We start from the raw sequence: 144,179 nt of genomic DNA, 5'->3' as shown, positions 1-144,179 counted from the left end.
CCAAGAACAAGCAGTGTGCAGTGTTTTTGCCTGGGGCCCTCGCGCTGCCCCCTTCGCTCCCCGCTCCCCAACAAAGCCACCCAACGAAACTGCTGGATGGAGGACAGCTCTCCTAAGCCAGGCCATCGGATTCCCCCAGCTCCGAGCAGCCCGAGGGAGGGGGCCACCCAAGCCCTGGGACTCGGTACAAGTCACCAAAATACTGTCCTTTCCACTTAGTGCTTGCCCCAGTTCTGGTAAATGCAAGTTTTATTAAGCAGCAATGACAAGAGGCAAGAGCACAAAGGCAGAGTCGGAGCAGATCCAACTGGAAATTTTCCTGGTCTCTGAGGCACAATCTCTGCTCAGCGAAGCCTGGCCCGGGGATCCTCGGTGACAGCAGTCTCCTGGGTAACCGTGGGCTGGAACAGAATGGGTAGCTCAGGCCCTCCTGGAGGAGGCCCTCTCTGGAGCTGGCTGGGCAGGCTGTGGGGGGCAGTTCAGCCCTGAGGGGTTCGTGTGGGGCAGGAGCAACCTGGGTGGGCACTGGGGCTCCACCCACACAGGGGGCCTGGAGGGCAGGTGCGCCTGGGTGGTCAGGGGCTAGGGCGTCCTGTGACCCCTGGGATAACGGAGCACTGCTCATATCAGTTGCATCTCACCCCTTCCCCCACAGACGACAATTCCCCTGGTCTCCACAGCCCAGGCAGGCCCTGTCCCCCTGAACTGGGCATTTCTGAACAAGGGGCTTCACGTCCGGTGGCAGAAGTGGAGGCAATGTCCCCCAGGATGGGGGGGGGGCACGTGTGAGCCTCAGACTATAGAAATGGATGGCCTAAATGCCCTATCTGGTGGTGGCTGAGTGAGACACTCAGGAGACACTCAGGAGCAAAGCCGAGACCTGCAGGGACTTTGTTGCTGTGGATGGCGGGGGGGCGGGGGGGAGCGGGGGTGATCTCAGATGAGGACACTAGACGCAGGTGGGAGACAGGGAGAGGAGATGTTGGAGGCAGAGGCCCAAAGGACCAATGGGAATGCCACCATCTCCTGGACGTGGGGTGTGTTCAGGATTGTCTGATACTTAACGCTGAATTCTTTTGAGCTCTCAGCTGTTCTTGGACATTCTTCCAACTGCTGTGAGCTCAACCGAGAGCTTAATTAGTCCTATGGACAGCCAAGTGGGGGGGAACGATATTGTTAGCCCCAGTTTACAGAAGGGGAAACTGAGATGAGGAAAGCTTAAGTAACTTGCTTAAGTGCCCTGTCGCCATAGCCGCTGCTATCTGAGGATGGCCCCGACAGTTGTGCCCCTCCCTTGTGCATGTGTACCTTCCCTCCCCTCAGGAGGTGGCTCTCATGTCCCCTCTTTCTGAATCTAGATTAGGCCCAGAGCTGCTTTGCCCAGTAGAATGAAAAGATGGTGGGCTGGGGCCTCCAAGCCTGGGGTGTTAAGAAGGCCTGGAAGCTTCTGCTTCCTCCCGGTTGGAACGCAGCCCCCGGGGTGTGGGGAAGCCCAGGCAGTCTGGCGCAGAGGCCCATTGGGAGGAAGTCGATGGCCCAGCCAAGCTCGGAATGTGATTCTCTTAGCAGCAGATCTTCTTGCCTCCATCAAGACCACTCTGCTGATGACGCAGAAGGCAAAAACCAGCTGTCCCCCTGAGCCCTGCTCAGACTGTTAAACCTCGAGCAAATGCTTCCTCTCTTCAGTCATGGGTCTTGCAGCGTTTATTTTATGCAGGAACAGAGAAGCAAAGCGATCACACGGCCAGTTTAAGTGGCACAGTAGGATTCAAACACAGGTCTGGTAGCCCAGGGTCCAATCTCCTACGGCAACTGTCCAGGGCTCTATGGCCAACATTGCCATGTGTGCAGGGTGTCCTCTGGAGCTCCGAGCGTCCTCCCAGAAGTGAGGCTGCACAGACTTCCTTTTGGGTCTGGGATGCAGCTTGGTTCTCCGTTCCCAGAAGCCCGAGGCTTCACAGCATTCCTCCTCAGGGGTTCCCTGAACTCCCAGCCCAGCCAGGGGTGCAAAGAGCTGGTCTCAGGTCAGATTCATGGTTCCAGCCCTCCTCAGCTTCAGAACCTACTGCCTGGGATGCCCACAGGGGACCCTGCAAGGTCTTAGCCCCGAGTAAACCTAATGGGGTTTTTTCACTCTCCGCCTCCCCACACCTGCCGTCCAAATGTCCATGAAAGCCCCATAAGCTGAGACAAAAAGAAGTCAGAGAGGTTAAGTGAAGTCCTGGGCGGGAGCTGTGGTGGGGGAGGGAGGTCTAGGTCCTCCTGGTCTGTGCCCTCCTGGTCTGTGCCCACCCTTACTTGGGCTTGTTAACTGAGCAGAACATTTCTAGGGAGAGAAGGATCAGAGTCCCACAACCCACACCCCTGTCTTTTGCTTGGGGAGAAGGGTTTCCATAAGGCTGCTGGAGAGCTTGATAGGTGTGTCCTGATGTGGGGGGGGGGGGTGCGCTGAGTGTGCAACAGGCTCCCGAGGAAGCTTTCTTTGGTGGCAGGTTGTGGCCAAGCTTTGGTGGCAGGTTGTGGCAGGGGCTGGTCTGCTTGGAGCACAGAGCCAGGAAAGGCCCACGTTCTGGTAGCCGGTGGCAATGAACTAAGGATGTGGGAATGTTCTGGTAGCTGGTCTTGGTTGCCTAGCTCCCGCCCGAGGAGACCTGAGCTGGCAGAGCTGTTCACCTGCACTGAATTGCAGTGAGGGTGGGGGTGGGGTGAAAAGCTCCCCCAGGAGCCTCCCCCCGAAACTGGGGCTCCAGCACCAAGCCCTCCCCCTGAGCAGCCTGTGAGGAAGGGGGAGCGGGGGAGCAGCAGGCAGGGAAGGCAGAGGAGAAGCTGGCCAAGCTCTCCTTCGCCAGCTGCAGGCTGCCCACGGGGCACAGTTTTCAGCTGGTGGAGGGAAGCAGCTTCAGCTTCAAATGAACTTTGGAATCTGGGTTATTTTTCCTAACTAGACACTATAATTACTGAAATCGGATTTTTATTGTAAAAGTGACCCAAGGAATTTTTCTTCTCTTGGGTTGAGCCAAAAAAAAAAAAAAAAAAAAAAAAACCGGGAAAAAAAAAAAACCCACCCCCAAAACCACCACGAAATCTTACTTAGATTTGATTTCACCCACGGTGGGGGGAGAACCAACCCCGCAGAGCAGGTTTGAAAAGGAAGTGGGGAAGAAAGCACGAAGCTGTGTTCTGGTAATCTCCCCTCAAGGCTCTTTTGCTCAGCGACACTGGGCCCCAAGCAACAGAAGAATTTTAGCTAATTGAGCAGAAAGAGATTTATGGACAGGGCGCTGCGTGGCTCAGAGAATCCCTGGAAGGCGGGGGAAACTGCTGCTGTCATCAGTAATTGGGAGGTGACACAAGGAATCCACAGTTGAAAGCAGGCGACAGGACCACAGAGAGGACGTCACCGCCTCCCTGCCCATGGATGCTGGGTGATGGCATCTTGGCTGTCCCCTCCCTCACATTTCTAGCAATTAGATAAGGAGAGAGCCGCTGTCTCCCTCAGACTGTGTTGGTGGGAAGACCCCAAGTTCAAGAACATGGTTCTAATGGTGGGCCCTGGGGGCAGGGGTGCAAATTAATATTTACTTAAAGGGTGAACCCTTACTTGAAAGCGAAGTAATGGTCGAGTTTATCCCCAGATGACCAAGATTCCATCCTCTGCCACTGGGATGAATGGGGACTTGAAAGCTTGATTGTTGTACAGAATAGACGAGTATAGGGGCACGTGGGTGACTCAGTTGGTTAAGCGAATGCCTTGGGCTCAGGTCATGATCCCAGGGTCCCTGGATGGAGTCCCTATTGGGCTCCCTCCTTTGTGGGGAGTTGTCTTCTCCCTCTGCCTCTCCCCCTGCTTGTGCTCTTGCTGTTTCAAATAAATACATAAAATCTTTTTTAAAAAACCACACAAACAAAAAACCAAAAATAGATTATTATAGGAAAATAAAAATACATTTTTGGAGGCCTGAGTTTTTGGTTGTGGAATTCATACTCACCCAGAGATCATGCAAGAAATGAGCAAAATAAATCCGTGAAAGGCCTGGGCACTTGAGGGCCTTGCTCAGTAAGTGCTGGACGAAGGGGCTGGTCAAAGTCACACACACACACACACACACACACACACCGTTTCCTCACTGCCATCCCTCTTCTCAGCAGTCCTCCTGCAGGGCTGGCCAGATAGGACTCGATGGCTTCCAGCCACAAGACTCTATCTCTGGGGTGGGAGACTGGCACGGGGACCTTCATCGGCTCCCGTGTTCCCAGTTCTGTGGCTCTGGCTGCAGGAGCATGGGTGGCATGTGGTGAGGATAAGACACCAGTGGTGGGCAGCAGCATGAGGGTGTCCCCCACGGTCCTGGAAGAGCACTGCCCATCCCTGGCACCCCACGCCCTGGGCTTTGAGCCTCCTTCCAGGCCCTAGGACTCCTTAAGGGACTCAGTGCCAGGAGAGCCAATGGCTGTATCGCACTACTGTATGAGGCCTCTGGCCCTTGGGGTGTACTTCCCTTCCCCCGCTGCCCTTTTCTCTTGCCCTGCCATGCCTCCTCATGGTTCTGCAAAGCTCGGATGAATCCCCGGGAAGGCTGACCAGTCATTGTTAGGTCTCCCTCCTCTGAGCCCCATGCTGCTCGGTCGCACGCAGACCATGTTCGAAGTGACTCAGTTCCAACTCTGCAATTCTGTAGAGGGGCAGGTTGGAGCCCCGAGGTGGCATCAGTTCACCCCGCCAGTGGCCAGTAGAGGAGTCTGGATGCCCTGGACCCTCCAGGGACATCGGCGCACACAGCCTAGGGTGTCACATGTGCTAGGCTCCCCTCGGACACGGACCCATTCTCCTTCCTGAGCAGGCAGCGAGTGGTGCCCAGAGCTCCCCAGATGTCCCTAGGGTGGGCAGGGACCTGGTTGCCATTTTCTTCCTGAGCATTTATTGAAACTCCTGCGAAGACTTCAACACCAGTGGGTGGTAACTCCTTCAGGCAGAAGGCTGAGAAGGGTTTCCATGGAGACCGCCCAGGCTCTGGTTTCCATAGCAACACTTGTGTGAGGTTACAGAGCTCCCTATATGTGTCGACTTAACATTTCCAACCACTTTATTCTTCAGGCCAGACCGGGGCCTAATATGGGTATTGCTTTCTAGGAAGGTGACAGACCTCGAGAGCCAGAGGGGGAACGGGTGAGACTGTGGGTTAATTGGCGGACCGAGAGGGCATCCCCTCAACCAGCAGGCCCTCCCCCATCCCCAGCTGCAGGGTGTGTGGGTATAAATATATGCTCACACATGCTTAAATTATGAAAAGGATATATCTGCATGACATGGAAGGATAGAGAGTCCTACAGCTCCCCGCCATCCCTGTTCTCCAGAGGTGACTGGTGTGACTTGGCTTTGAGTATCCTTCTAGAAATAGTAGATGCACATCCATAGAGTTATCTTTTAGAAAATTCACTAATGGGATATATATTCTCGCTCTGCCATCTGCCTTACCCTAATTATAGATCTTGGAGAACTTTACACATTGGCACAAATAGTTCTACCTCATTCTTTATAATGGCCCAAAAAATAAATAAATAACTGCACTTTTCAAAAAAGTCAGTCCCAGTGGAGGGACTTTTGTTTTCAGTTTCTGGCTATTACAACAATAAATATCCAGTATGTATATTTTTCTGTATACTTGTTTAAGTATATCCATATGGTAAATTCCTAGCAGTGAAATTTCTGAAATTTTAAAATCTGATTCTTGTCAAGCCAAAAATTATCACCATTACCGATACAAGAGGGCTTGTCCACACTTGAGAAGACTGCGTGTTATTAAACTGAAACCAAACCAAACCAAACCATAAAAACAATCTCTCCAGCTCATTCTATGAGACCAGTGAACCATTAATACTGGAGCCTTACAAGAAGAGCATGAGAAAGGAAAATTACAGGTCAGCCTTCCTAATAAACATATATCAGTAACTCCTAAATGAAATATTAGCAAACAGAATCCAATAGTGTAGAAACTAGATAATCCATTATGACTAAATCAGTTATTAATGTTATACGCCACATTAACATATTAAAAGAGGAAAAATCATCATTATTGGTAAGTGTGGGGAAAAAATGTGATAAAAGAATTCAACGTATATCCTGATTAAAAAAATGCAAACTAGGAATTGAGGACAACTTCTTCAATTAACTTCAAAAAGAATGTTCTCCCAGTATCTATAGCTAAAATGATGCTCAAGATGAACTGTCTTTAAGAATTAAGACCAATGGGGTGCCTGGGTGGCTCAGTGGGTTAAAGCCTCTGCCTTCGGCTCAGGTCATGATCCCAGGGTCCTGGGATCGAGCCCCAAATTGGGCTCTCTGCTCCTCGGGGAGCCTGCTTCCCCCTCTCTCTCTGCCTGCCTCTCTGCCTACTTGTGATCTCTGTAAAAAAAATAAGTAAAATCTTGAAAAAAAAAAAAAAGAATCAAGAACAAATAAGGTTTGGACTATTACCATGATACCAGAGCTTCTACTCAGTGAGGTAGGAGAAGAAAAAGACATGTTTCAATTATATGAATGGAAGAGGGGCGCCTGGGTTGCTCAGTGAGTTATGCCTCTGCCTTCAGCTCAGGTCATGATCTCAGGGTTCTGGGATCAAGTCCCACATTGGGCTCTCTGCTTGGCGGGGAGCCTGCTTCCCTTCTCTCTCTGCCCATTTGTGATCTCTCTATCTCTCTCTGTCAAATAAATAAAAATCTTTAATTATTTGAATGGAAGAAAAAAAACCTATTCATAATCAATACAGGGCCTATGAAGAAAATAGAAAAGAATCCTCAGATAATGTCTTAGAATAAGGAAGACAGCTCGGCAAAATTCACTGGGTCAATACTCAAAAATAAATTACATTTCTGTACATCAGTGACAAAGAGGTATAATTACTATAACAACAAATATAGGAGACTCAGGAATCAATCTAATGAATGATCTGCATGACTACTGAGAAAAGTATCCAGTTGTAACAGAAGAGATCGAAGATCCAAATAAATTTTTCAAGTACCATTTTCATAGATCAGGGCACTCAGTATCATAACAATCTCAGTTCTCAGCAAGTGGATATATAGGTTCAACACAAGTCCATTAAAACCTCAACAGAACATTTCATGGAACTTGATAAACTGTTTCTAAAATACATATGAAAACAAAGGGCTGAGAATAGGCATGGCGCTGCTGGAGAAAATCAAGGTAGGAGACTTGAACTACCAGATATATGGACTGATTATGATCCAAAGGATAGACCTAATAGGACAGAACAGAAAGCCCAGAGATAGACTTTCCTTCCACATAGGGAAGCTCGAGCATTGTAGAGACACACTGTAGCTCAGCGGGGAAAGGAAAACAATAAAAACAGAACAAATGGTTACCCTACCTCACATCATACCAGGGAATAATTTACTGGGGAAGGTTTAAATGTAATATACAACACATTAGAAGGATTATAACATAATCCTTGAGGATTAGAAGAAAATATAAGATCAAATCTCCTCAATGTTGGGATAGGAAGGATTTCTGGAATGATGCAATGAGACACAATTGTAAAGAAAAAGAGGGATGAATTTGACTACATTAAAACCAATAGTTTCTGTTAAAAGAAACAACAGAGAAAATGAAAAAGACAAGTCATAAATTTGGGCAAGGTATTTGCCACACACTAGTGACAAAATACATAAAGATTATGTAAGACACATAAACATATAAAGAACTTCAACAAGCCAATAAGAAGAAAACAAAGCATCTAATAGAAAAATGGGCCAAAGAACACAAAAAAGGCAATTTTGTTTATTTTTAAAGATTTATTTATTTGTGTGTGTGATAGAGACTGCATGCGTGAGTCGGGGGAGGGGCAGAGGGCGAGAATCCTCTAACAGACTCTCAGATCCCAGGACCCTGAGATCATGACCTGAACTGAAATCAAGAGTTGGATGCTTAACCAACTGAGCCACTCCACTCAGGTGTCCCAAGAACACAAACAGGCGTTTTATAGAAAAGGAAATTTGAGGATCCAATACATATGAAACTTGTCCCACTTTCCTAGTAATTGGGAAAGTGAAAATGAAAACCATCATGAAATACCATTTACCCTCAGTCCGTCAGCAAAACAAAACAAAAAAACCCACCCAAAACTCCAAAGGTTGTTAACATTAGGTATTGGCAAAGGTGTGGAACAAGAACACCTATGCAGCACAGGTAGGAATGTAAATTGGTTCAATTCCTTATAAAAAAATAATATGGCAGAATTTTGTGGCTTGAACATTTGCTTACTTGGGACCCAATATTCCACTTCTCTTACACAGGTGTACCAGATGCCTTACAAAAGAGATGTTCTTTAAAGCATTGTTGTGATGATAAAAAAATTGGAAAGAGCCTATGCACATTGTTAGGAAGATGGGTAGGTCATTAAATTGCATATTCACATATAGACTGATGGACAGTCATATAAATGAATTAAATAATGTAGGCATTACCATGGATGAATCTCAGAAATAAAAGGTTGTGGAAAGAGAAGAGTCAGAGAATAAGACATGTATTTTAGGACTTTTTGTAACGTTCAAATTGAAGTAAAACTGCACTAGGAGTTCATAGGTATGTGGTAGAATTATAAAGCAAAGCAGAGGAACTCAGAATAGGCATTACTAATTACCCTGGATTGGCCAATCAATATAAAGAGATTGGCTAATATATGAAAAATTGACACATTTTCATGGTTGTCTTTAGACCAAAGAATAGATGTGTCCTTAGTGTCCCGCACAGGATATGGAGGGGAGGGGCTGGAGTGTGTGTGTGTAGGGTGGGGTGGGGGGTGTCTCCAAACATGGGAGCCAACGTTCCCTGCATCCCTGAGCATGAATGCTTCTCTCCCCATCTAGAGTTGGCCTACTTCCCTTCCGCTTAAGTCAGGGCTGGTTTTGTGACTTGCTTTGACCAACAATGCAATGAAAGAACGTTCTGGAACTTTGGATTCCAGGCCTTAAGAGGACTAACGCCTTTGGCTTCCTCCTGCTTGGGGCTTGGTTGCCAAACTCTAAGGAAGGCCACGGTACTGACTGGAGGCTGTGGGCTGAGTGAGGCGTGGGAGGGGAGGGGCACCTTGGGTGCAGAGCATAGCCAAGCCCCTGCTGAAATGCAAAGCACGAGTGAGCAGCTCCTGAGAGTTGGCCAAACTCAGCCATGCCTGGCAACCAGGAAAAACAGTCAACTGCTATGTTGGGCCATTAAGTCTGGGTGATGGTTTGTTAGCAGCAAAGGGAGCGGTGCACCAAGGAAATCAGCGCTACTGGCAGTCTTTCGTCTCATTAGTTGGCTGGTGGGTCTCCAGATGCATGCTGGTCATGATGCCTCATCATTTATATCTCTGTGACTTATATGTGGCTTTTTATATGGAGTAAATGCTTCACAGTGTAAAATATTTAATAAAAACCACTGCAATTAAACATCTTTTCATGTTTAAGCAATGACCCACTTGTAGTTCCTTACTCTGCAAAGATTGTTCATAGTCTTTGCCTATTTAGCTCTTGGGTTGTTCATGTTTGTAAGAACATTGCATATAGAGGAAAACAGCCCTTTCTGTCTCCTAGGTTTCAAAAGCATCTCCCTCCGGCTTGCCGCCCTTGTATATCTTTGGACTTCCTGGTGTTTGGCTGTACGTAAATTTGCTCTCCCTCGTCTAAGATGGCTTTAAATCAGTTAGGTACTTTCATGGCTTCATTTCATACTTAAAAACTTTGGTCTCTCCAGAATTAACATTACAGGTGAATTTTTGTCAAAATGGTTAGCCAGCTGTCCCATTAAAAAGAACCCACACAATGCCCCCCATTAAATTTCCTTACATTTAACACAATCTCCAGGCCCTCCATTGTTCCACTGACCTTCTCCTTTGCTACATGTAACTCCTTAATTACGGTAGGTTATAATGCTTAATACCCAGAGGCTGTTCTTTCCCCTTCTGAGGTTTTACCAGACCATTCCCCATGTTGACTTTCCCAAAAGAACTGTGTCAAGTTATACAATAAATCCTATCAGCATTATGTGATTGCACTGCATGTAGACTGACGTCTGGGCTAGACTGTCTTTGAGAACAAGGGTGTGTCTGCACTAACCTGAGTCATTCATGTCCCTCACAGGATTATTGAGCCAGACCAGCCCCAAGGGCGTCGGCACCCACACTTGCCCCAGGTCCTGCCTCTGGGGTCCCCCCATCCCTCCACCCCGGCCAGGGCTCTAGGCTGCCTCTCCCACCGCTTCCTTCCCTGCAGAATACGACCCCGTGACTCAGGCCAACCTAGCTCAGATCCTGAAACCGTGCAGAACACTACATCGTCCTTGTGCTTAAGGACAAGCAATAATGATGTCATCTTGCGTGTGGAACTAAATGGGGTGGTTTATGGGCACTTGAAAGCAGCATGACCTTGGGTGAGTTACTTCCGGTATCCAAACCCCTTCCTCCTCCTCCCTGTGCAACGTGAATCCACCTGGCTTGGTGAGCTGTGAGGACTGCGGGGACACGGACCCTCTTCAGCTGAACCCGGGAACGGCCCCACCTCGGCCCACTGGGCGCCCACCCCTCCCTGCTGCTCCCAAGTCAAGGTCAGAAGGCAAAGATTTTTATTGTTCTACAGACACTTCTGAAAAGGGATCTAGTTGAGAAAATATACAAAGCATTTCAGAGTTTCATCTCCAGAGAGCACCTGAGTCTGACTGGAGGTGTGGAAACCTCCTCTTCCAGGCTCAGGGCTGAGAACGGTTAGCATATTGAATGATCAGTAAAAACATGCAAAAGTGAGAAGGAAAAGGAAAAAAAGGCTGCATTCCCCCAAAGCCGAGGGGGATGGAATTTCAGAACGAGGAGGTGGCAGGGTGTACAAGTACCAGGTGGCTCTCCCTTTCCCCCACATTGTCTTCTAAAACAGCTCCAAGCTTGGAGAAAGCAACGAGCCCACCCCCTCGGCTCTGCTCAGTGCTCAGCCCCGCAGGGCTGCCTGCATACAGGGGGAGCATGGTCCCCCTCTGTCCCATCCCCGTGGCCATGGCCGCAGGACCCCGTGCTTGTGCTCCTGGGGGCCCTGGCTCCTCTCTTCTTTGGTTCCACTCGGAGAACGATTGTGCTTTAACAGACTCATCCCCACCCCTCACTCCCAGGCTCCTGCTGGTGGGCTGAAGGCACTGACAGGAGTCCTGCGGGGAGCCCCAGGACCCCACCTTCCCTTGTGCTCTGGGTGGGTCCGTCCCTGGGCACCCGCCCCCCTCCTCATCCCAGATCTGGGAATCTGGACACGGGACTGTCCAAGGCACAAGCCTCTGCGGACTTCCCCAACTGTGCAGACATTTCTGAACCCCGCACCACATCCCTGCCCTGTCCCCTTGCCCAGGTCCCCCATGAGCCCAGCCTCTCCATCCAGCCCATCTCCTGGGCTGCCAGTGCAGCTCTGGGCCGGCCCTGGCGGACCTGCCTGCAGAACGGTGGTCACGGAAACCACCCCGTGCCACCCTCCTGTCCCCCAAACCTGGGAGCTCAGAAGAGGTGGGGCCTCGAGAGGTCACGGCTCTGGTACAGGGAGGCGGGTGGGGCTGGAAAGGAACCAGGAGACACGTCACGTCTATGGAAAGGTGTCCAAAGTACAAGCTAAGCGAGGGGAAGGAGGAGGGCCAGGGTGGCCAGAAGAGAAACAAGGACGAGGGCAGGGGTGGGGCCAGGGAGGGGAGGCCCTCACACCACCCCGCAGATGAGGGTCTCCACCACGAAGGTGTTCTCGAAGTGGCGGATGGCGTTGCAGTTCTTGGCCCCTCGCTTGTTGATCCCTGGGAGAGAAGAGAGAAGCTCAGTGAGGACTGTACCCCTGCCCAGAGCTGGCTGGGCCACAGATGTCACCAGCCTTGGAACCCGAGGGGGACCTCTGGAGCCTGGGAGCAGGGAGGAATAGGTGGCCCATGTGAGGACACCCAGACTCACCCAGGGACAGTGCACTGAAGGGACAAGAGAGCTCGAGAGCTGGAGTCAGGCAGCTCAGCTCTGCCCCCTTCCCTGTTGTGTGACCTCAGGGGTGTTCCTTAACCTCTCTGCCCCTCCGCTGCCTCATCTTTCAAGGGGCACCAAAAATAACGATGAGATGACAGCCACAGACACGCTCCTAGCAGGACGTAAGGAGCGTGAACCGGGGCCCGGCCCAGGGGAAGTGCTGAGTTACCATCAGCCGCTAGTATTGCTCTGCTCTGAGCTCCCCGACAGCTGGGCTACAGCCCCCTGGCCAGGCACCCGGGCCCACAGCTGTGGCCCAAAGCTCAGGGCAGGAGCCCGGACGGGAGGAGCTGCCACTCACGCCTCCGGGTAGCTCGGCGCCGCAGCCGGTAGGTGTCCTTCCCGTTGCACAGGTGGTAGATGAAGGAGCCCAGGGCCTCCTTGTCACTGACGTGCTCTGTCACCACCATCTCCTCCTGGATGATGTACGTCTGCGGGAGGTAGGTCCCCCTCTGCGGAGGGCGTGGGCTCAGTGCCGGGCCAGCACACAGGGCTCTCCAGCTCCCCTGCCCACCGTCCTGCTCCGTCAGAGTCCCCCGCCACCTGAAATGCCCGTCCACACCGCCCACGTCCCCATCCACGGCGCTCATGGCTCGCCCTCTGGACACTTCCAGGTGGCTTCCGGTTGTGCCCCAGTGCTGCACGTGGGGGTTCTCTGTACTGCCAAAGTGGGGCATGACTTAGGGGGCTGAGGAAGCTGGTCTTGGGGCCCTTCACGAGAGAGGGAGGGAGGCAGAGAGTGGTAGGGAGAAGGAAAGGAGAGTCATTGACTTGGGGTGTGGGAGAAGATGGAGGGGCATGGGCTGATCTGGGGTGCCTGGCCCAGCTGGCAGCAAGCCCCCCCAGCAGGAACCTCCCTTGCCCCAGGCCTGGCGTCCACAGGGGAGCGCGGCAAGGTGCCATGAGGGCTCCCGCTCACCTTCACATTCATGAGGAGCTCCCAGAAGTTTCGGGGGGGCAACACAATGGTGGTGTTGAGCTCAATAACATAGCACTTGTCCAGGGAGATGTCATGGTAGGCGGTGAGGCCCTGGGTGGAAAGAGTGGCCAGGTCAGGCTCTGCAGGCAAGGGCCTGGCCCTGGTGGGCTGGGAGGCCCTTGGCCAGCTGAGATACCAGCCTACTGTGCCAGTAGGAGATGCCCCCGATGCTTGCTCCCCACCTCGCCCGTGTCTGCGGGAGCTCCCCCGCGCTACATGAGAAACACCAAGTGCCCGGTGCCTCAGCTGTCAGAAGGGCTCATCTCCTGCGGTCCCAGAGCTGGGGTTTGTGGAAGACAGTAATGGTCCATGTGTGTCTTTCATCACTCCTATCGCCCCTGCGGATAGCCTGGACCCTCAGCCAGAGGCACTCCGTCCCTGGCTCCCCATGGGCTCTAGCAACAAGAATGTCCAGAACACAGAGCAAAGGGATTGTTCTGGAGAATTCCTAGGAAGCTCTGGGAGGCAAGTACGGGGGTGGCGGGGACAAACAGCTGGAGAGCCCGTGTCTCACTGGCCTCAAGACTTTCTCACTGGTGACAGGCGTGAGAAGGGTGGGTGAAGCATCTGCAGGCTCCCTGCTCTGTGGGGGTATGCTTCTCCCTCTCCCACTGTCCCTCCCCCGACCCCTGCTGGTGCTCTCACCCAAATAAATAAATAAAATTAAAAAAAAAAAAAAAAAGAAGCACAAAAGATGGTTATGTCTGGGGAGGGGATACGGGCTGGGGCAAGGGGCACAAGGGAACCTTCTGGGGTGCTGGCACAAATCCAAATCTTGCTCTGGGGGGGATTCCACGTAGCCAATAAGCTGTATGCTTAATGCCCTTGACAGGAGGCACACTATGCCTCTGGAAAACATCAACACCCTGTTAAAGAGAACACTGGCTTAGCCCATGACGGCCGTGTCTGCAGCGGTCAGGTGGCCGAGGACAAAACCCACCACAGCTAGTTCATGTCCAGCGGTAAACACACCTCTCGAACAAAAGTAGGGTCTTTAAAATCCTGCACAACCTAACCCGCAGCGCCTGCCACCACACAGGACCTACTCAAAGGAGGTACTGGGGACACGGGCCTTCTCCTCTTGCTCCAGTTCTCCTTTCTCATGACCCTTGGCGGAAGGGGGGCTCTGGGTCATCAGGACACCCTTCCACCATGGCTGCCCCAGCCCCGGCTGGCCTCACCCGCTGAAAGTCATGAATGATGTCTGCGGGGTCCCCGCCGCCGAACTGGGGCACGGGCACGTTGATGCGCTCATAGTTCTCTTCGAGGTAGATCTTCACGTCCTCCTCCAGCTCCATCCGTGTGCGGGCCTGGGAGGACAGGGAGTCCTCGTAGAGAACCCCGCAGTGGAAGAAGTTGTCTCGGGCCAGCTGAGGAGGGGAGAGACAGACAGACCGGTCACACGGCACCCTCGCTGCAGCCACCCTTCCTACCCTGCCAACCCCACCACGCCAACGAGCCCAGGGCCTCAGCGAGTGGCAAGAGTGGGACAGTGAGATCCATTTCACAGATGGAGACACTGAGAAACATGGGGAGTCAGGGAGAGGGAGGGTGAGCCGGCTTTGCCTTGTCCTAGGTAGACCGGCTCCTTGGCTCTCGGGGCAAACAAAGGAGCCCTGGATTGAACTGTGGGGCGCTCAGGAGCCAGGAGAGTCACCAAAAGGCAGCCAGCCTCACACCAGTCCCACCACCTTCCCTGGACCCTGTTCCCCCTGAGCAATCCTGGCAAACACTGTGCCCCTATGTGAACAGCCAGCCGAATTGCCCCCCCCCCACGCCCCATCAAGGGTGGGGAGGCGTGTGCCATGACTGCGGCCAAGCAGCTGAGCCCGTGGACCTTTGTGCCCACCTGTCCCTCTCCAGCCATCCTCCCCCCACCCACCCCGCCCATCTGTGCAGGGACTACAGGCCTGCTATCAGCAGAACTGCCCTTTCTCCTTTTTCGTGTGAGCTCTCCCTGGGTGTGTATGTGTGTGTCTGTGTGTGTGTGAATCATCACACATGAATCATATTGTCCAGGGCACAGACTTGGAGGCTGCTCCGAGGTGCCCCCATTCCCCAGCCAATGGGGTGGGGTGAGGAGCCCCAGGAGAGCACAGGTTGGAGCTGGGAACAGAGGGGACCAGGAGCCCTCAGGAAGGGCCCATGGGTGGGAGAGCGAGAACCAGGAACATATGGGGAGCTGGCTGTGGAGGGGGACGATGGGGAAGGGGGCGACGAGAAGGAAGGGAAGGCAGCAGGTGTGCAGGAGCTGAGGTTTCCAGGGCAAAATCACATGGAATACAAAAACTCTTCAGTAATTTCTATCATGGAAAAAATGAAGTAACTAAGTTAAAAACCACTGCTTGAGGTGGGGAGGGGTCACTTGGGTCATAAATGACCGGCAATTCTCAGCCCCGTTGTCACTCTGGAATTCCCTGTGTGTTGCCCTTACCATTATTCTTTTGAGCTGTAATTGATCTACCTTGGTGGCCCCGTCTCCCTCCTAGGTCTGACTGATCGCAAGGTCACTGTGACCACGACTGTGACCACTTCTTCCACCCATCTGCAGGCCCTCACTGGCTGTGGGAGCATGTAACTGGGGACCCGGGATGCTCTCATGGGCAGTTCAGGACGAGGTGGTGGGCAATCTGTCCATTAACCCACGGTCTGCCTTCCTTGTTTTATAACCCAAATAAACGTCCAAGGAACAGAAGTCCTTAAAACATGATCCTTGGGCACAGGGTTTGGCTCTGAAGGGATCCCAGAGTTCTAGTTTCTGCTGGATCTGAGTGTCTGGTGAAAACATTCCAGGGAGCCAGTGCGGGAAGGGGCCAAAGATTCCCCTCCCAGCGCCCCCACTGCTAACTGTGCTCCCGGGAGAGCTCCCTGTTAGGCCTCAGCTGTGTCTGAAGACAGTAAGGACAGTCCATCAGGGGCCGTGGGAGTCAAGAGGACAGGGCTCCATTCCTGTCTCCCAGACCAGGCAAGGGTCCAGGTGGGCTGGTGTCTGCCCAGGGCGGCCCCATACAGGAAGGATACGGGGCTTCTGGCTTGGCTAGGCACCCACTTCCACCCATGGGGCAGGTCACTTGCTGCCCCTCCCCTATAAGCCCCAAGCCCCTGGTACTCAACTGCCCATGCTGCCCTCCTGACACCTCCCTGCAGTTCCCTGCAAACACCGCCTTTCCCAGAGCCCAGTGCCTCCCTCTTCCCTGGCCTCACCTGTGCGAGGAAGAAGTATCTGTAGATGTAGACGGAGGCGAACACGAGGCCCATGAGCAGCACGACCATGCCCATGGACAGGTAGCAGACGCCGCCCACAGAGCCCCCCTTCTTGTAGCGCTGCGGGGGGGGCCGCTCCTCCTGTGGGTGGCAGGGCCGGCTCAGACAGATGGTGGTCCTGTAGCTCCCGGAATCCTCCCGCCCCCTTCCCAAAGTGAGATTCCACTGTGCTGGCCAGGACTGAGCCTTGGGAAAGTTGGGGGGAGGTGGCGGGGATGATGGTGGGGGAGGGGGAAGGGCAGTGCTGGGGACTCACACAGCATCATCTGGAAGGAATGCCTTGCCAGGTCCTCCCCAGTCTCCTCCCAGGTAAAGACAAACTGAGACCCATATGGCAGCCTCAGAGAATGACCCCCGAGGACCAAGTAGGCCCCGCTGGATTGCCCGGGCCATTATCTTCATTATCTCCCAGCTGTGGTCACAGTATACTCTCTTAAACACAGAATGGGGGAAGCACAGACATGGCCTTATCATTGCACCAGACCCAGGAACCTGCAGGAATCGGGGTGCACTTGGCAGGCTGGGGCGGCTGCTCTGGGCCATGGGGAGCCAGGGAAAGCTTCGGAGCCACCCAAAGGTGGCAGTGCACAGGGCAGACGGGGACTGGGGCCATGGGAGGTGGCTTCTGGGCTCCACCGAGAGGCCGTGGCAGGGAGCGCTCGCTGGCATTGCAGGAGGCCCATGGGGTCTGGGCACTGTGCTGGACTCCCTCGAGCTGGGCAGCCCCTGAGCACACCATCCCCATGGGCACAGCTCAGCCTGCAAGGGGCCAGCCACGGCCCCACACTGGCAACTGGCCAGCAGCTTCAAGCAGGCTGGCAGGAGCGGAGCCTGAAGAGTGGAGTATGGAGGCTTCCGGAAGCTGGGACACTTTTGCCAGGAGGGAAACGTGGCCAGGAAGGCCAGGGCAGGAGGCTCCTGGAAAAAACCTGCTGCGGGGAGCCAGACGGGCTCAGGACAGTAGCCTCGGGGTTGCCAAGAAGCAGCAAGTTAAAAGGACCTTACTCTGGGCCACACACATCTGGGCTGGTGGAGCACGGTGTGCGTGTAGACTTAGGAACACTGCTTGACCAGCAGGACTGGCCTGAGTGTGTCATGATTCAGGCCCTTCAGGAGCTGCGTGACCTCGGCCACCTCTCATGTCTGTGACTGTCGTCCCCCCAGCCCTGCCCTCCCCCATCTTGAGAGCTGTTGTAGAAGACCCTGCCCCGCCTCGGCCTCCACTGGCCCCATTCAATCCCTCCTCCATGGGGTCCAGATAGTCAGGGTGAGAGAGGAGTCCAGTCCCAAGAACACACAGCCTCCAGGAGCTCCAGGAGGCAGTGTGGGGTAAGGGAAGGAGTTCCAGCCTGGAACAAGAAGCTTCTCCACGTATGTATGCCAACTGCCTGCTTAGCCCCCTTTGTGCCATTAGTTCTCTCTCTCTTTACCCTGGGGGCTGGGGACACAGCTCAGGTCCAAGTGACTTGGGACAGATAGGCCCCTATCTCTCAGCACAGCACAGGGGGCCTAGCCTGGGGGGTGGGTGGGGCACGGGGCTTGTTGTGCTGCTCAGGTCCCAATCCCTTAAGGCCCCCTGGCTTAGAGAATACAGGGTATGGGGCCCAAGCCTCCGGGGGCAATGGGGCGTACCATCAGAGGGGCAGATGTCTCCCTGACTGGGGTTCTCCCACTCACCCACACCCAGGTAAAGGACAAAAACCCCTGGAGCCCCTCCACCCCCCCGGCACATCCATCACCAGACCAGCTAGCTAGCCCCCAGCCTCTGCACCACGGGACGGAGACATGGGGCAGGAAGGTGCCCCAGCCCATTGTGGTCCCCAACACCTCCGTCTGCCCTCCAGGGAACTTGCCTGGCAGGGGCCAAACCCATTGCCCTGAACTCACTACCTGAGTGCTGGGGCTCCCACGACCCCAGCCCTGCCCGAGTTCAAGACCAGAGAGACACCTACCTGGCTGGCATCTGCTCAGCACCCTGGGTTTCCCTGGGGTTCCCTAACCAAGGTCCCATGGGGACAGCTGCTACCACAGGGGGGCCCAATGAGGAGCAAGCCCACCAGAGGCTCCTGCAGATGCGATGGTGGCCTTTCCACTCCTCCAGAGTCCCGAGTGGGTCCCAAAGAACCATGGCCGACCTGGGAGACAGGCCAGGCTGCCTGCATCAGCGGGGGGGATCCTGCCCTGGGGGCGGGACATTCACCAGCAGTGGGGTGAGGAGGGACCAGAAGTTGAGAGAGGGCCCAGCAGGGACTCCCTTCCCCTGTGAGGGGAGCATCAACAGCCCCCCACCCCCAGCCTCTCTCTGGAAATGTGAAGACGAAAAAAGAGACAACATGAAAGCCCTTTGTCAAGGATGAAGTGCTGGATAACACAGCAGATCTTTCTCCACTGAGCCTCTCCTTGGCAGGGCCGTGGCCTCGGACAGCTGTTGAGGCTGCACACTGGCCATGCATTCAGGAAAACTGGAGACGCAAGCTTGTAAGAGCTGCTTTTAAAAACAAAACAAAACAGAGTCAAGGGCCACCAGCAAGTGAGCCTCAGAGTCCGCCCCAACGAAGCTCACAAACAAGGCCTCTGGTTTGAAGGCAGCCTTTCTGCTTCTGGTGGGGGGTGGGGAGGGGGTGTTTCTGAGGGCCTGGAAGGGGTGGACATGGTGGTGGCTAGGCAGCCGGCCCAGGAGAAAATGGCCTCCAAGAGGCCCCTGGATACTACCCTGCGTCCTTACTCTGGGAGGTGTCACTGGGAAGGCTGAGGACTGCCCACTTTTCCTAGATATGCGGTGGACAAACGCCTCACGTGTCTGGGGCTAACAACTCCTGATCCCACCACTGCTGACCACCCCCCACTGTGTAGTGAGACACAGCTGCCCTGCTCCCCTCCCCAGCCCACACCCCACCCACAGACAGGGCCCAGATCCCAGAGGCCTCATGGCTGAGCAGCCGGCTGGAAGGGAAAGCAGGACTAAACCTTGCCAGAAGGCAGACGGGGAGCCATGGATGTCCCTGCTTTGAGACAAAAGGGACTTCAGACACCAACATCCACACAGGAGGGAGGGCCCCTGAATCATGCCCGGGAAGGCCCATTGCTTATGGGGTCCCCCCACCACACAACAGAGAACCTGGGGATTGGGGCCTGGCTCACCCAGTCCCTGGAGAGGCCTGCTTCCTGAGACCATCCCCCCACCCCAGCTGCTTCACCTGTCATGCTGGACACTCAGGGAAATGCCACCCCCCACAGGGAGCAGCCAGGCCTCTGTTGGTGGAAGGGGCTTCCATTTAGAAAGTAGAAAAACACTGCCTCCTGTTTCCAAGGCAACAGGGCTTTCTGAGCAAAGTGCCTGGCTGTGCACTCGTGTGGGGCATGTGAGCCGGCCGTCCAGGACCCAGAGGGGCCCGGCCTCTCCGGCCCCTGCACTGAGGCCTGCAATGGCGCTCATTAAATGGTTTCGCAAAGCCAGGGCCACCGCCGTTAAGGGGAGCCCAGCCAACTGGAGCATTAACTCAGCGGACTCCCAGGGCTCCCGAGGAGCCCCCCAGCTACAGTTCCTCGGTAACAATGTCCAAATTAACTGCAAGCAGATTAAACTACAATTGCAGGCGGCCGAGAGGAGGCTGGCGGGGAGCCAGGAACGCACTTGCCCAGGCCCACAGCTGGAGGGGGAGGGGCTCTTGCCTGGCCCTTCTCAGCTTTAGTTCCCCTCAGAAGCTCGCTTCTGGGGCTGCAGACCAGATTCAAGGTCACTAATGTGTTGTGTATGAGAGAGAGAGAGACAGACAGACAGACACACTGAGTGGAGGTGGCGGGGGTGGGGGAGGCATCGGAGCCCACAGAGCTGGGTACATGCCAACAGGGCATCATGGAACCCCGTTCCTGTCGTGTGCGGGACCCCCGAAAACTCCCACACCACCCACTGCTCTGAGTCCACTTGCTTCCTGGCACTGAAGATGAGACTTCAGGAAACAGAGGCTCCAAAGGAGGAGCGGCAAAGCTGGAGGCTGGAAGAGCTCTCCTGGGGGACAGAGAACTTGGAAAGTGTGTGTGTTGGGGGGGTGGGAGCTGGGCTGCGCCTCCATGATTTTACCATAAACATTTTTTTTTTCTAGGAGGAACTCAGCCTCCCCGGCAGTCTGCTGACAGCCTTGAAACATGCAGGGACCGGCCCAGAAAAGTGAAAAGAGAAGGAAATAGAGGAGGGAAGAGAAGAGCCACTGCGGTGTGTTCGAAAGCCCAGGGGCCCCTGGGAAGGCCCAGGGCAGGCTAGGGAGGGGATGACGGAAGCCCCCACCCCACCCCAGCGCAGGACGGGGTGTGTGTGGGGGGGGAAGGGGCAGGACCACCTTCCCACAATAGTCCCTCATCTCACCCACAGAGCCAGCGGGTACTAGGGACCTGGGGCAGGAGCTCCAAGCCCGGTCAGCTCCGCCCTCCCGGCTGGCAGGGGACCCTCCCCCGACCACTCCGGGAGACCCGGTTCCCTCCGCCAAGGGCCTGAGGCCGGGGCCGTGGAGAGTGAAATCTGATCCCCAGGTATGCAGGCGGGGGGGGGGGGGGCGATGCAGAAGCCAGGAATCAAAGGCAAAGCCAAGGAGAAAACTAGCCATTGCTGGAGAGATGACGGTGTTGAACGTGTCTCTCTGCTCTTGCAGACCCCCAGCCCAGTCCGGTCTGCACAAGCCTACACCTGGCTGCCTGAGTGTGCACGCACTCGTGCGCGTGCGCGCACCCGCAGGTAGATCGAGGGGAGAGCGGAGGAGTTGGGCAAAGAGGTCCAGCGCCAGCCGCAGGCCTCCAAAGGGGAAGAAGGATCAAGTCAGCGTGTGCTGAGAGGATGCTTCTCGGCCAGCCCACTTTCCAGGCTGGCTCCCCGCCAGTCGCCCATCAGCCCATCAGCGCAGGCTTCTCATTACCTCTGAGGCAAGCGCCAAGGGGAGGGAGGGCAGCTGGAGGCCCAGCTGGGTCCCCATCCCCACCCCCTCCCAGCCCACTGAGGCACTTCCTTCCAGCAGCAGGTCTGGGGACAGAATCCTCCTTGTATTGGAGTTTTTTGCTCAGAAGCAGGGGGGAGCCCTGCTGTGAGCTGGCAGCCACCGCCTCACCCCAGCCCCCCAGGGCTGTGCCCAGGTGGACATTTTCCTAGAACATCCACAGGGCATTCACAAACTCATCGGTTCACCAAGTAGTCCTTCTGGTGCTTTAGATCTGATTTTTGAGTCCAGTTCAGTAACCAAGGAGGGCCCTTGGTTCCCCTTGGCCAGAAGAAACTTAATAAGCTTTCCTCGGCATCCCCATCAGCATGGGGGCAAACCTCAAATGCTCTTGACAAAGGAGAAGTCTGGTGGCAGGCCCACCTGTCCCACCTGCCTTCTGTTTCAGTGCCCTAAGGTCGGAAACCTGGGCACCTGCTATGCTCACCACCACAGACTCCCAAGTCAAGGTGGGGTGGAGTAGGGTGGGGAGGATGGATGTGCCCCTTAACCACATGAGGGCACACCAGGCCCAGAGCAGTGAAATCTCTTCCCCCTTCCCCAGCTCCAATTCCAGTGGGCGACTGGCAGAACCAACATGTCACACCCAAAGCCCCCACTGTATCACCTTGGGGCCTTAGGGGGCTATGATCACTTACTGATAAGTAGTTCTGTCCTAGAGGGGCCAGAATTTTAATCCTTCTGGGCCCCCAGTGCTCCTCCATGCCAAATTAAGACAGCCAGGAGACCCTGCACAACTAAGAAGGTTTGGGAGGCAGGCTCCTGGCCATTACAAACAGCACCGGGAAGATGTTGATATTTCCATTTCACGCTGGGTGAGGGGAAGAGAGGACGCTGGCTATCCGCGCCAGGAGCTGGCTGTCAGTTAGCACCCAGGGGATGCGGGCATCATCCAGGCCCACCCACTGTGTGCCACTCCTGTGAGATCGTTCTGCTCCCTCCCTGAGCTGAGACAGGGCAGGAAGCTGTCACCCCTCAGTGAAGGGTGGAAGGAGGCTTCCAAACCTTTAAAGCAGCAGACCATGGTTTTCAAATACAGAATGCCCCCAGCCCACCTGAACATGGGATGCAGATGGAGTTGCATGATGGACCAGCCTAGGTGGTCCCCCATGATGCAGTGACCACACCACGGCAGGGGAGCCGGCCTGTGGCTCCTCTGTGCATTCCTCACTGCATCTTTGCTGGGGATGTGACACCCACCTCCGAGGCCCCTCTTAAGTGTCCCCTCTTTCACTGGCCAGGGCCCAGGTCTTCCCCTGCAGCACCACCCCCCCAACCCGGGTTGAATCTGAGGCAAAGGCTGAATCTGAGCCACAAAACTTGGGGAGGGACCTTGGCGCTGAGGAAGCCTCATCAGAAGCTAGCAGCGGGCAGAGAGGAGGAGTGGACAAAGACTTTGGAAGTCCAGTCTAGATGCGACAGCTTGGTGCACCCCAAGAGCGCCGAAACGATGGCTACGTGGACACCTTTGCCGGAGTACAATACAGCCTGGCTGGACCAGCTCTCCCACCTTTCCCCTCGCCTCGCCTTCCTGCCTGCCACGCGTCCTGCCCTCTCCGGGTCAGACACCACGCAGCTCAGACAGTTTTCCACTGGCGGAAATGCCTTCTCTTCCCCCGACTGGCGGGAAGGGGGAGGAGGGGGAGGACGCCCGAGGAGGCGGGGTGCACGGAGGCCCGCCCCCACAAAGAGCCTCCGGGATGCGGGAGGGCACCAGGGCAGTGAAGGAGCCTCCCCGCGGAATGAAGGGAGCAGGCCAGAGCGAGAGCATGGACAGGAAGAGGGGAGCAAGGAGGTCCAGACGGCAGGGGTGGAGTGAGATCCGGGGGCCTGGCCTCATAACCTCGAACCTCGAACCTCAAACCTCGAATCCCAGGCATGCAGCCGGGCCGATTCTGGTTTATTTCCATTTCATCACTTTCTGGTCCACCAATTCAGGTGCAGACCAGCAGCATACTCCCAGCCCTCGTCTGGGACGAAGTCAACGGCCCCTCCCCCGCTTCGTTGGCACCAGACTCTCCACCCCGCCCCCGCCGCCCCCAACCATTCCCCACCAATCCTGACCCACCTCCCTACTTTGGGGAAACAACGTCCAACCCTCCTCCCATCCCCCACCCGGGGCTCGACTCTCGGCCCCTCCCTCTTGATTAGAAACAGACGCATACCCCCCACCAGCATTCCCCCAACTTCTTCCTACCGGCCCCTTCCCCAGTCTTGGGGCCAGCCGCTTAGGGCCCCTCCACATCTGGAAGAGACCTCGAGCGCTTTCCCACCTGGGGACCAGCAACTCAGACCCCTCCTTCTTCTCGGACTTTTGCTTTCGGCTGCCGCTTTAGGAGAGGACCGAAGCCCCCTCCCCACTTTGGGATGGAGGCCCCATTCCGGACCCTCACTCCCTCCGGTCTCGGCTCCGGGACCCCGATACGCCTTGAACAGTTCCCGGGGCCGGCTGGGCGTGCCTTGCCTCCGACTCCAGCCTGAGTCCCCCGGCCCCTCTTACCCGAGCGGGCGTCAGCAGGATCTCGGCAGCTGGGGCCGGCGCCGCGGCCGACGCCGACGCCTTATCGGCCTTGTCGCCCTTGATGCCGGCCACGGCAGGCTGAAAGCTGATCTTCACCATGGCTGCGCCCGGCCGCGCGTCCGCCCTGCAGCCTCGGCCCGTGCAGCCTCTGCCCGTGCAGTCTCTATCTGTGCGACCGCCGCTCCGCGATCTGCAGGCACCGGAAGTTTGGCTGGTGTGCGCGTCCCTTTCCCTAACCCCGCCTCTAGTCTGCCCCGCCCCGTCCCGCCCCCAACCCGAGCGTCTGCGCCCCCTTCCCCCAGCCCCGCCCGGGGCGCGCAGTGACCCCTGCGGGGCGCGTCGCTCCGACGGTGGGACGGCTGAGGTTTGCTCACACATTCACTCACTCACTCGCTTGCTCACTCACTCACTCACTCACTCCCTCGCTCCATTCATCCACCCACCCACCATCCATCCATCCATCCATCCATCCATCTATCCGTCCGTCCGTCCGTCCGTCCAATCAGGCATGGACTCAATCCCTTTCACAGCCTTATACCTTCCAGCTGCCTCGCCAAGACCAGCGACCCCACGACACTCTGTTAAAAGAGTGTTTGTCTGGCAAATACAGCTTCTAGACAAATTCCCCGTCTTCATACTCTCCTCTTTGGAAACGCTGGTGCGTCCGCTGCTCCCTCCTCCCCACCTGTCTCAGACCCAGGAGGAGGTTTCAAGTCCAGGTGCCTACCTGCCTGCATCCTGCATCCATCCAGGTCTCTTTCATAATCCATCATCCTCTTTCCTTCATTTTTCACTCCTGTAGAACCTTCCTGAGGGTCTGAGGGGATGTGTGCTAAGGCTGCTGGGAGTAGAGAAATTAGGGCAGCCTGCAGGTTCAGTAAGGGACCAGCACTGTTGCTCATTTCTTCCCTATCCAGGAGGGCCTGGTGTGGCAGGAAGATCTGCGTGGTGGGTGACTGGAGGCTTGGGTTCTAGTCAAGACTCTGCCCCTGCAAAGCATCCGTGGTATTATGTAGGACCAGGAGCTGGGTTACTGGAGTTTCTCTTGGCACCCAAACTCTAGATCTTTCCTTACTGTTCCTGGCCCAGACTGGACTGTGGACAACATCCAGCAGCCCACACATAGCCTTGGGCTGAACACCAGCTTTCGGTTCTGCAGTTGACCAGGGAAGGCAGGAAAGTCTGAGCTTGTTAAAGACAGTCCGAAGGCTTCCACTGACACCTACTACCTGTCAGGTCTTGGGTGGCTGCCTTGAGCCCCAGGTGTCCACTTCCCAGACTCCAACATCCGGGGTCAGATCTGGGATGAACCTATCAGCCTTGAGGACAGACAGCTTGAGAAGGAAGATTTAACTGATGCTAAGGCTACCATCCTGGGAAACTGGGACAGGGAAAGGGAACGTGGAAGAAAATGGTTTGGAGGCATATGAATTTGGTTAAGACCAGAGAGGAAGGAGTTATGGATTCTTGAGTCAACCAGTTCCAAGAACTCCTACTTGAATCTTGGTGTTTGGAGAAGTTAAGTCCCAGCCATTGGTTAGATTCCCACCCAGCATCGCCAACATACATTCTTCCACTCAGAAAGTGTTTCCCCAGAGCCCCTGCATGTCAATCATTGTGTTAATAATCCCTGTGGCAAAAGATAGAAAGCCCTACGATGCAACACGCAACCAAGGACCTAATCACATTCAACCTTCCACCTGCCAAAGTCTCATGTTTATGACATTTACCCACAATGCTTTGTTCTTTTTTATGGCTGAGTAACACTCTATTTTGTAAATATACCACAATTGTCTGTCTCTTCTCTTGGCTATGGACATCTGGGTTGCTTTCAGTCTTCAGATATAATGAATAAAGACTATAAAGAAATAAAGTATATTTCGTTGACATTTGTTCTCATTTTTCTTGAGTAATAACATGACAAAGGTGAGGCAGGAACAGTCCACTCCAGGAGACAGGTGTATTTTATCACATGGCACCAATAAAGTGAACCAATGTTTAGATGGCTTGGTTTTATTATTGTGTTTAAATTCTCTGCAGATATCACACCCCCTTGTTGCCTGACCTGGGGCATATCACTCACACCACCCTGCCCCCACCTTGGTATACTACTGCTTAGGAGTGGAATTTTATTGTTTTATACTCTCACCAGCAATGGATGAGAGTTCCAGTTGCTCTACAATTTCACCAACATTTGGTACTGTCAGTCAGCTGATTTTAGTAATCTTAACTGATCTAACAAGTTGTGTCTTACTGTGGGCTTTTTTATTTTGTTTTGTTTTTTTTTTTTGCTTTTGATTTTAGTGAGGGAGGCGGGAGGGGTAGAGGGAGGGGGAGAGAGAAAATCTTAAGCAGGCTTCACGCCCAGCACGAAGCCCACTTGGGCCCAATCTCATAACCCTGTGATTGTGACCTGAGCCAAAATCAAGAGTTGGTCCCTTAACTGACTGAGCCACCCAGGTGCCCCCATCTTGTGGTTTTAATTTACATTTCCCCTGATGACTAAGGATGTTGAGCTCCTTTTCTTATGTTTTTGACCTTTTGTATACCTTCTTTTATGAAATGTCTGTTCGAGTCTTTTGGTCATTTTAGAGGTTAGATTGTCTTTTTAATTATTAATTTGTAGGAGTTCATTGTATATTCTGGATATAAGCCTTTTGTCATATCTATTTATTATGAATATTTCCTCTCAGATTGTGGCTGGTCTTTTCATTTTCTTGATTTTGTCTTATGATCAGCAGAAGTTTATAGGTTTGATACAATTTAACATATCAATTTTTGATTTTATGGTTAGCACTTTCAGTGTTTTCTCTAAAAAAATCTTTGCTCACCCTGAAATTTTGAAGTTGTTTCATTTAGTGTGTTTTCTAATAAAAGCTTTGAAATTTTAGGCTGCACATATAGATCTATGATCTATTTTTAGTTGTCTTTCTTATTCTAGTGTAGGCTAGGAGTTAAGGTTTTGTTTTGTTTTCTATATGGTTATCCAGATGTTCCAGGATCATTTGTTTAATGAAATGGAAACTCCATTTTCCATTGAATTGCCTTGGTACTTTTGTAAAAATTGGTCAATAATTTCTATGTTGGCTTATTTCTGCACTCTGTTCTGTTACATTCTTTTATTTTTTTTCTACCCTTATGCCAATTCACATTATCTGGACTGCTGTAAACTTCTAGTAAGTCTTGAAATAAGGTAGTGTAAATCTTTTTCTTCTTTTCCAAGATTATTTTGGCCCTTCTAGGTCCATATAACCTTTAGAATTGGCTTGTCAATTTCCACAAAATAAAACCCGTTAAATAGAAATTGGGTTTGAGTTGAATCTAGAGGTCAATTTGGGGGAAAACTGATGTCTTGACAATATCATATTTAAATCCATGAACATGGGATATCTGTCTGTTTTGTTTAGCTCCTCCTTAATTCTTTTCACCAATGTTTTGCAGGTTTCAATGCAGAGGTCTTAAGTGTCTCTTATTAGATTTATGCCTAAGTGTTTTATGTTTCTGATTCTATTACATTTATTATTTATGTCATCTTCCAATTTTTTACTGGTAGTATATAGACATACAATTGATTTTGGAAAATTGATCTTTCTTTGCTAAATTTAATATATTTATTTGTCACAGTGTTTTTCTATAGATTCCTTGGGATTTCTAATATATATTCATGCCATCTGAGAACAAAGACAATTTTACTCCTTTTTCTCAATCTTTATGACTTTTATTACTTTTTTTCTAGCCTTATTGTTTCAGACTCTAAAATAGTGTCGAATACAAGTGTTAAGGGTAGACATCTTCATTTTTATTTCTCATCTTAGGAGGAAAACGTTCTGTCTTTCAGTATGAATGTAATTTAGTTGTAGGTTTTTCATAGATGCCCTTTGTATTATTACCAGGGCTAATATACAGGCTGACACCATAACTTGGGTGGCTGAAAATAAAAAATGTATTGTTTCAAAGTTCTGGAAGCTCTAAGTCTCAAATCAAGGCTTCAGGGGCCCCTGGGTGGTTCAGTTGGTTAAGCATCTGACTCTTGCTTTTGGCTCAGGTCATGATCACATGGATTGTGGGGTGTGGGATTGAGCCCCATGTTAGGCTCTGAGCTCAGTCTGCTTTAAGAATCTCTCCCTCTGCCCCTCCCCCCATACATGTTTGTGTGCATGCGTGCACACACACACACTCTCTCTCAAATAAATAAATGGATCTAAATAAATAAAATAAAATCAAGGTTTCAGTAGGATTATGCTTCCTCTTATCCCTATAGAGGAGAATCCTTCCTTCCCTCTTCTAGCTTCTGGTATTTGTTGACAACCCTGGCATTACTTGACTTAGAGATACATCACTCTGATCTTTGCCTCCATTATCACATGGCTTTCTTCTGCCTCTGCCTCTGTTTTCACATGACACTTTCCTCTTCTTATAAGAACACCCATCATGTTGGATTAGGACCCACCATAACAACCTCACCATAATTTGGTTATATCTGAAAAGATCCTATTTTCATATATAGTCACATGTACAGGTTGTTAGAATTTCAACACCTCTTTTTGGAAGACACAATTCAACCTGTAATATCCTTAATCATATTGAGGAAGTTCTCTTTTCCTAGTTTGCTGAGAGTTTTAATTATGAATGGGTATTACATTAGGTCAGATATATTTTCTTCACCTATAGAAGTGACCATATGAGTTTCATCTTTTATTAAAAATTGTATTAATTGGGGAGCCTGGGTGGCTCAGTGGGTTAAAGCTTCTGCCTTTGGCTCCGGTCATGATCCCAGGGTCCTGGGATCTAGCCCCGCATCAGGCTCTCTGCTTAGTGAGGAGCCTGCTTCCCTTCCTCTCTCTCTGCCTACTTGTGATCTCTGTCTGTCAAATAAATAAAATAAAATAAAATAAATTGTATTAATTGATCCTTGAATATTAAAAGAGCCTTGGATTCCTTGGATAAATCTTACTTGATCATAATTATTTTTCATGTATTACAGGAGTCAATATTTTGTCAATGGAATCAACTGGAGTTGATATTTTGTTAAATTTTTTTGGTCACTGTTTGTTTTATTTTTTATCTATGTTCATGAGGACCATCAGTCTCTCTTTTCTTGTAATGCAAATGTAGTTTTTGGTATCAGGGTTATGCTGACTTCGTACAATGAATTAGGGAGTCTTCCATCCTTTTTTTTTTCCTGAGAAAGTTTAAGTGAGATTGGTGTTGTTGTTTCCTTCAAATATTTGATGCAATTCACCAATAAAGGTACAGGGATCTGGAATTTTTATTATGGGTGAGATGTTAATTATGAATTCAATTTGTTTAACGGATATAATGCTATTCAGATCTTCTAGTTCTTCTTATGTCAGTTTTGGTAAATTACACCTTTGAAGGAATTTATCCATGCCCTCTAATTTGTCAAGGTGGTGACATTTTAGTGTGCAAGGTCAGGATGCTCAGCAGGCCAGAAGAGAGAGCACTAGACCAAGGCCTTTGCCTGGGTTCTTTCAGCACAGAGTACAGAACTGAAGGTGGCCTGGTGATCACTGTGCCCTGTGAAGGAAGAACAGGTGAAGCAAATATTCTTGGGAGTTTATTCACCACCAGAAAATTCTCATAAGGGGCTGATGATTTGAACATAAGTTCGGCTTAAAGTTGTAAGAGCTTGGACGCTTCCTCCTTCAAAAAAATTTAATCTGTTTAGATCAGTAGTTCTTAAAGTGTGTTTTGGGGACCCCTGGCCATCCCCACAACTCTTTCTGAGAATTTGGAGGTCAAAGCTATTTTTCTAATAATATTAAGATGTTATTTGCCTTTTTCAATCTCATGCTCTCAGTAGAGTAATTGGTAAGTTACGTGACATGTATCAAAACAATTGGAAGCAGAATAGGGGAATCCAGCTCTCTTCTGTTAAGCTAGATATTAAATATATTTGCAAAAATGTAAAGTGGCTCCACTATTCTTATGATTTTTTTTGCTTTGAAAAATACAGTTTAAAAAATAAAAATATTATTACATTAATATGTAATAGGTTTATACTTTTTAAAAAAAATTTTATTTATTTGTTTGACACAGAGAGAGAGAGATCACAAGTAGGCAGAGTCAGGCAGAGAGAAAGGGGGAAGCAGGCTCCCCGCTGAGCAGAGAGCCCAATGCAGGGCTCGATCCCAGGACCCTTAGATAATGACCTGAGCTGAAGCCAGCAGCTTGATCCACTGCGTCACCAGCCACCCCTATACTGTTATTTTTATATGACTTAATAAATATCCCATCTATGTCTCAGTTTTAATTGTCAATATGTTAACTATCATTAAATGTATTTCCCACATAAACAAAAGATCTTTAGGATTCTTGATGTTTTTATGAGTTTAAAGGGGCCCCAAGTCTACAAACTTTGAGTATTGCTGATTGAGATAATTTTGGGGAGTGGTGGACACATTTTATTGAAATGTAATATATACACGGAAATATTCTTAAGTTACAAGGGTGCAGCTCAGTGAATATTCACAAAACAAAACAAAATATTCACACACATGTAACTAGCCCCCAGATCAAGAAACAGAACATTCATACCCCCGTTGTCACTACTCCTGACCCAAGAGTAAGTAGTATCCTCATTTCCTTCCCAGTAAGGTGCTTTGCCGATTTTAAAAAATTCAATCTATAGGAATCTCACAGCATGTACTCTTTTCTGTCCAGGATCCTTAACATCATGATTGTGAGGCTCGTCCCTGCCTAGGGTCCTGAGGGCTGGTTCATTCTCCAGGGCATGGTGTTCTGCTGTGCATCCTGATGCACATATCCCATCTGCAGTTAGGGTACACTTGGGTTGTTTCCATTTTGGGGCTCTTAGGAGCTGCCTTTCGTTCTTCCACGCATCCTCAGTGAATGTGTGCCTCCATTACTGCTGGGCACCTCCCGGGGACTGGGTTTCCTTTTTAGTGTGTTATTTCCATGTCACAGACCAGAAGGCAAGGCTTTCTCAGCAGCGAGCTTGTGTTCCACAAGAGCCACCCTGACGAAGATGTGGAAAACAGAGCTCTTTGTATTCCACTCAGAATCTTCCACCAGTTCTTTCTTTTATTATTTTGCCCCACATGTGGTCTTAGGGATGACCCTCAGGGCTGGATTTGTGTTGTGAAAATCTTTTGACTGAAAGCGTTTCTTTGGAGAAAGGTAGTATAGTGTCTGGGCTGTGGCGATACACCCCTTGGGACTGAATCTCCATCCCCACCCCCTTCTAACTCCAGGACCCCCTCAGATGAGCTTCTCAGGCTCTCCCAGTGATGGGACTGCTGGGAGCCGACACTGGCCTGCAATGACCCTACTGAAAGACTTCCCACACAGTGTCACACCAACCTAGCCACTGGGACACATGCCATCAGCGATATCATGGGTAAGACATTCCCTTCAAGAGAGCCACTCCATATGTAACATCCCTAGGAATAAACTTTATGACCTACGCAAAAAAAAGGCACAATATTTTATGGAAGGCATATAGCTTAAGTAAAATGGAGAGACAAACCATTTTCTTGGAAGGGAAGATGATGAAAACGTTGATCCGCCTCCAAATCAAAGCAAATCCAATTAAAATCCTAATAGGTTTTTGCAGACAAGCAGAAATACTATTCTAAAATTTGTCACTGCAGTTGCCAAGAACTTTAAAAGAAAAAAGAATGATGAGTACAGTTTTTAGCATAACACAATACTATACTGAAATTTAGCTGACAAAGATACTAGTGACTGTAAAGTGGAGATTTTCTACCTGTACCAGGCAAGAAGTCGTGATGGAAAAGTTAATATGTTTACATATCCGAAAATACCATGTACGAAATACAGAGGCAGCTGTCAACTAGGAAAAATTCTAATTACTCCCAATAGAGGTGAGGCTGAGAAATGAAGTCTTTTTAACTTGGCAATGAGCTCAGTAAATTTCTATTACTAAAGAAGAAAGAGCAAAGGAAGCAGGGAATCAGCAGTTGCTGCAGAAAGAATTCATAACAAAACAGTAAGAGTCCTTAGTATTAAAAAAGGAATTCAGGGACGCCTGGCAGTCAGAGGAGCACGTGACTCTTGATCTCAGGGTTGTGAGTTTGAGCCCCACACTGGGTGTAGAGATGACTAAAAAAATAAATTCAGCTTAAAAAAAAATCAGATTATAAAAAATAGAAATAAGGTAAATGACTTCAGGATTGACACCAAGAATCTAGGGAGGGAACAACAAAACAAACCTGAAGAAAAGAGAAGGATATACATTAATGGAAAAATGGAAAAATGGGAGAACTGGTAAGTATGTGTATATGTATATATATATATATATTTTTTTTTTTTTGCAACATCTTTTTTCTCCTCCCCAGCTTTCTTGAGTGTCATGGACTAAGGAAAATCGTTTGCGCTCCAGGTGTACAGTGTGATGATTTAATATATATATGCATTCTGAAATGGTCACCACAATCAAATTAATTAATACATCCATTCATATTGTTCCATTGTGTCTGCGTAATGAGAACATTTAAGATCTACTCTATTAGCAGATTTACTGTATACAGCACAGTATTATTAACTAGTCATCAGGCTACACATTAGATCCCTAGGACTTACTCAACTTAGAACTGAAAGTTTGTACCTCTGACCAGCATCTCCGCAGTCCCCTTTGCCTGTGGTCACCACCATTCTGCTCTTTGGTTCTGAGTTTTTACTATTTTAGATTCCACATGTAAATGAGATCATACAGGACTTGTCCTTCTCTGTCTGCTTTATTTCACTAAGCATAATGTCCTCCAGGTACATCGATGTCACAAATGTCAGGGTTTTCTTCATTTTTATGGCTAAACAGTATTCCATTGTATATAGAGTTGTTTTTTTTTTTTTTTTTAATCTATTCAACCATCGATGGACACCGGGATTGTTTCCATGTCTTGGCTATTTTAAATAAGGCTGTGCTGAACATGTGCAGATTATCTTTTGAGACACTGATTTCATTTCCTTTGGATACTTACCCAGTAGTGGGATTGTGTGGTCATATGACAGTTCTATTTTCTATCTTCTGAGGAAACTCCATACGGTTTTCCATAATTGCTATACCTGCTAAGAATATGAGAAGTCAGTTCTTCTGAAAAAATCAGTGGAAAGAGACAAACCTATGGAAAATATAATAAATAAATAAGAGAGAAAAATATTAATTCCTTGAGAAAGATATAATTATAGAAAAGGTGAATATTATAAATTATAAATTATTTTACATGCAATCATATCTAATAAATATAAATATTTTGAAGGGGATGAGTTTATAGAAAAGTATAAATGGCCAACATGAACCAAAGAAGAAGCAGAATCTCATAACACCCTATAACCAGGGAAACTACCGAAGAAAGTTCTCAAAGCAATTATCTCAAAAAATGGTCTGAATAGCCAGACCACACTTAACTAGATTGTTCCCTCATAATGAAGGAACAGCTAATTCTATGAATGCTTCCATTAATTTTAGGTATTAATAATATATTCTTTTTTTAAAAAAAGATTTTATTTATTCTTTTAACAGAGATCACAAGTAGGTAGAGAGGCAGGTAGAGAGACAGAGAGAGAGAGGAGGAAACAGGCTCCCTGCTGAGCAGAGAGCCCTATGTGGGGCTCCATCCCAGGACCCTGAGATCATGACCTGAGCCAAAGTCAGAGGCTTAACCCACTGAGCCACCCAGGTGCCCCTTGATGATACATTCTGACACAAAAGTCTGACAAATGAATGAGAAAAATAAAATTTCAGTTATGAATAGAGATGCACATATTCAACAGTACACAAGAACTGTGAAGTGCTGTCAAGGAGAACTTCTCCCAAGAATAAAGACACAGATTTCATGTTTGAAAATCCATTTGAGGAGAAATTGCTTTGTCAAATAGTGCTTAGAAGCAATAGCTATTCAAACTTGAAAAGCATAGAAAAGAATAAGAAAATAAAATGACAATTATGACAAAACCCACATAACCACTATTAATACTTTGTTATTTTCCACCCAGTGTTTTTTACTCTCTCTCAATATGAGTGTGTGCTGTGTTTTCTACAGAATCAGGACCTTGTTTTGTGTGTATCTGTGTCCGTGAAGTCTGTGTGTGTTCTATTTTATTTTATTATTTTAAAGATTATATGTATTTATTTGACAGACAGAGAGACAGTGAGGGAGGGAACACGAGCAGAGGGAGTGGAAGAGGGAGAAGCAGGCTCCCCGCTGAGCAGAGAGGCCCATGCAGGGCTCGATCTCAGGACCCTTGGATCATGACCTGAGCTGAAGGCAGACGAGCCACCAAGTTGTCCTATTTTAGTTTTTAAAAAGATTTTATTATTTATTTAAAAGATTTATTTATTTATTTTACAGAGAGAGAGTGAGGGAGAGAGAAAATTCCTCAAACAGGCTCCACACTCAGTGTGGAGCTTGATACGGGGCTCGATCTCATGACTCTGAGATCGTGACCTGAGCCAAAGGCAGATAGATGCTTTACCATCTGAGTCACCCAGGTGCCCAAGATTTTACTTTTTGAAGCAATGTCTGCACCTAGCGTGGGGCTCAAACTTGCAACCCCAGGATCAAACTTGCTTACTCCACTGACAAAGCCAGCCAGGTACCCCAGTATGTGAGTATTCTTAACCAGGGACCATTTTGACCTTAGGGAAACATTTGGCCATGTTTGTAGACATTTGCAGCTTGGGTGGGGGAGGTGCTGTTGGCCTCTAGTGGGTAGAGGCTGGGATTGCTGCTAAATCTGTAATGCCCAGGATTGTCCTACAACCAAGAATCATCCAGTCTAAAACGTCAATAGTGCCAAGTTTGAGTAACCCTGATTAATATCTCGCTTTTTTTTTCTTTAAAATTATTGCAGTATTTTCTCCAGCGGTAAGTAGAATGCACCCCCACCACCTTGGCACCTTCCCCACGTGATACAGGGAACTTCACAGAAATAACGAAGTTACTAAACCCATCCTGGATTATCTGCACGGTCCCAATCTCACTGCATCTCGTGGAAGCAGAGAACGTTCTCTGTCTGGAGTCAGACTGGTGTGGCAGAAGAACTCAGGTCCGAAGCATGGAAGGAGCGGAATGCTGTTGCTGGGTGACGATGGGGCAGGCGTTGCGTGACAAGGAATGCAGGCCAGACTCCCAGCTGAGGACAGGAAGACAGAGCCCTCGGTCCAACCAGCACACAGAACTGAACTCTGCCAACAACCTGAATGAGCCCGAAGTGCCTTCCCCTGCCCCCAGCCCTGGACCCACCAGGTTTGGAGCTCGAGCTGGTCCACACCTTGCTTTTGATTGGGTGCAGAGGAAAGAGCAGAGTCCACCTGCACTGTTGACCCACCGACACAGCTCTGGGATGATGAATTGTATTTCTACTAAATTTATGATAATGTTCCCACAGGAATATAAAACAAATGTGTATGGCACGATTAATAATTCTTCCAGATTCACCAGCTTCTGTGTCCCCCTCTCATGGGCTTTTTACACACGTCGCCTGGTTCCTCTCTGGAAACCTTTTTATTTTTTTTTCAATTCTTCATCAGACATATTTGAGAGAAGTGGCTACACCTTTCTCTTAATAACATTTAGTGAAATCATGTAAAAGGTAACCTCTAATTTGATAAGTAAAAACATATACCTTGATACTATATCTTGTCCATTTTTCATTAAAATAATTTAAAGTGAGATATTTGCTAGTTATGTATTTTTGAAAAGAACTACCTCTTGGGTTTATCAATTCTGCTTTTTCTTGTTTTCTAATTACTTTATTTTGCATTTATTTATTTTTTAAGGTTTTTTTCTTTTTTTGTTTGTTTGTTTTTTAAGAGAGAGAGAGCAAGAGGGGTAGAGGGAGAGAGAGTTTTAAGCAGACTCCCAGCTGAGCACAGAGCCTGATATGGGGCTCGATCTTACAACCCACAAATCATGACCTGAGCCAAAACCAAGAGTTAGACACTTAACAGACAGAGCCACCCAGGAGCCCCTATTTCTGCCTTTAAAAAAATTAATTTCCTTCTGTTTTCTTCATGTGTTTTCCATTCTTCTTTTCCCAACTACTTTGTTGTTGTTGTTGTCGTTGCTACCGAAGATGAACTTTCCTTTTCTCATGTTCAAATTAGGGAAGACGGGTCAAACTCTCTCATAGGTGATGATGATTAAATCCTAATATTAAGGCTTCAACGAGAGAACAAATAGCACAGAACCTGGAGGTACTTATAGGAACCCAAGTACTTTGGGTTGCATTTACTTTGGGTTGCATTGTTTGGGCTGCATTTACTTTTTCCCTAATATAAACAATGCTGTCGGGGACATCCTCATTACTTTTCTCAAAGTCATCCTGCTTCCAGCCCACCCACGCTGCTACTCCTGCTGCTTCCTTCCTACCTTCCTACAGCCTCAACAGCAAGATGAACTTCTATTTTTTTTTCCAATTTAAATCATAAACAGCAACAACAACAACCACAACGAGTGACCTTGTTGCATCTGCACTTTCCAGAATACAGCTCCGAAAATACAAATATCAACGGGAAGACAAATTTGAAATAGATTGAGGAGAAAGTTGTTTTTACCCATTAGATCACATTGTATCGGAGACTTTTTTTTAACAAAAGATTTTCTTTATTTCATTTGAGAGAGGGCCGTGAGAGAGAGCATGAGAGGCGAGAAGGTCAGAGGGAGAAGCAGACTCCCTGTGGAGCTGGGAGCCCGATGCGGGACTCGATCCCGAGAATCCAGGATCGTGACCCGAGCCGAAGGCAGCTGCTCAACCAACTGAGTCACCCAGGCACCCGAGACTTACTTTTTAATACAAATTTATTTACAGTAGAAATACTTTATTTTTCAGAGGATAAATTAAGTGCATATTGCAGAAATTTCAGACAGTATGAAAAGTCAGCTGTATTAGGGCACCTGGGTGCCTCTCAGTGGGTTAAGGGATCAACTCTTGACTTTGGCTCAAGTCATGATCTCAGGATAGGGGGGACTGAGCCCCTGTTGGGGCTCCGCAGCAGGCGCGGGGCCTACTTGATGCTTTCTGTCTCCCTCCACCCTCCCCCACCACTCAGGCACGCAGAACACACTCTCTCCTTTAAAAAAATGGAAAGAAACGAAAGTCAGCTGTCTTCATTGACTAAGGCTGCCCCGACAGAGTCCCACAAACTGAGTAGCTCAAACAACAGGAATGGATAGTCTTACAGCTCTGGGGTTGGAAATCCAGATCACCCTGCTGCCATAAAGAATAGTTACTTCTGACACTGTGAGGGGCAGTCTGCCCCGGGCCTGCCCCCGGGCTTCTGCTGGGTTTACTAGTCATCTTTGGTGCTCCTTGGTGTGTAGAAGCATCACCCTGATCTCAGTCTTCAGCTTCACATGGTGTTCTCTGTGTGTGTTCAAATTTCCTCTTTCCCCCTTCTTATCAGGACACCTATAACCCCATCCCGATGACCTCATCTTAACTAATTACATCAGCAATGATTGTATTTTCAAATACGGTCAAATTCTAAGGTACTGTAAGGCTTAGGACTTCAACATATGAATTTTAGGGGACACGATTTGACCCGCAACAGCAGCCTTGTTCCTAATGGCACCTAATGTATGCAATCGTGTCTACTCTCCCAGGTTCGGTCTAATGGCATAGGTACACACTCACAAAGTTTATTTTGTCAAAATGGAATTGTATAGTTTTTCTCTTAACTGAGTGTTCTGAACACCCTCCCACGACAGCAAATACAGATTATATTTTAACGGGTGTATAGAATTCTATTCTCTGACGTGCCATGTTTTATTGATTGAAGAATACTTGTTTTGCCAAATGTTTGCTCTGAGGAGCAGAGCAGCGGGGAGGGGACTTGTATGCAATGTGCTCTCTTGATTCGCAGATTGCCATTTTCCCGAGATAAATTGCTACAAGTGGGCCTGCTGGTTTAAAATGGCCTGCGTCTGGCAAAATATTTTGACACACATTGACAACTTTCCCTCCAGAAACGCTGTGCCGCTCACAGTCCTGCCACCCAAAGCACTTTCTTCCAAACCTGCTTCTCCCCAGCCCACCACACCTCAGCTTGGACAGCTCCCCGCTGGCGGCTGAGGTCAAAGCTTGAAGTCCTCCTCGCCTTTTTGCCTCGCACCTCGCGCAGCATCTATCAGCACGTTCCCTGGGCTCCGTCTCCAAAGTCCATGCAGTCGGACCCCTTCTCCCGCCTTGATCCCCGCTGTCTTCTCACCGGGAGCATCTTCCTGGCTTCTCACCTGAGACCTTGGCAGGGTGTCCTGAGGACCCTGCCAAGTCTGTTCTCGCCACAGTCGCCAGAGGGCGCACTTTCAACCGTAAATCGGCCCCTGCCCGGCCTCCGCGCGGACTTCCCGGTTCCTTCGGAATTAACCTCACAACCCTACGCACGGGGCTCCGGACCCCACTCCGTGAGGCCCTGCCTGTGTTCTTTCCCCGTTTTTCCATTTGTGTTTATCTCAAAAACAAAAACAAAACAAACAAACAAAAACAAAACAGAGAAGATCCCTTTGTATATTCAGAATACTAGCTCTGTCCACCAGAAGTCTCTGGTATTTTTCCATTTTGACATCTACCTCTTTATTGAATTCTTGACTGTTTTGATATGTAAATCCATCACATTTCCGATTATGATTTCTTCCTTACCTGTACCCTTAGAAAGACTCCTCTTAAGCTTATATAGTCACCAATATTTCCTTCTAGCATTGTTATGTAGAGAGAACATCAAAATCACTAGTCAGTACTTTTTTTTTTTTTTTAAGTTCTTGATAATTGTATTGGCTTCTGAAGACGAATTTTACAATGGATTTTCTAGTTGCCCGCAAAAACCTAGAAGGGTTTTTGTTGGCGTTGCTTTAATTTGGGGGAGACTCCATATTCCCACACAGGAATACGGTTTCTCCCTCCATTTACTGGAAGCTTTACGGCCCCCAGTAGAGTTTTGTGCCTTTCTTTACGCAGGTCGTGGAGGGAATTCCCAGGAATTGGGTTTTCGCAGGTGCTCTCGTCAAGAAAGTACCTTCGCGGCCAGCCAGCCCTTTTTCCTGGGGACACTGTCGGAGGTCGAGCCCCTCCTCCAGCCGCGGGGACACCTGGAGAGCGCGAGAGGCGCGTATGCGGCCGAGAGCTTGGATTCGGCGTCCCCCATCTCAGCCCCCCTCCCCGCACCCCAGTCCGGAGCGGGCGCCTCCGCCGCCTGCAGGGACGACACGCTCGCGCCCCCTGGTGGTCGCTCCGCAACCTTTCAATTCCCCCCCCAAGCATCGCCTGGCTGGATTTCCTCTCCTTACCAGACTTTGGAGTCACCTCCCATACGATTTCCAATATTTTGGATTCAGCAAAAATACACTTTGGAAGATGAGCGTGAAAAAGTCACCCGAAAGCCAAATCGACTCTTGAAAATGTGGCAGCTGTTTATTTATTGCTCACTACAAATCCGCTGATGCAAGCAAGCTGTCTGCCGGGCCAGGCTGCGGGGTTCAAACGGAAACCGGGACAGACAAGCGCCCTACTGTTCCCTCGCGTCGTCTGTTCTAGTGAAAGGAGACTAAAATAATCAAGTAAATAAATGTGACTATCTCCAAGGGAAAGAAATAATTTGAAAAAGATAAAGCAGGAACAGAGCCGGGGCGGGGGGAGCGGTTAGGGGTGACCAGCAGGGGCTGGAGGTCAGGGCGGGCTTCTCGGAGGAGGTGTCGCGGAGGGGCAGGTGGAGGATGAGTCAGAGCGGGAAGATGGGTGGGCTAGGTATTATCCCGTCTTGTCAAATCCCGTATTAAAGAGGGCAACATTCAATTAGGAGAAGAGTGGGATATGTCTTTGTTGCTTTTGCGTTCCTTCAAATGTGTCTCACATCGCGGTTATGTTTTAGCTGCAAGAACGAGTGAAGTTCTGTTTGTCATGTGAGGAAGTGGGGTCTGCAGGTCCAGAAATGGGCCCTTGTTTGGGGAATGTGGATGTTGGAGCTTTGGCCTGCGTGTGGGAGGCATTCCTCTTGTGGCCTGGAGCTTTCAGGCTGGCTTCATGACAAAAGTTTTGGCTCTAATTGCTGTTGTCGATATCAAAGAGCAAGTCTAAGAATCAATAACACATAGTGTTCTGGGCAACATTGTGCCCCCACTTCACAAGTTGAATCCTGAGCCCCCAGTCCTTCAGAATGTGGTGGTGTTTGCAAATTGGACCTTTGAAGAGATGGGGTCCTTGGGGTAGGTCCTAGTCCCATAGGGCTGGAGTTCTCATAAGAAGAGAACCTTGGGACCTAGGGACACAGAGGGAAGATCATGTGAAGACACAAGGAGAAGACAGCCCTCTCTACAAGCCAAGGTGAGAGGCCACCATTGGAACCAACCCTGACAACTTGATCTTGGACTTCTGGCCTCTGGCACTTTGCGGAAATAACTCTCTGCTGCTTGAGCAAGACCATCTTCCCTACCTGCTATGGTAGCCCCAGCAAACTCATGCATGTAGATTAATGTCATCTTTAGAATAAAATTTGAAAGAAAGTGTGATGGTTGACACAAATGACTTCCTATAAGAAATGTTTGCAAATACGGGCTTTCTGTTCTGGGAGAGGGACAGGTGGGTGGATTCCAGACGGGCTGGAGGTAGAGGCAGAAGAACATGGAGAGAGACTGGACACGTGGGGAGGTGGGGAGAAGAGAGAATTCCCGAGGATGATTCCTGGGTTTGCGCCCTAAGGAAAGAGATGTGTGGTGGGGAAACGGGAGGGGGTGTGTTTCTTAGCTCTCTGGGGTTTGAGATGCTCTTGAAGTATCCAGAGACATCTAATAGCAGCTAGATATGTGAACTCTGCAAGCAGGTTGGGCTGGAGATAAAAATGTGGGATCCAGATGGAATTTCAGTTGTGGGACTACATCAGGTCACCTGGATGAAGAAGCCAGAGGTTGGAATGATGCCTGATATGTTAGGTTTTAATTTTCATTTTTATTACAATATTTTCTTATTTCCCGTGTGATTTCTTTTCTTCTTCTTCTTTTTGACAGAAGATTATTGTGAAAAGTGTTCTTTAATTCCCCCATGTTTGGGGTGTGAGAGCTATCTTTCTGCAATTGATTTCTAATTTATTTCCGTTGTGTTCAGAGAACATACTCTAAATTTTAAATTCTTTTTCATTCAGATTTGTTGAGCCTCACTCAGTGGTCCAGTGTATCGTTGATCTTGTCAGACATTTTGTGTGCGCTTGAAAAAAACACGTATTGTTTTGTTTTGTTTTGTATTTTTAAAGATTTTATTTATCTGACAGAGAGAGACATAGGGAAAGAGGAAACACAAGCAGGGGGAGTGGGAGAGGGAGAAGCAGGCTTTCTGCTGAGCAGGGAGCTCAATTTGGGGCTCAATCTCAGGACCCTGGGATCATGGCCTTAGCCCAAGGCAGATGCTTAATGACTGAGTCACCCAGGTGCCCCCCAAAATGTGTATTTTGTGCAGTTTGGGGTCTTAAGTTCTATGAATTTCAATTATAGCAGGTTGGTTGGTAACATTATTCATATCTCCTGTACCCTCAGTAACTTTAAAAAAAAATTAGCTTCATTTTTTTAGAACAGTTTTAGATTTACAGAAAAACTGCCAATATAGGACAGAGGAGTTCCCTCCCATATGCCCCACACCCAATTTCCCTCGAAATTAACATCTCACATGGAGATGGTACTTTTTTTTTTTTAAGATTTTATTTATTTATTTGACAGACAGAGATTACAAGTAGGCAGAGAAGCAGGCAGAGAGAGAGAGAGGAAGAAGCAGGCTTCCTGCTAAGCGGAGAGAATGATGAGGGGCTCGATCCCAGGACCCTCAGATCATTACCTGAGCCGAAGGCAGAGGCTTTAACCCACTGAGCCACCCAGGCGCCCCGAAATGGTACTTTTATTACCATCATGAATCCCTATGGATATATTATTATTAGCTATGGCTCATGCTTTATTCGGATTTCCTTAATTTTTACCTAATGTGCCTTTTCTGTTCCAGGATCGCACCCACGATCCCACATGACATTTAGTCATTCTATTTCCTTAGGCTCCTCTTGATTGTGGCAGCTTCTCAGACTTCCCTTGTTTTTGATGACCTTGATGGTTTTGAGAGAGTCTGTAGAATGTCCTGTTAAGGGATTTGTCTGATGTGCTTGTTATGATCAGATGGGGGTTAGGGGTCTGGAGGAGGAAGATCAGAGGTCAAGTGTCATTCTTTACCGCATCATGTCAGAGACATGTGATCAACATGGCTCACTCCTGTTGGAGCTGGTGATCAGTCACCAGGGTGAGGAGCCGAAGGCAGAGGCTTTAACCCACTGAGCCACCCAAGCGCCTCTCCCCAATAATTTTTGTCTGATGTAGGAATGTTCTTTTTTGAGTGCTCAAGGTTTTTTTGGTTTTGTCTTGTTTGGTTTTGTTTTGTTTTCCAGCCACCTGAGCTCTCCACCCATCACCGTGAGTCTTCTCGCTCATGGGAATTAAGCTGGCTTCAGTAACGGCCCAGAATCCTTTGGAATTTGCCCGACAGAATCTTGGCTCATGCTCTGTGGTTGTCCAGCGCGGCCGGTCCTGCCATCTGCTTTGGAGAGATTCTCTTCCAACGTTAAAGGGCAAATTCCCTGTAGCTTGGAGATTTGGTGAGCCTTCATCTGTTTGTCTTGCTGTATATCAAGAAGAACTTGAAATACCTGCTGGTGCTATTGTCTCTCCCTTTCTGTGTTTTCTGAACATCAGTGAAGCTTTCAAAGTTTGAAGACTATGTATGAGGACACCGATGATTTCCTTCTTAGCCAGTGTAGTGTACATCTGATTTCCTTTAAAGTGTTTTGAAATAACACTTTGACGAGGGGCACCGATCAGTTTCTTTGGGAGTCCTTTGGATTCGTCCAGAAGTGTCCGTTTTCTGCTGTGTTCCTTACGGTCCCCAACCCCACCATCCAAGCTGTCATCCCCTGAGATCACCACCCGGTTACTCCTCCTTAGCAAGTAGTTACCTGGAGGTGTGATCTGATTTTCTTCCTTTTTCTAACATTTCCCTTTGTTTAATCTGCCCACTTACTCCCCCCTTCCCTTCTTTGGCTACTTGTGAAAGCAGCTTCGTGCATCCCTGCCCATCGTGGTCCTCATCCAAAGCATCTGTAGTATTGCCCAATGATCTCTTTTTCCTTTCTCATGTGTTTTGGAGGTTGCCCTCGTTGCAGGGACGTGGCTGTGTTTTCTTGCATCCTCTGAAGGCTGAGTGGTTCCCCTAATGCTAGCCATCAGCCCCACTTGTTCTAAATGCTTAGACTTCCCTTTGATATGTCTTTTTCTGTTTTTTTTTTTAAATAAAGATTTTATTTATTTATTGGAAAGAGAGATAGAGATCACAAGGAGGCAGAGAGGCAGGCAGAGGGAGAGGGGGAAGCAGGCTCCCTGCTGAGCAAGGAGCCTGATGCGTGGCTCGATCCCAGGACCCTGGGATCATGACCTGAGCCGAAGCAAAGGCTTAACTCACTGAGCCACCCAGGCGCCCCTCTTTTTCTGTTTTTAAGCCCTATTTTAAGTCTAAGAGTTGGTGGTTTCCAGCTCTTTATTAACAGTCCCCAGGTTTCTAAAAATTCTATTCTTTTTTTTTTATTAAGACTCCTTTACTCATTTGAGAGAGAGAGAGAGAGCGAGAGAGCGAGCGCGAGCGCACATGAGTAGGAGAAGGGGCAGAGGGAGCAGGAGAGAGAGAAAATCTCAAGCAGACTCCCCTCTGAGCAAGGATCCCAACATGGGACTTGATCCCAGGACCTTGGGATCATGACCTGAACCAAAGGCAGGTGCTTAACTGATGAGCCACCCAGGCATCCCAGCTTTTTTTCTTTTTTTTTTTTTTTAGAGCCATCTTGGAGTCACAGTAAAATGGAGAGGAAATCACAGAGACTTCCCATGTGACATCTGCCCCCGCTCATGCACAGCATCCCCCACCACCAATGTCCCCCACCAGAGTGAGACATTTGTTAGAGGTGATAAACCGATGGCGATGTGCCATTAGCACCCACAGCTTGTGCCAGGCCTACCTCCTGGTGTTGTGAACCCTGTGCGTTTGGGCAAGTGTATCACAGGTGACCATCAGTTCTTTTCACCGCCCTAAAAATCTTGGCCATTTGGATAGGTGTGCTATGGTATTGCATTGTTGTTTTCATTTGTATTTTTTCTGTTGATATACGATGTGGGGCATCTTTTCCTATGGGACTTTGCCACTGGAATACCTTCTTTGGTGAGGTGTCTTAATAAAGCTGAGGCCCATTTTTAAATTGGGCTCTTTGTTTTCTTATTGTTGAGTTTTAAGAGTTCTGTGTAAAGTTTGGACAATAGTACTTTGTCAGATGTGTCTTCTGCAAATACTTTCTCCGAGTCTGTGGCTTGCTTCTTGTTTTCTTGATAATGTCTTTTGCAGAGCAGTTTTTAATTTTAACGAAGTCCTGCTTATCGGTCATGTCTTTCGTGAGTGCTGCCTCTGGTTATATTGAAAAGATCATCACCATATCCAAGGTCATTTCTCCAAGGTTATCCTCTGGGAGTTTCATAATCTTGCTTTTTATAGTTGGGTCTATAGCCAATTTGAGTAAATCTTTATGTCTGTCTTTAGACTCTGGAAGAGTCCCAGAATCCAAGCACCCCACAAGTGATTGGGATTATCTACTTTCCTTCTATTTACCATCCTCTACCCTATTCTCTTGGCTAAACTCAGAGGAGGGAATTTCTGGGCCAAGAGAACTGTTCTTGTGTTTGGGGCTCTTTGGGACTCCAGTCTGTCCCACGAACCTTCTCCACTTTCCGGAATCTGCCTGATTTCCCCTTGTCCTTGCAAAATCTCTCCATCCAGGCCAGGACTGCTCTTAGTCAGACCAGGCAGTCCTTCTGGGGTCTGAAGACTGCCTTAGCTCTCCACAAAAGCTCCCCTCAGCTCAGCCACCAGAGCCCCAGTCCTCTGACAACTAATTCATCCAGGCTCCTGAGGGTCCCCCAGCCTGCACCTAGCATTGCCTTGAGTTGGAGATGTCCCCAGCCCTCTGGAGAGCCCCCCAACCCCTTAGCCAGCAGCTTGTTCTTCCTGAGGCACCTCCGGGGCTTTCCCAGGCTCCCCGAGGGCCTCAGTTGTGCGTGGACCTCAAATAGGCCGCTGTGGAATGAGGATGCATGGACCTCCAGGATCACCACCATGCCTGGAGGAACCCAGGCTCCTGACTCCCGCCTGCATTTAGGACAGGACCCAGAGATCACTGTCCCCATGTGGGCCCGGGAGACTTCCATCGGCAAGACTCTGAGAGCCTCAGCGGCAGCTCAGGAATGACCCTTCCGCCCCCAAGCCTCTGCTGGTGACGGGCCGTGGGGCAGAGGCCCTCTGGGAAAGTCCAATGGGAGGCTGGGTGCCCACTTATCCTCGGAACTAACTGGCCATGTCTCAGGGCATCCCGGCCAGCACGGGCGCAGCGGTTCTGGTGGTCCAGCTCCCAGCGAGGGGTGGGCAGCCAGTTGCCTCGGTCTTCAGCACATGTGAGCACCTGGTCTACCTGTGGGAAGGACCGAAGCTACCGGCCCATGTGGGTTCTGGTCTTTCATTTGATCTCGGAGCAGTGGCCCTGATGGTGTTATGTGGGTACTCGTCCCCGGGACGCTTCCTTGCCACCTGCGGGAACATGGTCAGATTAAATATACAAACCTAGATATAGTAAGAATGATGGGACCCCTAGAGGTCCATAGCGGGCTCCCCTGTAGGGGTGTTGTTCTCAGCTGAGCTTGCGTGATGCCCGACCGCTGATCTTCCTGATCGGCAGAAGCTCCTGGTCGGGGGCACAAGGACAGATCCAGAAACACAAGTTGTGATACACAGGAGAGGGATGGATAGCAAACTGGGAGCCCAGCTCAGACCCACACCCTCTCTGAGGGGCCACACGGCTCAGGATCCCAGCTCTGGGTGCTGGGTCCAGACCTGACCCAGGCCTCTGGTCCCCAGATGGGCCCACACCATGCCCTGCCTCCCTGCTCTCTCTGGTGGCCCTGGGCATCATGGGCTCTGAGGCCTGGCATCACAGCTGCCCTCACCCGGGCCCACTGCTGGCCCGCATCCTGGAGGATGGGCTTGCCTGGGGCTGCTCCTTGTTCATTTGCACGGAAGCGGGAGGATCTGCAGCCAAGTTCGAGCACCAGCCTGTCTGGCTTCTCCACCTGTGGTCCCAGGACCACAGCACCCTGGGATCCGGTTAGAAAAGCAGAGTCTCGGGCCCCATCCCACATCCTCTGGATCAGAACGAGCTTTTCATCAAAGCCCCTGGGCGAGTGGCAAGGAACAACACCCTTTTGAGACCAGAGACCACCTGGGAGCTGGGAGCACCTCAGAGAGCCACAGGGCTCCCAACTCTGAGGACGGTGAGTGCCGGACCAGTAGCCACTCCTCTCGTGCATTTCGTATAAACAGCTGATCAGAAGGGGTGGGATCCCCAGACCTCCTTCGACATGGGACATTCCTTGCGTAACTGAACCATCTGGAGTTTGCTCCTTGGTGAGTCGCAGGTCGAAACGGACACAGGACGGAAACTTTATTTGCAACAAATGAAGAGATCAAGGAAGAGTCGTGTCCGAGGCTGGGACTCCATAGTGAGAGTGAATGGGTTTCCCTTATTTAGGGTGAGGATGAGTATTTAGAAAGGGGAACCTTATCTTCGTGTGTGGAGAAGGCTTGAGGGGGCTTGTGTTTTAAGCAAACATTGTCATGTGAGTGAGGCTTGTGCTCCCCCTTGGGCTGGGGGGGGGTAGTATTATAATAAGGTAAAGGTAAATGAGTCACTCCAGGGGTCACTCTCAGTCCCTCTGCGCAGGCTTCAGTCGTCAGTGGGGGGTGTGGTGGGGCGGTATGCAGCTCGGACTGGCTGCCCCGGCTCTTCTGGGCAGTCATTCTTCAAGGGTAGTTTTGGTTCCATCATGCGATGCTATGCCTGTCGGGTGTTTTGCTGGAAAGAAGAGCTTACGGAACAATGTGGGAGAAAGGCCGATGGGTACAAACAAGCAGGTGAGCAGTGAAGCTTAGGTCTGGCGGTCCGGCTGGTGACAACTGGGCCACAACTATCGGCTTATTGATTTTTGGAGGAAAACAGGCCATGGGAAGACATTGTAGAGGGTCGGACTAAAGAAAAGAGATCCTGCCCACTGAGTTGGTTTCTGGCTCTCCTACCTACTGCTATGTGGCCTTGGCCAAGGGGCTGACCCTCCCTGTGCCTCTGTTTCCCCATCTGTAAAGTCGGGATCCCAGAGAACCTACCCAGCTGAGTGTCATAAGGATTGAGTTAACCCTTGCAGAGCACTGGGTAATCACTCACTGTTATGAGGATTGTTGGTGATTAACCAGGAACCCTGGAAGCATGGGGATCTGTTGACGTGGGTGCTTCAGGAGGACTTAGATGCGGAAGGTCAGCAAATATTTACCTGCCAGTCACCACAAAATACACATTAAATCAACACTGATTCTCTATGGCATCATCACACAATTGAATCTCCAAGTCTGTTTCCTAAGAAAGGAAAAGAGCTTTCTTGGGATTTTAGAAGGTTTGTTGTAATCGTTGAGAGGATGTCGCATTTGCAACCTTGAGACCAACGCACTTCAAGGCAGAACAAGCAGGATTTGCCCTGCACAGGAAGGGAGGAACGGTTGGGAGATGAGGCAGGAATTTAGGAATGAGAGCAGAGCTGGGGGTCCTGGCAGGTGGGCCTCCCTGAGTTCTGGTTTGGGCCGGCACATCTGGGATTGCGGCTGGGCACCCATGAGGCAGTGGGAGAGTGAACTCAGAGAAGGTGCGATTCATGCTGCTCAGTCCCCTTAAAAACATGGGGCCCCTCCCCTGGGGCTCAGAAGTATCTGTGGGGCTTGTATCCCCCTCCTCCCAACATTTCAAGCAAACAGAAAATTCTACAAGGGAAGTTTACAGGGGAAATGATGTAATGGGGAGAAGAGACAGATCTCTCATGCAGAAAAATTCCAAATAATCCGTGCAGATACTTGCTACTTGCTTCCAAGGAAGTGGAGCCTGATCCCCACTCCTGGAGCATGGGCTGACGTCGTGACTTCTACCACAGGACAGAATCCAAAGAGGGAAAATGCAAAAACAATGAATTCTGTTACGCTGAAAAGAAAAACAAACAAACAACATATAAGAGAAACAAACAAAAAAAAAAAAAAAAAGAAAGAAAAAAAAAAAAAAAGAAAAAAAAAAAGAAAGAAAGAGGGAAAATGAAAGAGCAGCTTTACTGCAGAGAAACCCAACAACAGGGTCTCTGCCAGATGTTCAAGGTCAACATCAAGTGATAAGTTGTGGGGCTGTGTGCACCCTTGATACGATGTAATGAAGACAGGACTCTATCTGGGTGGTCTCCCTCCTCAAACCCAGAGTCTCATTCTAATCAGGAGAAAAAGTTCAGATCCCACCTTTGAGAGATTCTACAAAATACCCCTCATGGCAAACAAAGGGAATCCGAGGAGCCGAAGGAGACAGGATGGACCAAATAAACGTCATATTGGGTCCTGGGAGAGATCCGACACAGGGGCAGGACATTAAGGAAAAAGTAAGGAAATCTGAGTCAAGGATAGATTTGAAATGTTAATAATAACACACCAATATTGGTCCATGAATTACGACAAACATTAGTTTAGGATGTTAATAATAGGAGAAATCGTGTGTGGGGAATATGGAAACTCTGCTATCTTTGCATTTTTTCTGTAAATCTAAAATTTTTTAAAATATAAAGCTGCTTCAAAACAAAACAACCATATACCTACCACCTAATTTGGACCCTTCCTACTTTTCTGTCTCTATCACAGTTTGATTGTGTATGACAGACACATCTAGCTCTCCCTCTGGCTCTTTATGTACCTCTCTTGACTGCCCGCTTTTTTTTCCCCTCAAAAGGGCACTCTGGAATCTGGGCAGGTGGGGACTCAGCACCAGGGGGGTCTCAGGTACAGAATGCCCCTCTGGCAATGCCCGGTCCCCAGACTCAGCGACTGCTGGCAACAAGGAGCTCTACTGCCACCCAGTGGACTTTTTAAAAATTAAAGTTGTGTGCTGGGGAGGAGGAAGCTGGAGGCCAGGTAGGCAGGGGTTGCCTCTGGCTGGGAGCAAGTCTGGGCCCAGCGGCACAGGACCCTCTAGCCCTATGGTGAATTTTTAGCTAAACCCAGACAATTGCTAATCCTGGCCCCAGTTCCCAACTGTGCAGTCACTTCGTAGGGTTATATATGCCACACTTTTCCAAAAAAGTCTTTTTGGGAAGGAGATAGAGCATGAAGGAATCGGGAACTTTCCAGTTTTGCTAGTATTTTTGATGACCAGGAAGAATAATTTCGGTGTGGCAGCCTGGCGTGTGTAGCTGTTTTTAAAAAGATAAGTATCTGGAGGCTTCGGCTGACTGGGGTCTGGGTCTGCAGTCTGCGCTGGGTCACAGGTACCCAGTATCAGGCTTTTACACACACATGCTGTGGCCACAGCCTCTCCTCAATGCTGAGGCCAGGGCAACAGGAAGCCCTGAAGGGCAGGCAGCAAGCATGGCCGCTCCTCTAGGAGAGGCCCTGTGTGTGACACGGCTGACCACATGCCTCTCGGTTAGGGTAAAGAACGAAATGGCATGTCTTAGTTTGTGTCTCCCCAGAAGCAGAGCCTAGGACAAAGGTTCAAATGCTGGTCATTTATTTGGGACTTGATCCCAGGAAGTTCTGGTACAGAGTGGGACAGGAGCCAGGGGAGGGAAAGAATCTGACAGAGAAACGTCCTGAAACCCTTAACATCGTGGTTTGGGAGCTCGGTTCTGCTGGGCAGCACCTATCCCAGCTGAGGTCAGGTGAGGATGCTGCAGTGAGGGCTGCTTCTGGGGACATTATCGGCCATCCTTTCGGTGCCCTGGGCCACAATAAACAGTTCTGAGGGTATAAGTGTGCTAAGGAGGTGGGCTTAGGCCCTGCTGGGTCCTTAGTGTATTCGTGTTGGGGTGGGTGGGCACTCAATCCTACCCACCCCCCCCCCCACCTCCTCATCTGGGGAGAGGTCCCGGGGTGGGGGCTGCCTGAAGGCTGGGGAGAGAGAACTCAGGACCACGCGGAGATTCAACTGAGCAAGAGGAGGTCCTATTTGGCTTAGGAGTAGGGCTGGCACAAGGGGGCCCTCCCTGCCTTCTCCATGTAGGTGAGACTTCGTAAGGTGGGGAGATGCAAATGTCTCTCTAGTGTGGAAGGGAGTATGCTGGCCACCCACCAGGGTGGAAGGAGAGGGAGCCAGCTGGGGGCCCAGCCTGTCTGGAAGCTTCCCCTGGGCTGACCCGAGGCTCCTCCCACAGCCTTGTCCACTGCCCTGTAGAATCTGCACCAAATGGAAGACCAGGTACTGAAAAACAGAACAGGACCATGTTATTTCCACAGAACACCAAGTACTTAGGTGATAAACATTTACTACCAAGGAGCTAAAGCTCATCTTGTAGAGAATGTTGAGAAATATAGACCTTCTCCCCAATCTCCAGTGTTCCCTCTCCCTGAAGTGCGACCTAGAAAAATGTTATTTCACAAATTACAGGGGACACGACCTCCTGCCTAGAAACCCGGTGGTCAATGTACTCGGGGACTTAGATCCCCAGGGACACACTAGGCCCGAGGCCTTGGGCACATGCTCCACCTTCTGGACGTCCGTTCCCATCTGGTCACACTGAGCACCCAAACATCAGCGGGGCTGTAGAGGTCATTGCGAATAAACACAACACAAAGGCCTCGTGTCAGCTGGGAAGCCACAGGGCTTTGTGCAAAGATCACCACAGCCTCCATCAGCGTGCACTTGGGCAGGGACAAGGCTCCATGAGGGCGGGCTTGAGAACTTCTGTCCCTGTTATCTGTGTCTTGGGTTCTTGGGGCCTGCTGGAGGAATGCGGATCGACCAGAAGTGAGGCAAACACTGGCAGCCGGAAGCTGATGGTCCTGTCACGGCAGAGCTGAAGTGGAATGTGTCCAGACTGCTCCCGAGGGAGGTTTTTCCGTGTGGCTGGCTTCCAGCTCGCTTCCAGCCAGCTGAGAGGGCTCTGAGCTTGCAGTGTGGAGTGTCCCACCTTGTCCTTCACACCTTCTAGAAACAGGATGGTCAGAGAGAGGGTACCAGGCTCTGAGAACTGCTTTACGGACACAAATGGCCAAGGGGAGAACACTCCTTATAGAAGCAGTAGCTGAATGGAAGTGTGTCTGGGGCATTTCTAGTGAATTCTCAGGAGGGATGACTCGTTATCTTAGAGTGGCTCTAGTCTCCTGAATGAACAATGCATCGAGCATTGAGCCCTTAAAAACTTTTAGAGTCATGATCTTCTTTGGTCCTTACAAATAATATATATAAATAAAGGAATCGGGGGAAAGCTACGCATTACGTCTGAGCAGGCTGAGACTCAGTTTTTCTTGCTGTGGGGAGCTGACACCTGACTGGTGACTGGTAAGAAGTGGAATATGTGCTAATGCATGAGGCCAGCCCTCAGCATGGCCACTTCTTCATGTCTCATCAGAGAAAGAGCAAAGTCACAAGTTCTGACCTTATGGGACCCTGTCACCTTTGGAGATGACAGACTTAACTACCTGGAAGAAATAAGCAAGAAGTAAGATGTTGTTCATATGAAGTGCTTTGATGAGAACATGTCCCATGCCATCTCCACAGAGAACGGAGGTCCCATTTACAGACCAAGGTTAAAATGAGAAGTGAGGACACGGCTGTGCACTCCCAGCCCAGGCGGCCCGGGGACAGACGGTCGCTCTGGTACTTCTGCGTTCTCTTGCCTTCACTGCAATCTCACCCTGATATCTGTAAGCCTCCTGCCCTGTGGTCCAGTTTTACCCTGGAACATTCACAGTAAAAGGTCACAGAGCCATGGAGAAAGGACCCACTCCCCAAATGCTAGGGTCTAAAAGAGCCATCTGACAAGGGGTGACAACACTGAACTGTGCCAGGGACCTGGGAGCCCCAACACATAAGGGAAAGTCACATTTGACACCAAAAATAAAACCGGGAATAGGAAAAAAGACTCGAGAAGTATGTGTATTAACTATTTCCGGTTAGTCTGTGACAAGATTTGTGCCTATGTGTCTCCTGCTGGGGGTGTTCACAGACACAAATAGAGCTATCTGTAAGACACCATAAGAATGGACAATGCTGTTTCTCCAAAATTTTATTTTAATTTAAATTACAGGGCCAGCCAGATATTCTGATAAGAAATTTACGTTTCCTCAGGAGAAAAGAAATGCTTTCATGGCATTGTTAACAACTGTATACATCTCCACTTTTTTTTTTAAAGGGTTAAAAATCACAATGAGTAACTGTAACTGACTTATGTAAAATTAAACCTTTATAACACAAAAAGAAACCACTTCCAGTATAATAGTTTTGGTAATATGAATATATTAAATGTTCATAACTTCAAATGCAACTTTTCAACTTTGAATGTTTTCACATTTTTCTTAAAAAACAGAAACAAAACAAGTCTTAACTCTGCCCAGATCCAGTGCTTCAGAGGCGTATGGGTTTTGACAGGCTGCACCCCCACTGCCTTCCACACAGAGGCGCTAGTGCCCGGGAGCCGCCCCCAAGTGGAAGCTGTTTCAAATTTGAAGAACCAGCTTGGCAAGGAAGGAAACCTTTCTTCCACTTGGTGTGACTAACGTTTTCATGCTAAACCCAGATACCAAGCACGAGACCACAAGAACCAGAACACTTTGTCACGGTCAAATCTGCCGTTCCCTTCCTAAACATCTTGGATATTTTCATTTCGAGGAGCTTGGGTTGCTTTCCATACTTCCGACAGAAAAACAAATTATTTTACACAGATTTTTAGAAAAGACAGCCTCAGAAAAACCAGTTATAACGTAGGCTGCCTTTTTAATGAGATGGAATAAAACAAATCTGTTTCCTGGAGCTATTTTCCCCACTGGTATTCCTATGAGGGCTGAAAACCTCATGCTTAAAACATCCACTGGGCGTCTCATTTTGCTGGCTGATAAATAATTCAATTAGTGAGAGAGGCTAGCAAAGAGTAATTATATAAATTTCTTAATCAGCTACAGCCATGCTGAATTCGAACTGGCAAACTCTGATTTGTTAAGTTATTAGTTGTGATCTTGTATTACTAAGATGAACAGATACCATTCTAGTAACTTTACACAGATATGGTCTAGGAGACACTGTTCTGCCGTGGTCACAGTAACAAAAAGTGGTGCAAAATCAGTTACTTCATAAATACTGATCATTTGCAGCATTAAGGAACAGGACATTAAAAAAAATAAATTTCCCCATGGGACACCTAGGACTAGGGACTCTTCTTTTCCTAAGAGAAGCCAAAGTTTTAATTACTCAATTTCACAACTATTGTACTGGATTACTTATTCTACAAAGGAAAAGGTGCTCTACAGAGGCTCCCCCCACACATGGAGAATCAGCAGTCATTTAACATAATCGGGGTCATTCGTATCTGGCAAATTCATGACTCATTTAAATGAATAAGGCCAACATCGCGCAGGAAAGCGTAGCCAACTGACTGACAGCTCCCCAGTAGGTAACTGAATACGAAGGATTGGTTTCCATTTTTTTTTTTTTTTTTTAATGCTGTGATACTTAAATGTTAAATCAGCATTTTCATGTGATCGGAAGTATTTCAATTACATATGAGCATTCATTTTTTTTTTTTGCAAAAACTCAATATTAGGTAATAGTTACATACTAATACAGTAACATTCCTCTGCTGTACAAATTAAATCATTTAAAAGAAATGAGCATTCTAAGAATTATATACAAAAGAAACCTGTAAGCATTGCTGAAATGAAATGCAAGGTGTCACTGTTAGCTCTACTGGTTTAAAATACCTTCCAAAGAGTAAAATTAACAAATACCCTTCAACATACCCAAGTTTACAAGTCTCAAGAAAATCAAATGTCAAAAAATTCTAGAAAGCTGTGAAAAGCATATATACATTTTCCTTATGACCTTATGAAGCTTCACACCTTCAAGAAGTTGCTATCAGTTTATTTGCACATCAACTTTATCCACCCAAAAAGCTCACATCTCGGATACAGCTACTCTCTCGTTTCAAATACAGCTCTGCTCCATCGTCCTTTAGTGAAGGCGTACAACCTTACCAAGAAGCCATGCTCAGAGATCAACGCAAACACGCAGGTTTCATCTGCTAACAGCAATCCCCTTCTTCCCCAACCCACACCACCGTCTATACACCTGCCTCCAGAAACCTAGCCACGTTCAGAACTCCTACAGCAAACAGAGTCCTTGAACCCTGAAACGACACAAAGATCAAGAGAAAGTCCACGTGTGCTCTAGTGTGCAAGAAAGCAGCAGCTACGTTCTCCAACTTGGACTAAAAAAAAAAAAAAAAAAACAAAGGTAAAATGAAAAACCGTTCACTTAACAGCAGGTTAGCAGTAAAGTTCCTCATGAACCGATAAAGAGCGCCTGATGCTGAATAGCTAACAGCAAATGCTGAATTTGGACTTAATATTTTAGATGTTGATTGGAAATTAGGCTTCTTGCTGAGCTGGTCTCTTCAAATCCCTGATCTGTTTAACTAAATAGGTCTTCTCATCGTTAAATTGTTCGTCCTCGGTCCTGTCATTCTGAAACTTGCTGAGGAACTCTATAAGTTTGGTCTGATTCTTGAGGAGGATGTCTAGGATGGGCTGCGTCTTGTTGGGATTGGCTACAAACACCTGCAAAGAGAGAAACCAGTGTCAGGCACAGGAGAGAATGGGAGCCTGGCAGTCCGTGGTCAAGGCAGCCGCAGAGGCTGCTGCTTGGGAAGACGTCATCTGACAAGAGGGGTGTGCATGTGTGTGCGTGCGTGTGTCTGTGAGGGGGAAGATTCCATGTGTCAGTCCAAAGGACTGATGCATTCATTCATGCTCTGAAATTCAGTAGCTGGTATTAAATACAGACTGTTTTTAGAATAAAATGGGCAGAAATTATATCTAGGCACAGAAAGCCAGAATGGATTTTAAGTACTGAAACCTCCAAGAAAAGGATTAAGGAATGGATTACCCTTTACTTTGTGATTAATAATATTCTATGCCAAAGATAACTGACACGCCTCCATAATATACATTTTTCTGATCCCCAGTCCAGATGATAAACCCTGTTTCTGGGTCTATTTAAATGTCATACTATACAAATGTGAACACTGACTGTTGGGTCACTTAGATTACCAAAATTAGGTGAGTAATAGTTCAATAACCGGTCAAGGAAATGAGATTAACAACTCTGGAGGAAAATACTGCTTACAGTTCTAGCACTCTACCTTAAAAACGTGGAAGGCCTCAAACTGGATGTTACGACTCTTGTCTCGTAGGAGATTCATCATTAATTTGAGGTTCTCTGGTTTACTGATGTACTTCGTCATAATTGTAAAGTTGTGTCTGTCTAAAAGTAGTTCACCGAGAAGCTGAGAAGACATTTAAACAATTAACTCTTACATTATCATCAAGATTTCAAGATTTAAAAGCAAAGTTTAAAAAGAAACTCCATCTTATAATCACTATTGTTAAGCACAGAGTGTTGTTAGCAGGTACTCAAATGGTCAGAAGGTAAGTTGTTGATAATTCTTATTTAACTACAAATCTTAGCCTAATTGAAAAATTATTTATCTGGACCTCCCAGGACAGAGGGTTCCAGGTTCAAAGGTGGAACACAGGGTACCCTTAAGCCTGTGAAAGTTATGCTTTCAGCGTATCAGCTTCAGGAAGGTCTATAAAAATGAGTATTTCTCTTTTCTGTCTTCAGCAAAGTATCCTGAAGATACTCCAATTTTTTCTTAATGACTCCTCATCATCACTAATGACATCAATTAAGCTTAAAAGAGCCTGTCTCCAGGGCTTGCTGAGTTTGAAAGAGTCTATTATACCCTATCAGTTCTTGGTTTTCACACTGTCATTGCTTGCTCTAGTTCGCAGTCACCCCTTCGTGTTGGCAGTGGGCCAGCTTCTACTGCAGCTTCTACTGTGGGTCTAGCGTGCCTGACCCATGGGGCTAGGGGTCGAGTTGCAGTCCTCGTGGACAGCGGCAGAAGCAGAGTGGTAGAGGGGCAGGCCCCGGAATCAGCCTGCCAGGGTTCCAATGCTGGCTCTGCTCCCTGCGAAGCTCTGGAACCTTGAGCACATTATTTAACTTTCCCTAAGCCCTAGTTCCTACATCTCATGAGACTGCAGCAAGGAAGAAAAGCATGGATATGTGCAAAGCACGTTAGACTTGAGTCTGAACAGAGACACGGGGTGAGGTCCAAGGGAAGCAAAATGTATGAATGCAGTTATGGATTTATTGCTTTAGTTAATTCCTTTTGGGATTCCTGGCTATGTTCTAGATACTTGGAAGTTGCCAGAAGACTGGTCTCTAGATAAGCAACATGTCGTCATATGAAATAAAAAATACCCTGACGTATAGGAGAACAAACCTATTCTGCTTAGGGTTTTTAAAGAAATTATAAGAAGAATTCAGAAGCTCAAGTTCAGGCTTCACATCAATCTGAATCACAAATAATACAACTTTCAAGGTAAGACCCAACAAGTATTGACTCTTATGAAGACTCTAGTTACTATTAAGTATGTGAAGGTTTGTAGCTTTACTAGTGTTCATTTTCTATCAAAGAAATACAGAACATGACCCATTTGGTTATCTGGAGATTATCAGTTTAGTTATCTGGAGGACGGTAACTGGTAATTCATTATATTTCTTTAGACATAAAAATAAAAGTCTGAGGTATTGCACAGGGAATATACATTTGCTGATAAAATAAATACAGGAATAATAAATGCCAATGTAGCTGCAAAAAAAGGAATAAAAATTAAAATTCATTTTTAAAGTAACACTGGTCCTCAAAATAGCTCCATGCGTTCATGAGGTGTTACGAAACTATAGGAGCCAAAGACTGGCTTTGTGTCCATGACTAAGGTCTTGCAACTGGTGGTCTTAACCTTCCTTTTCATGTTGGTAATTCCCAAGTGGCAGAAAGGTCTTGAAAGCTCTCCTCCTTATCTAAGCAGCACTAAAATTTAGAACTTGGTCAAAGTCTATTGATTTGCCAATAAACTACCTTGCTCCCCATCCTGTGAAGAGGTATTGGCCCTGGAAGCTACTACCCTAGGTAATCCTGCCTGATGTCCTTGGCCTTGGAAGACGCTGGCTCTATCCAGCTGCTCACATCTGTGTGATGCTGGGGAGACAGGGCATCTTGGCCGTGCGATAGAAAGGGGCTGCTGACAGAAGGCCATTTTACTGTGTGGACAATCACAGGGGAGCCTACACTGTATCATGAACCTTACAAGTATGTATTACATCATACTGGTGTAGCAAGAAGAAAATATCCTTAAACAGCCACCAGAAGTACCACAGCCCATTCACCACCCCCTGCCTCGCCCAAGATGAAAAGATTGGACTTATCCTTGGCCATCGCCAGCCAGCACTCCTAGGGAAGGGAGGAGGTTAAGGCTCCTGGATGCTGAACTACAGGCCAGGCTGGGAGCAAGGCCTGAACAGCAGCAATGAGTGGGAAGTGCCCCAGCCTGACCAGATCATTTCCTCAGCGACTCATTTCCAAAATGTGGTTATGACTGGTCCCCCACTGTAGGAGTCACAGCCTTAAGGGAAAAGGAGCCAGTAGCTGGCCTGATAGCAAGGATTCTTTTGGAATTTGGATGGTAGAGTGTTCTTATCAAAGGACACAAAGTACAAAAGACACTCCTAATGTCTTTTAGTCGGTTCCCACAGAAAGATAAGGTCTTCACGAGTGATGTCCCCATGGCAGGAAAGGAAGCAGGAATGCAGGCCTGATCAGATGAATGCAGACAGCTCTGATAGTAAGAACTCCGAGCAGAGTAGAATTTAAAGTGGACATGGCAAAAAGTATAAATGGAATTAGAATTTTCCCCAATCCTTTGTGATTTCCATCTATAGTTCCTGTCAGGACCACTTACTGACAGAGTGAGAGGTATGCTTTTATGAACTGCACTGAGAATTTTCTAGAGCAGAGGTCATTCAGCAAACGTTTCTGTAAAGGACCAGGTAGGAAACGTTTTTAGATTTTGCCGGCCATATGGTCTCTGTAGCAACTGTTCAAATCTGTTATCCTCTGAAACATAATATGTAAATATGTAAATAAATGAATGCATCTGGGTTCCAACAAATATTTACAAAAACAGGGAGCTGGATGTGGCCCATGAGCTACAGTCTGCCAAACCCTGTTCCAGAGTTTTAAGTCTGAAATTTAAATTTCAGACAGAACTGTCCATATCCCAGGTTGATACAAAGCAGCCAAAACTGCCTGTTGATCAAGATTTCATTGCTCATGTCCCCTCTGCGACCCCCCTGCTCCCGAAACAGGCCTGTGCTGTCCCAGGGAGCACAACAGCTACTGGGCCTTCCTCTGGTTGAGATGATTGTAAGTGTCAAAAATAGGCTTCCAAATGTAAAATACAGCACTGCTAAGAGGTAGAGACCACTTCAAAACTCCGTATATTCCACTTTGGTATCCCTATTCACAGGCAGGTGGGCAGGTGCCCTGTGTGGACCCCTGAACTCCTTCCTTTCCACAAAAATCTTGACCATGGAGAAATGTATTTTCCTCTCATAGGTCTAAGACCCATACAAGCATATCTCCCTTTCCCCCAAAGACAAGTTTCAAACACAGGGTGAAGAGAAGTAAACCACATAAAATAATCAGTCATACCTTGAGTGACTGTCTTTTTGTCACATAATTTTCTGAATGAAGTAACTTCTCATATTCACTGAAGAACTAAAAGACAAGAAAACATGTATCAGGGGTTATATTTTTAAAGATTGAAAGAGAACATTATAAAGCTTGAGCACAAACCTTTTTTTTTTTTTTTTTTAAGATTTTACTTATTTGCGAGAGAGTGAGAGTGTGAGCAGGGAGAGGGGCAGCAGGAGCAGGAGAAGGAGAAGTAGATTCCCTGCTGAGCAGGAAGCCTGATGTGGGGCTCGATCCCAGGACCCTAAGACTGTGATCTGAGCTGAAGGCAGATGCTTAACTAAGTAGCCACGCAGGTGCCCTTGAGCATGAACTTTTTTTTTTTTTTTTTTAATTTTACTTATTTATCTGACAGAGATCCCAAGTAGGCAGAGAGTCAGGCAGAGAGAGAGGAGGAAGCAGGCTCCCTGCTGAGCAGAGAGCCCGACGTAGGGCTCAATCCCAGGACCCCAGGATCATGACCTGAGCCAAAGGCAGAGGCTTTAACCCACTGAGCCACCCAGGCACCCCGAGCACGAACTTCTAACACCACAAAGGCCACCAGCTGCCCTTCTGTTTCACACAGCCCTCCCCAGTGGTGCTCAGAGTTCCTTAAGGGCTCTGGAGGATGAACTCCAGGAGTAGGGCTCCTGGGACTGACCTCACCCAGTGCTAGACTAGCCAGGTCCATATGGCTTAAATCTCGTCGTCTTCTGTCATCCAAACTCCGTATGCACAAAACATAACTCCTACCCTCCAACTGTTTCTTAAGGTAGAGTCAGCTTTCATTTCTTGGCGTTAGAAAATTTCTGTATAGAAAATTTCTCTATTTTACAGTTCAGTGAGCCTGAAGCACAACTACAGAGAAAAGCTACCCGTTCTTCCAGTGCATCAAGCAAAAGGAGAAAATAATCGAAAAACAGAGTAGGAGAAATTCAGCACTGTCAAATAGGTAGGTGTCCTTAGAGTAGTTGGGACTTGGGCTCAATCTTGACTAAGGGCAGCAATTTCATTTAGGAAAGGGGAGGAGGGAAGTGTTCTTCAGAGATAAAAAGGGAAGGACACCGCATGAGTGAAGATTGGAGAATGCACAATGTGACATACTTAGGAAGTGACACGTGTCCACTGCATTTACAAAACGGGAAGTGACACGTGTCCTCTGCATTTATAAAACAAACAAGCACAGCATCACCGGCTGGGTAAGGAGCAGAAACCCATCAAAGCAGGAGGTAAGACATGGAGACGAGGGACACAGAGGCCAAGGCCCCACCTGCTGCCAACTGTTTGTGCCTATGCTTTCCCATGGGTCTGTATACAGCAGGCACTAGCAAACTGCCACTCTTGGGCCAGATCGAGCCTGCCACCTGCTTTTATACAGTTTTGCTGGAACACAGCCATGCTCATCGACATCCTGCAAATGAGTCTGTTTGTGTATTGTTTATGGCTGCTTTCTCAGCACCACAGACAGGAGAGGAGAGGACAGGGAGAGGGGAGAGAGAGACACTGCATGGCCAGGAAGCCTCGAATATTTACTCCCTGACCCATTACAGAAACAGTTTTCTGACCCTTGCTTTTAGAGCTAACCCAGAACCTGTGCTTCTGTCTAGGCAGAGGTGGGACGGAGACCTCTGCAGAGAAGGATGTTAACCCACACTTCTGCTCAAAGGATCATCAAACCAACGATACAAACAACTGGATCTGTGTTCAGTCAGTGACACAGAATATGTTCCCCTCAAGTACTTGACAGAAAATGCAGGTTAAGATGGTCTGCGGCCCAGTTCTTCTGAGAAGCGTAAGCACAAAAGACTGTCCAGCCGGAGGACTGACTGAAGAGTGCCTGTGCAGTCCACGTGCCACACCCCCACCGCCCCCCCAGGGTAGTCGACTCTCTTCCCTGCGTTAGGAACCAGGGCGAGGACAGGCACCGCTGTGGCTCCTCCAAGATCTGCTCTTAGGGAACTAACCGCACTTTAGTTCGGCATCTCAGTCATCCTGAGGGCTGCGTCCACTGCATCCCACTCTGATCCAATTTCTCTGAGAACCCCAACGGGAGAAATGTGTTTTGTTTTACAGGTGCTGTGATTTTTTAATGGATTCTGTTTCCCTCTATCCTTCTGGTTATTAGGAAGCTCAGGGCCCAGGTGTGCAGGACTTCCGGTGACACAGTCTTATGTAATTGCACCCCTGGCCCCTCGCTCGCCTTTTTGATCCCTCAGATCTGACCTCACGGTCTACACACTTCTGTCAGCTGCCTCCCAGAAATTCTCCTAAAATCCTGTTAACCAACGTCATCCATTAATAACACGTAGGAAACTATTTGACTACAAAACTAAACCAATGTCACTGTTAGTTTGTACCTTCGGTGGGCTTTAAGCTAAGACACCAGTGTGCTCAGTCAGAGAATCCCTGAGACCTGGCAGCAACACAAACAAGCCGCCGACGTTTACAAGCTGCTCACCGTGTTCCAGCTGCCGCCATCATGCCCACGACACACACGTTCTAGGTCCTCACAACAACCCATGACAACAGAGATGCTGCTATTACAAGCCTTCATTTTGGGCTGAGGATTCTGAGGGCAGAGGGTGAAAGAAGGCAGCCACCCAAGGTGGGGCTGGGACTTAGAGCCAGACTCCTGACAGCCTCATGCCGAGCCCATGCTTCTAACTGCTGTAGAAAGGCCCCCATTTTGAACCAACACACATGCAAAGAAACATACTATACCCAAATGGAAAATTTAAAAAAACCAGATGACCAGCAATGTCTAAGCCACTCGTGAGGCCTTCTATGAGGGACTCCCTATGTACTGAACTTTGCATGATGGATGTTACTGAGTGGGAGGGAGAGAGGAGCACGCATGAGTTCAAAAGCGCAGATTCTGCCTCCGAGAATCTTACAATTTAGTTGAACAGCAAAGTGAACAATGAACAGTACGAACATAATGTGCCTAGGATTTCAAAAATTCACACGACCAGTGGAAGAATGGAAAGTTAGGCCAGATCTCATGGGTTAGATGGGAATTTTAAGGGGACTGTTACTATCCCAGCCTCTCTAAGCAGACACATCCAGTTGTAGACAGTACGGCATTAAGCTCGTCTAGCATTAGGAGGCGCTCATGGGTGTGGTGGGGAGCAGAGCCCGGGCACTGTGGCCTGAGGGCTGCTGTGCAGATCTAGAGCACTTGGGATTGTTGATGAACTTCCAGTTCAGTACCAGGCAGTGTGACATGGGCTTAAACCAGAAGGAACCCAACTGCTGGGCTAGTCCACTGTCCTCACTTTAAAAGGAGGACGGACGCCTGAGTCCCCCAGGGGTAACGGCCTTGGTCATGGCCACAAGAGGCAGCAGCAGAGCCCTCTAGCCTAGTGCTCGTCTCACCCTTGTGGTCACGCCCCTTCCTTCTCTCTCCCGGAAGCAAGCGATGGAAAGGAAGGGAGAGTTAAGTCTTATAATAATTTTCTTTTTATCTTAATTGTATATTGTCGTTCGGCAACAAAGCACTTTTACTTCCTTCCCTAAAGCAAGAAAAGATGCAAAGGGTACTGTGTCCATCAAAAAGATAAAATTCTACTCCTGACCAAGGTAAGACTCTATTACCTCAATTCAGTAGAGAAATGATGATAGTACCATGTAAAACCATTATAAACATATGCAAAATAAGTATCTGGCATAAAAATCTAACTTAAGTCTTTCATTTCTGGTACAAAACTTACAGTTCATTAGTGTGTGTGTGAGAGAGAGAGAGAGAGAGAGCACGTGTGCGCATGTGTGCGAGGAGGGCAAAGGGAGAGAGACAGAGAATCTTAAGCAGGCTCTACAGGCAGCACGGCCAGAACCTGACGTGGGGCTTGATCTTATGAACCTGAGATCATAACCTGAGCTGAAATCAAGAGTCATATGCCTTTTTTTTTTTCTTTAAGATTTTATTTATTTGACAGAAAAAGACAGCGAGAGAGGAACACAAGCAGGGAGAAGGAGAGGGAAAAGGAGGCTTCCCACTGAGTAGGGAACCTGATATGGGGCTCAATCTCAGGATTCTGGGATCACAACCTGAGCTGAAGGCAGACGCTTAATGACTGATACACCCAGGCGCCCCAAGAGTCATAAGTTTAACTGACTGGATGCCCCAGATGCTCCCAAACTTATAATTTTAAGGTACTAGTTCATATACTTACTTTATCATAATGTTGTTCCAAAAATTCTGCACTGAGCAATTTATGTCTTGTAAGTAAATCCTAGAGAAAGAAAAGACACAATTTTACAGTTGTTCTGCATTCAAATTCTTCAAAAAAGAGAATCCTAAAACATGCCACGCCACTTTACCTGATAAAAACTTGTTAAAAATCACTATACTTAAAAACATTTGAACATGAATTATATTCAAAATGCTGATTCTAGGTAAAAGTGAATCAAATCATTAATAATTTGAAACCGTGATTATAATGACTGTGATTGGTCACAGGTCTATAAATCTTAGACAGAAAAATTTAAAAACAAACATAAATTCAAAGAAATACAAATTCAAACAAAGGGAATAAAGCAATAAAGCGAAATAAAAGTAAATGATTGTGGTAAAATGTCAAATAGGGTACTGTTCCTGGTGGAGAAAGAGGAAATTTCTTTCATTAGAAAAAGCTGGAGGTTCCATTTTCTTCCTCCTAAATTCCATTACATTCAGTTTCATATCTAACGCAATCTTTTTCTTAGGGATAGAATTTTTAAAAACCCCACCACCTTATAAACATCAGCTCCTAAGTAAGCAGACTAAGGCTGCAAAAATGTAGAATCAAACCTCAGAATGTCTCAGAGTCCAATTACGCATGACTACAAACTACAGCTTATGCCTCACCCATATGGCCCTCCCACGATGCAACTCAAGGGTCATTCATTCAGAAAATATCTACTATGTGCCAGGTAAAGTTCTGGGTGCCGGGGCTACAAAGATAAAAAGATGTGGTCCCTGCCTTTAAGAACTTGGAAGTTAGCAATGAACTAGCCTTGGTCTCACCAGGTGGGAAGAGAATGGAACATGTGACAGCAGAAACAGTCAGTCACTACTTGGTGAATTAGTGAATTGAATACAATTCCTTTAGAGCCACCCACCGGAGAGCTTAGAGCCAATAATCCCTGTTCTCCAAACCAACTCTCCTTGTTTTCTTAGCTGTTGATGTTTGAGTGGCCCGGGTCACGATGAACTAGTGTTTCCTGACGTATGTCCAAGTGTACTGCCAGTCCTGAGAAATGCTCTATGGTCAAACACGTGTGGAAAGCACTACAACTCTGGCATCCTCGTGGGGATCTGGCAGGTCTCGAGTGATCCTGCAGGGAGCTCTTTTGTTGTCTACTACATGACTGCCCTTCCCTGAAAGGGCCTCCTCACACAGGCTTTCCCCTTGGCCTAGCTAACTACCACTTCTGAACCTTGCTCCCACATCACCGCCAAAGAGAAATCTTCCAGACTGGTCACCAGCATCGAAGCATGGACAGAGTTGTTTTTATGTCTGTGGGATTATCTGATTACCATCTCTCTCATGCTAGACTCTATGTTCTAAATATATAATAGTCATGTCTATTTTACTAATCTTTAAATCCCCAGCACCCATGCAATGCCCAGCACATAGTAAGAGCTTAATATTTGATAAATGAATGAACCAACAAAAGCAGGGAACAGTTTTGGGAAAATATTAGATCAAGCAATCTTCAAAGTATGCTTTTAAGAAGGCTTCTAACCACCCCAAAGATTTACAGGTGTTCAAACTGCTGGATAGGATATGTACTGTATGCCCAGGAAAGACCTATCTAATTTTTTCCAAATTCCCTTTGGGGATAAAATCGAGAAAATTAGAAAACCTGACGTTTGAGCATCCTCAAGAAGCTGGAAAAGAAATGCCATGAAGCTTCCCCAAATGGGGCAGGAGATGGTGGGGGCAGGGAGGGAAAGGAGAATTTGTATCTTAGCATACTGGCCCGCAGGAGTCAGTTATCCGGGAGCCAGCTATCCAGGAGAGAGGTACACAAGACGTCAAATACATCAAGGATGCTTGTTAAAGGCCTTCCTCCTCCATGCTACTGTTGTCTGTTTACGGCGGTCCTCCCTCCGCAGGACCCTCAAGGGCAAGGATTTGTTTTGTTCACTGTTGAGCCTCAGCACCTAACAAAACAGTGCCTGACACGGGGCTGGCACTCAGGCTCTCAGGCTCCAGGTGTGAGCTGCATGAACAAATGAGTAAGCCAATTAAGGGATTAGTGTGTCGGGATCCGTGCAAAAGTAAGCGTCATTTCTACTTTTTCTGTGGTTAAGTCATCCTGGAGACCAATATAAGGAAGTACAGCAAAAGGAACCCAGTGTTTGTGGCTTTGCCGTAATCTGACATAAGAAAATGCCCAGGGCAGGGGTCTTAAAGATAGTGGCTCTCAACTGGGGTTGATACTAGGGACAGGTAGGTATAAAATATTGCTCTAGAAAGCAAAAGTCTAAATATGTGGTACAACAGAAGTTGTTCTGAGTAAGGAAAGTACTCTGAAGGATAGATCTCAAACAGAAGCAAGAGCCTCACAGCTGGGCCGGACAGGAAAAGGGGGACTCAAACATCTCGCCATTTGGGGAAGATTCTATCACCGTCTGGTTTCAAGACACCAGGAAACTCAGGAACCTGCTGTCAATTTGGGAATCAAATCTCACAGCCTTGGGATTGGGAGACTGAAGGGGAGCTCTGAGACTGCTGAAGTAGGAGCCAAACCCCAACACAGCACAGGATGAAAGCTCCTTGTCAAGACAGGACACACCAGGGCCTGGACAGGAGTGACACATCTGTAGGAAAGGAGCAACTGCTGAGAGCCAGCCCCGAAGAAGGCGGATTCTAAGCAGGGAAAAGAGGTGGGGACTTGGGCAGAGCCTCTACCTACTGAGAGATGAGAAGGAACCTCAGCCTCGGGGCTAGAGCCAAGAGCTCTGCTGAGTTTAAACCACAGTGGGGGACAGAACTCAACGGAGAAGACAAAGGGGAAAGGTCATGCAGTCAGCGGTCAGCAACCTGCAGAATTTCCAGAATGCCCTGTAGTCCCAGACCAGGAGGTGCTGGGTCTGCTAGCAGTGCGGGGAAGGAGTGGGATCTCTGATTTCTTCCCTAAGTTCTAGTATACCCCAGGCCCTGGCAGGACTGGGAGGAAGGCAGGGGTCATCTCCCGAGCCCAGCAGAATGAGCAGCCAACTTTTAGGGTATGCTAATTTGAAAAGATTCTTAAAAGCTCGTAAGTTGGGGCCTCAAACACCATGTGGCAGAGATGGCCCTGGGGTCCCTGAGGTAATGCCACTCGATTTCACAGAGCCCTGGCAAGCTGTGTGGCTCGTTTTCCTCCTTGGTGCTTGACCATGTCCCAAGACAAAAGACTCAATTCTCCCAACTGTGTGATTCTCCTTCGGAGCTCTTAAGGGTTAGAAAGTTCTCCCTCCGCTGGAGTCAAACCTATCCCCTGGTTATTTCCAGAAATTGCCAGAGCCGACAGAAATAGGTTCAACCCACTTTCTACAGGTCCCCACCTCACATACATGTGGTGCTCTCACAGCAAGTTCCTACCGAGTCTTCTCTTCTCCAGGCTAAATACGTCCAAGTTCCTTTAACCACTCCTCACACGACAGGTTCTGAGTCCCCCTCACCATCTACTGTCTTCTGAAAGTCATATATTTGTCTATGTGCCTCTTAAAGTGTAGTGCCTGGAATGGAGCACATTTATGTGTTGTTACCTTAATGGCTTATAGTGGGGGGAGACCATCGTCAGCTCCTTAGGTCAGACACTATGTGGTCGCATGTAGCTCTGGGGCAGCAGCATCACACTTGTTTAATGTTACAGGACGGATTCAGAATTTTGTTTCCTCAGAGTGGGCTCTGGAGGCAGACTGCCTGGGTTCAAATTCTGGCTTCCCCATTTACAGCCTGACTTCACCCAACATTTCTAGACTCCAGTTTCCTTATCTGTAAAGGAGATGGTTGAGTCGGATATGAAATTGCCTACATTTTAGTAACTATTACACTTAGAAAGTATTATACTGAGTATTAACTATATTATTATGTCTTATTCCCACATCCCTTAGAGTTGGGTCCTCAAGGGGAAGACCTCAGTCATCATCCTGTTCCATTATGGCCTCTGCAGATTGCTGTGAAGCCTTATTCTAGGATCACCACTGTCTGCTATCTCTCCCTTCATAGCTATCACCTCATATTTGATAAGAAGGCCTCCTCACCCTTTATCTAAGTTATTAACAATGTTTAGCTGGGCTGAGACAAAGCCCAGTGAAAAGCCACAAGAAATTTCTCTCCGGGGTGATGGCAAATCCGTTCTCTAGCACCTTATGGATAGGGGATTCATTTAGATGTAAATCACCACGCTGAAACTTTAGTTCCTTTCTTTTCATCAATTCCATAAAAACAAATCTGTATGATTATTCAATATCCAGTATATCCTTATGGTCATAAAGGGATAATTCTAACAGTTACTGTTTTCTGCACACACACTGTGTGGAGGCACAATAACCTTGACATACTAGTACTATCACCTCCAATTTAACAGATTAAGAGCTTGAGATTAAATCCACAGCAGAGCTGGGAAATGAACCCAGGCAGCCACACACTCTTATCCCTTCAGCTACTGCAACTACGAGATTAATAGGACTGAACTTACTCTTCGTGAATCCATGCTGGCTGTGGGTACATGGTTTCCTTTCCAAAATGCTCAGAAATCATCTCTTTAGAAATACTTTCTAGAACCTTACACAGGTATAACATCAAGCTCCAAGCTCCACCAGCCTCTCTGGGGAATCTACCTTCTTTTATTCTGGAAAAGTTGGAAATATATTTGTTGGCCTTCTGATGCCCCTCCCCATCTCCTTAAGTCCTCAAAAAAGAAAACACGAACAACATTTGGCCACTGATTTACTATCTTAGTACATATTCATTCAAGCTGCAAATCGTGGACATATTTAGAGCAGATAGTTTTGTTGCTTTTTTTAAAAAAATATTTATTTTTTTAAGTAACCTCTGTACCCAAAATGGGACTCAAACTCATGACCCCGAAATCAAGAGTCACATACTCTTCCGACTGAGCCAGTCAGGTGCCCCTGGAGCAGGTAGTTTTAATTTCCTTTTGAGACTCAGCACCTGGTTCCACAGACTCTAAACTCAGGTTTATGGATGAGCTGCATTTCTCTGACAGTTTTTATATGCAGGGTGCATTTTCTGGAGACATGGGTCTGGTCATATTCTTCAAGGATAGTGCAAGCCATAGATCTAGCCTTCTCTTTCCATGACACAAACAGTCTCTCAAAGAGGACACGAGCAAACGAGGAGAGGAGAGTCCTCCGGCAGGAAGTGTAAGACTGTCCCTGTGCTGACCTGGGCTCCTTCTAGGAAGGGTGGGGAGGGAAGGTCTGCCTGACAGCTCTGTGTCGCTAGCTCTCTCCATGCTGTCTTGCTTTGGACTCTCCTTGATTTGGTTTCTTGGGAGAGCTCTCTGTTCAGGGGCCTCTTGAAAGGGTTCCTCCCTTGCCGTGGTCAGGAGCGGCTGAGACACACAGGCCAGGGTAGCTTCTCAGCGCGCCTCTTCCACAGTCCACCCCTGGCATCCTGCACTGTACTAGAAAGCTTCCCTTCCTCAGTAGACCTACCTGCCAGGCGCTGCCCAGTCTCTGCCTCTCTGGCTAATGTGACCTGACAGGGCAGCTTTCCCCACAGGGATTCCCACCACTGCTTTCTTCCCTGGTGAGAATGTAACTCCAAGCAGCAGCCCTAACTGAAGGCTGATCATGAAATTATTGGCAAGGCCAACGAAGACGGTTAGAGACTGTGCCTAACCCTCCGGCCCGTGTAAACAAGGCTCTCTCACCCACCGGCCAGCTGTGCTGCCTGCGCCCTCTGGGTCAGGCCCTGATGTGCGCTCCTCTGCTCTTCCCCCACCTGCCTCTCCCACAGTGGCCACCCTCAGCTCATGGCTTGCTTTCTGCACAGATCTCTTCCCAACACATAGGGTTACTGTACCTCTCTCCGAAACAGGCCTGCTGCTTTGGAATGGGGTATCCCCTTCCACCAATATATCCTAAGTATGAGTCCTAGCCCCAAAATGCAGGGACACAAACGACATCACATTTGTGGCTGTGTTATAAAACCAAATTAAAATTCATTTTGTTTTGTACATTGACATAAAAATATCTAAGATCTTACCTAAGGCTTCTGATATCCTCTTTAATGGTTTCCGGGAAATAAATCTTTGGGCACCTCTTACACTATTACCTTATTCTCGTTCCAGGAGAAACCCTAATGGCCAGCTCCCCAGGTTTTCATCCTGTTTTAAGAGTGTTCATTCACCATGAGGGACAAATTTTACCCAGGAACCAAGGTGTGTGCTCATTATCTCAAGGGTTCTTTATCGTCATAAACCCTCACAAGAAAAGTGGCTACTTCTCACTAAAACAGTGTTCATGGTTTCTGAGCAAAGTAGTCCGCGGGTTACTATATTAAATTCTGATTAAAGTAGCAGTAAATATTCACTTAGGAGGGCAGACATTTTATATAAGGGAATGTAACATCTAAAAGCTTACTTTCATTGTGAAGAATGCTAATAATTATTGCTGCTTTATGTACAGTAAACAGCATAGAACCTTGCAATTCAAAACAAAAATGCACGTGTTGTACAGTGGTATCGTATCAGATGTGTATTTAGTTTATACAAATATACAACAGGGAGATGAGGTATACAGGAAAGAGAGGCTACAGAGTATCTTGGATAGTGCAGGTGATTCTGCTCTCTTTCCCCCAAGCATTTGACAAACAAGCTTTGGCATGAGCATGAGGTAGGAGAGCTCAGCCCACCGTTCCCTTGGGGCTGTCCACAACATGGAAATCTCTGTCCTGATTGTGGTTCTAGTACTTGAAGACGTGCCTATTCCAAATTAGCACGGCCTGAACAACGACTTTGCCTGGTGTTTAACCAAAGAAACTCCTATAGTATGTTTCAACACAGGGGAAAAACCTGTTAGACGTTCATGTATCAATATACCACACCTAATGGGTAATTTAACAGAAAAGTGTAATTTTGATCACACCAACCACACTTAGAGAGCTTACAGTCCAACTCATCCACCCCTTTTAAGCGGCGACTCCACCGCATACACCTAAGTCACACAGACTCACATAAAACGTTATCTTCTCTCTTCCCGCTAGAGGGCAGCCGTGTATAGACTTGGAGCTTAGAGAGTCCGGGGGGGAAAAAAAACAGCAAACCAGTTAATCAGACTTACAAGGTATTTAGAATTCTATAGTTTTACGTTACCTTGAATGTGGCAAATGCATCTGACGCTATGTCAAATGTTGACATTTCGACATATCTGAAGAAATCATAAAATTGTTCTGACCACAAAATGATTTTTGCAAGTGGTTCATGTCTGATGCATTCTCTCAACATTATTCCACAATTTAGAGCTATTTCTGGAGATTCATACCTACAAAAAGAAAACAAACCATGATTGCTGTTTTAAAACTCCTCTAACACTGAACAGCTCAAATTTTTAGAACAAGAAATTTCAGATGTGTCCTAATTAAATGACCAGAGCAGGTTACTGCTTAGGGGTAGTTATTCTAGAAGGCATGCACACACTAGCTGGTGACAAATGCTTCAAGCCAAAGAAAAATAACGATAAATAAATAATAAATAAATGTCATATTTTAGCTAAAAGATTAGAGAAGTATTTAGGGTCACACCTTCAAATAGGGGTAAGATTTACGTGTGGTGCTCTTAAGACTTCAGAAAAGCCAAAAGCTGAAACCAAAAACCATTATGAAACAAAATGGCTTCTCTAATTCCTAGTATCCAAAACAGCATTTTGATATCCAAAACAGTATATCAAATATACAGCATTTATACTTCATTGTTTCAATATAATAGTCAAAACAGAACCTTCAAGACTCTTGGCAACGTGAACCCTACAAAGTTGAAAGCCTGATTTGAGGAGGTCACAGTCTGTTTGTCAAGGAGAGCCTGGAGGACTCCCCCAGTGGGTGCTGGGGATACCCTGGCATCAGTCACGCACACACGGTTGTGTCTCACCTCGATCAGGAAGGAGCCCCACTTTCCTCTCAGCTGCGCTGCCCAGTCCCTTCTGACGGGGGTCCAGCCTCGCGGACAGCCCCCGGCCCCTCCACTGCCTTTTGGGCTGCATGCACCGGCTTCATGTCTTTCCCACGTACCGGCTCCTCAACCCTCCCGCACTCCTTGCATTTCCCAATGTTCTGCTTGCAAAAGACCTCTTCCTGGCTAAAAGAAACGTCTCTCAAAACGTAAGTTCTACTTAGTGTCCCCACACGGCCAACCTTTGCATCTCTGTCTTTGAAAAAGGAAAAGAAAAACCTCTCTCAGTTCTCCTTTCTACCCCTCAGACCGTTCCTATTTCTTGCCTGGCTGAGGGCCTACCTCCGTGGCTGCCAGCCTACCCGTGATTGCCTGTACACTTTCATGGCTCCCACCATGACTCCACAATTCCCCTACTCAGGTCTGCTCCTAAACTCTAGTTAGGCATTTTCTGTTGCCTCTGGACAACTTCAGTTAAAAGTCTACCAGAAGCAGTACATATCTAAATTCAAATCTCATCTCCCTCCGCAAAACAGCCGCCCTCCCCTGCTTCCTCATTTTTATAACTTGGCGCCACGATTTTGTTTCAGATACCCAGGTCTAAAACAGGTCTTCCAGAACTTTCTCATCTGATAATGTAAGTGTTCTATACCTGTGCTGTCCACTGTGGTAGTTACTGCTAGTCACATGTGGCTAGTGAGCACTTGAAATTTGGCTAGCTGACTGAGGGACTGAATTCTAAATGTTATTTAATTTAAATTGATTTAAAGCAAAATGATGGAGTGTGTTTAGGAGGTACTGCTTTGGACAGAACAGTTTATACCTTCCCCCTTTCAGCACATCCAAACCTTCCCATCTTTGGTGTTGCCACGACCCATCCTTTTTAATGAGACTTCTCTGAAATATTTTAGTTTCATTTCTTTTCATCCGTCCCCACTGTTGCATTAACTCTCCCCTAGAGAAAGGCAGGAGCTCCCTGACCAGTATCTTTGTTTAAGCTGTGTCTAACCCATTTACCCAATACACTAGGGTATCAATAGCATTTCCAGTTCAGGAGTTCCAAATGATTTCTACTTGCTAATCAAAGACAAATTTCTGGGCTTAATGCCCAGGCTTCCCGTCATGAGATCTGTTCCTACCGTACAATGTCCTCTCTCACTCTGCCATCAAGCACTCACTCCTATTTCCTTATTGCTGCCCATCACTATGTTCATTCCTATCCCTGGACCTAATCTCCTTTTTCCTAACTATGCAAATTCCAAACCTTTGGAACTCCAATCATTAGACTCACCCCTTTTACCAACCCTGTGCCCTCACTGACTAAACACTTCCTCCCCTGAAATCCTACAATACCACTCATTCTCTAGCACTGGTATCCCTCTGTTGTACACAGGTTCATCACAGAACTTCAAGAAGCTCCAAATGACTCTTTTGTATCATGTGTGGTCCAGCAACTAGAATGCTGACCAGCGCTTTGGTCCTGAAAATGTCTGCTCACAAAATGGCTGATTGTACAATTCACCTTTACCGACCTTAATTTAATAATCAGGAGACTAGAAAGACAAGAGTAAGACAGTTTGGTACAACAAGTTGGGCAGGTTTTGATGGTGGTTTGTCAAGCTTGTCTTAAATGATTAAGCCATAAACCATTGAGTACAGGGCAGACAGTTATGCTGCACAGCCTGTTAGCACTAGGGAGGAAAACACATCAACGTCAAGTCACCAGAGGAAAAACTACTGCCTCCAGATGCCTTTGAACACTAGCAACAAGATTACATTCAAGTACACATGGACACCAGCAGCAGAAGTCTCTCCCTGATGTCTAACAACAAAGTACTTCCAGCCTATGCAGGTGGTCATGTTGCATGCAAACTGTCTCAACTCAGGAACTAAGGTACAGAAGCTTGAAGGTTCCTTGAGGAAATGGCTGTTTCCACGTCTGGGGCAGGAACCCGTACAAAATGAGCAAGGGACATCTTGTGCCAGAAAGCATGAAGCAGTCAAAGACTAACAGGGTCTTGCCAAAAGGACATGAGTACCAACTTGAAGGAGCTTCCCAATGGCCCAATGATGACACAATGTGGATATAAAAATATGGACATAATGACTGCAATGGACTGAAATACATCAAATATATGGAAACTCCCCCTACCCCCAGACTTGAGTTCATAATGACTAGTTCACCAATTTAAAAGAACAGAGGACAAAGAAACACACTAAATGAAACCACAGGGATGCAAAATCCAAAATATGTCATTTTTCTATAGAACAAATGACCCAGTTGCTTCAACAGGTAAATGGTTTTAAAAAAAAAAAAAAAAGAAAGAAAGAAAGAAAGAAAAGAAAAGGCATAAGAGTCATATGAACCAAATACGGTTTGAGGACCTTGCTTGGAACTGGATTTAAACAAACTAACTGAAAAATGGCACTTTGTGGGTGAAAATCCGGGACATCTGAACACTGAGTATAAGATAACATTGGGTTTGTATGTGGTATCACGACTATGGTAAAAAAAAAAACAAACCCTCGGACGTTTATGTCTAAAATCCTAGGGATGTGTGTAAGGAGGGAGAGGAGGCGGCAAGGGTTACCCGTAAGAGTGACAGGAGGTTAGTGACAGGCAGAGCTGGGGAAGGGGTAGGAAAAGGCTGGTTATTTTCTTCCCTCCAGCTTTCTGCACATCTTCTGCTCTAAAGGCTAAAAAGGGGAGACCAATACCAGCTGCATTTTCTAAGCTTCTCCCCCCTCACGGAGTTTTCTGCTCTGGCCCACTCACATGAGAGCTTTCAATTCTTCTTTAAATTGTACCTTAAAATTCTCACTTTACATGATGTTTAACAATATTTATATCATACCTCTGGCTACTTTCAAGTGAAAATATAGGCAAACTAATTTACAGATTTTAATAACCACTGCTTTCTATGGAAAGTAAATACTCGGTTTAAAAATACACAAAGGCATCTGGAAGGTGCTCTAAGAACACCAAATTTTCAAACTACTCACTACATGTTTACACACGCAACTCTGGATTGGTAACAACAAAAAATTAGATGCCAAAAGTTTTGTATGGCAACATCTGAAGAAGCAACATAGATATTTAGAAATAGAAAGAAGGAAATAGAATGCTGGCATCAAACACATGCACTGACTCATGCTCTGTCTAAACAAGTCTGAACTTGGGGGAAGTGTTAAACTGCAGAGATATGAATCAGAGGGAGGCAAGCTATAAAGCGAGGGGTAGGAGAGCAAGCTGATTCACGCCAACAGTGATGCCAGTAAAAAGCTTGTCTGCCAATTTAATAGAACAGCACCAATGCTGGGACAAACAGATGCACAACAGACCCAGAGCTGGCAAACAACCCTTGTGCAAAACGACAGGGGGTGACCTTGCCAATCAGGGAGGCTCACTCCTGAGGGAGAAAAGGATTTGTTTTCTTTTGTTTTGTTGAAGTTTTCAGGCTTTTTTGGCTTTTGTTTGTTTGCTGATAGTAACACACTACCATAAATGCCTGCTTATCAGCCCAGTCATTCATTCCAGGAAGATGCAAGGTGAGTTACCAAGTAAGTGGGTTAGTGAGTGGACACACACAGGTAAAAAGCAAAGGGCAGACTTCATAAACATGTCCTTTGTTGACACAACACAGATAAGCTATATAGCACCTGAGCTCTACTTCCCAGGCAGCTTCTACTCCCTCACAGTGTGCAGGTCTGTCCAAAGAAGACGTCTTGAAACACATCATTTAACTGATAGTTCAGAAAACCTCTTAAAATCTAAGGACTAGAGGTAAGACCACAGAAGACTTTTTCCTTCAGTTGTATAGGATTTGAGAATTTAAGGGCTCATGATTCACCTACCTTTTAACTCCCATATGGGAGTTTAGCTCATTGGCTGAATTTTAAGGAGGGAAATGTGTTAAGATGTATGGAAAAATGAACTGATTGAACTACAGAGAAAATACTTTCCCACATTTACCATCTTGTCTTTGCCCAAGACCATCTTTCCTTTTTATTTTTCAACTGAGAATATAAATTTTGTTTTGTACATACCCTTTCAATAACATGAACAAAATATTCTGTTGAGTGCAGATGTATTCAACAGTAGGAGTTCTTGTACCAATTTGTCTTCTGAGAATATTGTTGAAAATTTGAGCCACGTCTTTTTTGCCCTATTAGGAATACAATCATTAAAATGTTTACCCGACTAACCGCCAAAGAGCCCATCCACCCTCCCAAGTAAACTCAAATTAATGCATTGCATTTTTGTAAGTATGACTGAATATCTGACTTTAAAATGTTCACAGATATTAAATGTTCGTATTTATTTACAATTCCAGATTCTATGTTTTAGTAGTACACTGTTTTTAACATGAGCAATTTATGTTCACAAAGTGAAATCTTACTGCATATAATTTCAACCATTTCTAGCCCTTCGGATCATATGGACTCACATATGAAAAATAAAACCCTGCTATATGCTTACAGTGTTCAGGTATCTGATTCCCACCCATATGGAACAAGCAGCCTCAAATAAAATGCTCGTGTTGTAAACAATACATATAATTTCCTTTTACAGTGATAGAAGGAAGAGAAGCTGCCTTCTGCTAGTATAATAAAACTGAAAGAATCCTGTAAACAGCTGAGCTTTCATGGCAAGTAGACATATACCCCTATTAAACGAGACCTACTTTAGAGAGATTTTATGTAGATTAATAATGAAGGCTCTAAGTACCACAAGATACAGAAATTCAGAGATCAGAACTATACAATCATCTTGTACCAAACAAAATAGAAGGGCTTTACTGCTATACAGTGAACCTTATAATCAGAAAACTGCCCAAGAAATTAACACACGAAAATAAACCCCTGAGATTTTTCAGAATGGCCACCTGGTGCGAGGCTGACAAGCCTGCAGGAGAGTAAGTGAAATGAGACCTTTCCAGAGCCAGAGACCATCCTGTGCCCTGCGCTAGGTCAGGAGAAGCAATGGCAATCTCTAAGAATACACATCAAGGGCACACACTGCTCTTAAATTTGAGTCTCAAATGAATATTAAATTCAGTGTCCAGGTCAGGGAATAGATGAATGGACAAAGCAGAAGGAACACTGCATTCCCAACTTTGCAGAGGAAATAGAAATTGCTTTTGGTGGAATTTGATACACTATTAAAAATACATGATATCATCTACACATGGGAAGTAACTTTATCATCTGTTCTACAAAGTAAATTTTTATTGTCCTTTAGTATTAAAATTCTATTCAAGTAACCTATGAACCACACCCTCCCATTGCTCTCCCAAGTTGGATCTGATTACCCGTCTGCAGTCCTCTCCCCTGGTTTTTCAAGCACCTGGACAGACACCGAACCGATCACTCAGGACGATAAACCCTGGCCTTAAAACAAAGCACACCCATGACAAAGACTCAGAGGAACCTGCTCATACCCAAGCCCTTCATTACCGTATCGACTTCTCAGACTACCTTTCAGACTGGAATCAAGGACCATTACTGTCACTTTTAAATTCACCGAACATCTGATACGGCACGATTCAGCTGTAAAAGCTCAGCTGTAAAAGCTCGGGCAGTGATATTAAATGCCTCCCAGGGCCAGGCAGGAGCCAAAGCTGGGTGAAGCAGGCCCTGAGACAGAAAAGCAAGCTGCTGTGTGCAGCACACCCCAGTGTGCCAAGAGGTGGGAGCTGCTCCATTTCAGCTGAGAAGCCAGGTAGGCTTTGCAGGCTCAACGTTGCCAGAGTCAAAATTTTCAAGAGAAGCCAGAAATTCTAGTCTTCTTTAGATTGTTGACTCCTTGAGAACCCAAGGCCAGTGAATTATGTAAAGCAGCAGCTCTTTATTAAATATAATGTAAATAAAGGACACAACAAATACCTAAGAAACTTCACACACACTATGGGGAGAGAGGAGGCGGCCCTGCACCCCTGCCCGGCTCCGCTTATGGGGCAGGCAGCCGGCGCCCACTCACACGGCAGGAACCCTGCAGCCAAGAGCCTGATGGAATCTTGGGATCTTTCAAAGGAAAGAACACAAGGAAAAGGACCACGAGGAAGGCAGTGCGCTTGCAAGAGAAACGGCTTCTCACCTCAAAGTCAATGAGCTGCAGGTCAGCCACCAGCGTGCCCAGGAGCCCGCTGTTATACAGCTCCTGCGCCAGCTGCGCCACGGCCTCCGTCTGTGGCTCCTTCTCGTTCGTGCCGTACAGGATCTCCTTCATGGCGACCAGATTTTTGGAAACTTCTTCGGTGGCCTGATGTGGGGGAGAGGAGAAAAACAACTCCTTTAAAAAACCATGTACTGCATCCGTCCATTTGTTACATACCTTCTCTCCATATGATATCCCCAAAACTCCGTAAGAGACACTCGGGCGGGTCCGGCCCGCACTGGCCCTCGGGAGCTGAGCACACGCATGTGTGAACACATGTGAAGACCGACACACGCGTGGCGGAGGGAAGGCCAGCAGAGTGACAACAGGTACGCTGGAATGCCGAAAACTGTGTTAGGATGGCAGGAGCAGAACAGAGAGAGAGGGTTCAGTTCTGCCTCCCGTGGGAGGGAAAGGACATGGAAGAGGCCACCGGGCGGAGAGCCACTGAAGAGCGAGAAAGAGGGAAGAGGAGACTGAGGGAAAGGAATGGCATGCGGTGGGGATGAGTGAGGGGAGAAGCACAGAGTGTCTGAGGAAAGCGTGGCGGGAACAAGGGAATGACAGCAGAAGGCGGCTTTGGATGCCGAACATTTATGTCAGCAATAAATAATCACCGAAGAGCCTCCACTTCCGGCTAAGAGAGGAACAAGAGCCCGTTCTACCTTCCCCCATGAAAAAGATGAAAAAATAGGGGAATTTATTATATGAAACACTACATTTAAAACACTGAACTTCAGACAGCACAGGACAGTGACCCTCATGAGAAGGGGAACAAATGAAAAACTCACAATTGCCCCAGCTTGCCGCCTGGAGTTTCCAGGCCACTGCGCAGGGAGGGTGAAGGCAGGCAAAACAGGCGGTCTCCAGGCCCTGCGGAGACAGCTGGGAATCCGCAGTCAGAATACCAGAGCGGAGAGAAGCGGGCAAATACACACCCCAAATCAGGGAGCAGCCTGTCCATCTCTGATCTTCTCCAGAAAACCTCCTCTCAGCCTCCGTAACTATTCCTTTAAGAAAGGTAGGGCTAATGTTCCAGTCCCACCTTTGGAAAGATGTAGAAGACACTAGACCATGACTTCCCTATAAATGTCACAAACGTTAATGTAGCCTGAGGCTACCATTAAGAATTTTTGCAATTAAATCATATAATTCATTTGAATCCATGTCTTTGAGTGACCCTGTAATGAAGGCTTCAACTCCTCCCACTATTTAATTTAACCTCATTAGCGGCCCATTGTTCAACACTGTGGAGATTATTTCTGGATTCTGAAGGACATGCAACATACCAGCTATCACTCTCATATCTGCATTACCTGCAAATTTGATAAGTATACCTCCCACGGCCTCAATCATTAACCAAAACACCTAAAAGGAGATAACTCTGAACAGAACCTACCATTATGACTTTGAATCATCATGCTCTTTTCATGATCTACTCATAATCTTTGGGCATGGTCACTCAGCTACTTACATATAAACCTATATCCAAATCATATTCAAAAGGCTTTTTTTTTTTAAAGAGATTTTTATTTATCTGACAGAGAGACAGTGAGAGAGGAAACACAAGCAAGGGGAGAGGGAGAAGCCAGCTTCCCGCTGAGTAGGGAGCCCGATATGGGGCTCGACCCCAGAACCCTGGGATCATGACCTGAGTCGAAGGCAGATGCCCAACAACTGAGCCCCTCAAAGGCTTTTTGTTAAACACCTGGATAAAATAACACCTGACCCTTGAACAACAAGGGTCTGAACTGTGCTAGTCCACTTATACATCCATTTATTTTCACAGGACAGTACTAGAAATATATTTGCTCTTCCTTATAATTTTCTTTCTTTTTTTTTAAGATTTTAATTTATTTATTTGATAAAGAGAGAGAGATCACAAGTAGGCAGAGAGGCAGGCGCAGAGAGAGGGTAAGTAGGCTCCCTGCTGAGCAGAGCCCAGGACCCTGAGTTCATGACCTGAATTGAAGGCAGAGGCTTAACCCACTGAGCCACCCAGGCGCCCCTGCTCTTCCTTATGATTTTCTTAGTAACATTTTCTTTCCTCTCTCTGACTTTATGGTAAGAATACAGTATACGATACATGTAACATACAAAATGTGGTGACTGCTGATGTTATCCGCAGGGCTTATAGTCAGCAGCAGGCTACCAGTAGTTAAGTTCTGGGGGAGTTGAAAGTTTTATGTGGATTTCTGACTGTGTGGGGAATCTGTGCCCCTTACCTCCGTGTTGTTCGAGGGTCAGCTATATACTATTTCTTACACATTTCTTGAATATAAGACAATGAAATTAAGTTAATTTGCTATGACCTTTTTTCCCTAAGCCTATGCTGATTCCTGATGACTAGGATTTTCTTTTCAAAATGTTTAAGAGGATCCTAGCAATCCCACGCAGAACTTCTTCAGTATCAGTGGTTTGCAGAATCTTTACCTTCTCCGGTCAGCTGTTACTGCCCGATTCTGTGAATGTCGTAGGTTTCTGATAGCAGCTCATCATCCCACATACCAAGTTTAAGTACCCCAAAATGTGCTTTTGGGGGACAAGTATATAAAATCATTTATCAACAGAAGATGTTCTCTAACAAACTAATTACATGGGTTATTTCTGTAATTTCATTTTATTAATCTTTATTCTTAAGCTATTTTCTCTGACAGGGAAGAACCTGGATTTAGTGCATTTCCTGAGTGTGTTATCTGCTGATTTAACACCAGTGACTCGAAGTAGTAGGCCCAGCCCCCTGTGCATCTCTGGCTAGATCACACTTTTGAGGCTCTCGGCAACCTTTCATATGCCTCAGGTTACATGTGCTCTTCTTTGAAATCATGAAATGATTTTAGATTTGAATTCAGACCACACTCTATGCTCTAACAGTAAAAGACAAATAAGAAGGGAGGGGAGGTGATAGCTAAAAGGTAGGAGGTTTCTTTTTGAAGTGATGAAATGTTCTAAAATTGACTGTGGTTATGGTTGCACATTATCTGTAAATAAACTAAAAACCACTGAAAGGTACACTTTAAATGGGTGAATGGATGTGTGAGTTATCTCAATAAAGCTATTAAAAAAAGGGGAGAAGCCAGGAAATAGAAAGCAACTTATGGTATTTCTTAGATGAAAAGCAACCTGGACACACGTGTAAAGCCCTCTTCTTCCCACTGAGAAGATGGTACTGTCACCTGTATTATAGGCTGAGGACGGGTGGACATCAAAGGCACTCCCCTATCTGCTAACCACTGTACTCGCCTGCTTATGCAGATCCTTGTGATACAGAGAATGGATTGTAGGGAATTCAAGGAAATCAGTTAGTGGGCTACTTATGGAAACCCTGTGGCTTTCTGAGGAACTCACTTGTCTGTTTTCTCACCTCCTCATCCAGCCAACTCCTTCTCACTTGATTTTTTCTCCCCAATCAGTTTCAAATATGATCAAGACTCCCATTAACAAAATCAAATAAGCTCTCCCTTGGCCAACCCCAGAGCCCTTTCCCACTATTGCTCACCCTAAGCAAACTTCTAAAAAGCATCTACCTGTGTGTGCTATAGTCCACATCTTCTCCTGGTCCCTCCCAGCCCAGTCCCATGGGGCTTCTCCACCTAGCGCTTTACAGCTTTTAGCCACTCACCAAAGACCTGCCTGCCAGGAAATACAATTCTCTGTCTTTAGTACATGTTAGCTCTTGGCAGCAGCTGAAGGTGTTGATTACACCCTTCTTTTAAAACTGCTCCTCCCTTGTCCTCTGTGACTCACCACCACCCTAATTTTTCCTGCCTGTCTCCCTGGTTGCTCCTTTTGCCTCCTTCTTGACTCATTCCTCTTGACGAGGCCATTTAAATATTGGGAATCCCTCAAGGCAGGGTACAAGGTCTATTCTTCTCATTCTATCATCTCTTCCAAAGTGATGTCATCCACACCCACAGCTTTAATTAACACCTCAATGCAGATACCTCACAGATTCCTATCTCTAATCCAGTTCTCTTACTAGTACATTCACATTCAAGAGCCCACTTGCAATGTCTCCACTTGAATGTCTCAAGGCACCTCAAAGCTAACACAAGTGAAAACAGAACTCATGATCTTGCCCTAATACCTGACACTCTTCCCTTGTTCTCTACTTCAGGGAATGGTACGGTACTACTACTGAAGTTCTTGTGCATGCTGGAAACTCAGAAGCCATCCTTAACCCTTCCCTCTTTCTCACCCCGCCCCAATATCTAATTCACCACATCTCCCAAATCCATCCATGTATCCCCATATCACCACCTGCCACGTCAGAATCCCCACAGTTCTTGCCTGGACTACTATAAGTAGCCCACTAACGGATTTCCTTGAATTCCCTACAATCCATTCTCCATACCACAACTAGAATGATCCTTTCTTAACATAAATATGATTGTCATGACTTCTGCTTCAAATATGCTCCAATTACCTATTGCTCTTCGGTTGGAGAAAATTTCTTAACATGTCCTGTAAGACCCTGCACTACAGTTCCTCCCCACCATCTATACGCCACTTCTCTGGTCACACTGGCATCCTTTCAGGATCGTGTCACATGTGGTTTCCTAGGCCCATGCCCCGGCCTCACCTCTTGGCCAACTCACATTCTTCTTTCATCTCTCGCTCAATGATCACTTCCTCAGAGGAGTCTTTCTTGCTAAATTCTATCACACCTTTACCACTGCCACATACTTCTTTTCTCACAGTTGTACATAATTCTGCTTTTCCTTGTGATTTCTTTTTTTTTTTTAATTAAAAGATTTTATTTATTTATTTGACAGAGAGAGATCACAAGTAAGCATAGAGGCAGGCAGAGAGAGAGGAGGAGGAAGCAGGCTCCCTGCCGAGCAGAGAGCCCGATGCGGGACTCGATCCCAGGACCCTGAGATCATGACCTGAGCCGAAGGCAGCGGCTTAACCCACTGAGCCACCCAGGCGCCCCTTCCTTGTGATTTCTAATTAATGTGCTCCCTTCTACTCCATCAGAAGCCCCATGCTGGCAGGTGTGTCATACTTGCCTGATGAATAGCTGAAAATCAGTAATCTTGACCACCAGGATATTAAAAAAAAAATCCAGATGAAAACTGGATGTGGGGAAATGTGATATTATCACACCATGAAGGCAAGTAATTCCTAAAAAACACAGTGCATGCATGAAAGGCAATCTACCTGGCAGAGCAATAGCCGTGAGCAATGAACATAAACCCCTGTGTTTGCACAGAGAAGAGTCTGGAACGAGACACCCCAAACTGAGCATAGACTGCCTGTGAGGGCAGGGGAAAATACTTTCCTTTTTCACTTGCTCTACAATTTACACCTTCCTTTACACCCATGGTTAGTTGCCATCTATAGAGGAAAATCGGCAGCATAACATAAAAAACTAAAACTCATCAACCTTATTATTAGCAGTCTTGAGAAAAAGTACGTTCATATTTCAATTGATGGCTTTTAATTTTATGCGTACGTCAACTATTTGTGTGATATCGGTTCCCCATTACATGGATAATTACAAGTTGATTAAATAAAACCTTAAAAAAAAAAAAGAAAAAAAGAAACATGTCCAAATTTTCCTGAAAGATGATCAGAAAACTTTGGGCACCTGGGTGGCTCAGTGGCTTTGGCTCAGGTCATGATCCCAAGGTTCTGGGATGGAGTCCCACATCGAATCCCGTATCAGGCTCCCTGCTCAGTGGGGAGTCTGCCTTTCTCCCCCTCCCCCTCCCCCTGTGCTTGTGATCTCTCTCTTGCTCTCTCTCTCAAATAAATAAAATCTTAAAAAAAAAAAAAAAAAGATCAGAAAACCCTTAAGAAGTATTTTACCAGAAAAGGTGATGTGGGCAAGTGTTTTCTGAATGAAGATAGCATACAGAACAAATAAACTTGTCTGTTCCTGTGTAGGCTTGGCTTGGCCCCCTTTATCAGCATTCATATCAGGGAGCCCGCCTAGTCCCCCGTCTCTGGCCTGCTGGCATTAAGTCACCACGTTCTCTGCCTCTCTGACCACATCCTCCTTCTTGCACCTCCCTGTCTGTCCCTTCACACCGAACGAGTAAGCGAGTCACACTTACCGCTTCTCCAAGCACTATACCTTTTTTCAAGCTGCTGAGACCATTGTGTCACCTAATCCACCAGGCTCCTCAACGACTGTGTTACCTGTCCTGCCAAGACTGCATGTTTCTGTGCTGTGCGTGTCCACAGCAATGGTCTCTTGTTCCCCTAAACAATGTTGGATGTTCTTCACTGAAATTTTCTCTAATTCTCTACCTCAGCTCCCAGGTTTCTCAGCACTATAGAGAAAGTGCTGGAAACTGTGTACACTTAGTTGGCTAAAATTCATGCTGTTCGATGGCCTTTAATACAGTCAGAAACATTTCTTCCATCTGGATTATTTTCAACTAGGAACTCTTAATAACAGATGCTTCAAAATTGCTCCACTTTCCTCAAGAGACTTCAGTGTCTCTTTCACTCTCTTCTCCCTATCTGAACAACTAGCTTCACTCCTTCCATGTTGAGGTAAGACTTCATGAACTTCGGGGCACCAAAGTTCAAATAAAAAATAAAAATCTTAAAAAAAAGAAAAAAAGACTTCATGAACTTCTCCATCTCGATGTACGTCTGCCATCCTCCATCCCGACCCTGGACATACACCAGAATCACTTGGGATCTTTTTAAAAAATGCCCAAAGGGGCGCCTGTGTGGCTCAGTTAATTAAGCGTCTGCCTTTGGCTCAGGTCACGATCTGGGGTCCCGGGATTGAGCCCCATATCAGGCTTCTTGCTTGGCAGGGGCCTGCTTCTCCCTCTCTATCAAATAAATAAATGAAATCTCAAAAAAATTAAAAATAAAAAAGATGCCCAATCCCCTCAAGAGACATGTAAAGGAAAAATAGTTCTTTCACATGCAGACACCATCATAACTGTGTGACAGAGTAAGTGAATGGTAACGGGACCACTGACCTCACGTGCCTCTTGGCACTGCCAAGGGTACAACATTACTTCTGTGATTTTGTCTCCAAAAAGGCATCACCTGCATTGAATCATGAGGAAACATGAGCCAAACCCAAACTAAGGAACAGTCTACAAAATAACTGGCCAGTACTTTGCAAAAGTGTCAAGGTCATAGGAGTCAATGGAAGACTGGGACACTTCCAGATTAAAGGAGAGTAAGGAGATGGGACAACTAAATGCGATGTGTCATCCAGAACTGGATCCTGGTCCAGAAAACGGACATGAATAGGACAACTGATGAAATCTGAAAAAGACCCATGGGTTAGTTAATATTATCATATAAATGTCAGTTTCCTGACTCTGATCATTAGACTGGTTATGAAAAATGTTAACTTTTGGGGAAGCTGACAGAAAGGTATTCTTTTTGTAATCATTTTATAAGTCTAAAAAGTTCATCTACTCTCTTATTTTGCTTTTTCTTCACAAGTGAGAGGCATCCCTCCTGAGTTCCAAGGCTGATGATGGTTCTATATATGTGCTGGAGAAAGGGCCCCTTGCCTCCAGTCCCCCACGTGCAATTTTGCCAGTTGTGTGGGCCTCGTGGAATGTGCAGACTCCACACCTCAAGATCTCAACTTCCAAATAAAGGCTCTCCCAGTTCTCTACCGCCCCATCCTCTCTCCTCACTCTCTCACCCTGACATTTTTCTCTCTCCTCAAGTGACCCTGAGTGTTCACACTACTCCTGTCCACCCTCGGAGCCCCACACCCACAAAGCCTTCCCTCACTTCCCCTGCTCTCCTCCTCTGATGCCACAGCACTCGCTTCCCTGTTTCAGCCCCCCCCCCCGTAGGGTCAGATCTTCTCATCTCTACCTCTCACTTCCCTTATTACAGGGCTTTGGAAAAGGCTTGCTTACACTTTTTGTTCCGTCCCCACTCCCCTGTCTATGATGGTGACTTATACACGATGTGACTTCATGATTTTGTTAATTGACTCAATTGTCCAAGACATTTTGTCAGCTGAACACAGTGTTCTAGGACACAGACGCCATTAAGTTTCATGGACACAGACTACTAAGAGCAGCCAACTGTTTTACAAATATGTGGTCGTGAAGAGAAGCATGTGAAAGCATTAGCCCCCTCATCACCAGCCACTCACTTGACTGGAAGGTGACAAGGATCACGCCTCACTAAGCCTGCTGCTGTGGATCACGCTGCTGCCCCATGGAGGTAAGAAGCATGAAACTCGAAGTTCTTAGTTCTTTTCTTGAGGCTTTCTGAGCCACACATGTGGGAATCTGAGGATACTCCATGGAGCAGAGTCACGGAGAAAAGAATCCAGGGCTTGACAGAACTTCTCAGGGAAAGGCTCTGAGTTGAGAAGTGTTATTGCTAACTGCTGGGGGCCAGGCACCTTAATCCTCTGCCAAAAACCCTCACTGACTTCCACATACAACTGACGGTAACACATTTCATTTTAATTAATATCCCAAGGGATATTTTTTAAATTAAATGATTTAATTTATAGGATCAACTTAAGTAGTAACCAATATTCCAAAGTTCACATCTCACACTCACTTCACTAGTAACAATATCAAGGCTATAGACTAGAGCTCTTTCGCTCCAAGTGTGAGGACATAGGAGCTACTTCAAATTTTTAAAGTGTAGTATCTGTATGATAACTTCTCCAATTAGAATTAAGGCTGGGAGCCTTTCCACTGCCTGCTTTCCCATTAAGAAATACAGCAAAGTGGGAAAATAAATTAGCAATCCAAACACTAGTAAAAATAGCCTATATCAAGACCTCCAAAAACTCAGGTTTTTGTGTTAACTCTTGCGTTAAGGCCAACGTTCCCACAGTACCCATCACTGTACTATTTTACCAACATTAGTGGCAACCACTCGGATGCAAAATAATGATATGAAAATATAATTTTAGAAGACAAAAGGTGATCCTCACTTGATAAGTGAGTTAGTGCTTCTAGACCATGTCCCTGAAGTGCTCATAGCCCTTTTCACCCACTCCTCCTTTGGACCCAACAAGGCCCAACTACTCAGGAGATCTCAAAGTGACTTCATAATAGGAGTGAAAGATGACAAGGTGGCTCTTCAGAGGTGCAGACATGGGGCTGTGTGGTAGAAGACTGGGTCTGCCCACTCTCCGACCCAGTTTTTAATAAAGTTACTAGGTAAGCCCAACTTTAAATATAAAGCACACTTAAAAATAAACATGGCAAAAGTAGTATGTTTAAAATATAGATATGTCTGCTTCAGAAACTGAAAGGCAAAAAAACCCTTTAAAAAAAGATATTCTACTTCATAATAATAATTAAGTTAAAATGGCACAGTATTTATTTCCTCCTGCCAGAAATAAAGACTTCTTCTTTTTTTTTTTTTAAAGATTTAATTTATTTGACAGACAGAGATCACAAGTAGGCAGAGAGGCAGGCAGAGAGAGAGAGGGAGGAAGGGAAGCAGGCACCCTGCTGAGCAAAGAGCTTGATCTCAGGACCCTGGGATCATGACCTGAGCGGAAGGCAGCGGCTTTAACCCATTGAGCTACCCAGGCACCCCAGTAAAGACTTCTAAAAGTCTGGTGAGTGAAAAATAAATTGGTCCAACAAACTGGATGGCAATTTGGCAAAGTGTATCAAAAAGCTTTAAAAGATGCAATCTCCATAAATCACACATTACACTTCTAGGAATTTACCCTAGGAAAATAGATAATTACACAAAGATATAAGTATAAGCAGTGTGATTTATAATAGCGAAGAACTAGATGAAAAGTTATCCCACTGAACTGGTTAAATTATAATGTACCCATAAAATGGAAGACCGTGGCAAGCTTTAAAGATAATTAAGTAGATCTATACTGATATGCGAAGATGTGAGCATTAAAATTGAAAGATAAACCAGGTTACAGAACAGTATGATCCCACATTCATTCACTTATTTGCTAGGAGAGAGAGGGAGGGGGAACATATGAATGAGAATCTGTAAGGATATCCTACCATGTCAACAGTAGTCACTTCACGTGCTAGTGGAATGAGAAGGAGCTTTAAACATAAAGATACACACAGAAATCCATCACAACTACTAGGCATAATGAAAGGAGCACAGCTCTCTCACACACCTCCCCTAGATGCCTCATATCCCCTCGCTACCTACAGAGTGCTCACGAAAAGAGAAAGAGAGAGAAGTTGCAGATGTCAGCCTCTATGTCTTCAAATGAACAGGGCTTTGGCAAATAGATGCTTAGGTAAGGAGAAAGAACTTGATGACGAAGGTTGTGAGCCAGGAATACAGAGGCAACATTTCTTTCTTTCTTTCTTTTTTTTTTTTTTAAGAGACTATATTTTTAAGTAATCTCTACAGCCAACCTGGGGCTCAAACTTACAACCCTGAGATCAAGAGTCGCAGGCTCTCCTGACTGAGCTGGCCAGGCAGCCCAAGGCAACATTTCTTATATCAGTCAGTCAGGAGGAGAGAGGGATCAACCAATTTTCTCAGAGAAAATGAATTATGAATTGAAATGCTAGATTTAAAGTGATGCTGCAGTATGGAGTCAGAGTATCTTAAATGTTGAAAGGAACATCAGCGATCATCCAAATAAGTGGTGGTTGTTGTTGTTTTTAAAGATTTATTTATTTGAGAGAGGGAGTGAACATGTGTGTGGGAGGGCCAGGGGAGAGGAAGAGGGAGAGTCTTGAGCAGACTGTCTGCAGAGCCCAACACAGGGCTCAATCTCCGACTCTGAGATCTAGACCTGAGATAAAACCAAGAGTCAGGCGCTTAACCAACTGTACCACCCAGATGCCCCAAGTGGTTTTTAAACCCTTTTGGGGCCACTGATATCCTGCTCCCTACTTCTATCCATCACCATTTTTCAAAATAAAAGTCTTACATAGAATCCCAACATACAAATGAGAATAAAGTAAAAAAAAAAAAAAAAAAGGGACAAAGGAAGAAGGAGCACCTGAAACCACAGTCGGCTTCTCTAGAGCACACCTTTGGAATATTAAATTTAAAAGCAAAAAACCACACAAACATGCCCTTTCCCTTGCCCCTGGAAGAATCCCTCCTTTAATCGATCTCATCAGAAATATCAAAGTTTCTCTAGATAAGCAGGTGGCAAACTTTTTATGGGTCATATAGTATTTGTCACAACTACTCAATTCTGCCACTGTAGCAGGAAGGCAGCCACAAACCATATGTCAATGAATGGGCATGGCTGTGTTCCAATAAAACTTTATTTATTAAACCAGGTAATGGGCTGTCCTGGGCTGCAGTTTATTGACTCATGAACTGGAAAATATTTGGTGGGTAGAAAATAGGCCAGAGGATATGTGGCCCTAGAGTTAGCCGTATAGAACTATCAAATCCTCTCAATTCTCCCTCAGTAATCTAGTTGCATATCTGGCTTCTCCTCATCCTTTAGCTTTCCTTGTCACCAGAGTTCTCTCACAAAGTTCATCTTCTGCCACTATATCTTCACCAATACACTTCCAATCTCACCCCAACTCTGACTGAAACATTGCTAGCAGGAATGAAAAGTGGTACAGCAACTCTGGAAAAGAGTTTGGTGGTTTCTTGCAAACTAAACATGTGGTTACCTTATGACCCAAGAATTGTACTCTTGGGCATTTATCCCAGAGGAATGAAAACCTACGTTCACATAAAACCTGTACAAAAATGTCCAGAGTAGCTTTATTTCTAATAGCCAAGAACTGGAAACAGTCTGGAGGTCCTTCAACGGGTGACTGATTAAACACACTGGGGTACATCCATAGAATGGACTAATAAAACTCAGCAATCAAAAGGAATTAGCATTACTCACACGACTACTTGCCCTGATCTTGTGGGAATTAAGCTGAGTGAAAAAAAAAAAAAAAAACCAGTCTCAAAAGGTTATACACTGTATGATTCTATTTATAAGATAGATACTCCTGAAATAACAAAATTACAGATTTGGAGAACAGATTTGTGGTTGCCAGCAAGGATTAGGGAAAGGGGGAGAGGAGATGGGTGTGGCTATAAAGGGATAGCAAGGGGGGCCTTGTGGCCACAAAACAGTTCCGTGTCTTGACCCTGGTGGTTACAAAGAAACCACATAGCTACACACATGCAAGAGGCACATGCTGCGCACACACATGCAACAGGCGCATGCTGCACACACACACAGAAAACTGATGAAATGGGAACAAGGCCTGTGGACCTTATCAATGTCAATTTCCTGGTCTTGATACTGGATATAATTATGTGCCATTCCACCACTGGGGGAAACTGGGGGAAAGGTACCAAGGGCTCTCCCTATATACCTTCCTGCAATTTCCCATGAATGAATAATTGTTTAAAAATAGATTTAAAACAAAACAAAACCACCACCACAAAGATTTCTGCAGCTCCCTCAGTGTATCTTTAGATTGTATATAAGGCCTTTTCCAATCTACCACAACCTACACCTGTAGCCTCATTTCCCACCAGACCCCTCTATCCGGTCACCCCTATAATGTCACCTTGAACTTGTCACCATATTCTGGACATATCATAAACTGTTTCACATTCCATTCCCTCTCACTCTTTGCTGGCAGCACATTAAAATCCAGTTCAAATGTCAACTTCAAACTTAATGCTGTATCTTAATGCTGTATACTCTGACACAAGTAGTACTGTATTATCCTCCTGGTTCCACAGAATTTCATGCATACCTCTAAGTCTCTCTATACTGCATTATATTATTTATATGCCTATTTCCTCTAGTAGATTATAAACTCCTTAAGAACAGGGACAAAATCTGATCTATGTGCCCATCTACCTGCCCACAGAGATGAGGGCACTAAAATGCCTGTGGATTCAATCAACTTGGTAATCTTTTGCAAAAGATGACAATGGAAGTAAAGTCATCTTTTCCAAGAGCCTGTCCTACCAATCACCATGCACATGAAACTTGGCACAAGGAAACATAATTAAGAAGGGAATCACTGTTTATAAAGTCGTCTTTTTAAAGAACAATTTTGAAATGATCTATTAAGCAGAATTTTCCATGCTTCTGTTCACCATTAGTTTATATAATCAAATCTATTATAATTTACATGTGACTAGTTATTATTGAGAAATGCCTCAAAGAGCTCAGATTTTTTAGTGGGGGTGGGGAGAAGGGAGGCTTAAATCATTTATTATTTTGTCTTACATTTTTCTTTGTTTTAAAGTTTTATTTACACAGTGTAGGGATAGAAGGTACATACCTCAATATCATCAAAGCTATCTATGAAAAACCCACAGCAAATATCATTCTCAATGGGAAAAACTGAGAGCTTTTCCCCTAAGGTCAGGAACATGGCAGGGCTGTCCACTATCATCACTGCTGTTCAACATAGTACTATAAGTCCTAGTCTCTGCAATCAGACCCAAAAAAAACAGGCGTCCAAATTGGCAAAGAAGTCAAATTCTCACTCTTTGCAGATGACATACTTTATGTGGAAAACCCAACAGACCCCACCCCAAAACTGCTAGAACTCATACAGGAATTCAGTAAAGTGGCAGGATATAAAATCAATGCACAGAAAATCAGTTGCATTTCTATACACCAACAAGAAGACAGGAGAAAGAGAAATTAAGGACTTGACCCCATTTACAACTGCACCCAAAACCACAAGATACCTAGAAATAAATCTAACCAAAGAAGTAAAGAATCTGTACTCAGAAAACTATAGAATCCTCATGAAAGAAATTGAGGAAGACACAAAGAAACGGAAAAACGCTCCATGCTCATGGATTGGAAGAATGTTGTGAAAAGGTCTATGTTAGCTAGAGCAATCTACACATCTAATGCAATCCCTATCAAAATACCACCAACTTTTTTCACAGAAATGGAACAAATACTCCTAAAATTTGTATGGAACCAGAAAAGACCTTGAATATCCAGAAGAATATTGAAAAAGAAAAGCAAAGCTGGTAGCATCACAGAGTCGGACTTCAAGCTCTATTACAAAGCTGCAGTCATCAAGACACTATGGTACTGACACAAAAACAGACACAAAGATCAATGGAATAGAACAGAGAGCCCAGAAAGGGACCCTCAACTCTATGGTCAACTAATCTTCAACAAAGCAGGAAAGAATATTCAAGCGAAAAGACGGTCTCTTCAACAAATGGTGTTGGGAAAATTGGACAGCCACATGCAGAAGAATGAAACTAGATCATTTCCTTATACCACACATGAAAACAGACCAAAAATGGATGAAAGACCTAAATGTGAGACAGAAATCCACCAAAATCCTTGAGGAGAACAGAGGCAGCAACCTCTTTGACCTTGGCTGCAGCAACTTCTTGCTAGACACATCTCCAAAGCCAAGGGAAACAAAGGCAAAAATGTAACTTCTAGGACTTCATCAAGATAAAAAGCTTCTGCACACCAAAAGAAACAGTCAACAAAACCAAAAGATAGTTGATAGAATGGGAGAAGGTATTTGCAAATGACATATCAGATAAAGGGCTAGTGTCCAAAATCTATAAAGAACTTAGCAAACTCAATACCCCAAGAACAAATAATCCAATCAAGAAATGGGCAGAAGACATGAACAGACATTTCTGCAAAGACGACATCCAAATGGCCAACACACACATGAAAAGGTGCTTCACATCACTCCCATCAGGGAAATACAAATCAAAACCACAGTGAGATACCACCTCACACCATCAGAATGGCTAAAATTAACAAACCAGGAAACCACAGATGTTGGCAAGGATGCAGAGAAAGGTGAACCCTCCTACATTGTTGGTGGGAATGCAAGCTGGTGCAGCCACTCTGGAAAACAGTATGAAGGTTCCTCAAAAAGTTGAAAACAGAGCTACCCTATGACCCAGCAATCCCACTACTGGGTATTTACCCTAAAAATACAAATGTAGTGATCTGAAGGAGCATATGCACCCGAATGTTTATAGCAGCAATGTCCACAATAGCCAAACTATGGAAAGAGCCTAGATGTTCAATGAGGGATGAAGGGATAAAGAAGATGTGGTATATAAACACAATGGAATATTATGTTTCAAAAAAATGAAATCTTGCCATTTGCAACAACGGAACAACTAGAGGGTATTATGCTAAGCAAAATAAGTCAATCAGAGAAAGACAATGATCATCTATCTCACTGATATGTGGAATTTGAGAAAGAAGGCAGAGGCTCATAAGGGAAGAGAGGAAAAAATGAAACAAGATGAAACCAGAGAGGGAGACAAGCCATAAGAGACTCTTAACCTCAGGAAACAAACTGAGGGTTGTTGGGATGGAGGGGGGTTAGAGGGTTGGGGTAGCTGGGGGTAGACACTGGGGAGGGTATGTGCTATGGTGAGTGCTGAGAATTGTGTAAGACTGATGATTCACAGACCTGTACCCCTGAAACAAATAATACACTGTATGTTAATAAAAAATAATAAAAAATAGATTTATTTATTTGAGAGAGTGCACACCCAAGAATGTGAATGCGCACACATGAGCAAGGGGAGGGGCAGAGAGAGAGAGAGGAAGCAGACTCCCCACTGAGCACGGAGCCTAATGTGAGGCTCAATCTCAGGAACCTTAGATCATGACCTGAACCAAAACCAAGAGTCAGGCACTTAACTGACTGGGCCACCCAGGCAACCCTTGTCTTATATTTTTCTTTCTTTGAATTTCTTTATACCCACTCTTTAGTAAAAGAATCATTTTTAAACAAGTGTCCTCTAAATACATACCAATCTATATTTAATGCCTTAAATATCAATTCATTCTCAAAAAGGGATCTATTATATGATCTCATTGAAAAAAAGGAAGTTTTTTTTTTAAGGATTTTATTTATTTATTTGACAGACAGATATCACAACAGGCAGAGAGGCAGGCAGAGAGAGGTGGTGGGGGAAGCAGGCTCCCTGCCGAGCAGAGAGCCCGATGCAGGGCTCGATCCCAGGACCCCAGGATTATGACCTAAGCTGAAGGCAGAGGCTTTAACCCACTGAGCCACCCCAGGTGCCCCGAAAAAAGGAAGTTTTTAAATCAAAGTAAATTAAGATAAAGGATGTGAGATGGAATCTAAAAGAAAGCTGAAAAATATTGCTGGTGCTAAACATTTGATAAAAGCAATTCTATTTTCACATGAATTCTTGTGTTAATTAAAAAAAAAAAAAAAACTACTCCAATAAACAACAGACCCACACATCTCTCTCTAATAAAGAAAATGTCTCAGCAGTCTAAGCTGAAAGATCATGGACTAATAATAACCTATTAATAACCTTCTGGTGTCAAAGATTACTCTAAACAAGTTGAGTAACCATGAGTCACTGTCAAATGGCTATGCGAGAAAAGGCTACTCCCTTTGCCCCTCTTAAATATGCCAACATAGAGCAAACTTATTCCTCTCATGAAATGAGTGAATATAACCATTCAACACTGTGAACACATGTATTCACAGCAATGAAGGCACCCAAGTGTAAGCTGAACAGGCAGTTGTACCTTCTTTATATAGCATGCGGTGGGCAAAGAGTGTGTAAATAGCCATTATATACACAGATTTATGTGGCTGTTAGCAATGAAAGAACAAATTCCACCCCATCCCACTCCACCCTCATGCCCCAGTTACCTAAAAATAAGGATGGTAAGATAAACCATTTTTTCCCTAAAAGGGTAAGGGAACTAATTTTCAAATTCTTTTAAATAGGTGTGGCATGGTACCTAAGGAACTAATCTATTTTTATTATATACAATTCTTAATAAGGCAGCTGTGTAGCATATAAAACAAGCAAAAATAATAACATATTACAAACGGGAGAATAAGCATTCAAATGTTGTATTTACCATCTTTGTCTACAAAATCACAAGAAATGAATGAGAAAATGCCCATGGATATAATGAGTAAAGCAGAAACAGGCAAAGATTCACCATGGGTTTGGCAGAGCCGAGAGTGAAATCTCATTGTACTGGTTATATTAGGAACAACAGCTTTCTTTATATGGATCTTGAGAATAATGACAGGAAACTATTATACCTCAAAATAAGACGGATGGCTATTCTTTATGAAGGAACCTTGCAAAATATGGTGTTTTTTTCAACATAAGGATGTGTCAACCACGCAAAGCTTGTATTTCTTCTACAAGACCTAAGTGGGCTCTTGGCCTGTGTCAAATACATATCCAGAGACAGAAATCTGCTCTTCTGAAGGGAAGCCAATTTTTACCTATTATTTTTCCTAATAGCAAGATGAAATTGGACTCTATGTTTTACTTCCACTTACAGGTTTTAACTCTACCTCCTGCCACTATCTGGAACCTTCCCTTTCCTCATATAAGATGATCCCCTAAAAACTTTTAACTAAGAGCCTAGGGCTCACATTTTATTCTTTCTCTACTTCACATCTCCATCATTCAATTATTCAATTATTATTCAATTATTCAATTACTCCTCATGGCAGAGTTCTCAATCTCTGTGCCAGATGGACATTCCTCTCCCAACACATTCTAGTTTCTCTATATCCTCAAGTATGGACTGGTCTATATACAGCAGAAGACAGTCACTTCGAATTTAAATACTATATTTCTATTATTGCCACCTAGGCTTTCAATAGTCTTTCTGGGTACTTCACTACATGATCTCTTCTCAGGGCAAAGGCATGTGGTTTGTAAGCCACCTCTATCTCAGCTGGCCCATGGATCGTCTTTTCTTACTCTCTTTATTGAATTATAATTGACTAAGAAGAAACCACAGAGATTTTCAAGTGTACAATTTTATTAAGTTTAAACTTATGTGTATACCCATGAGCTCATCAAGATATATTAAACATACCCATCACCACTAAGAGTCCTCTGAAGTCCCCTACTTTGCCAACCCCACCCTAACCCTCCACATCCCTGCCAATCCCAAAACAACCACTAATCTACTTTCTGTCATTATGGCTATCCATAGAATTTTGCAGAAACAGAACCATACCTTATGTACTCTTTACAGACTGGTTTCTTTCACTCAAAATAATAATTTTGAGATTCCTTCATGCTGTTATGTAGATTAAGTTAATTGCTGAGTAGTATTCCTTTCTATGGATGTACCACAACTGGTTTATTCACACACCTGGACTATTTCCTACTTTACACTATTATAGATAATGTTGCTATGAACAGTTATGTACAAGTCTTTGTGTGGACATGTATTTCTTGTTCTCTTGGTAAATACCCAGGAATGGGATGCTAGATGCAGAATTAACTTTTAAAGAAACTGTTAAACTGTTTTTGGTAGTGGTTTCCCATCTTACATTCCCACCTGCAGTTTCAAATGTTCTGCATAATCACCAACATTTGGTACAGCCTGAGTTTTCAATTTTTGCTATTCTAATAGGTGTGTAGTGGGATCTCCTCATGGTTTTACTTTGCAATTCCCTAATGATTCATATCTTTTCAAGTGCTTATCCAAGTGTTTTCTTAGGTGAAGTGTATATTTGGATTTCTTGCCCACTTTTTATAGGATTGTTTGTTTTCATATTGCTAAGTTTTCAGAGTTCTTCATATATTCTGGATGCAATCTTAGGTGAAGTGTATATTTGGATTTCTTGCCCACTTTTTATAGGATTGTTTGTTTTCATATTGCTAAGTTTTCAGAGTTCTTCATATATTCTGGATGCAATCTTATATCAGATATATGCTTTGCAAAGATTCTCCCTCCTTCTATGGCTTGTCTTTTCATTCTTTTATTAGTATCTTTTGAAAGGCAGAAAGTTTTAGTGGTGATCAATTCCAATTTACTAATTTTTCTTTAAATAGAGTATGTTTTGGTAACAGATCTAAGAATTCTTTGCTTAGCCCAAAGAACTTTGTTTTCTGTTTAGAAGATTTAGAAGATTTTATGTTTTCTTTTAGAAGCTTTATAATTTTAGGTTTTACATTTAGTTGTGTGATCCATTTTGAGTTAATTTTCATATATGGAATGAGTTATGGGTCCAACATTTTTTTCACATATGTAGCTATCAAATTGTTTCAGCACCAACTGTTGAAAACAACTACCCTTTCTCCTCTGAATTCCATTTGCTCCTTTCTCAAAAATTTTCTATATACATGTAGGCTTATTTCTAATTCTGTTCTGTTCCACTGACCTATGTGTCTTCTTTATGTTGATGCCACACTGTTTTGATTATTGCACCTTTAGAATTCTTGAAATCAGATGCTATAAACCCTCCGACTTTGTTTTTGTTCCAATTTGTTTTGATTGTACGTCCTCTGAATTTTCCAGCTTGCCAATTTTTATAAACAAGCCTGCTAGGATTGCAACGAATCTATAAAATCACAATTTGGGGAGATCTGACACTTTAACAATATTGAGTCTTCCAACCCACGAACAGGTATATTTCTCACTTATGTAGGTCATTCAACTCTTAGCAAGATTTTGTAGTTCTCAGTGCATAGGTCTTTTACTTTGTAAGATTATCTCTAAATGTTTTCTATTTTCTCGATACTACTCCAAATGATTTTTTTTTCAATTTCAATTTGGGATTTTCCATTGTATTATTACAGAAATACAACTGTCTTTGTAGATTTATATTGTAACCTGTGACTTTGCTGAATTTATGTATTAGTTCTACTAGCGTTTTTGTAAATTCCTTCAGCTTTTCTATGTAGATGATCACATCATCCACAAATATAGTTTTACATCTTCCTCTTCATGCCTTTTATTTTTTTCTTGCCTGACTGCACTACAAACTCCTAGAACAAAGTTGAACAGAAGTGGTAAAAGTAAACATCCCTTTTTCTTTTTCCCCCTTTCTTATTCTTGTTCTTGGAAATACATGATTCAGCCTTTCATCATTATGTATATAGTGCTAGCTGCAGGGTTTCTGTAGATGTCCCTTGTTAGGTTGTGGAAATTCTATTCCTAATTTCCTGAGAGTTTTCATCAGAATCGGTTTTTTTCCCCCCTCTTCTTTCTTTTCACCTACTGACATGTAGTTTGTCAATACAATCAACTATACTGATTGATTTTTGAATGTTAAACCAGCCATGGGTTCTAGAAATAATATATCACTTGCCATGATGTATGGTCCTACTGTTAGATTCAATTTCCTAAAATTTAGTTTATAACTTGCGCATCTAGTTCACTAAGGGATATTAGTCTATAATTTTCTTGTAATGTCTTTGGTTTTGGTATTAGGGTAATCCTGGCCTCAGAGAAGGAGTTAAATATTTTTTTCTTAAATTTCCTAGAGAAGTTTACGTAGAAATCATGTTATTTCTTCCTTAAATGTTTGGTAGAAATTTTTAGTGAAACCATCTATGGCTAGATTTTTTGGGGCGGGGGGAGAAAATTACTAATTTTGAATTACTTTAATGGATATAAGTCATCTATTTTTTTCCTTGAGTGAGCCTGAGCAAGTTATGTCTTTCAAAGAATCTGTCCATTTCATCTAAGTTGTCAGATTCATTGGCATGAAGTTGTTCACAATATCCCCTGATAACCCTTTTAAGATCTGTAGAATCTGTGGTGATTTCAACTCCTTCAATGCAGATACTGGTGACTTGTGTCTTGTTCTGATCAGTCCTAGCTAGATTTTATCAATTTTATTCATCTTCTCAAAGATCAAGCTTTTTGGTTTTGAGTTTTTTCCCTGATTTTTATTTAATGAATTTCTGATCTGATCTTTATTTACTTCCTTTCTTCTTACTCTGTTAAATTTGCTCTTTTACTGGTTTCTTAAGGTGGGGACTAAGACCTTTCTTCTAACATTTGCATTTAATGCTATAAAATTTCCCCAACTAATGTTTTAAAAGCAACTAATTCCGATGTGTTTTGTTTTTATTTTATTTTTATTTGTTTGTGTTTTGTTTTTATTCCACTCAACTTTCTAATTTCTTTGATCCATGAATTACTCAGATGTTTAGTTTCCAAATATTCTGGAATTTTTCTAAGACTGTTATTGATGTCTAATTAATTTACTACATCTAATTAATTCTACTGTAGTCATGGAACATATATTATATAAATTTATCCATTTAAATGTAATAGAACTTCTTTTAAGGCCCAAAATATGGTCTACATTTACGAAAAATGTGCCATATGTCACAAGGGTGGAAGTGTTCTGCTGTGGTTCTATAACTATCAGTCAGGTCAAGTTGGCTGATAGTATCTTTCTGGTCTACTAGAAAATCCTTGCTGATTGTCTACTTATTTGTTCTATCAAGTACTAAGATTGGGGTACCAAAATCTCCAATTAAAATTGTGGATGTGACTGACTTATCTGGCAATTTTATCAGCTTTTGCTTTAAGGCTCTGTTACTAGTTGCATAAATATTTAGGATTGCTGTATCTCTTGGATTAATTGACCTCTGTTTTATCATGAAATGATTTTATCCCTGGTAATATTCTTTTGCTCTGAAATCTACTTTTGCCTGATATTAAAAGAGGCACTCCAGTTTTTTCTTTTGACAAGTATTAACATGGCATATCTTTTTTCCATTCTTGTAAGAAAGATCCTTAATTTACAAAAATATCATCCGTATATTAAATTCAATGTTAAGTGCTACAAAGGAAAGGTAGAGGAGGGGCAAGATCAAGAGGAACATCGCAAGCAGATGCCAGAGAGGAGAGTTTGCATTTTGAATCAGGGGCCGAAATCAAGTGTGGGGTGCCTGGGTGAGTTGAGTGGGTTAAGGTATCCCTTTGTCATATCGGCTAAGGTCATGATCTTAGGGGCACATGGGTTAAAAGCCCCAAATCAACAATCTCTGTTCAGCAGGGGACTGCTTCCTCCATTTATATTTAATGTGATTACTGCTATGCCTCTCTGAGTCTATGTGGTCTCAAATAAATAAATAAAATCTTAAATAGGGCGTTGTGTGAAAAGTGACATTTGAGCAAAGACTTGAAGGTGGGGAGTAAGCCAAGCTGGAGGAAGAACATTCTAAGCAAAAGAAACAGCCAAATGCAAAGGCTTAAAGGCAAAAGCCTGACTGGAGTGTATTTTAAAGGAAGTCAATAGTGGGGAGCTGCACCTGGGGAATTTTACCATTGAAGACCATGCATTGCTTCAACTCTGCACCACCAAGGGTCAGCTGTGTATTTTCCTCTGAAGGGTAGACAGCAAATATTTTAAGCTTTGCAGGCCACATAAGATCGCTGTTCCATATTCTTCTTTGCTTTTTAAACCAATCCTTTAAAAATGTAAAAACCAATCTTAACTCACAAGCCTCATAAAAACAGGCCTAGACAAGGATTTGCCCTGTAGAACTTAGTTCAGACCCTTGTAAGGACTCTGACTTTTACTCTAAGGAAAATATTATTTGACTCATGTTTTGAAAGAACCACTATGCTTGTAGGGAGGCAAGAGAGACCAGTTAAAAGGATACTGTAGTAATCCAGAGCAGAGATAATGGTAGGCCAGACCAAAGTGGTAACTAGCAAAATGGGAGACGTGGTTAGATTCTGGCTTTTTAAATTTTCTTTCCCCCAAATAAAGTGAATGGATTTGCTTCATGAACTGGATATGGGAAATGTGAAAGGAGTCATGCATGATGCAAGACTCTTGGCCTAAAAAACAAGAAGGACCGAGTTTTATTAACTATGGTTGGAAAGACTGTGAGCGGATGGTGAAGTGTTTTGCTTCAAAATAAAGTAGAATTTATATTCCTTCAATCCTGCCACAACTTTGTAGCTATTTTTTTACTTTTCTAGAACTTAAGAAAATTTTTTAAATTACAAAAATCTTACTGGCATTTAAATTAAATTGCTTTAAGCTTAAAAATTAATTTTAGAAGAAATGGCATCTTAACTGTATGCCAGCTGATAACATGGACCAGGTATTCTTTGGTGCCTCCAAATAAGGTTTTATAGTTTTCTACATATAGGTTCTTCATACTTCCTGATTAAAGTATTCCCAGACATCTTATACTTTTTTGTTGCTATTGTAAATGAGGTACTTTCTTAAAATATAACAATTTCTAAATAGTTCTGATTGGCATTTAGGGGTGCTATGAATTCTCTATCAATTTAGCTGCCCTGGTGAACTCTCACTTTCAAATTGGTTTACTTGTGTTTTACACAGATATACGAATATCTCAACAATGTAATTTTCCCTGTTTATTGGTAGTAGATTTATGTTTATTTCTAAACAATTTCTTTATATACTGGCTGGATTTCCAGAACAATGCTAACTAAGTCATAGCTAGCATGATTTTATTGGGACTACCTTCAAGTTTTCAGTCTGAAGTGTGAAGTCTAAGTTGTTTCTCATGGTTTTTAACGAGTGATGAGATTTTCATCTTTTCATTGTTTTTAGGTCTCAGTTCCCTCTTCACCATTTGCAGCAGTTGCTACTTTCTTTTGAAGCTTGATTAACAAGGTGAGTCAGAAAATTCATGGTCCTCCTCCCTCTTCTTAATCTATTTCAGAGTAAATAATTTACATGGATTGCCTTTCAGAATTCTTTTTCTCTGAAATGAAATTTTTCATAAATTCAACTATTTTTCTTTGCTTTGTTTATCCTAATAGCAGGAAGTCTATTTTTGCTAAGGTTTAAAGCAGCAGTTTCACCTCAGTGTTACTGACATTTTGGGCCAGATAATTCCTGGTTGTGGGGGCTGCCCCATGCTTAGCACATGTCTGGCCTTTTTACTAATTAGATGCCAGTGGCAATCCTCCCTCCAGTGTTAAAACCGATAATGTCTCTAGACATTGCCAAATGTCCCATAAAGGGGAAAATTGCCCCTGGCTGAAAACCACTGATTTAGTAAAGTAGATGATACGAATTCTAACAGATAGAGAGAGTGAGAGAGTGTGTGTGAGCGAGTGAGAGAGAGCATTGAGAGAGCGGGGCTTGATCCCCAGAGATCATGACTTGAGCCGAAACCAAGAGTTGGACGTTTAACTGACTGAGCCATCCAGGCAGTCTTAAACTTGTTTTCTATAATTACAGAACTCATCTCCAATGCCACCTCCTCAAGGAAGCTTCCTCACATACCCCATCTAAATTAGGATACTCCCCCTACCTGATGCAACTGACCTACACACACATACACCTTCCATTAGCCACCACAGATTTCAAAGTGTAGACCTCTAGGGACCCTTAAGACCCTCTCAAGGGAACCATGAGGTCAAAATTATTTTCAATCAATACCAACACATTATTTGCCTTTTTCTGTTATACTGCCATTTGCACTGATAGCAATGACCTCCGAGACTGAGTCAAGACATGGACAGCAAACTGTACTAGCTATCACTGTAATCTATATCATCATGCACTCAGTTAACAAAAACAAACAAACAAAAAAAAAAAAGTCAGTTTCACTTAAGAATGTCAGGAGGAAGCAGGAACAAAATATTCATTTTATTAAATTTTGATCTTTGAGTACACATATGTCTTTTTAACATTGGTGTGATAAATGGGGAGCATGCATAAACACCTTCTGACCCTTCCGGAAGTGTAACTGGCTGTCTTAAGGAAACATACTTGTACAATTGTTGAGCTATGAGCTGAACAAGCCACTTTTTTAATGGAAAATCATTTTTACTTAAAAGAAAACTGACATATCATTCAGGCTTGGACATCTGGCAGGTATTTTCTTGAAAATCAATGAAGTAAACCTGTCACTTTTAGAAGAAACACCCAACAGTATTTGTTACCAAATCTAAATTTTGAATACAAACTGCAGATCACTTCCCAATACGTAAGACTTTTCTGTGTGTTAGCATTTGGAAGATATGTGTCTATGTCAGTTATCTAATACTTTCTAAATGATCAATGAATGTTACAAAATCATACATGGATAAAAGATCTTTTCAAAATACAGAGTATTAGGGGAGCCTGGGTGGCTCAGTGGGTTAAAGCCTCTGCCTTCGGCTCAGGTCATGATCCCAGGGTCCTGGGATTGAGCCCCGCATCAGGCTCTCTGCTCAGCAGGGAGCCTGCTTCCTCCTCTCTCTCTCTCTCTCTGCCTGCCTCTCTGCCTACTTGTGATCTCTGCCTGACAAATAAATAAATAAATAAAATCTTTATTTATTTATTACTTATAAATAAATAAATAAAATCTTTAAAAAAAAGATCTTTTCAAAATACAGAGTATGAAAAGTATATTCACAATACTTTCAGGTTCTATTACAACCAAGGAACTATCAATTGTTGAATTTTGGTTTGGTATAAAAAAAATTCAAAATTATTTGAAAGCCTTTTCTTAAAATATACCTCCTTTTCCTACCTATACATCTGTATGAGTCCAGATTTTCTTTATGTATTTCAACCAAAATAACTAACACATGACAGCAGACTGAATGCAAACACAAATATGAGAATCTAGCTGTCATCTGTTACACCAGACCTTTTGTCTTTTAAGTTTTATCATATCATTAACATTTATCAATATCTTGTGATGAGAATGTGAGAGACTAAAATTTCCAGGGAAGATCTAACTGAATAGCCTGTAACAAATCTTAATCCCATGAGTAGGAACTTTTCTTCACAAGAAAAAGAGAATGTAAACCAGAGCCTTGGACTTAAAAAAGATGTTAAGCAGTCGAATATTCAACAACCCAAGACAGGAAACAACCTTCTAAAAAAACAACAGGGTGGTAAATGTCATTCCAATGAGTGATGAAATACTCATTCAAATAATAGTAGGGAGTCCCAGCCCATGGAAGTTAGGTACTGTGGAGGGCATAAGTGGACCAGAGATAACACATGGGTCAAAGAGCCCATGTTCTAATAAGGGAGACAAAAATCTGACACAAACAAAATCATGTTTAAGATGATGGCAGTGCTGGCATTTCCAAAGGAGGTGGCCAAAAGAGATAGGGGTAAGGATGAGGAAGGAAAGGGTGTACTCTGGGAAGCCATCTAGGAAAAAAGAAAGGTACAGGGTGGTTCTGAAAGATGAGTGGGTCTGAGGTAGAAATGGAGGGGGTGGATAAGACAAAGGCATTAAAAACAGTATAGCTGATTATTTGCTTTAGTTGCTCTAACAAACAGCGGCAAGCTGAGATTGTTAGAGTACACAGAATAAAGGGAAGAAGCGTTGAAAATCACCTAGAGAAGCAGAGACCAGGTCATGAAGGGTCTTGTGCGCCATGGAAGGAGTCTGCAAGGAAGGTTTAAAGTAGGGGAGATATTTTACAAAGAATACTAAGGACTAAGCTACTGCTAAGGTCCTTAAGAAAGGTCATGAGGGTCTTCATCAAGTGGGAATGGATGTCATGATCAATTCATAAATCCCTTAGGAAGCAGGGGTTAATACTATTTTGTGAAAGATCACATCTTAAAGAAGAAGGAGATAGACTGGGATGAAAGCCAAGTTTTAGGCTATGGTGACTGGGTAGAAGGAAACACTAGTCATGGATAAAGGCAACACAGAAAGGAGGAAAGGAAACCAGGAGAGGTACTGCTCCAAGACAACCACCAGTGGAAACAGTGATTTCAGGAATCAGATAAACCACTTCAACAATGAAAACAAAACAAAAACAAAAACAAAACCACCATCCCCCCAATTTAAACAAACTTGAAAACCTGAAATGAAAAACCGAGAAAAAAGTTAGAAATCAATCTATTAGATGGCAGTACAGAAGAAAGCATATGGTATTTAAGCATTAGCAAATGCTACTTTAGGACTCTATTTTAAAAACTCCAAATTGGGAATTATTGATCTTTTAAAATCACCCCATAATCTGTCTTGTATTTGCTCCTAATCAAAAAATTGAAAACATAAAATAAAGCCAAATACATACCTTTTCTGCTTTTTTGTCAGATATGTCTTGCTTTTCCAGAACGGCCATGCTCTCCTTCAGGTTCTTCACAATGTCTGCTGGAGATTTGTGTGACTTCCCGAACGGGAACGGCATGGCGGCAGCGATGGATGCCTCGCTGCGCTCTGCCTGCTTTACCTGCGGGCACAGAAAGGCACAGGTGAGAAAAAGTGGGGTCAAGAGAAAAAAACATGCTTTTTAAATCCTAACATGGGAACAAAATCAGTGTTTGAGAAAGTCACTTTATGAAAGAACTTTCAAAATGAGCAGGAACTGAGAAACCCACAAATAATCAAAGGAAATGATAATGCAGAAATATCTTAGAATTACAGAACACTTTGTACTTTTCAAAATACCTTTTTATCACCTGCTCTCCTAACCACTCATTTGAGGAGGAACATGCTGGTGCTGATGAGCAGGGCAACTAGTACTGCCAGGCCCCATACTGAGCACTTTAATTCATCACCTTATGTGATCTTTTTAAACAATTCCCTGAGGGACAACTACCATTATTAACTCCCATTTACAAGTGAACTTTAATGAGGTCAAGAAACTGACTCAAGGTACTAAACAATAAAACCAGCTCAGGTCTGTCTTGATCCAAAGTGTCCTTAGTCACTGGACTATACCTCTTATTAATAGATATCTCTATTTTACAGTTGAGGAAACCGAGGCAAAAAGCTAGGTAAGGAGCTCAGCCAAACAGCACTAGCAACAGGCTCATTCTCTTGGTCTTGGCCAGTGTTTGTTTACACTGTTTCTTCCCAAGCAACCAGTGGGCACACACCTCCTTCTCTTTAGTCAGTCATGGTCTCAGAGTTGGAGAGAATCTTGGACCGAGCCTTGAACAATCTCCAGGCAGATCCTCAAGTCCCTTAAGTAACAGTTTCAATGTGTACTCTTTCTGCCTGGATAAGACTATCTCCTATGAAGGAACTCACTGGATAAAACCCTGGGAATAATGAACTTCTGGAAGTTCTTGATTTTTTGTGGGTAGCAGAAAACAGTATTTCGACCACATAAACCACAATATTACATCATGTGAAAAGAGGACATCAACTATTCCAAGAAGTCACCATGAAAAAACAAAGTTACTAACAAGACAGACAATGGAATTAACTTGGGAACGTGTCAGAACTTATAATAACTTTTACTAGATAAACTGAAAGAAGTTAGTTCATAGACATTAAACAACCTCATATAAGATACCAAAAGGTAACATTTTTGAGAAGAACCTTACAGAGCACTTAGGTCAGTGGTTTTCAAACTGTGACTTTCAATCTCCTATATTTAACTGTCCCTGGGGCCCACTGCCCACCTCTGCCCAAGTTTTTTTTTTCCCCATGTCAACACAAAATATCTCCACTGCACAGCATCATTAACACTTCTTTTGGACTTTGCCTAAGACTTTACTTGAATAAAGTATTTGAATGTTTTTTCTCTTTTAAGTCTGAGATACAGGGACCTGCATGTCTGTTTATAAAAACACACTTGGGGGGAAGAGCATGCAAATTAACGCTAATGTTAAGCCTACAATGAAAACATGAATAAGTGTGTTATTTCTTGACAAGTTTTTTTGTTATTTTTTTTTTAAAGATTTTATTTATTTTTTTGACTGATAGAGATCACAAATAGGCAGAGAGGCAGGCAGGGGTGGGGTGGGGGACATGAAGCAGGCTCTCTGCTGAGCAGAGAGCCCGATGTGGGGCTCGATCCCAGGACCCTGAGATCATGACCTGAGCTGAAGGCAGAGGGCTTACCTGCTGAGCCACCCAGGTGCCCCTCTTGACATGTTTTGATATGACCTGTTCTGACCAATCTTTACACCCAAGTTATCACCTATATAACAACTTACCATCTTTCTATCAGCTTGTAAATCTGTTTGATCACAGGACCAAAGAGAACCACAGGTTCTCAAAATCCAAAGATGCATAAAATTTTATCTAAATATCTTTTCTATGACAAGAAGTTTAGATCAATTATAACTGAGTTATCCCAAATGGCTATTACATTATCTGATTACCTGACTGGGTACACAAATTATGTTCATAGGCACAGATATCCACAAATCTTGCATCACTCTCTCCCATTACTTTTTTTTTTTTTTGAGGGGTTAATGCAGATTGCTTTTTCATAAACACAGTGAATTCACAATCACAACAAATCCCCTGAAAATACAATCTTTCCTATTTGTACTCTGCAAATAATAGCAATGATGCTACAAATCAATGCTGGGTGGAGGGTAGGAATGTTTAATGGTATTTTGCAGGAAGTGTTACGGTGCTACGCAACAGAGATATTTTCAGCTCTGGCTCAATGGTTGAAGAAGTGACTTTCCAGGGCAAAGGGAGTTTTAAAAAGTTCTGCCATAAACCAAATACTCATCATAGCAGAAAGGGTACAGCTGCTGAAGAGAACCCATATAATGTGCTTCTGTGAGGGAAAAGAGGAAGCATGACACAATCATTCCTTTTAATTAATATACTATGCAGCCAATTTTGCAGAACATATAAACTAGTAAGACTGTACTCTGAGGAAATACAGTTAGTAACAAGTACCCAAAACAAGAAGTGGACACTCCTCAGCAAGATCCTTGGAGATGAAACACACTCAGGCACATGTCTGAGTTTTGGAACTGATGATCCCAAGTATGGTGATACCTGGGCGGAGAAGCAATGGTAAACAAAAAGATTAAGATGGTTAAAAGATACCTTTCAGCATAAGGACCTGCCTGCCTTTCCAGGTTCCCTCTTTTCCTTCTTTACCATCAGCAATATTTCATTACAAGTATTTGAAGGAGTTTTAGGGATTCGTAACAAGAGCCCATTGATGAAGGCCCTTCAATAATTCTGTACTGCCCTTATAATAAAATCCAAATTCCTACCACGGCCCTCCTAGGCTTTACCCATTTCCAAGTCATGGCCCAATGCCCCGGGCTTTATCACAGAGGTCCAACCACACTGATGTTCTTTTTGTTCCCAGAATATGCCACCTACTTCCAAGCCAGAGTACCATGTTTGCAAATATGGTACAAATCTTAATTTTTAAATCTAGATGGTGGGTACCTGGATTTTCTTTGTTACTCAACTTTTCCATATGTTCAAACTATTTCTTCATACTGTTTTAAAACTGCCTAAACTACGTTTTGGACATAACTGGAGTTCATGAACAGAAATGGACAAAAACATGTAATTGAAAAATCCATTTAGCTTTCAAATACAACCAATTTCCTCCATCCCTTCAAAAAAAGGTTTTTCGGTTCATAATATATCTCAACAGGATTCTTCAGGCTGAGCCAAAATTACTAATGCAATTGGGAGAAAACCAGCCACTGTTAGCATTCTAGAGGGCTGTGGAAACCCATACACCTACAATTCTTAAACTGGAGGTAAGCTTGCTCCTGATGCTGAACTGTCCTGTATGCTGTATCGATCCCAAAGATAAAGAAGCCTTACACAGGAAATTTAACTTGAAAATTCGAGGCAATCGACTGGGGGGGGGGGGCGAGGAATAATTAAATAATTAAATATACTGGTTTCATATTAAAAACAACATTTATGAACTCTATGCTAAAGCTGCAGGAAAGGAGTCTGTGTGAATACCAAGCACTGTATACCCCTTTGCTTCCATGCACTGCTCTCCCTTTCTTTCTGCATTTATTTCAGACTCATCTTTACTACAATGTTGATGTCCTTCCGGGTTCCACCCTTGGCTGTGTTCTTACTCTATATTCGATTGATTTCATCTACCCGTGGTTTCTTTTTCTTTTAACTCTTATTTATTTATTTATTTGAGAATGAGAGAGAGAGAGAGAAAGCGCATGCACAAGTGGGAGGGAGAGAGAGAGAGAAGCTGAAGTAGATGGGTGCAGAACGCGGAGCTGGATATGGGGCTCAATTCCATGACCGTGAGATCATGACCTGAGCTGAAACCAAGAGTCAGATGCGTGACCTACTGAGCCACCCAGGCACCCCTACCTATGGTTTCAGTAACCTGAAATCCATCTTGTTCCCCAACCAACTGGCCTACATTTCCAAGTACTGCTTTCTATAAATGTCCTCCAGGCAACTCAAAACTCATCCCCAAGCCCTACTTCTTTTTTTAAGTTCCCCTTCATGGCAAATGAATTCTTTCATCTAGTCCCAAACCCTGGTCATCATACTCGATTCTTTCTAGTTGCTAGCTCTTCCATATATAATCAGTTCACAGTTTCAGTCAATTCTATTTTCTCAATCTCTCTATTCTCAATTTCTCAATCTCTACAGACACCAAATGCAGAACTTCATTATCCTCCACGTAGGGCAGTGGTTATAAATGGGGCCAATATCACCCTTAGGGGATGCTCTGGGAAATCTGGTTCACATAATGACTAGGATCACTGAAATCACCAAGAAATTAAAAACAAAAACAAAAACCACTTTTTTTTTTTTTAAGATTTTATTTATTTGACAGAGATCACAAGTAGGCAGAGAGGTAGGCGGAGAGAGAGGAGGAAGCAGGCCCCCAGCTGAGCAGAGAGCCCGATGCAGGGCTCGAACCCAGGACCCTGGGATCATGACCTGAGCCAAAGGCAGAGGCTTAACCCACTGAGCCACCCAGGTGCCCCCAAAAACACTTTTTGTGCTTTTGTTCACATAAGCAAAGCTTCTATATCTTTGGGGGTTGGGGGGGGAGTTGGGGTGGGGGTCAGAAATATGAAAGTCTTTGTATCTACTGCTGCACCTACGTGTATCACTGAGAGTTAAACTTCTATTTTTTAAAGAAATGGTGACATTATTCATTATGCAAAATTCAAATATTAAAGGATGACTCAAGGTAGACCATGAAAGTCACCAGCACAGCCTATAGAGACAATGGGTATGAACAGTTCGGTATACATTCTCCTTTTCATTACTTGCTCTGTATCTGTGGTCTTTTGTACTGAAAGTCTACTCTCTTCAAAACAGATGGAGACCAGGGGTGCCCGGGTGGCTCAGTTGGTTGGGCAGCTGCCTTCAGCTTGGGTCATGATTCCAGTGTCCTAGGATCGAGCCCCACATCGGGCTCCCTGCTCAGCGGAGAGTCTGCTTCTCGCTCTCCCCCTCTCCCTGACACTCTGCTTACTTGTGCTCTCTCTCTAACTCTCTGTCAAATAAATAAAATATTAAAAAAAAAAAAAAACAGATGGAGACCAGATGATACTAGAAATGGTCACTTAATATCTCCTAAGAGCGTAAGGCTCCACCTCAAAAAGTGCTTAAGAACATACAGAACACCTACGGGGAAAATAAAAGTCTAACATTGTTAGAGTGAGTACTGCAAGGCATTGCCCTCCTTAGGCATCTGACTGCTTCTGGCTTGTGTGACCCCCTCTTAACTGTAACTAATTCTATTCACCTATGAACTGATAAATACAGAAAAGTAGTCAAGTGGTCCATAGGACATGCAGCCATTCACGTAGTGACTGCGCACTCACTATACGCCACAAACTAAAGGCATCAGGGGCACCTGCTCTGAGGAAGACAACACTCCCATGTGCACGGATATGGGTGTATGTGTGTAGGGACAAAAAGGAAAAGTGCTGAATGACGACACATTCCTAGGCTGTTGAGTTCACAGGAATCTATACTAACCTGTTAGATCTGACTCATAAACTTGGTGGTAAAAGCAAAAACTGCAAACAAACAAAAACCCCACACACAGTAAGATGATTGCTACAAACACTGTTAAAGTACCTTAATTAAGCAGTCATGGAAAGTGTGAAATGTTGTACTCACCTGAACCCATTTTTAGATAGCCAGTTCTGAGGCCTAATGTCCTGCTTCTAGGGCTCATGTTCCTTAATTCAAACAAATACTGAATATCTACAACATGCCAGATGTCGTGCTAGGTGCCAGACCATCCATACAGTTGTGCGGTGCAATCATATAAAGCACAGTGGTTAATTACACAGCTTTAAAGATAACCTGCATTCAAATCCTGATTTCACCGTGCTTTAGCTTACTCAGGACTTTTCTAAGCCCCTTTTCCTCACCTCTAAAATGAGAAAAACAATAGCTACCTCAAAACTTAGCATAAGCATTAAATTACATGTGTTTAAATGTGCTTAGCGCACCATCTGCATTTGGTCAAATCTGAATAAACAGTAATAAAGGATAGTTACGCAGGCTTTTTTTTTTTTCCTTCTAAAATCTGATTTGTGACTATTTCCACAATGAAAAATGAGCAAAAAAAAAAAAAAAAAAAGAGACTATTCACAGACTGGATAACAAAATTAATGATCTTATTTTTCTTTTTAAACTTGCATCTTAAAAGTTTTGATTCAGCTTCTGGAGGAACAGGATACATGCCCTTCTCAGCTGTAAATAAGATGTAATGACTTAGCTCCATTAAAATAAACTATCAATAGCTTGAAGAAGCAATTGAACCTTTGGTTAATGAACAAAGCCACCAAATACATACCTCATCATTAACTATGTCAAAACCAAAATTAAGTGCCCAAGAGATACAAGACTTTGGAGTGTCTTTTGCAATTAATATACCCTGACTAGACTTCCAGGGGCTAAGGATGTTCAACACTGGACACTATGCAGGAGTCAAACTGCCACTCTTGCATAGCCTAGATGGTAAACCAGAGAGCTGTAGTAGTAGTAACAGTGGCAGTATTTAAAATAAGGTCTCTCATATGATTACATAATGATTACAAAGCAGTGTTCACTCCTCTGTTCAATACCTCCCGCTAATGACTTCCCATTTCATTCAGAATAAAATCCAAACTCCTAACCAAGGCTCGTAAAGCTCCCTGTGATCCATTCCTCTGTTCTCATCTCTTGTGCTCTAGACTTGAGGCACACTCTCTGGCTTGAATTCCCGGGCCAGGCCTAACACATTCCCCATACTGTTTATGAAGAGCTCTTAGCTCAAATCACCACCGCTCTCTCCCTCATTTTACTCACACTTCTACTCAAATGACACCCTATCAATAGGGCCTTCCCAGACCACTGTTTCCAAAATAGCACCTCTGCCCTGCTCTCATCTCCTTATCTTCTTCATTGCTCTCTCAGCACTTATCACCATAAACTGACATGTTTATCTGCTCCTTTCTGTTAAAAAGTCCTATGAAAACAAAGACCTTATTGGTTTCACTCATTCATTGTTATAGACCCAGAAACTGGAAGAGTTCCTGGTACATACCTTGAAATATCTGTAGAATGAATGAACTACTTCTTTTGATCCTCAAGGAAAGAGTGGAACTCTTTTGATCCTTCATTCCTAACAGAAGTTTTATTTTTTTCTGTTCTATAGGCAAATAAACTAAGGCTCAAAAATACTGGATAATTTGGGGGCACCTGGGTGGCTCATTGGTTAAGCCTCTGCCTTTGGCTCAGGTTATGATCTCAGGGTTTTGGGATCAAGCCCCGCATCGGGCTCTCTGCTCGGCAGGGTGCCTGCTTCACCCCCTCTCTCTCTGCTTGCCTCTCTGCCTATTGTGATCTCGCTGTCAAATTAAAAAAAAAAAAAAATACTGGATAATTTGTTCAAATATCATGAAGCTAGTTAGTAAAGTGGAAGGGCTGGGACTTCAAACAACTATGCACTATCAGGTTACCAGTATCTTTCATATTATAATGAGTGTTTATTACATAGCAGTAGGCTTAAAAAATGTTTCTCTCTGCTCCTTTAATCTGCTTCTTTAAGATTTATGTGCCAGGATGGCAAATGAATTATCATTTTCGAAAGTGGAAAATGGGGAAAACAACAAAAATCTTCAGTAAATATAACTGAACACTGTAAAGTCATCTAAAATAAATGCTTCTGAAGACTTCTATGGAAATGAAAAAATGCCCACAATTCTTCCCCCCTGAAAATATTTTAGATATAAAAGTGCAAATATATATACATATTGTGTATGTGTATAAAACAATCCCATGTGTGATCTACATGTGCAGATACATATACTAAGAGAAAGAAATATCAAAGATTAGTAACAGGTAGTGAGAATATGAGTTGTATACTAAATTTTTAAGGTTAAGTATTTATAATGTGCATGTAATACTGTTTTTTGATATAAAAGTGTTTTTTTTTTTTTAATTTTATTTGTCAGAGAGAATGAGAGAGAGAGAGAAAGAGAGAGAGAGCACAAGCAGGCTGCAGAGGCAGAGAAGCAGGCTCCCTGCTGAGCAAGGAGCCCGATGTGGAACTCCATCCCAGGACCCTGGGATCACGAACTGAGCAGAAGGCAGCGGCCTGACTGAGCCACCCAGGTGTTCCAAAAGTGCCATTTTTAAAAATTAATACAAGCTCAGTCCTTGTAAGAGGAACCAGGTCTCCACGAAGGCACAGGAAATACACAAACAAGATGAACTTGGGACATGTTAATTACTTCAGGAAGCAAAGATGAATGGGTTCGTGACAAAAAAGACACAGGAGTCAATCTGAAAGGCTCTCATAGACCTAAAAAGATATAATTTGGGCATTAAAAAAAATGACCACAGGACGCCTGGGTGGCTCAGTTGGTTGGACGACTGCCTTTGGCTCAGGTCATGATCCCGGAGTCCCGGGATCGAGTCCCGCATCGGGCTCCCAGCTCCATGGGGAGTCTGTTTCTCCCTCTGACCTTCTCCTCGCTCATGCTCTCTCTCTTACTGTCTCTCTCTCAAATGAATAAATAAAATCTTAAAAAAAAAAATGACCACAATGAATTGACACACAAACATCTGAATATATATAATATATAAATTATTACATATTTAATATAGTTAATATAAGTAAAACATTAAAATCCATGAAAACTATAGTACTAAAAAAATCCATTGGTCACCTTGCAGTTTGTGAGAGCAACAAATCACTATCCCCAAAACTGGTAAATAAAAGAAGGGGAACAGCACATTTATCCTGTCTTCTCTGAGACAGGACGTGTCTGAGGGTAACCAAATAGGTGACAAGGAAAAGTACTTTCTAGAAAATTCACACAGCTAATAAACATTAAGAAAAACAGAAAATTGCCATTTTGTAATCCCTGATGAATCTAGGATCTAGGCAACAATCATCAGTGATGATCGTTAAAATCCTAGATGAAAGGGTGATGGAGAACTTCAGTGGAAACACTGGAGCGGAAAATTTGGAAGACACTGGTCTATTGCTAAAAATAGGACAGCCAGACATCAATCTGTCTCACAACATAATGCAATAGGAAACACAAAGCTTCATCATCTATAAGTATTTGATCTCCTTTTCCCCGACTATAAAACAAAAATTCTGAATCTAATCAAGTTTCTAGAGCCCAGTCCACAGGAAACTGGGGATAAACAACAATTTAAACAACATCACTGGAAGCAGTAAGTCAAGCCCAGAACAAGGGACAAGTCAATTAACTGGGTTTCTCCAACAGATGAAACAGCACAAGGCAGGGTGGGGAGCAGAGAATATTAAGAGACTCACAAGACACAGTCAAATGTATGGATCTTCTATGGACCCTGATTCACATAAACCAACTGTCAAAGAGGTATCCTGGCAATCAGAAAAATTATTCACTGGAGAGATAATCAAGGAATCTGTTAATTCTGTCAGGTAGTATAATGGACTATCGTAGGTAAGAAAAAAAAATGCCCTTAGTGAAACATACATGCCAAAGTACAAGTAATTTGGGATTTGCTTTAAGATATTCCAAGATATTCCACCTCAGAGTAAGGTGGGGTGGGGGAACAGATGAAACAAGGCTAGCAAATCATTAACAACTGTTGAAGCTGAAAATTCATTATACTAGATTCTATTTGTATATGCTTAAACATTTTCATAATTTAAAAAAATTAATAAAAAGTTCCTATTCTGAAGAATTGGTATGTTTCTTTTAATTGGTATGTCTATTGTGTTTTGCTTTGTCCCTTTATTTGCCAAACTGTCCAGGGTTAAATTTATGGGTAACTACAAAAGACTACCTTAATCGATGTTTCTGACATAAAACAATCCATTCTCCTCTACAGAGCCTCACAGCTCTTTTACTTCACTGTTCTAATCTACACGTGTTCACTGTGTCCACTGCAGTTCCATAAACAAACTTTTCTGTTTACGGCAGATAGGAAGAGGAAGCACATCTACAGAGGAATAAGTACATGGGCAAGTCCTTCAACAGCTGACTTACAGAGCCCCTCTTGGAAATAATTCTTGGAAAACTACTGCAATACCACCATGGGTAGCCCCTCCTTGGGAGCACCCCTCTCTACTTGTCCAACATCCGGCCCATCCCCACCCCTTGTCTAAATGCCAGCCCCTCCAGGAAGAGCCCACAGTGCAAGTTCCCTCCCTCCTCACACGGAAGCTTTTAAAACCTTGACGAAGCTGTGCTCTTGTTATTTACAAACGTATCAGCCCCGATGACTCAGGAAGCCCAGTGGGGGCAAAACTGATTATTAACCATCTTGTTACACACTTTGTACAGGACTCCAGATACACTTATTGATGGACACTGAAAAACTCTTCTCAAAAACAGAGAAGGCCACAGAAATGACAGATATATAAACAAACAGGAGTTAACTTGAAAGTTTTAATTTGAAACCTAGCCAGAAAAGGGCCAGGGGCCACCACTTAAATGGTTTTGTAGGTGAAGTGAGCAGGAAATCTTAGGAAAGCACCTATAATTTACCTGTTGCTATGCACAAAGCCGGACCACTACTTGAAGAGCAACTCTAATTTGCCCATCTGTATGCTGTTTGTGCCAAGAATATAAACATGGCAAAATTCTGATTAAAGTGCGATGGATTCAGATAGTTAACCAACATGGAATACTGCTGGGTTCCCAAGACTGAGGCACAAATGGTAGAACTATCCTCTTTTGGATATTCACAACTTTTTTTGCACGGACTGATTTTATTAATTTTAAATTAGAATAAACTTAACAATACTGATCACTTATGCATTATAGTGTGATGTATATTCTCTAGTTCAGTGTCTACAGGCTTTTTTTTTAGTTTAGTCAACATGCAATGTTATGGCAGTTTCAGGTGTACAACACAGCGATACAACAGTTCTGTGTATTTTTCAAGATAAGTGTCCTCTTAATCCACTTCACCTGTTTCAACCTTCCCCCCCACCCCACCTCCCCTCTGGTAACCTTCTGTTAGTTCTCTAGTTCAGAACCTGTTTTTTGGTTTGTGTCTTTTTGTTTTTTAATTTGTTCACTTGCTCTGTTTCTTAAATTCCACATATGAGTGAAATCATATGGTATTTGTCCTTCTCTGACTGGCTTATTTCACTTAGCATTATACTCTCTACCTCCATCCATGTTGTTGCAAATGGCAGGATTTCATTCTTTTTTATGGCTGAATAATATTCCATTGCATATAGTTACCAAATCTTCTTTACCCATTCATCTATCTATGGATTCTTGGGCTGCTTCCATAATTTGGTTATTATAAATAATGTTGCAATAAACACAGGGATGCAAACATTCCTTCAAACTAGTGTTTTTGTATTCTTACTACGATAAACACTTTCTATCCATAAAACTATCCCTCCCACCTTCTTGAACTCCTATGGTAAATACTTCTTATACATCTTTAGATTCACAGAAAAGGCTGGCCCTGAGGTCCCATAATGAGTATGGATATCAGGATTCAAGGCAAATCTCTTGACTCCAAATTCTCTTTGCATTTATCTGTCTTTTCATCTTACATATAGATCAAGGATTACAAAAGCATACAACAAAATAGTATTAAATTATCAGAGTATCCAGAAATAAATATTCACCAAGTGACTTTTTAAGAAATACTGATTTTTAAAATTCTGATCAAACAGGCAAAAGGCAATTTCTAAGATTACTGAGTTAAATAAATGTGAAAAGATACCCCTGAATCTTCCTTACCCCCACAAAACAAAAACTGGCCCATCCTTCAGTTTCATACACTTTGGAATGGATTTTTACTGTTCATTACTGAGAACTGAAGTTCCTTTTCCATTAAACATCAGAAATGCACACATAAAGAGCTAGGCTATGAAAACTGTATACACCCTTCCAAGTTCAAACACATGCAGAGGTCTGAGTGACCATGAGCTTTTCGATCCTCTTGTTTTAAGTGAATTACAGAATGAGTACTTAATGAAATGGGCTTAGTAAAAGTAATGTTTAAAAATAATTTCAATTTTGTGTTCTTCTAAAACTGGCTTTCTGTTCATCCTTGAGAGTTTCTTTTACTCACACTAAACATGGGAATGTCAAATTATGAATGCTTATGAAATATTCTCTAATGATAATGTCCATTCTAGATTTGAGCAACAAAGTAAGAGATACACATTTATAGGAGAGGGCTTTGCTTTAGTAGCTGATTTATAGACAAAAGTTATTTTACAAAAACTTGTTTTAAACCACCAGCTTGTGTTAAAAAAAGAAAAGAAAAAGAAAAAAGCTGTGTGTTAATTTTATGAACAGGAACCTCCTGATAAATTTCACTTATTGAGAGAATCATATTACTCATGTCAAGTTTTACTGTGGTGATTTCAGTGTGCTATGCAGTCATTATGGACTTTCAAGACTAAAGTTATGATAACTAGGTACAAGAGAATATTTCAAGCTACCTCAAATCCTTTCTGGAGCAAGGTGGGGTATATGTAAACACTCACTCCAACAGTTCTACAATTCACTTTAAAGACAGAGTTGGAAGTATTTTAACTAAACTGAACACACAGCTAAGTAACTCTTAGGAGTTAAGAAGTGTACTAACTTCATTTCTGCAGAAAAAAGTGTGCTCTTTCTATACAGATTTGCTCTTCACCCCAGCTGAAGACTGGCCCCAGGAGCAGTTTTCAAATGTCTTTTGTTGTTTAAAGGTGGTCTGCTCAGGACTAAACTACAACCTTTCAGGTGTACTGAAAGGGAATGCTCTTAAAAATGTTTTTCTTCTAGTTGTGACTAAATGAATACCAAAGTTTAAATCAGCTTAGTAATATTACAAATAAAGTTGAGTTAAAAAAAACTAAGGTCCATGTCTTCACGTTTCAACTTTCTGTATGAATACAGTTTGGCAAAACTTGGTATTTTATATCAATAATTCCATGCAAAATATACCTCTAACAATGTCTTTTAAATAATGCTTCAGAGCTGAAATTGTTGGATCAACACAGCTCTTTTCTGAGTCAGGAGGGGGTCACTGCAACACTTCCCCAAAGGACAGGCTGTTTTATAACTTCTTCAGCAAAAATACTCAGGTCACAGCTTTGGGTCTTATCTCTAATGGGTGACTGGATGTCCCCTCCCTTCTGGGCAGGATCTGCCCAGCTTTACTTTGTATTAAGGTATGAGGCCAGTTGTCCCGGGAAATCATAAAACAAGAGAAGATAAAGAAACTCCCTGTCTTCTCTCTACTAGCCAGATGCATCTGAGTCAGGACCGTCACTGAATATAAGTGTCAGTTCTTAATCTTTATCAACACAGAAGAACCGACCCCTGCTCTGAGCACCTTAGAGAGCAATTTCTCATGAAGAATGACCAGCCAACAGGTTGCTCTGGCCACAAAAAGACCATACAATATTCTGTGCAGTTGTCGATGCCAGATATTGCAGTAAAAGAAACCAAGGAGATTCTGAGTGACTCAGGTAAGGCAGCAGTCTGAGAGTCGGAACATGGAAGATCCTCAACTTGTACCAAAAGCTTACGCCAACTTACACTACCATCAACTGTGCATCAGCTAACCAACAGTAGGCTCTAGAAATCCTTTTGATTCCTGCCAATCTGTCAGATTAAAAACTGCTGTTTTCTTGATCTCCTCCTCTCCCTATACCTCTCATCCTTGCAATTCTTTTTATTTGAATTGCTGATCATTGATAGAATGTATTTTCATGCCTATTGTCCATTTCATTTCCTTAGTAAAACTGTACATCTCTACTGCTCATTAGTCTATTGGGTTTGGAGTATGTCTTCTTACTAATTTGTAGGATACTGTATAATTATCAATATCATCTCTTTGGCTGTTTTGTTTTGTTTTTTTTTTTTCCAAATATGTGTCCTACTTTGCCATTTGCATTTCAACTTCTTAAACTTAACATACAAATCATTTTCTTATAGCTTTATCTACAACCATTTTCTTTATGAAAGTCCAGATTTTCTATTGGGCCTGTAACTACATGCTGAATTAAATGCGAGATTTCATATTTACAGGTATCAAACATAATTTACAATTAAACAATGAATAGCCTTCTCTGAAATGATGTTCTAGAACAATCTAACAAACCTCACTAAATTATTCAACTTGACAAAGCACATCAACTTTCTTTTTTTGAGAAAGGCTACTTTATTTGATTTTATTTTTTTAGATTTTAATTTATTTATATGACAGACATAGATCACAAGTAGGCAGAGAGGAAGGCTCCCTGCAGAGCAGAGAGCACTATGTGGGGCTCAATCCCAGGACCCTGGGATCATGACTTGAGCCGAAGGCAGAGGCCTTAACGCACTGAGCCACCCAGGCACCCCAAAGCATGTCAACTTTTATATTAACGCTCCTTAGTTGTGGGGAAGCCAATCAAGAAATCCACTATAACAGGAGTTCATGACCTTACTCTAGCTAATCACCAACTAATTAAGTTATCTGGAAGGGTGGGCAGCAGAGAATACATTCTTAAATATAACTACACTAAAACGCATGTTAAGTAAGTACAATGTTAAATAAACACAAAACAATACATTTTTCAAAATTATAGGTGTATGATTTGAGAATATTTTTAAGATAAATCTATAGACATGTCTTTTATTTTTAAAAAAGATTTTATTTATTTATTTATTTGACAGTGAGAGAGGGAATACAAGCAGAGGAATCGGGAGAGGGAGAAGCAGGCTCCCCACTGAGCAGGGAGCCCGATGTAGGGCTCGATCCCAGGCCACTGGAATTATGACCTGAGCCGAAGGCAGATGCTTAACTACTGAGCCACCTAGGCCCTCCTAGACATGCCTTTTAGACATGGATTCCAACATGATGTGACCAATTTCTCGTTCCTAGACTTTACCCCAATCTAAGCAAGCCAGAGGCAAATACCAGGATTAGAAGGAAACCGACAATATGCCATCAAACCGCGGTAGCAATTTCAGTGAACATGAGGTAGGAATATCTTGCGGTAGACATGTCTCCTCCTGTCCTAAGCACTGATGCATTCAGGACTAGGCTAAAAGGAAAGTGAGAGATTCCAGTAGAAGAAACCCAAAGCTTTCCTTGAGCAGCCTAATCAGACATGTTGTTATGTAAATTACTACCACCACACGAGCCTGTGAGCTGTTAGTGTGCAAAAGACATGGATCTACCTTTAATCTTCACTGCACTGAGCATAGCTGGTAGCAAAATTCCTATACAATTTATCCAGTTTGGGTTCTGTGGCAGATAAAGATGAACTGTGGGGGAGCTGACTCAGAGGACCCCCATTATTCTCCAGGCATTCCAGCTTGTCACCGTCCTTAAGAGTGCAGTGTTTCAAACTGAACCCTATATTCCATATGTGATCTGACCTGCCAAGACTACCCATCTGTATATTTCATAAATGTACTCTCAGAGTCCAGGAGCTTTGATAGTCACATACATGGCTGCTTTTTACTGAGCAGTTTAATTGACCTAAGTCTTCTCCACCTGTTTTATAGGGAACCACATCTTCACCCATTGTATACTTCTACATTTTGAGACATACCTGTAGGACTGAACAATTCTTCCTATTGAGGCACTTCCATCTTAGATTCAGTATACAATAGGATATTTCAAATTTTTTTCTTGAATTTTAACATTTGTTACCCAGTGTCTTATTAGCTTTCCCTACCAGATTCCTGCCAACTACGAATCTGATCAGCAAGTCACACAGGTCTTCCTTTACTCCCTACTAACAGTACAAATAATGAAGCTTTCCAATTAAAGCATGCCATCAATGTGTATTGTTTGTACAGCCATTTAAACAACCACAAGGCCACCAGGCCACCTAACTGCATTACCACTAGCAGTGACAGCTTACAGATTTCTCTGACCGTATGACACACATATATTCACACATAAAAAATAAGTATCATACACACGTACAGTACCACCGAAGAGTACTTATCCTTATCTACTAAAATTACCATGTTACTCTTTATTCTATTTTATTCTGTCCTAGTCCGCCGTTTCCTTCCTCCCTCTTAAAATGCTAAGCTGATTTCACAAAAGAATAACAGGATGAAATCTGTAGTTTGCAAAACTTCGAATCAATCTGAGGAGCTCTTTTACTAATGACAGCTAACTTACTCATGATGTTGAACTTTTCCAATTATCGTAAGGTAAAAAGATTTCATGACTAAGCTTAAGACTCAAAATTAGGGGGCGCCTGGGTGGCTCAGTGGGTTAAAGCCTCTGCTTTCGGCTCAGGTCATGGTCTCAGGGTCCTGGCATCGAGGCCTGCATCGGGCTCTCTGCTCAGCAGGGAGCCTGCTTCCTTCTCTCTCTCTCTGCCTACTTGTGATCTCTTGTCTGTCAAATAAATTAAAAAAAAAAAAAAAAAAGACTCAAAATTAGGAGGCGCTTGGGTGGCTCAGTGGGTTATGATCCCAGGATCCTGGAATCCAGCCCTGCATCAGGCTCTCTGCTCAGCGGGGAGCCTGCTTCCTCCTCTCTCTCTCTGCCTGCCTCTCTGCCTACTTGTGATCTGTCAAATAAATAAATAAAATCTTAAAAAAAAAAAGTTTCAAAATTAGTTACATACTACAAAGTCTTATTGAGAAACATCTGTAATACATGAATGATTAACTAGTTCCATAAATATGTTAATGGCCTTTTATCAATATGATGTGCCATCTTTAATTTTATCTACATTGATTCATTTACAAATGGTCTTAAGGATTTAAGAGTGACATTGTTATAGTTTTAGAATTAGTTACAGAAAATGTGAATGTCACAACTATTTCTTTACAAATTAATACTGCATTAAGCTTGCAGTTCCATAGTGTAGTGGTTATCACGTCTGCTTTACAAATTAATACTGCATTTTAATAATACAAAAGGTCAATCAATGTCCTCATTTTAAAATGTGAAGCCATCAGTCTTCAGGCATGAAATCATATATCCATTTTTCTTCTAGTTAAATTTACTGCTCACTTTGCTGCAGGGTTGTGTAAACACAGTCCACATGATCATGGGCAAACATCATGGTTTCACTCATGTTTTAGTAAATAAGAAAAGCAAAAGCAAAAGCCAATCCTGCTCTTTTAAAAAGATGATAATTCCCTAAAAAGAATGTGTAATTAAAAACTGGAACTGTAAACAAGTGAGAAAATTGGAAACAAAGTTCAAATACTGAAAAAAAAAAAAAGGGCTTTTAGAAAATTATTTTTGTGTCAAGATAGATCAAAAAAGTAAAAGAAATGCTGTGGTTATACAAGGGTACACCTGAGGGTGGTGAAATAATTTTTTCTTTTTAGTTATTCTGATGAAAAAACAAGTGCCTTTTGAAAATTTACAACCTTCAGGGGCGCCTGGGTGGTTCAGTTGGTTGACTGCCTGACTCTTGATTTCAGCTCAGGTCATGATCTCAGGGTCATGGGATCAAGCCCCATGTTGGGCTCCACACTCAGCAAGGAGTCTGCTTGGGACTCTCTACCTTTCCCTCTGCCCCTCCCCGCCAACGCGTATGTGTGCTTGCGGTCTCTCTTTCAGATAAATAAAATCTTAAAAAAAAAAAAAAATTAACAACCTTCAAACTTCTATCTAGAGGATCAGATATAAACCTGGAAAATCATTCTCCTTCAAGGTCCAGCACTGCTATTTCTGTTCTGGCCACACGCCCATGAAAGCACAAACATGCCACAAAACCAGCCTGAGCTGCAGCACCATAGTTGGAGATCTGAAGATGTTTCCTTTTTAAACTGCACTAAGGCCACCGTATAGTGGTATTTAGTGTAAATAGGCTTTTTCCAGCCAAAAGTATTCAGAATCACAGAATACACAGTTCCTGGGCCTTTTAGAGGTTTGTGTAAAACATTTTACTCAAAGAGGATTTCTCCTAAGGAGTCAACACATTCTTTCCACCCCTCAGCCTGTGGTACACATTTACTAGTTGTTGTTCCAGGCCTTTGAATACAACAGGGGAGACAAGGTGTACACACAGAAAGACTGTAATCTATAGAGACTAACGCATGCCACAAGACCCGTATGAAAAAGCCCAAATAAGTGATATGAGGAGCAAGTTCAGAGGAAAGGCACAGTACTGTGTGCTCAAGACCTCAGACTTAAACTTAGATCCTTCTTGAGCTGTGTTTTATAGATAGGATAAACTTGGATCAGAGTCAGAAAATGTATTACAATTGAGAGCTGGAGAGCTTCATGAGACAATCTGAATTATGGTAAGAAAACAAAAATTATTTTGTAATTTTATCAAGCTCTGGTGGGTAATAAAGTATCAAGTGAAGAGGAAGACAGAAGGTAAAAAAAAAAAAAAAAAAAAACCTCACTGTAAACTCAAGGGCTGTTTACAGAATAATCACATGCCTTCTTTTATTGCCCAAAGAACATTCCACACTTGATGGAGTGGTGCTTTCCAGGTGAGTGCTGACATCACAATACAGTCACAATGGAAAACTTACTTTTTAATCTGAAATCTGTATCTAAAATACACAACAAAAACATCTTATATCCAAGGAAGTCCAAAAGTTAAGGTTTAGGTAGAGGCCCCCAAACATTCAGAAAGCACTATCTATGATGGATGCAATTACTTAAGACCGAAAACACATTTCTTTTTACAAAAGTACTGAATGTGGGACTCCATGTTTCCTTTACTATTTCAGCAGAAGAATCTACTAACTCAAGTGAATGTGGGGACTATAATATTTGTGAAAGTGCTCTATGATCTGCAAAAAAAAAAAAAAAAAACCCATATAGAGATTATTATTTCTATGCTGGCCTCAAGAATCTACCTTCTTGGTTTTTATTTCCCAAATGCTTGGATTATTGCTAGCCATATTGCAAAACTGTCAGAATCTTAGTGGTTCAAACAGGAAGTTAATGTTAATGAAAACAGGGCTTTCTACAAGTGTTTCTTGGCTGGGGGGGGGGGCGGTGGGCAGAGGGTAAGCCTGCCCCAGTGGGAGACTAGCTAGTGTCAAAGACATGTCTTTATTTATGTACTTACCCTGCCCCGGGAATCATTCTCTTCACCTTTCCTTATTTTTCCTTGGTTCCTTATGTGTTTGGGGTGAGGTGGGGAAGGAGGAGGGGACATAAGGGGGAAGAAAAGAGAAGGAACTATTACCCTTTTCCATTTCGCTCAACTGGAAAGCAAGGAACATGAAAGAATAGCTAATTTTAGCATGAGGATGTGGCTTTTAACCTTACCATCATGATAAATTTGTTAAATACTGTGTGATCAATTCTCCTGTTTAGGTGAAAATAGGTGACCCTGCTAAGGGGACATTCTGTCTGGGAGAGATTACTACATCAAGTCAAACAGGGAAAAATGTATCAAGGCAATCAGCATGTATGGGGTACAGTAAAATAAGGTACTTCTATCATTTTTATTCATAGTCAAAGAATTCTTACCTGTGTAACAATGGCCCTGGCCTTCAATACTGTCTCTCAAGCAGCCCCTACTCCAGCGCACAAGGCCTATTCAGTACCTGTCATTCTGGTAAGTAAGAATAAATAAAAGTATTTCCAAGTTTATTCAACATCTTTTTCAAGCTCCTACTAAGTGTGAAGCATCGAAGACATTAAGTTCTAAATGGCTACCTTTACAGAAAAATACTTTTTAACCAGTTATATGAAATGTATTCCATTCAACAAATATTAAAAATACCATTCATAAATTAAAATGGTTGAGCTATACATTCAAATTTCTGTTCTATATTCTACTCTATCTATTCTATTCTATCTCTTCTCAGAAATGAGAAACAACAGTAAGAATACAAGTTGGGTAAGGGCGGGGCAGGAGGGTGACAGGCAAAGGGCACAAGGTAAATGTTAACAAACTACAAATGATGAGAAACTAAAATGCCACCCAATCAAATACTGGTACTTTAGACTAAAAGCAGATTAACAAAGCAGAACATTCCACCCTTGGGTAGCAAACATTCCAATCCCTCCCCATGTATTTCTGGGATTGCGGAAGGACTATCAGTGCAGTAGCTTTTAGTCAGGGGTGGAATTCCTTTGGGATTCTGTGATCCAGGCCTTCAGACTCCTCTGGGCCTTGAGGATATCTAAGGGCAGAGGAGCCTGCTTTTCAGGCCAAAGTGAGAGATAAGGGACAAAATGACAATAGGAAGGAATATGTGGCCTCGGAATGGACAAATAACCAAGAAGTTCATCTGAACTTATTTTTGGGCACCTAAAACAAATCAGACGGGAGAAGAACCTCAATAATCCTCACAGTTGTGAAGGTCAGAGGGTCATTCTACCTTGCACCCAGCACCATCTCCTTCTGGCAACTGCTCCCCTCCCCCAAACATTAACAAAGCTACAGTGGGAGGTGCTACAGTCCTGTAAGAACCACACTCCTGTGGGCCCTAGCAAAGTAACCTAGAGGGGAAAGCAGACCTCTCCTTAAAGTCTCTAATTGCAGGGCTGACGCTCCATGAAAGCACATTTATGAAATGCAGATGGCCAGGCTTGCTATCAGGTGGGAATGACCTGTGTGCACAATGAGTCTGAGTAAGCAGCAAAACGCAGGAGCAAGTGCATGGTCATAATGGAGTTTGTGCTCCTGGTTCCAATCGCTGGTGAAGACCCTGGGGCACTGTCGCCTTTTCCCAAACTAGTAGCGTTTTGACTCTGCCTGAGATAAGCTTTCACTAAATCCCTACCTTGTTGGAAAAAACAAGAATTCCAAGCAACACAGGGGCTACCTGTAAGCTATCTCTGCTCTACTCTTGTGCCCCAGAAAGACAGCTCTAACAAAGGCAGGACTCAGACATTTCTCCTCTCAACCTCTGAGAGGGCCCAGACGGGCCTCGCGGCCACTAAGACTGGCACTGTCTTTATTCTTGATGTACTCCGCATACCTGCATTTGCAGCTGAAGATCTGAAATGTGTCATTAAATGACAGAGGAAGAAACAGGAAAATAGTAACAACGTGAAAACAGGTGTGTCTGTTTATTTTCACTAACTGAGAATAAAGTTTGAGATTATTCAATCAAATGCAAATTAAATGTACTTTTCCCCTAGCCATCCTAAACTGAGCTCTCAAGATGACCTTGTCAAATCCTGATTTTTCCTTTTGGATACCACTGCTCTAACACTTGGAATATGGAAAAGAAAGTATACAGGTTTAAAAAACTACATAAATATAAGGGTCTGAATAGTGGTGTTACCACCTCCCTGAAAAGTTTTACGGCACCCAAGAAGAACCACTTAACTAGAACGCCATACCTTCTCTTCTTCAGTCATTCTTGAGAAGTGGAGGAAGAGTGGAAGAGATGAAATCTGGGCGAAAACAAGGTGTTTACATTTAGAGAGTCTCAGTGTCTCTCAGTGTCTGACTTGAGGCAAAGCAGAACACTGTAGAGATAGAACATCATGGCTCTTATTCAGAGACCAACTCAAGGCAATGGAGTGAAAAGCCCTCTTGGTTCCTGAGGGAATGTAGCTGCTATGGCTCTGGAACTAGTGCTTCAAAACCAAGCAACTTGAGGATCTGACAGACAGCCTTGTACCCTGAGCACCAAAAACTGAGGACAGGAGGTCAAGAAACAGCTAGTTTTGCAACAGCCAATTTATCATCCTAACCAGGACAATTAGGCAAATGAAGGGGGATGCGATAAATAATTATGTAGGGACAAGAGGCATAAACCCGGACTTTCCCTGGCAAACAGGGCTTTTGGTCACCCATACCAAACTGTGGCTATCTTCCCTCCCCTATGGCCAGCCAACTTTTCTATTTCATTTACCCTGAGGGCAAAGCACCCTCCAACTTAAAGCAGAGCCATGCGGTCACCTGCACATAATTATTAGTGGTGATGAAAATCAGTCTCTCTTGGCAATATTTGGTTATTTAAAATCATTTAACATCTATAGTTCACTGCATTTATAGAGGAAAATGCCCATGTCACAGATCCCTCCCACCTTAGGTGTTTCATAATGAGATTTTTCTGCTAATATTTTTATAACTGAATATTGCTAGAAAGAAAAAATGCTACAAATTTTTCATATCTTTATGTGGTATATGGTTCTCTTACTGAACTCTTATTTCCAGTTTTCAGTTGATTCTGTTGGGTTTCCTAGGTTTTATTGTAACATCTGCACATATTGTTATTTTCCACCATTTTTCCCTAATAGTTACATGTTTTATTTGATGTTTTATTGTACTGGCCAGGGTGGTATAGAATATGAGAAGTGTTACCGGGCATGCCTATTTCACTTTCTTATTTCAAGGGGGAATTCTACTACAGCTTTCCCGTTGGTAGGCTGTTTGCTGTTGGTTTAAGGAAGATACTCTTTTATCTCCTACCAGCTTTTAAAGGGCTCATAATCAAGAACTGGTCAAACAGCATTGTTATGTTGGCACACAAGGGGGCAATATGTACTGCTGTGAGACCCCAAGGGTTTGAAAACCCAGGCTCTGTGACTTACCACCAATTCATCCTGGGGCAGATTATTTTACCTCTTGATCTAAACTCCTTCATCTGCAAAATGAAGGTAATAATAACACCAATAACAACCTCCTTGTTGGGGTTAGTGGGAAGATTAACTGAAATAATTAGAATGGCTGGCACACAGTAAATACCAGGTGTTAGGTGTTATTTGCCCTCTTTAATTAAGAGAATTTCCTATTTAATTAATTGCTGATGTTTTACTTAGGATTTTCATGACTACTTCCATAAATGAAACTGAAACATAGTATTCTTCCTTTGTAATGTCTTATCAGGTTGCTGTTCTTATATTCTATCAGGTTTCTAAGAGCTTTTGCTAGTTTTGAAACATAATTTTGTTATCTTTTGGTAGTCTAGGATCTAGAATAAATGAGTATTTATTGAAAAGTCTCTTTAAATTTTTAAAGAGAACTTACAATTTCTGTATCATCCAGATCCAGACCTCCACTCACTTTTTTGACTGGGAGGCCATGGCCTTTAAGCTGTATGTAATACATTCCATGATTAATAATCTTTTCAAGTGCCCCACTTCTTTTTTTTTTTTTTTTTAAATTATTTATTTGAGAGGATGAGAGAAAGAGAGAATGTACATGGGGCGAGGGGTGGCGGGGAGAACGAGGAAAGAGGAGGACAGAGAAAGAAGCAGACTCTACGCAGCACTTGGAGCCCCACATGGGGCTCGATCTCACGACCCTGAAATCACAACCTGAACTGAAACCAAGAGTCAGACACTTAATCAACTGAGCCACCCAGGCACCCCTTCAAATGCTCCACCTTTTTTTTTTTACACGTTGCATTTTTTTTTTAATTTTTAAAGATTTTATTTATTTATTTGATAGAGAAAGAGATCACAAGTAGGCAAAGAGGCAGGCAGAGAAAGAGAGAGAGAGAGGAGGAAGCAGGCTCCCTGCTGAGCAGAGAGCCTGATGCGGGGCTCGATTCCAGGACCCTGAGATCACAATCTGAGCCGAAGGCAGAGGCTTTAACCCACTGAGCCACCCAGGTGCCCCAAGTGCTCCACTTCTTAAGATAGTTCTGAAAAGCAACCAGTTCCACTTTTATCATTAGATCTTTCAAAATTGTATATAACACACTCATTTAGACTCAATTTTCTCTGTTCAATTCTTTCTGGATGTACTCCTCTGTCTTGCTCCTACTATTTCTTATTCCTTCCTCCTTTCAACAACAAAATCCTCTGTAAAAGATAGTTTTGCCCTTTCCACACACCTATGGGGTGTTTGCACACAGTGTACTATGCTAAGCAGACTCATCTCTGTCTTCCTTCACCATATGTAAGTTTAAAAGTGGGGCAGCCTTCCTAAGACAAACAAGAAAAAAATGAACATGCCTTACCCTCACTACCACCCCCATGAGGGTTTTACCTTGTGTGAAGAAGGAATGTACTCTACTGTTCAGCCCTCTTCGCATCAACACAGGTTCTAATCACATACTACATAGTGCTGAGGGATAAAAGCACGACTAGCTCTTGAGTAAACAAATGGGTATGACCAATTATAAAGAACAGAGATGAATAATTTTAACAATATAAAGCTAGAAAATATTTACCATGCTGTGTGCACAAACCAGGAAGAAATTAACAGTTCTAGTTCCTTTAAGTGCCTTGCCTTCTCAAGTACTTGAGAAGGCAAGGCACAGGGATGTGGGCCATTCAATCTATGACTAATTTGCTATATAGCACTTAGAAAAAGCACCTTATACAGCTTATATTCTAATGCAATGAACATAAGTAAAATACTCTTGTAAAAACATCAAAATAACTTCAAGTCCTAGCAAATATTCCAACTTACACACTTTAACATTTTTTACATAATCTCAAGTATGAATGAAACTATGAATCTTTACAGATACCTGTATCCTCCCTACATCCTTACCTAAGAAATGGAGAATTCTATTACGAAAGGAAATAGTTACTAAACTATATCTGGTAGCTTCTAGAAATCAACACTTTGCTAAGGACTCACTCCCTTCTAGAGTATGTCCCAGCAATCAACATCAATTTCAGTCTCTACGATTTGTGGATTCCATCTTTCCCTTCTTTGGACAAACAGTGCATCAGCATCTCTAATCTTCCTGCACAGCTCCCTCTCTTCACAGCTCCTCAAAGGTCCCTGAAAGCAAATCAGTAATGTGAACATTCTCTCAGTATCCTAGGACCTCACACATCCTGACCAGAAAACTGGACCTCATATTTCTGTAACAGAAATTCCCTGTGTTCCTGGATGATTCTATGTTCAGTACCTTGTGGTGGAAGCAAGAGTTTGGTGGGTTAAGACTGTACAATCTGGGACCAGGGTTTCAAATCTAGGTGTATGACTTCAGACCAATTATCTAGCTTCTTTTTTCTGCATCTACTCGCCCAAAAATATGGGAATGAAAATACGGTTATTAAAGGATTAAATGAGGTCAAGATAGAGAGGCTTTCAACTTTCTACCAGACACTAACATATATATGCTATGTTAGCAATTTTTAATTTTTACTTCATTTTTTTTGCTCATACACATAGAGAACCTTCTGGCTACCCCAAAGATGCCAAATGGAACCTCTCATTTCAGCAACCCCAGGCCCTACTGAGGACAAATGGGCAATAAAGAGACAAACAGTTGGGGTGCCTGGGGGCTCAGGTCATGATCCCAGGTCCTGGGATAGAGCCCCACAGTGGGCTCCCTGCTCAGGAGGAAGCCTGCTTCTCCCTTTCCCACTCTCCCTGCTTGTGTTCTGGCTTTCACTAGCTCTCTGTCAAATAAATAAATAAATAAAATGTTTTAAAAAGAGAGAGACAGACAAACAGAGAAACATTTAATCAGGGACCGACAACACCCAACACCTCAGTAGGTGAACATAAGTAAAATAATCTTGTAAAAACATCAAAATAACTTCAAGTCCTAGCAAATAGTCCAACATTATTGGTGAGGTAAATGAGGCCAAGCTATGCTCAGGACAACAGTGAACAGTCTACAAACTAGATTTGGCCCCCAACATTGCTAATCTCCTCTAAAGGTCCCTTTTCTTGGGTCAGGACACAAAATTAAACTCCCAATAGCAATATGAAATACTGAGGATGTGGGAATTTTAAAACCTGCAGAAATGAGCATAAAACAAGAAACAGCAACTTTTGCTTTGCCTTGTTCTTCTTTTAGTGAATTAAAACTATCAGAATGCCAAATCAATGATGTAGGTATGTACATATCTGTACTTGATGACATTATAAAAGCAAGATTATTCTAAATTTAAGAATACCGTTACAAGAGAATAGTTTAAAAATATACAATATGGCATACAGATCACCAATTGTGAGTCCATTTGCAACTATGAGGCAAAACAATTTTAAGTGGGTCCTTTTGACTATTTTAAAACTATCCCAGAAGGCTGATATCCCAATGAATGACACATCTAGCTACAGATCAAAAAGAGTCCAGGTTCACTGAAGGCCACTTTAACACTTACAAAGGCTTAAAGTATTTTTGAAAATGTGTATGGTAGAGCAGAGAGTCTTAGAGCCTCAGTTATCACAAAAGCTAAAATGGACTGGGCACTTAGAGCATATCAGGCATGTTATGTAAAGCATTTCTCACTGAATTCTCACAAGTACTTTATGTGCAGGTTCTATTCTTGTTATTTTACAGATGAGAAAGCTGAGGCAAAATGGCATTAAATACCCACCCAACAAAGCACCACCAGAATCTAAATGAAGGAATTCCAAGTCTAGAGCCCCTCTTCTTATCTCTATGCTGAGCTTTAGTTTTCTACCGGTCTCTCCAGGGCCTTCTCCCAATAGTACCTTAGGCATTTATAAACTCATGTAATCGCTCAGTATTTCTCAAATTACATGGTGCATTGTTTTAGTTGCTCATTACATTAAAAAATAAAGCAGGACTAAAACTATTTGGACACATCGTACACAGGAAGGCCCAAGTATTGTTTGGCGAAACTTCACAGTTTTGACAGTGTGTTTATGTATGGTGCTGGGTCACTAATCAAAAATGTAATTTCTCACCATAGGTTGAAGTTAAAAAAAGAAAAAAAAAAGGCTTAAAAAGGCCACTTATCTGAAGTGTCCATTCTTTTACTTAACAAAACTGAAAATGAATTATCCCAACCTTTGTTGGATTTCAAACCTGACATAAGTAATCATCCCAATCAAAAAGTAAATGCTCTCTGAATTCCACACTATGTATGGATATTAAAAAGTCTGTAAATAAGATTTCTCAAGGTGCCAGGATGGGTCAGTGGGTTAAGCCTCTGCCTTGGGCTCAGGTCATGATCTCAGGGTCCTGGGATAGAGCCCTGCATCTGGCTCTCTCTCTGCTCAGCGGGGAGCCTGCTTCCCCTCCCCTCCATCGCCCCTGCCTGCCTCTCTGCCTCCTTGTGATCTCTCACTGTCAAATAAATAAATAAATAAAATCTTTACCAAAAAAAAAAAAAGATTTCTCAAACTGTATTCCAGTAGAAACCCTTCAAGACTTTGCGGGGAGTGTTTCTTGAGTGGAGGGGGTGTTCTTGTGACCAAATAAACTTGGCGAATTGGGAAATACTGCACATTATATTTCCTTTCTGGACAGCCTCAATGTACATTACTAAAAACTCTGACCAACTCTGATGAAAAACAGTAACACAATCACTACCAAAAATTAAAATCTGATTAACAGTTTTTTTTTTAAAGATTTTTTATTTATTTATTTGACAGATCACAAGTAGGCAGAGAGGCAGGCAGAGAGAGGAGGAAGCAGGCTCCCTGCTGAGCAGAGAGCCCGATGTGGGGCTCGATCCCCTGGGACCATGACCTGAGCCAAAAGCAGAGGCTTTAACCCACTGAGCAACCCAGGTGCCCCGATTAACAGTTTTTAACCCAATATTTTCCCAAACTTAAATTTCATTCTGAAACTTCTCTCACCAACAGCCAATCTCTCATAAGACTAATGTTGAACAAAACAGAATTTGTGAAACACTGGTTTAAGTGAGCTTATCTGAAAAAGGGAAATCCTAATAAGCTTCAGCTATTATAGTTTGTAAACCTTGACATAAGCACAAATATAGCAGAGATAAATAAAATACACAGAAAACGGTATTTTGGTTACTATTCATCTCTGCTGAGCAGTTTTATCAAACTATTACACATCTCTATCATTTAATAAGCATTTACACAAACAAGTATTCTAATTAAAAACACAGGTGGGAGAAGAAGGAAGAGAAGATGATATGAAAAAAGATTTTAAATAAATTACTATCTATTTCAAAGATTTCAAATAAATTACTACCTACAGTACAAAACTTAGATACATAAGAAAAACTCAAACATGAACACAAGATGAACAGAGAATAAAACCATACTATACAGGGCCAAATGATCTGTAAAGGTCACATTCGTGACCTGAGTTCTGTCTCCCTGTCTGGAGAATTCAGAAGTAAATGAACTGGCTGATAACATGCCAGCAGAGAGAGAAAGAGTTGTTTACCTAGACTAGGAACTCTTTGCAACTGGCCTATAGAATAGGACTCAGCATAATGGGCTATAAAAACTGCTTGTGGAACAAATTAATTCATAATAGATGTTTAGGAGTTATGAACGCTCAGGGGTGGCAAACAGCTGCCATCTCTTATCAGTGAGAGAATCTCAGCTGAAAATGACCCTATGATCCAAGCTAGCATACCACCTTTATTAGCGGGTTAGAATCAATGACAGTCGATGAATACTTATCTTAAACATGTTCTTCACGTCTTCAAATGGGATTCTACATTTTGGTCCTTTCCACTTTTCCACTCTTATTGCCTTTGGTGATATTTTTCCTTTTCCCAAAACGAAGAGTTCTTAGAACTTCACAGCATATATACTTAAAAGCTGACAATGAATTTGATGTAAAGCTTGAGGATTTGCTAATCATTAACTTGACTTACTAAGCTTGTACTTTACAAGCAGATAACATTTCGTTCTTAACCATTTATTCCTAAGTACAAAAGCAGAAAATACATACTGTCATGTTACATTACCTGAAGCAGAGAGCTACCATATGGTGAACTAAGACTAGGCACCTGGCCAACCAGAAGAGAACAATGTTAAAGAATGGTTATATGCCATAAAGCCCTTGTAAAGAAACGGACTTAAAGACTACAAAAGAAGAGGTTCGTAGTACAAGGGGAAAAAAGACAAGTCAGAAAAGTTTACACACAGGATCACTGAAAATATGAGCAAAAAAAAAGGGACTTTCTGTCTGGTCCTATTCGCATAATAATGGCATGACTGAAGCCCAAAGAGGTGGAGTGACTTGCCTAGAGTGAAATGATTAGTCACTGAGTCAGGCAGGACCCAGCCCAGGCCTTCCAATCCCCAGGCTTCTGTGTTGCCCACTGTAACAAAGGCCTCCCATCTTCTGTACAAGACTAGTATGAAAAATAAACACTACCCACTGGCCTAACTAAAACTAGAAACCACTAATCAAATTACAGCTCTCAACAACCAGAGTATGTAGAACAAACCATCTCATTTTGTACTATAACATGGTTACTGTCTGGAAATCTACTAAAACCCTAATTAAGCTTTATTTACAAACCTCAATTCTGAAGTACTAAATCAAAAATGGTCAGGAAAAAACCAAGACCCTATTAAGGAAAATAAAACTTAATACCATATTCCAAGGAGCACACATTTTAAAATGAGGCAAATCTGGGTTCAAATCCCAGCTCAACTGTACAATGCCTGTGTGACCCTGGACAAGGCCCTCCACTTTCATTTTCTATCTGGAATGATGCTAGAGAACTACCTACCTTAGAGGTCTGTCCAACACTCCATAGTACTCAATGGTAATTTTCTCCCCCGATCTATTTTGGGTTTTTGTCTATCCCAACTTTTAACCTCAAACAACCACCCTTAAAAAACTTGTCAGCTACATCAAAATGATAAACACGAATAAACACCTTTTAAAAAGGATTATGCACCAAAGACCATTTAATATGTGAAAATAATCTTTGTAAATGTTAGTGTAAAGGTTCAAAAAGACATTACTGCATAAAGTATAAAACTTAATTTCTTTCAAGCAAACTAGATAAAGAATGAAGAGAAGCAGGCTCTGAGATCAGTCCCGTGGCTAATAAGTCACACGACCCTGACCAGGTTGACACCACTTTGTAGAAAGCCCCACCAGTTACAGCTCAAGGTTCATCACTTGCTCTAGTAACAGTGGACCTGTGCCCATCTGCAGAAATAGGGTCTCTAAAATTCTCACCTTTCTTCTCCCCTGAAATAGTCTGGCATCAGCAGCATCACAAAACTTACTAAGTCCAGTACTTCGTATGTGCCAGGCCCTGTTCTGAGCATGTTAGATGTAGTAACTACTTTAATTCTGCTACAGTTTTCTCAGATATGGTGTATATCACACCTGTCCAAGAAATCCAAGCTACAGTGAAGTGGAGGAACTTGCCTAACATCATAGAGGCCACAGGACAGTGAGGGTTCAATTATCCAGGGAGTCTGGTTGCAAGGAGTCTGCTAGTGCTTTGAAGCACTAGTAACAAAGCCACAGCCACTCAGAAGTCAATAAATCCCAGAGTGGGCTTTAACTACAGACATGTAGAAAGAAATGTACTTCTTCTTTGTGCCCAAATACAGCTCATAGATAATACACTGTGGAGGGAAAGAACCATGAGTGGCGTGTTCACAGTTCCTTGTAGGAGATCAAGCTACAGTTAGTTAGACAAAGTTATAAAATAGCAACTTAAGATCAAGCTACAAAAGGTATATTTTGTTTCTTGAACATTTTATTAAAATAATCCAAGTGTTGTGATGTTTTTATTATTATACCTCCTTAGTCCTCAAGGAGTGATCTGATGGATAATGTTCCCAAGGAATAATTATTATATAAAACCAGACTACTACTAAATACTGGTTAACTAGACTTTCTCCATCTTTGTAACCGTGCATATGAAAATCCGTATATACATATAAACAAGCAAACCCAAACCTACAACACTGTACTTTGAGTATCAAAATCTCAAGTTAGACACACTGTATCATGTGAACAGGTGTGTGCTGGACACTGCCTACATAAATGGCCAGGCGGTCTTTACTCCCTCCTTTGGGGCCCCTTCACACCTGACTGACCTCCTGCAATTCCCTGCATGCCAATCTTCCTTCCTCTGCCAGTTTACCATCACAGCTGCTAATAAAGCACAATTCTGCCATCCCTTCACCCCTTCTAAAAGCACAGTGGGGCCAGGAGGCTCAGTACAGTAGAGAATCATACCTACATATATGCACACACATAAATCCCAAAATAAAATGCTAATGGCAACAACCTGTTAACCTTCATTTCATCACTAGCAGTCCCGCATCTGTCACCCATCTTGCAGTAACTCTTCTCACCATCCTGGAAAGGCCCGAGAAGCAGATGTGGACTTGGAACAAACATTTAACATTTACCTGTCTACTTAGTAGTCTGGTCTACTCCCACAACTGCTGGTAGTAGAAATGTTTGCCTCACTTTGCTCTGCCATCATACTCTGGATTGATAAAGGCAGTGACTAGGGTCCAGTCGGATAGCATCAGAATGATGAGACAACAGAGGAAGAACTCCCATACAGCTCAGTTCCTTCTTTAATTAAGGGTGGCCCCAACACCAGTCTTCTTTCCAGTAAAAACCAAACTACAGACTGATGACTAAATTGTTATGCAATTTTTAGGCTACTTGACTTAATCTGCGCTCATACAAATACAAGATCTTTACATCTTTAGAAATAATAAAACAAATCCCAAGCAACCTAACCTGATAGAGGTGGAATGTGATTTTCTTTCCCACAATTTTATGACACAACAAAGTTTTACCAACACTTTTGCTGTTATCCATACTAATGCACCTAACACACTCCTAGTTCTGGAACACCAGACAACATCCATAAAATAAAATTCCTAGTTAAAAGGAGCAGTGGAAAAGGAGAAAGTGGATTTGTAAAACAGAAACACCACTAGGAAGGTAACCAGAAGATACTACCTGAAGTGAAATTCTACCCTATAGTGGATTTTATATTTTGTGTGCTCAAGGTGGATGTGGATTTATGTCTGTATTTTTATGGCAGATGGCAAAGCTGTAACTAATCAATAATCAATCTCTCCTGGAAAAAATACTCTAGGGAAAGCATGGTAGTAATTACAGAAATCTGTAAACTGCAAAAGATGGTCAAAGAAAAAACTTTAAATATTCAAAGATTATAAAGGATGCTTTGTGGTATATACATTTGCAATATAAAAATAAAGATTCAAATAAAACCAAATGATAAAGCCAAACCCCATATCTACGTTAGACTTTCCTAACTACTCTTTTACACCAACTTTATGAAAATTTATACAATCTAACTCAACATCTCACTTTATATCCCATTAGAAACAGAAACAGAGAATTAATATTTAGAATGTAAAGCAAAAGGAAAAAAAACCCAACTAGTTTAAGCAAGAACCTGCAGTCTAAAATGCTAATTAACTAAAGTGAACTGTCTTGAAATGGAAAAAAAAAGTCCCTTTTCTTATAGCAGCAAATTATTTCACCAGATTCTGTATTTTACTAACGAAACACCAACATAAAAACTACATGTAGCCTGCATCTTTGTGACGTCATGATCAAAAAGTATTAACCTATATAGATAGCCCGGGTCCTGGGATCAAGCCCCCACCCACCCCCCCAGCATCGCATACAGCTCCCTGGTCAGCAGGAAGCCTGCTTCTCCCCCTCTCTCACTCCCCCTGCTTGTGTTCCCCTCTCTCACCATGTCTTCCTCTGTCAAATAAATAAAATCTTTAAAAAACAATGTACATCTACTCATATAGCAGAGATGTGTGATCTCTTCCATATCTGATGACAATACACACCCTGAGTAATAAAGCCTCTCTTCAATCAGCAATAGGATCTAAATCCTACAAATAATAAATATACTTCAAACAAGGCACCTTTAAAAACAGTTTGGCCAAGGTGCCTGGGTGGCTCAGTGATTAAGCTGAGCCTTAGGCTCAGGTCGTGATCCTGGAACCCCTGGATCAAGTCCTGCATCAGCCTCCCAGCTCCCCGCGGGGAATCTGCTTCTCCCTTTGACCTTCTCCCCTCTCATGCTCTCTCTCACTCTCTCTCTCAAATAAAAAAACAAATAAATACACCTTTAAAAAAAAGTTCAGCCCACAGGAGCAGTTATTAAGCATGACTACTGCATGTTATCGGAGATAAATGCAACCTTGTCAGAAAAAAGGAATACACTTAAGGAATTCCCTTACTTGGGTAAAAATATTTTACGTAAAGATACTTAATGACAAAAAACTTGAATAAAATTTGTGTGTATATATATATATATATATATATATGCATATGCATGCAGTTTTTTTCATCACGCAAGGAAAAAATAAGCATAAGAAAACTGAAAAGGAAATATGCAAAACCAAATCTAAGTGTTAAGATTACAGAAGATAATTTTTAAAAATTTTCCAGTACCTCTTGCACTTTATAAGCTTTTTTAACTGAAAAAAGTTGACATTCACTCATCATATAAACAAACAACAAACAAGTGTTTATGAAACTAACATGGGTTCTGAGCTGCTTCCACAAATCATTAGTAAAGCTAATTATCTGCTAGTAACTGGGGAAAAATGTACAAAATCAAGCTAGATTTTCACTTCTCACTCTCCCATATTTATGTAACTGAATATAAAGAAACGTTTACCCTTCTTTAAAAAGTTTCTATGTCCAACTTGCCATTCCAGAATGCTAGTAACAATCTGATTTTAAAAATCATCAATTTAGACTGCTTTACAAAATGCCATTTCGAAGAAGTTATGATCAACTCAGTAATTCCAAAGTGCAGCCAGCTAATACACTGTGGGAGAAGTTTTGATGCATTTTAGTGAACCGCACCAAGAGAATTGCCTTATGTGCAAAGAGCTTATTTTACACGCATCTTTCCATTACCTCTTAAGAGCATGATACCTAAATGAAGCTTTTTGCAAAAGGTACTTTGCTTAGCCTGGACATGAATTTATTTGTAGCTGTCAAAATCGATCTCAAACTGCATTATATTCAAGGCACAGAACGTCAACCCTTCACTGGGCCTCCTTCTCTTTCTTTCACAGGACGGCCTTAATATCTCCTAGCTTACATTTCCGGGCTCATGAGTCACTGAGTAATGAGCTCTAAGTTTACCTTAGAATGCCACTCAAATAGCTCCTCTACAATATTCAAGGGTCTGGCCCCCAATACCTCTGTAGCCTACCCTTAACTCCCCAAACATGGCCAGAGACAACTGAATTATCCACTATTTCTAGACTATGCCTTTTTATCTTTTTCCTCTAGTTTGCTGTCTCTCCTCATACCGTCTCTTCCCCATCCGTCCTCTCCCAAACCCCACCGAGCCTTCAAGACCCAGCTTGGCACCGCCTCGCCCAGGAAGCCTTCCAGATCTCTGCTAGGCGGAAGTGATCGATCGGTACGGTCATCCCCGGGTGTCTTTCTAGCACTTTGTAGTTCTTTCACAGGACTTATCACCTCTTTCCTGGTATCGAGGTTATTTGCGTACTGGTCTTATCTCCCACACCAGAGCGTAAGCTCCTCGGGGGAGGGGACCTTGGGCCCCGGGTCCCCTTCGAATCCCTCTGGCGCGGACCGACCACAGTGCCCGCACGCAGTGCAGCGCTCGGCTTGGTTCAACCGAACTCCGGAACGCTCCGGCCGCACAATTCCTAACCAGAAGTCAGTTAGGCATTTTCCTCAAATGAAGATCACAAAAGATGCTGCCTGCCTCCCCACAGCAGGAAGTTTACCAGGAGCCAGGAGTGAGGCGGCCAGAGCCGTGTGCGATGGGAGTGACAGCTGGCCCGAACCGCACCTCCCTGCTCACCCGACTCCGGCCGCGGACGCCCCAAATCGCCAGCCCTGCCAGAGAACCGCGAGGGGTGGCAGGGGAGCACCGGGCGCCCAGAGCCCCGGCCACAGGCCGCTGGGCGCCGCGCCGGCGGGGACTAGGAGCGAAGGCTCCGCAAGGGGCCCGGCCCGGGCCGGGCCGAGCCGAGCCGAGCAGGGAGGGCGGGCCACACGGGCCCGCCGCCTCCGCCACCGGAGAAAATGGAGGCAGCCCGGGGGCCGGTGACGGGCCGGGGCAGGCGGAAGCCGGGCGGGCGTCTGCGCCGCGAGCAGGGCCGGGCTGGGGGTCACTCACCGGGCTGGGCCGGGCGGCTCCCTCTCCGCCTCCGCGTCGTCGCCGTCCCCGTCCTCGGCCGCCGCCGCCTCGGGCTGCTCACTGGGTCCCCGCGGCGCGGCTCGGGCGCTCGGCCCCTCCGTTGTCTTCCGCCTGTTCCTGCTCCCGGCTCCCGGCTCCCGCGGCGGCGGCGGTGGCTGCGCGGGCGGACGGTGGCCCAGGGGCTCCCGCGGTGGCCGCTGCACTGCTGCGCTCACTCGCTTGGGCTGCGGCTGCGGCTGCTGCTGCGGGACCAGGCGCCGCCTTCGCCTTCGCCGGCTGCTGGAGAATCAGTCTCTCCCAGGCCTCGCCGCTCCCCGCTCCCGGCCCGAGCCCGGCTTGGACGTACGCACTGCGCAGCCGCGGAGGGCGCGACGTCGGGCGGTGCCGCAACGCCCCCTGCGGCCTCGGGCGCGCCCCAGCGGCCGGGCGGACTCGCGACAGCGGAGTCCGCGCCTAGGCCGAAGTGGGAGGGGACGCGGAGAAAAAGCAGCAGCCAGAGCACTCGGGAAGGTATGGTGGGGGGAGAGTGTTCTTTCACCTGCCGCTTCAGTGTTGGTGCTCAGCCTTTCTCAGCACTCTTCCTGGAAGAATCCTATGTCCGCCTTCCACGACCACTTCCTCAACCGTTAACAAAGCTTTATTTTTTCTAAATGCCAGGGGCCCACTTTGTGGAGACAGAGTCTTTCATACTTGCGAGGGACAGATAACTCTCAGGTAGTATCCTCTGGACCAGAGTGCAGAAAGTGATGGAATGATCCAGATTAATAGGACTCAACAGTCTGGATTTAAACTCCAGCTCCACGATATGGTCTCCAATGGATTATTTCATGTCCTTGTGCCGGGGTTTCTTTACACACACACACACACACACACACACACACACACACCATATAGCAATACAGGACGGTAGGCTTATGAGGATGAACTAGATAATGCATCGCAAAGCTCTGGCAGCAGAGTCCGCTATGTAGAAATGCCATGCATACATATTTTTGTTTCCCTCTGTTGCTTTGGTTTAATTTGTGATTGAACCGGGTATTTTCGAGCATCTACTGTGTGCCACTATTCTAGGCGGCAGGACAGTGAACAAAGCAGTCCCCGCTCCTGAGACGTGCCAATAAATAAACCAACACATATAGGACATTGGGTGGTTTCTGGTGCTATGGAGACAAACAACACAGACTAAGGAGGGAAGAGAAGGGAAGCCACTGTTATTTACAGCGCTCCTCCAGGGAGCAGCTACGGGAAGAAAGCAGGTTGTGAGCTTCCTGTATGGAAAGGCAGAGGGAACAGCAAGGATGAAGGCCCTGAGATGGGACACCAGGAAGCCCAACGAGGCAAGCGCACTGAGGGAGGGGAGAGGGGAAAATAGGAGGAGAGAAGGGGGAACCAAACAGAACAAAGTGAGGAACTTTGGTTTTCACTCTGCATGAGATGGGAAGCTATTTGGACGGTTTCAAGCAGAGAAAGTCCCTGGCCTGAGCCTTCAAAAGGCTGTAAAGACCAGCCTGAAGGGCCGGTGGGTTTCAGCCAAGAGACTGGTTAGAAGGTCTTTGAAATAATCCCATCAAGAGAAGACAGGCTCAGCCCTGGGTGGTAACGGTGGAAGAAGAAAGAAGTGGTCAAGTTTTAGACACATTGAAAAGGTAGAGCTGGGGCACCTGGGTGGCTCAGTGGGTTAAAACCTCTGCCTTCGGCTCAGGTCATGATCTCAGGGTCCTGGGATCGAGCCCCGCGTCGGGCTCTCTGCTCAGCAGGGAGCCTGCCACTTGTGATCTGTCTGTCAAATAAATAAATAAAATATTTAAAAAAAAAAAAAAAAAAAGAAAAGGTAGAGCTTACAGATTCTTGCTGATTTCCAAACTGTTTTGGTTTTTGGCTTTTCAAGCAATTGGAAGATACAGTTGGTGAAATGAAGATTTAAACAAGCAGACAGGAAGGGAGGAACTCAATACATCTGGGGCCATATTAAGTTTGAGCTGCCTGTTAGACACCTAACTAGGAAACTGGATATAGAAATCTGGGGTGTGGAGGAGAGGTGCAGGCTGGAGATAGAACTTTGGGAGCCCACAGAACAGGTAAAATCTCAGGACTCAGTGAGGTCATTTAGGGAGTATTAGTGAAGTGCAGGGGCTGGGGATGAACCTGAGACCCTCCGATATTGAGAGGTCAGACAGGAAGATAACAAGGACGCAGCAAAACATTCTGAGAAAAGGAGCCAGGGTGGCAGTGAGAAGAAAACATCACATGCTGGAAGACCAGGGATGGAGGATGGATTTGTGCCACCAAATGCAGCCAGTAGTTCAAGTAAGGCTAGTGTTGGTAATTGGACATTGGTGTCGGTTACCACATAGGTAACTAGTGGCCTTAAGTGCCATTGAAATAGAGGAGGGTAGGAAAGCCTGCTTGGCATGGTCTCTAGAAAGAATGAGACCTAGAAAGAATGGGGCTCTAGAAAGAGACCATGACCACTTTTTCATGAAGTTTTGCTCTAAAGGGAAGCAGAATCAGGGTGACCGTTGGAGGGGAATGTAGGCTCAAAGCAGATTTTTGTTTTGTTTTGTTTCATTTTGTTTTGTTTTTAGAATGGAAGTGCCAATGGGAATGATTTAGTAGCGAGGAAAAATTCGATAATGAAGGTATGTGGGGCGGAGGGACATTTTCTGGAAAGCCATCCTTGAGTGAGCAAGAAGAGAGGGCAAGGGTACTAGGGTACCTCAGGTACCAGCAAGGCCGATGTTCACAGACAGTAACAGAGGGCAGGTGAGGTGTGGGCATAGAGACAGGGAGCTGGATGGATGAGGTACCAGAATGTGGGGACTTGTCCTTCTGAGAGCTTCTATTTTCTTACGGAAACAGGAAGCAAGGTCATCAGTTTGGAGTGTGGAGAGGGAAGAGGTGTCAGAAACTTGAGGGAAGAGGAGAAGGTGTAAAGAAGGATCAGTCAGCAGGGTGGTTCTGTGTTTTCACTGGCCACATTTGGCTGAGCAGGTGCAGGCAAAGGAAGGTGGGGAGTAGGATTCCACCGGGGTTATTTTTGTGGAGAGAGAAAGGGAAATGAAGGAGAGTTATGTATATGCAAGGAAGTACTATTGTACAATGACCAGCTGTTGAATCCAAGCCAGATGGGGGGGGGCTGGTGAGCCAATTGGGCTGACAGGAGGTGGGGGCAGTAATAGAGGAGAGTCCCTGTAAACCTGTTGGAATCCATGGAATGACGGGCAGAAATTGTTGGAATCAGCACAGGAAGGGGGGTGAGCTGGAAAGAAAGAGGTCCTGGTGGTGGGAGAGGCAAGGTTGCTTGCAGTGAGATTATGTGAGGCACAGTTCTCAGTAAATGCAAGGCCTGGGGCAGCTTCTCAGACCATGATGTCCACGGGCAAACTGGGAAGATCTTGTCGAAATGCGGTTACTGATGGCATTGGCCTGTGGGGGCGGGGGGGGGGGGGTGGTCCATTATCCCACATTTCCAACAAGTTAGGGTGGGATGGGGAGGATGCTGATTAGTCTTACTCTTATTAATAACCTTGATGCCAAACCTCTGTTAATCTAGTATACACACACAGAAAACTAGACTAACCTTGTTAGTGAACAGGTACAAGAAATGGCAGCACGTTAAAAGTAAAGTCCACCCTAACCAAGGACAGTTTATGCCAAGCATATTAGAAGCTCATTAGAAGAACTATAGCTGTTGAGGGGCTGTCTCTGCTCAGAGAGACATAAGCTGACAAGAAATCCAGAGCAAGCCCTGGGCTTGGGGAGTGGCTGATTCCTGGAGCTGTCTCTTTGCTTTTCTCTGGTAATGGTGAAAGGGAGGTGCCCGGCAGTCTCAAGTGTGAGGACTACCAAGTTTTATCTAAGTTTGAAACTTTGTTTAATAAGGACTTTACCACACAGCGATGTGTGTGTGTGTGTGTGTGTGTGTGTGTGTGTTTAAAGCCAAGAGTTCGGGACACCTGGGTGGCTCAGTTGGTTAAGCAGCTGCCTTCAGCTCAGGTCATGATCCCAACGTGTGGGCTCCTTGCTCAGCAGGGAGCCTGCCTCTGCCTGTGCCATTCTGTCTGCCTGTGTGTTCTAAAATAAATAAAATCTTTAAAAAAAAAAATAATAAAGCCAAGAGTTCCTTTTAATTGTAGGCCCAAAGGGAAAAGGAAACCTTTAGTGTGCTCACATTCCACAAAAACAACTGAGGAATCAATTTCCCCCAAAAATAAAAGAATGCATGGGGTTGATAATCCCCTATGCAGGGGTTTGATTCCTTTGTTTTAAGGGTCAGATCAGGATTCCAGATTAATCTCTTAACTGGGATAAAGCCACTGCAACAGCAAGATAGCAGAAATTTCTGGAGCCAGGGTTTGTAACAAATTCTGAAGCCCAGTGGAAGGCGTCATAACATTTGACTGCTTGAATTTATGCTGGGAGACACCCTCTGCGTCCTTCTATGGAGGCTTCTGGAAAGCCCTTTCTACTAATGTATTTATTTGTAGGCATAACGTCTTTCTGAGAAATTCCTCTACCCCTTCATCTTGAAACCCCCTTCACAGAGGGCCTCCCCCACCCCCACCTTCTAGTGCAGCTAGATCTGCAGATCTCAGGGTCCTAAGGCCGGGTCCTCATGTTCAAGGAAAACCAATCAGTGATGGTCCTGTGTAAATGTCTTGTCACTTTCATTTCCTTTCCTCTCCTCCACTGAAGTTGGATCATCAGAGGAAGGCACCTCCCTCCCTTCATCACACCATCTGTGAAAGGACTTTGAAGCCTGACTCACAGCTTCCTCCCCACCCCACCCAGTGCCTGACTTCTCCCGGGCAACATTAGTGCCACTCATCTAATATGTTGGACCATAGTTCCCTCATATCATCCTCCCTGGTGACCTTCACTTCCTTTGCACTTCAGCAGCCACTTAATTGGCCCTACCCTGGTCTCTGCAGTGGCCAGACTCTACCTTTGAAGCTTGACATCTGTGACTTTCCTGGGTAACTACTTCTCCCATCCACCTACCCTCTCCACTCCCTCAGACCCACCAGACCTGCTCTAAATCTCATTGAAACCTTATTTATTCAACAAATACTTTTTGAAAACACATAATTACTGGACATAAGCAGTGGTAATGAGATGTTGGACAATGCAGAGTCCCTGCTCTCAATGATCTTGGAGTCCGGGAGAGACACACAAGTAAACAGGCAGTTACAGAAGGCTGAGACATGGGGCATGAGTAAGAGCCCATTGAAGATGGAGAGAAATGTTTGGGAAAATCATGCAAACACCATAAAAACAGGAAAGCATGGTAAATTTAGGGAAGTGCATAGGAATAGCTCAGATATAGAGCTTAGTTTTAAAAGAGAAATTTGTTTTAAAGATTTTTATTTATTCAACACAGAGAGAGATCACAAGTAAGCGAGAGGCAGGCAGAGAGAGAGGAGCAAGCAGGCTCCCCACTGAGCAGAGAACCCAACGCAGGGCTTGATCCCAGGACACTGAGACTATGACCTGAGCCAAAGGCAGAGGCTTAACCCACTGAGCAACCCAGGCGCCCCAGAAATTTTTTATTGCTATTTTCTCCTCCACTTTATTGAGAAATTATTGACACATAACATATCTAAGTTTAAGGTGCACAATGTTATGATTAGACATGTGTGTATTGCAAAATGGCTACCACAAATCAGTTAATGAACATCTTTTACCTCGAATAATGATTTGGGTGTGTGGCGACAACATTTAAGACCTAGTCTCTTAAAAAACTTTCAAGTATATATATATAATACAGTATTGTTAATTATGGTCACCATGCTGCACATTAGACCCCCAGATCTTGTCTATCTTTTAGGTGGGAGTTTGTATCCTTTGACCATCTCTCCATTTCCCCCATCCAAAACCCCTGGCAACCATCATTCTACTCTCCATTTCAAAGGGCTCAG

The 144,179-nt window shown here is 44.3% G+C and overlaps 2 protein-coding genes across 2 annotated transcripts; both read right to left on the bottom strand.

Annotated features, from left to right (window-relative positions):
* Nucleotides 1-10,604: 10,604 nt before the first annotated feature.
* On the bottom strand, nucleotides 10,605-24,007 carry ITM2C (integral membrane protein 2C). The gene is made up of 6 exons (XM_004773444.3): nucleotides 23,761-24,007; nucleotides 16,216-16,356; nucleotides 14,193-14,381; nucleotides 12,952-13,062; nucleotides 12,334-12,484; nucleotides 10,605-11,815 (listed from the first exon to the last, which is right to left on the bottom strand). Exons 1-6 carry the CDS (start codon nucleotides 23,878-23,880, stop codon nucleotides 11,724-11,726), a joined length of 804 nt encoding a protein of 267 aa, XP_004773501.1. The 5' UTR covers nucleotides 23,881-24,007; the 3' UTR covers nucleotides 10,605-11,723.
* Nucleotides 24,008-51,956: 27,949 nt separating this feature from the next.
* Nucleotides 51,957-138,373, bottom strand: CAB39 (calcium binding protein 39). The gene is made up of 9 exons (XM_045078881.1): nucleotides 138,241-138,373; nucleotides 103,469-103,624; nucleotides 76,750-76,914; nucleotides 74,700-74,818; nucleotides 69,858-70,026; nucleotides 62,711-62,770; nucleotides 58,518-58,583; nucleotides 55,098-55,241; nucleotides 51,957-54,513 (listed from the first exon to the last, which is right to left on the bottom strand). The coding sequence occupies exons 2-9, from the start codon at nucleotides 103,580-103,582 to the stop codon at nucleotides 54,325-54,327; spliced, it is 1,026 nt and encodes a 341-aa protein (XP_044934816.1). The 5' UTR covers nucleotides 103,583-103,624; nucleotides 138,241-138,373; the 3' UTR covers nucleotides 51,957-54,324.
* Nucleotides 138,374-144,179: the final 5,806 nt, after the last annotated feature.

This window comes from Mustela putorius, unplaced genomic scaffold (genome assembly GCF_011764305.1).
Source record: "Mustela putorius furo isolate JIRA1106 unplaced genomic scaffold, ASM1176430v1.1 tig00000275_pilon_pilon_pilon, whole genome shotgun sequence".
In the NCBI taxonomy this organism is placed as follows: domain Eukaryota; kingdom Metazoa; phylum Chordata; class Mammalia; order Carnivora; family Mustelidae; genus Mustela; species Mustela putorius.
Note: the sequence above shows the minus strand (reverse complement) of the source record. Positions and strands in the feature narration are given on the sequence as shown.

Excerpts from the sequence above, each read along its gene's own strand:
- ITM2C (XM_004773444.3), bottom strand. The coding sequence starts at position 23,880 with ATGGTGAAGATCAGCTTTCAGCCTGCCGTGGCCGGCATCAAGGGCGAC. Across the intron at positions 14,382-16,215 it reads GATACTTCTTCCTCGCACAG|CTGGCCCGAGACAACTTCTT; the intron begins GTGAGGCCAGGG and ends TCCCCTCCTCAG. Across the intron at positions 11,816-12,333 it reads GCGCCGAGCTACCCGGAGGC|GGATCAACAAGCGAGGGGCC; the intron begins GTGAGTGGCAGC and ends CTTCTCTCCCAG.
- CAB39 (XM_045078881.1), bottom strand. The coding sequence starts at position 103,582 with ATGCCGTTCCCGTTCGGGAAGTCACACAAATCTCCAGCAGACATTGTG. Across the intron at positions 76,915-103,468 it reads CTGACAAAAAAGCAGAAAAG|GCCACCGAAGAAGTTTCCAA; the intron begins GTATGTATTTGG and ends CCCCCACATCAG. Across the intron at positions 55,242-58,517 it reads CAAAAAGACAGTCACTCAAG|CTTCTCGGTGAACTACTTTT; the intron begins GTATGACTGATT and ends ATGTCTTCTCAG.